Below are 144,179 nucleotides of genomic sequence, written 5' to 3'. Positions count from 1 at the left end.
TACTCGAATAAGACTGTACACCTAGATACAAACATGCAGTACTTCCTACTTTATTAAAAACGATTCCAAATCATCTTCCAAATATACCGAAGAAAACAATTTCAGAATGCTGGAATTTTTTATCGACAAATATTTGTTCAGTGTGGTGGACGCGTTTTCCAGTGCTATCCTCTTTTGGTCTCTCTACCAAGGACGATGATTGTTATTTACCGTCTATGTACTGGATTCCTAAACTTCACAAGAATCCATATAAACAACGTTTCATAGCTGGATCTGCAAAATGTACCACCAAACCTCTTTCAAAACTTTTAACTTCTATACTCACAACTGTGAAAGAGGGTCTGCAGTCCTACCACAACACTTGTTACTCCCGTAGTGGTATTAATTTAATGTGGATCCTGAAAAATTCGAATGATCTTTTGGAGACAATCAGTTCAAGACAATTATCTGAATATAATAGCATTAAAACCTATGATTTTTCAACACTGTATACTTCTATTCCCCATACTCAGTTAAAATCCCGACATTATATATAGTTGTTTTTCCAAAAAAGATGGTACACCTAGATACAAATATATAGTTCTTGGTAGAGATTCCTCATACTTTGAAGAAATAATTGCAAATCATCTTCCAAATATACAGAGCAAGATGTTTACAAAATGCTGGAATTTTTAATCGACAACATATTTGTCCAGTGTGGTGGACGTGTTTTTCAACAAACGGTCGGCATTCCAATCGGAATGAATTGTGCTCCTCTACTTGCTGACCTATTTCTTCACTCTTATGAGGCTGACTTTATAGCTGATTTGATCAGAAAGAACTAATATTGTTTGGCTAGATCTTTCAATCTCAGTTTCCGCTACATAGATGACGTATTATCTTTAAACAATCCTAATTTCGGGGATTTGATACATCGCATCTACCCAAAAGAACTTGAGATAAAGGATACTACAGATACTGTGAAGTTAGCCTCATATCTTGACCTACACTTAGAAATCGATGGTGCAGGAAAACTATTGACCAAACTTTACGACAAACGGCTCCTGCGTATGGAATGTTCATATAACTCATACGTTATGCCAGAGCTTGCAGACATTTTGTATCGCACTAGAACTCTAACAAATAGGCTTATGGAACAGGGTTATGTTGCTACAAGATTGAAGTCATCACTACAGAAGTTTTATGGTCGTCATCATGAACTCGTGGATCATTATGATGTATCCATCAGCACCATGAAAACTGATTTATTCAACGGGTCATAGTTTGCCTTTCCTCGTTTGTCTACCTCGGACTTGACTTTCTATGAGCAACTCGGCGGGTGTTTCTAGAAAAATAGAGGACGCTTACCCTACCGGTGCACCTGGTCATGCTCCCAGTTTTTAGTGGTGTCCGAGTTGCTCATTTACTTTTGTTACTTTGTATGTATGATTTTAGTTACTTTATGTTCTTTGTTGTGTGTGTCTGTTTTCCATGTCTGGTCTTTGTCCCTGGATTACATTCTTTTGATTACCTTTATAACCTTGGTTCCCTTGATTACTCTTCCAACCAACGCTCTAGAAAAACAGAAGACGCTTTCACTACCGATGCACTTGGTTCATGCTCCTAGTTTTTACTGGAGTCCGAGTTCATATATTTGTGTTGCTTTGTACGTATAATTTTGTTTAGTTTATGTTCTTTGTAATGTGTGTCTGTTTTCCTTACATGGTCTTTGTCCATGGATTATATTTTTAACACTAATAGTACAAACACCACAAACTGGCACTCAGTCTTTTGTCGAAGATTACTGATACCATAAACAAATTTCCGTAAGCCTTAGCTAATTGTATTTTAAAAATATGTTATATGTCCAACTTGTTTTTCTAGAAAGAATGTGGGACGCTGTGCTCAAGGCTTGCGATAATAAGTAGCGAACAAGAAAACAAGGCTATAACAAACTTTGTCCACCATTCTAGACAAAATCTTGGAATAAGAGAAGGTAAGTTTACGATTAGAAATTTATTAAACATGGGTCAACAAACATCAAGAATATTATTACCAGAAACAGAAACGGTTAATTTCTTTTACTTGTATCAATATTTTTTCCTTGATATGTCGTTATATTTTGGTTTGGTTGATATTTTGATGAATTTCAGAAGTGAATCCACCTGCACTAGAACTGATTTGTACATACTGTCATAGCTTTCTTTTCCTCTGCATCGAATGAGAAGGTGAAGCGGAGACATTAGTATCCAAATACATGACCAAGACGGAAAAACAGGAAATAGAGACGTTACACATACACGTTTCGACAATATAATTTTACATAATCGCATACATACGCTGAAGATAAGCTAAAAGTCCTTACACGAAATAAAATAGATAAATTATTAACTTCTTGATAAGTCTTATCCGATTGGGATAATTCCAAACAAATAATTTTGATACCTTTATACAATACTTGTTAAAGACGACTTTATAAGTCAATACTAAATAAATAGAGAATTAAATGTAATAATAGGAAATATGCACAACCAATTTTCGTTGACTTAGATTGCATGTTTGTGTAGCTATTCACCTAAAAGAAATTTGTGAATTTAGAAAACATGTATTCATGTGTATAAATAGATTGAGTAATGGGGAATCTTTTGGTGAGCTTTGTTTACTGCAAAACTCCTTTGAAACATATGTATATGAGAAAACATTTTAAACTGAAAACCTCTTGACACAAACATTTTATCTTTAACCCAGGGCAATTAGGCAATTTCATATATGTTAATTTTTTGCAATGGAGGTAGATTGGGAAATTTGGTATGAAAGAGTAATCAAGAGAATCAAGGTTATAGCCGTAATCAAAAAATGTAATCCAGGAACAGAGACCAGACATGGCAAACCGACATACACAACAAAGAACATAAAGTAACTAAAATCATACATACAAACAAACAAAAGCAAATGAGCAACTCAGACTCCACTAAAACTGGGAGCATGGAGCAGGTGCATCGATAGGGTCAGCGTATTCTGCTTTCCTAGAAACACCTGCCGAGGTGCTCATAAAAAGATTGCTTTTGATACATATGTTCAGTACAACACACAAAACAAATTCTGTACTGTCTTGAAAGGAAAAAATCATAAAGTTCCATTTAATTCGAAATTCGTTTCGTTAATTCGTGTTGAAATTTTATATACATTGTAGATGGTCACTACTGGATTGATGCCTACCGAAGTGAAACTAGTTTTGACGGTTCCTGGGTATGGAGTAGTACACAGCAATTAATTGAAGGAAATGTATACTCTAACTGGAGACCCAGTTCACATGACCACCCTAACAAGGACGGGGAACACTGCGCTGACCTGGGCAGTGATGAATCTGACCGGTTAGGAGATACTCATGGCTACTATTGGGACCATAGGAGTTGTTACCATTCTTTCTCGGCAATTTGTGAATATTCGTTAGGAAGCCAACCGTGATATATTGCTCATTAAACACTTCAAATGTGAAAGCAATATAATATATGTTTGTGTTAGTTGTAACTTATAATTCAATCGTTTCTTCTGACATTCAGTGTATTCTTTTCTGTACTAAAACCAGTCTGAACTACGTTTGGAAGTAAACTTTTAATACAATTATCAAACTTCATTTAGAGAAATGTAACTCTTTTAAAACATTTCGCTGAAGCAAATGCATGTTAGAGTAATCAACGAAACCGAGATTCAAGTGGAATATAATACAAAGGCAAAAACCAGACATGAAAAGCAGACACATACAACAAAGAACATAAAATAACTAATATGATACATACAAAGTAACAAAAATAAAGGAGCAACTAGGACCCATTGAAAAACATGGACCAGATGCGGTGGTAGTGTAGTCTGCGATTTCCTTCAAAAATTATATTGCAAAATATTTTTTTACGTGAAATATCATACAAACGATTTTATGTATAAAAAAACAAGATATGTATCCTAAAAATAAGGATACGACCAATCAATCCATGTTGGAGTTAAAAAGTAAATACTTGACACATACACGATGGTGATATATTTTATCATATTTCCCTACTCAAACACTGCAGTTGATATAAATAGTAAAATAAATCGTTTATTTTAGTACTGCTTTAAAAATTAAAATTAGACTTCATGTATTTAGCAGTAGAAATCACGATCAAAACTATCTAACAAACAAACCTATATTAATCCCTATGTAACACATCGCTGAAGGTGCAAAAAAATCTTCCCAAATACAGAGTGTTTTAAAATCTTCCCAAATACAGAGTGTTTTAGAAAATATTATTAACTATAAAGTTATAATGCAAGCGTTTAATTATGACCAATTTTTTGTTTGGTTGTGTGGTTGTTTTTGATTTTATATTCATCTTTGCTGTTTAGTTTTGTCATTTTAACGTACATTTGGTGTATTTTAATTTTTTTCATAAACGTATGTTAAAAACGCAAGGTGTGTATTAAATTTTTAAGGTTCACCATTACCTTTTGACAAATATGGCCTCAATTTAACCACTAATTTTCCTCTGAGTACAGATAGACCTGTGTATCTAGAAAAGTTTTAAGACATAGCATCCCCTTGATATAAATTATAATGTAAAATTTAATCAAAAACTAACCTGATATTTGCAGGGTTATTTTTTTTCAATTCTGCAGAAAATGAAAAAAAGTTAAAAAAAAAAAAAAACACCTGAGATTTACTTGATATGATCCACTCATTTACGCAGTTTAAATCACCGATTGTGTATAGGTGGTATTATCCTTCTATTGACCAGCATGAAAAAGTGAAAAGAGTTTACTTTTAATACATGAGAGCATTTCAAAACATTCTCCAGACTTCATTCTGTAGAACTGGTAAAAATAAAACAGTAAAAGTCAGGCCAGTATTTTATATAATTTTACACAAAAACGAATGCAACTTTCTCATATCTATGGAGTGTAATATCTTAAAAATTGTCTAGATACACATATTTGTCTATAATCAAAGGGGAATTAGTGGTGAAACTGATGATATATTGGTCATAATGTAAGTATGAACCATAAATTTTTGGATACTACATTGAATTGAATATTGGGGACTAATAAATAAGTGAACAAATACAGAAACAAAAACACAAATATCCAAACAGAACATTCAGGGAACGTTTAAAGGACCAACAAAATATCATGTACCCAAAAGTATAAACATCGTCAGATTAAAAAAAAAATAATAAAACATCCAATGAGTTGGTTGAATAAGTTCTGTGAAATTATCTTATAACATTACATTGCATTTTCTGTCTTTTTGTGGGAGTCAACTAATATTTTTATACAAAAAAAGTGAATGGTCAAAACCAAACAATTTGTTGAATTTGCTTATCATTGTACCTGAAAGTGCGGGACCCATTTGTTTCAATAAAACAATCACAAGCAAGGACAAAAATCCCTCACCTTACCCTTGTTGTCTTCGTTTGTTTTCTCCTTTAAACTGTTCATCATATGTATGCTACATATGGACAAAATGTTAAGGAACAAATACTAACCAATCAATCTCTGTAACAAACGCTATTCTTTGTAAAATATTTATCACAAAAAACGAAAGCAAGAGAAAAAAAAAATAATTGGACCAAGACTTGAGCGGCATCGGAAATAACATATTCCAAGGATAAAGACCAGACTTGAAAAATACACACACACATGAGGCAAGCAAATAAACACATTTAAAGAACCAACAGTAAATAGGCTACGTGATCTCCCCAAAAAATTCGAAGCATAGACTGGGAGCAACGATAAGGTAAGCGTCCTCTGCTTTTCTGGAAACGTTCACAATAAATTGCCAAATGAAATATCATGTCCGCTGTAGTCTTTAAGGGAACGCGATTTTTTGGCACGGGGGAACAAATCTTTTCTAGTGCAGCTGGACACATCATAACTATCCATGTTTTCACGACGACGACCATAAACCTTTTTTTTTTGTGATGTCTTTAATATTGTAACAAAAAAGTTGTTTTAAAATCCTAATAGAAAGAACACTAACACTGTAAAAAACGTCCACAAAGTTTAGACAAGCTTTGGCATAACATATGCAATTTGATATGAAAACTTGTTTCGCATGTGCTGAAGGAATGTTTCCACAGAAGAAAAGAAAGCTGTCAATACTGAATCATAGTTATCGCGTTTGTTGTATAGTTTGGTCGGTTTTTTTTTTTTTTTTTTTGGTTTTTTTTTTTTTTTTGGTTTTTTTTGGGGGGTTTTTGATTTTTTGGGTTTTTTTTTTTTTTTTTTTTTTTCATTTTTCCTCGATCTTTAAGAGTATGAGAGGATATGTAGCTTAATTTATAGTAACTGTAGTGTCCTTTAACCCATCTTCTTTTGTGTAGATGTATTGTTTTAAATCACTGCAACAACAAGGGCTTTTGAAAGACAATAAGTCAAACTGAAATTAAAAGATCTGGATAAACGATGTTCTTGTCTACCCCGGACTTGACTTTTTATGAGCAACTCGGCGGGTGTTTCGAGAAAAGCAGAGGACGCTTACCATACCGGTGCACCTGGACCATGCTCCCAGTTTTCAGTGGAGTCATTTGCTTTTGTTACTTTGTATGTATAATTTTAGTTACTTTATGTTCTTTGTTGTGTATGTCTGTTTTCTATGTCTGTTTTTTTTGTCCCTGGATTACATTCATTTGATTACCACTATAACACTGGTTCTCTTGATTACTCTTTGCACATTAGCTATTAAGTCAGTCTTATTACTGTGAAAAATTGGTCAGCGAATAGCAGCGCAATTTTTTCCCATTGGAATGCCGACCGTCTGTTGAAAAACCTCGCCAACCACACTGGACAAATATATTGTCGACTTTTGTCAGCATTTTCGTCTGTATATTTGGAAGAAAATTTCGAATCGATTTGTTTGTACAAATTAATGATAATCTCTACTAAGTACTGCGTATTAGTATCTATGTGTTCCTATTACAACGTTTATAATGCTTTTAAATCGGGATTTCAGCTGAGTATTTGGAATAGAAAGGTAAATGGTTAAAAATCGTAGGTCTTAATGCTATTATATTCCGATAATAATCTATCAATGAAGGGTATAAAAAAGTCTTTTCGATTTTTTTTCAGGATCATCATTCATTTAATACCACTCTGGGAGTAAGAAGTGTCATAGTAAGACTGGAGACACTTTTTACAGAAGTAGTAGTGGAAGTTAATAGTTTCAAAAGTGGCTTGGCTGTATATATGGCAAATCTAACTATGAAACGTTGATTGTGGGAACTCTTGTGGGGTTTTCGAATTCTATACATGTGGAATCATTCACAATGCAATTAAAGCAATCTCTAGAATAATTTTAAATTGAGGATGGTTGTTTTAGTTGATGTAAATTTTTATGCGGAAAAGTCACAATAACTCGAGTTTACTCGTTTGATTGGCTTGAAATAAAATATTTTTAACATCTCGTCATAAAGTCATATTACCGTAGTCAAAGAAGAATTGTTTTTAATTTAATCGGGTTTAATCATAGTCTTGCTTTAGATTATTAACTTGTTTTAACTATCCCTTTATATTACCTTTAAAATATTGTTCCGACGGATTCAAGCTTATTTATAGAATATGTTGAACATATGAATTTAAGACTTATCTTACGAGTTTAGAATTAGTGGTTATTTCATCTTTTTTATTTATTCTATTTTGAGCACTGTTTGAACCCTTTCATTAAATACAGAGATATCTGAAATACAAATTTCAGCATGAATATATTATATATATGTCACGTAACAAGATAAGACATAACCGAAGACAGAGTCGACATGGCCACCATAATAATCATATCAGGTTTGTAAATTTGCTTTGATGATTTTACTTGATTTCCATATTGGATGTGCTTATTTCAAACAAAAGTTTGTTTTTTGTTTTTGTTTTTGTTTTTGTTTTTGTTTTTTTTTTCTTTCAAAATATTTATTACATCTAAATATACTTTTAAGATCAGAAGGTAAAATATGGACACTACTATCTACTTAAACGCCATTGTTCAAGTAAATTGACAAAATTTGAACTGGTTATTTTTGCCAGAGTTCAATATGACAAATGGCCAGCGTGTATGCGTATAAGTGTGTTTGTGATAAATAAAACAAGTGCTATACAGCAACTTACAGTTGTTTTTGCGACTTTCGAAGTTGACAAATCTGTTTTATACGCATAAGAATACATTTATATTACACAGTGGTTATAGCATGTATTGTTCCAGTAACAGAACAGACATGTAGGGATAAAGACCCGGATGTATGTCAACTTTTGGCCAAGAACAATCCTGACATGTGTGCTGACAGTTGTCTGTCCAGTATATGCACGAGGTTCTGTGGCCACTGTCGTATGTTACACTTTTATCCTTCTATTTTAGATCGTATCTTCATGAAAATATTTATTTTTCTCATTAATTTGAATTTAGTCATTTACTTTGGTAAACAATGACTTATATTTAAAGAAAACTAAAACATAGTTATTCTAAGACCATTGCATCACAAATGATACGAAAACGAAACAATGCAATGGTCATGTAATTAAGTTTGCACCAATAATCTCAAATTAAACATTTTATATATTGTTATCTCCAATATACGAATTCATTAGCATTGCAGTGTTACACCTGTCATGAGATCGATGATCCTGTTAACTGTACAACTTTAACAGAATGTCCAAGCAATGATCATGTAAGTAGAAATAAACATACTTTCAAAATTTGTTCTCTTGTGCTTATTTACTTTGTGCTTTGCAAATCCTTGTGCCTTTCAAATTTCTTATTTATCTTTATATATTTATGTTTATATTTTTTTTAAAAAAACTCGATCGGCCTACCTATAATTTCAAATATCAGTTCGGTAATTTTGTTATTCTTCATCATATTTACATATATTTAGAACTTGAAAAAACAAAGGAAAATTTGTTAAGCTTACTTATTCCTGCCGAACGCATGATATCGTTATTTTACATTATCTGTTTGTGTTACAGTATTGTTACACGACCCAGACATTCAATGATGACTTCAAAGAAGTTTACAAACTGGGGTGCGCAAAGAAAGATGTAAGGACATTTCTGTAATAGTTTATCAAAAAATATGAATAATTCAGAATGAAAGATTATCATAAGTCCTGAAATCAAAAGAAACTTGATAACCGTTTGTTTATTTCAATACGAAAATATTTGTTTTGTAACTTTTTTTTATCTTCTTTTAAACAAATGAATGGTAATATTATTGAACTTCTCTATCTATGGTCAGATTCAGTAACAGGTTTTCATTCCAATTACAAAAACACAAACAGGATAACCGACATGATATAATTGACAGTCTACAATGGTCACCTTTGTTTACTGTGCTTGTTTTTGTTTGTTTTTTTTTAATTATTATTTATTTATTTCTAATGCTGTTTTCCTACTGAGACATAGGGTTGTCAGTAAATTAAATCATGGCAAATTTACACCAAAGCTATCATGTACCTTCACGTGATATGTATGTGGTTCACATGAAAGTGTTTATTCCTCTTAATGATGTTTACAGCTTTGTGAGACAAACGTAGCAAATGGTCATTCCAAGAGATCAGATCTCAGTGTGAAGGGGGCGTGCTGTACAAACGATAAGTGTAATAATAATCTACCAGCAGTCTTGGATCTGATGCCACAGAGAACAACTCTCAGTCCCCTCAATACGACAGGTATTATACTCAGTGTCACAAAATGAGTAAAATAAGTAGAAAGAAATGACGTAACGACAGAAAATAGCATTGGAATGACCCATCAAAAAATGAACATTACGTATGAGTGTGAGAGCGTGATAAATGTTTTTTTTTGGGGGGGGGTTTGGGGGGGTTCGGTTGTTTTGTTGTTTTTTTTTGTTTTTTTTTTTTTTGTTTTGTTTTTTTTTTTTTTTACTTTTTTAAATAATTGTCTTTTTTACTGATACAGATACAATAATTTCCTAAGCGCAGTTATAAACGTTACTATTTGACGCTCATATTTCTAATTTGTATTGTTTTTTATATTTCAAAGCTTGGCCAGCTACATACACTCTCTGTAACAACATGGACGATGACGTGTGTCTAAAATTATCTTTAGATGATCCCTTGTTTTGTTCCAACGATTGTATCGCTAACAAAATATGTCCACGCATGTGCAGAAAATGTTGTAGGTATTTATATTGATTTGCCTTTATTGTTATTTGTCGTCTAACATAAGAGACAAAACTTGAAAAGAAAATACACAAAGAAGTAAAGTCAGGATCCTTTAATTTTGCAAAGACATCTATTGACAAAATTAAGTGAGTTTTCTATCTCTCCATTTAAAACTTAAGTTAAGATAGGTTTGATGTATGTTATGCTCCACACAACGAATTTCACCTGCTTGCATCCATTGAATTTTAGTATCTGTTTCCTTTATTTGTTACTTTCCTGTAGTATCATGTGATATACTTATTATTTTTAGTTCAGTGTTATAATTGTAATGATATCGATAGCCCTGCAGATTGCAATGCCACTATCACTTGTCAGTCAGGAAAGGTAAGTATTGTTCATTGTCGACAAGTTACCACTTACTGGCCATTTTTAATTGAATCAACACATGCAATTATCATTTTAGCTGTACAGTTTCAAATAGATGTCTCACCACATTGTTTTAAAAGAGTAATCAAGGGAACCAAGGTTATAGCGGTAATCAAAAGAATGTAATCCAGGGACAAAGACCAGACATGGAAAACAGACATACACAACAAAGAACATACCTCTGCTTTTCTAGAAACATCCGCCGAGTTGCCATAAAAGGTCAAATCCGGGGTAGAGAAGCGAGGAAAGGAAAACATTAACACATAGAATAAATCAGTGTTCATGGTGCAGATGGATACACCATAACGATCCGATCCACGAGTTCATGATGACGATCATAAAACTTCTGTAGTGATGACTTCAATCTTGTAGCAACATAACCCTGTTCCAGAAGCCAATTTGTTAGAGTTCTAGCGCCATACAAAAAGTCTGCGTAGTTTCAGCAAGCTCTGACATAACGTATGGGTTGTGATATGAACACTCCATATGCAGGTGCTGAAGGGATGTTGCCACAGATAAAATGAAAGTTGACAATTCTGAATGAAAAGTCATCACGTCTGTCGTAAAGTTTGGTCAATAGTTTTCCTTTACCATCGATTTCTAAGTGTAGGTCATGATATGAGTCTGACTTCACAGTGTGTGTAGTATCCTTTATCTCAAGTTCTTTTGGGTAGATGCGATGTATCAAATCCCAAAATTAGGATTGTTTAAAGATAATACGTCATCTATACAGCGGAAACTGAGATCAAAGGATCTAGCCAAGCGATATTCTTTCTTTCTGATCAGATCAGCTATAAAGTCAGCCTCATAAGAGCGAAGGAACAGGTCAGCACAATTTGTTCCCATTGAAATGCCGACCGTTTGTTGAAAAACACGTCCACCACACTGGACAAATGTGTTGTCGATTAAAAATTCCAGCTTTTTGTAAAAATCTTCCTCTGTATATTTGGAATATGATTAGAATTATCTCTTACAAGGTATGAGGAATCTCTACCAAGATCTATAGATTTGTATAGAGGTGTACAAAAAAACAACGATGTATAATGTAAAAAAAAGTTTTATTAAGATATTTGTATTTTATTTTAAGGAGTGTTTCCAGCTGGAAACCTTAAGTATCGACCTCCGACCCGTTTTCAGATTAGGATGTCTCGATCAAAACGTGAGTTCATGATTTCGAATTCATTTCATTATTTATAAGATATTGATTATATAACTTTGGCTCATTGCATTTTAATATTTGTTTGCCATGGAATATTTATTTGACTGTTATTTACGAGTGTTTATAAAATAATTCAGTATGCGTTTTTTTTTATTCTAAGAGGAATCTTGAATGATACAATGTACTATGGCATACATCAATAGATAAAGGTGTGTTTTCTTCGTGGTTCTAAGATTATATGTTCCTCACATACTTCCTCTGTGAATTTAATTGTAGCTATGTCTAAGATTCGGTGTATCACCAGTAAATTCTGGGTTTGGACGTCGTCAACAGAGTCTGGCTCTTAAAGGGGGGTGCTGTACTTCTGATTTGTGCAATAAAAACCTTCAACAATTCATTCCAACGAATCCACCGATAACAACAACTCCACAACCTCCAGCAACTACAACATTGGGTACGACAGAAATGCTTTTCCTTTCAGCATTAACTGTAAAATACATTAAAAAACTGTAGTAACACAGTGATAGACATCATGTATTGACATAAATGGCTTATGCTAATTGGATATATGCATTTGCAAGTGTTGGGCGTATTTTTGTGTCTTGTACTTGCGACTAATATCATGAAAACATATTTTTTTTCGACATTAAGAAAACGTTTGTCTTTAAATCATTTTTGTGTTTAAAAATGTATAAGATAAAAAATAAATATAATATTCATATTTGTAAATTTCTTTTCTATCATTGTTTGCTATAAAAATACTGTAAAATCAATATTACCCAGTATTTCAAGAAAAACCTTGTATGCACTATGCGGAAGAGTGTGAATTCTTTTTTCGAGGATATATCTTGTACAGCGGAAATGATCAAGTAATTCCGATTGCAACCACAAAAGACGAGAAATGTTCTTCAAATGTATCAATGTTTAATGTATGATCTATCAACAAAAAGTTATTGAAGAAAATGTAAAAAATATATATATTTGTGATAAAGTTATTCCTATAAAATAATGCTGTATTTTTTCGGATTAAGTATGTAACCAATTTTTTTTGTTATTTCAACACCTGGACATGTGTTTTTATTCAGATTGCAGTAAACCCAATTCTCACGACAGACACTGTCCTTCTGGTTATGCCTACGTATTACATGAGCATTCATGTTTCCACATTGGAAATACAGCTGGTACGTGGCAGCAAGGAGAGGTAATTCTTTACTTTCATAAAAATGTTATTTCTTAATTTATACACGGATTAATGAAATGGTGTTAGACTACAACATTGAACCATAAATATTCTTTATGGATATTAAAAGTCATTTGTAAAAGAATATACTCTTTTGAAGATATCCAAAAGACAAACTCTGAAAGTACGAAGTTGGTAAATTTACTCTTTACTGAGTTACTACTAACAGAAATATGTCAAGACTTAAAACAATATGAAAAAAAACATAGAAGATACTTCGAATGATGCTTTTGTCATAATCGGTTCTGCATAAGGTAAGTGTGCCTTTTTCCAGAGTCATAGTTTCACTTTCAAGAGGTTTGTATCATAATAACATTGTGTGTTCTACAATAGCTTTCATATCAGACAACAACAATGCTTTACCAGGATTTAAATCAAATTTGGTGTAGGGATATTGGTATAAAATATTCATCGTCATGCATGACAATGTATATTTCATCATTACTATTCCGCTAATATTTTAATAAAATATATTACAAAGAGAACACACAGAGCACTTTTATCGTGTTGTATACTATTTTTTTCCCTCACTGGACGAAGATGATTGTAGCAATCAAATGTTACATACTTTCCCTGATTTTTCATTAGCAATATCTCTTTAAGTAGTATTTGTTGTTATGTCATTCGCTTTTCACACCATTTTAACAAGTTAGTTTTGGTTGCCACTGTCTTTCAGATATTCCAGTTTTCCATTTTTGAATTCATACGTTCAATATTACACTTCAATTTTTTTTATTTAGAGACCATTTGCAATGAAATTATGCTAACTTAGAAAAAAACATTCTGTTCTAGAATTACTGTAAACAAAATTGTGGAAAGTTGGCAGATTTCGCGAACTCAAAAGAACTATTAGATGTAATGAACCACGTCAGATCAACGTATCACGGTAAATCGGATAATAAGACTTGTCATTCGGTTTGACAAACAAATTGCAAGAGATCCTATTTATCTATTGATTTGAATGTTTGTAACTTGATTAGTTGTTTATTAATTTCGTTTTTTGTTCATTACTTTGTTTCTGGTTTTGATTTTTTTTTTAAAAGAAACTGACTACTATAGTGAAAGAAGTAAATATTATTACAAGAACTAAATTTCTTTATATAATGTAAACATGGAGACACTATTTCTCAACATGGAAAATAACAATTGATTTGATATATATATATTTGTGATTAAGACATGGACCTTTGGGTTGGTGCTGTTAAAGACTCGCACAACAGATGGGTTTGGGCTGACACAACCCGACATACTCTTGACCCAACTTTGAGTTTTTATTTGACCCGGTCATCATTCAATTGCGCTGCAGGACATAATTCACGGACTACCGCACAGCGGTTGGTGCCTTATCGCTGTACCCAACGACTATTACCACTCTGTGAGGCTAATCGAATATAGAACGATACCGATGGAAAACGAAAATAAATTATTTATATTTATGCGTTTTCTTTAATCTTGTCTTTGTTTGTTTTCAATACTATAAACCCATGTTTTCAAGATTGATAATCTTATCAGTTGTTTCCCTTACACCTCTACCTATTTCAAAATGCTACATTTATAAAATTTAAAGCCGCCTCCTGACTTATTTTTGTATAACAGAAACTTGAACATTGAACAATTTTGCTAAACATAATGTTGCATCTATTGCAGGAGGCAGGAGATAGTCACCTAATTAAACATGACAATTACTAAAACCAAAAATTACAGTCATATCATTATAACTAATGTCGTGTGTTTCACAAAGTAAACTTCATTTTAATCAAATACATCAAATACATAAAAACATCTACAAGAGGCACTGAAAACCAAAATATCGAAATAGGAAGCCAAATTTAAACCGAGAAGTTAGAACAAAGTCATGGTGTTTTATAGTGTGTTAGATTTGTTTATGTTGCAAATTTTGGAATATAATCTATAATATAGTTCAGGTCAGATAAATCTGACTACTAGACTAGAGAGTACGTTTCACTTTTAGCCAACCAGAATGGATATTGATACAGTGTTTACTAAATACGAAAATTGTAATCGTTTGTATGTACAATTTTCATCAATCTTACTTTTACGTACTTCAAAATCATAACCCAAAAACCCTTTAATCTAAAGCTAGGGTATCTTTTTTGTTTTAGTCGTGCTATTTCTACACCAAAGGTCAATTTTTAAGTCTGTTTGAGGAAAGTGCCTAGCACTATATATTTGCGTTCAGAAGATCCATACTATTTATGACATTTTGAAACCGGGAATGACTTTTTGGTCCCTGGCAAAAAAACGTATATTTAGCAGAACTCCCTTGTAACCATATGCTTTTCAAATAATGTTATAATATTTATATAGCGTCGGTAACTTTATTCTTCTTTAGCAACAAGTTTTTTATTGTTCAGAAAGTAGAGTGTGATATTAAGAAATTAGTAACTTTTTTACTTTTTTTTCATAGTAACAAGCACAATCCTCTCAAATAACTCCCGCGAACTTATGTATTTGAGTCAACGGGGTCATTTTTTTAGTTTTGTTTTTGGTTTTGTCTTTGTTTTTATTTTTGTTTTGCTTTTTTTATTTTTTGTTTTTTCGAGAATAATACAATTTATTTTTTTCTTATCTTCAGTTTCTGTATGTTTTTTTTAATTCTGTTAGCAATATTGCTAGTATAGACCGTCTCTATACTTCCAATATTTTTGCCGATATTGACAAAGTCTGGCATCATGTTTGATTAATAATTAAGCAGTGTACGACGGTAATTTATTACAATGAGTCGAAAAGTAACATAAAAGTCTGGCGACAAAAGATTATTATGAGTACAATTCATCCACATCACAACAACACGGTTATGTTTTATATCTTCACTATTCATTAAAGTCGACTTACGCATTCACTATATACATCGAACCTAGTAGAATTCAAGGTTGGGGTAATCGTAATCAGTAATCATAATCGATTGTAATTCATTATAACAAAATGAGTAATCGAAAGTAATCTGTAATCTACATTGATTTCAATTACTTGTAATCGTAATTTAATTGATTACAGCTTCTCATACTCTGTAATCATCGATTATTTTTCAATTACCTTTAATTGTAATGACACTTTTCAAACAATGGTAATGATCAAGTGCAACGCTGATATTTAAGTTGTTTCAATATGTGAACTACATTTTCATCTGGCATTTGAAACTGTTTAAATGTGTTTCTCTATATAAATATGTTAAGCATTATATATTTTTGTTGCCTTCTGAGGAATGTAATCGAAAGTAATCAAAAGTAATTATCAATTACGTCTTTAAAAGTAATCGATTGTAATAGATTACATATTATAAACAAGTGTAATCGATAGATTATCGATTACATGAAAACAGCCCATGTAATCAATTAATAATCGATTACTTTTGAAAGTTATCATGTCTGTCATAGGTGGAAACCGATTAACGGTTTTATACTAGACAAAGAAGGGATATCGGATTTGAAGTCTAAAAAAGAAGGGTAGTAGTTCCGTTGAAGTACGTCTCCGAGCATTAAAATAACAATTAAAAAGCTTCTATTATAAATGCATTATTTAAGAATTCTTTGTAGTACTCGATACAATTATTCCTTGTGTCCCTTTAAAATGTCTCTTAATCTTATGTCTGTTCACCCCAGTTGGTTGACCTCGATTCAATGAATTTCCGGAACATGGTGAAAGTGAAAGTCGTCTATAAAGTTATTTAGATATGGCTCAAGAAAAAACCTTCCAATACATCTTTTTCAAATTAAAGTCAATGATAAAATGCTAATGATCTTGCCTTAGTTGTTTAAAAATAGAAGTAATTTTGACAAACTATGCCAAATTTTGCGTCTGCTTTCAAAGTTTAGAATGTCTGCGGCAGTGCAAACTGTTGAAAATTTACAAAAAATTACAAGAATTTACTTGCTGACCTATACCTTCACTCTTATGAGGCTGCCTTTATAGCTGATCTGATCAGAAAGAAAGAATATCGTTTGGCTAGATCCTTCAATCTCAGTTTCCGCTATATAGATGACGTATTATCTTTAAACAATCCTAATTTCGGGGATTTGATACATCGCATCTACCCAAAAGAACTTGAGATAAAGGATACTACACACACTGTGAAGTCAGCCTCATATCATGACCTACACTTAGAAATCGATGGTAAAGGAAAACTATTGACCAACTTTACGACAAATGTGATGACTTTTCATTCAGAATTGAAAACTTTCCTTTCATCTGTGGCAACATCCCTTCGGCTCCTGCGTATGGAGTGTTCATATCACAACTCATACGTTATTCCAGAGCTTGCCGAAAGTACGCAGACTTTTTGTATGGCGCTAGAACTCTAACAAATAGGCTTCTGGAACAGATTTATGTTGCTACAAGATTGAAGTCATCACTACAGAAGTTTTATGGCCGTTATCATGAACTCGTGGATCGTTATGGTGTATCCATCAGCACCATGAAAACTGATTTATTCAACGGGTCATAGTTTTCCTTCCCTCGTTTGTCTACCCCGGACTTTCATGAGCAACTCGGCGGGCGTTTCTAGAAAAGCAGAGGACGCTTATCCTACCGGTGCACCTGGTCCATGCTCCCAATTTTTAGTGGAGTCCGAGTTGCTCATTTACTTTTGTTACTTTGTATGTATGATTTTAGTTTCTTTATGTTCTTTGTTGTGTATGACTGTTTTCCATGTCGGGTCTTTGTCCCTGGATTACATTCTTTTGATTACAGCTATAACCTTGGTTCCTTTGATTACTCTCTTACAACTCGAGGCAGCAAGTATTGCAACAGGTCTGCCACATTTCTCAAACTAATGATATTAATTATGAGAAAAGTGGAAGACTCAAGTAGAACACGACGATCCCCAAAAGAATAAATTCACAGCATAATACCTATCCTCAATGAAATAGCGACTACATTATTGTACAATTTTGTAGTCTAGAAAATTACTTGTCAAGTCTTTATACCGACCAGAATTTAAAAGTTGAATATTTTACAAAACAATTCACGAAACGGCGAATTTGAAAAAAGAAATAAGATATGGTGGCTCTTTGAATATGACTTTACGCAAGCTTAACTGACGTTGGTTAATAGATATAGACTAAACGATTCTAATGTTAGGAAGTATGATTAACACAAAATAATCTTAATTTCTGAACGAGGTCATCAAAAGATCGAAAGGTGTGATTATAGTACTAACTTATAAATGATAAGTAAATAAAGATTTTGTTTTTCAATCGACTTCTTACTTCTTACTTATTTATTTACTTATTTTTTATTTTTTATTTTATTTTTTTTATTTTTTTTTTATTTTTTTTTTGTAAGTAAATTGAACAACCCAAGACCACCTCGTTCACCTTTAATCACTGAATGACATGCGTTATGATATTCGCTATTTCTCGATATAAACATCTGTAGCCGCCTCTACGTGACCAGTAAATTAAACACGCTTATACGGATTAACAGTATTTGAATATTTTACTCATTAAAGAACTTTGTCATATATTGTAGTATAGTAAGTTTTCTCCACATTCAAGTAATACCAACTTAAGGGTGAGTATGATTATTTTATGTAAAATGATCAAATATGTTTTTATTGGGATAAGACTTGGTATAAACAATAATTGAAAACAAAATATCTATGACCGTCTTGTATTTTTTCTTAATTCTTTCATATTTTTAGGTTTGTTCTGTTGTTTTTGTTTTTTATTTTTTGCTTCTTTTTTGTTTTGCTTTTTTTTTTTTTTGTTTTATTTTCATTTGTCATTGTTTCTGTTACGCTCATGTATTCAAGGTAGAGGACAGTTATTTTTATGTATGGCTAGCCTGGGTTATTCCAATCTTTAGAATGAGAAAAGAATACCTTTTCATTACGTAAATAAGGTTAAATTAACAACTTCAAATGAAATGGCCAGCCTTACACGTGTAACCAATAACACATCAAAATATATTATGTGAGTGTTTAATGATCACAAATAGTCCAAACAAAGGTGATTACGTGTATTTTCAAATCATATTTGTCATTTACTACAAAATTGTACGAATGTTTTTAATCGTGCAATCTGTATTTATGTCGTCAGTTAGCTGAAATGTTAAAAATGTGGATTTTTATAGAGTCCGGATTGCTTATTTTGTTTGTTTTCTATGCTCTTTTTATTTTGGTCATTTTATGCGTCCACCTTGTCTAGTAGTTATCAATGGATTATGTTCTTTTTTGTTATTACCATTCGAATTTGAATTCTGGTTCCCTTCATTCCATTCAAATTAAATTCACCCAAAAACGAACTGTTATAACTATTTCAAAATCGTCTAAAGTTTCGCAATTGAGACGTGTCTTGGAAATTCTGAGTGAAATTTTTAGTTCTTTAAGAATCGACAAAAAATATGTGTAAGAAGTGGCACATGAAGTGAAAAATGCGGATATTTATTACATTATCCAAGTATTTATACCTCATAACCTCCAGAAAGTACTATCAAAGTGTTTATAAGGAGTAATAAAGGGAACCAATATTCTAGCGGAAATCAAAAGAATGTTATCCAGGAACAAAGGCCAGACATGGAAAATAGACAAACATAACAAAGAACATGAAGTGACTAAAATCATACATACAAAGTAATAAAAGTAAATGAGCAACTCGGACTCTACTAAATACTGGCGCATGGACCAGGTACACCAGCAGGATGCAAAGTTTGCCTTTTTCAGATATTGCAAGGTCAATTTTAGTTGAAATGCACTATGGAAAAATGACGAGAAATTTTTCCCACAAATTTTCCTTGTATAACCAGTCAAACATTATCGAAATGTCAGATGCTTCAAGATAAATTTTAAATAGGTATTCAGCTGTTTTTTGATGTATCGAATATGTTTGAAGCAAATACAGATCAAACTAAGAAAAGTGATGTGCCACTCATTGCCATTTATTTTTAAACAGAATGGTTCTTAAATTTTTGTGGTTTTTTTTACATTTGAAGTAAAGAAAACGTTAGAAATTGTAATTAAGGTTAGTACTATTCAATTGAAGTTTGTAAGATCGCTTACATGTAATGGCTATATTTTCTTTTAATATGAAGTCTATGTAACTTCATGATTTATTTCTTTATTTATCCTCAGAAATTATAATTACAACATTACCAGTATAATTGAATTCAACATAATAAGACATCATTACTGAAGATGCAATCATTATCATTGTTACTACTGACTGTAATTTCCACATACTGTATTTCAGATGGTAAGACCTTTATGTCTAGCTATAATAATTGCTATATTTTATCTGTAATTTTTTATACCTAAAAAGCGCATACCAAATGTGCCATATGTATAGGTGGATCATTATTGTTCATTTTTTAACTTTTGCAGAATTCATACCAATTTGTTGATTTTTTACATGTATTTATTCCATTTTGGATCCAATAAACGGAATATATTTAATCATGTTGCATTTCAATTTAAAAGTGAACAAAAGAAAACCGAAATATCAAAACAAGAGGACAATTCAGCGACATTAAGTCCACAAAGATGGCCAAATCGTTACAACAGGGAACAGAAACAATCTAATATCGACTCATTCTTGCATTTTATCATTTATTTGTGAAGAACAAAATGCTTCTAATTCTGTTCTTTGTTAATATGGTACGTTTGCAGTCTATCAGTATAATGCAAACTTAACTGAATGTTTTCACAACATCTGGTATTATTGATCTCCTGACCTTTCCCAAATTTTTATTCCGAGCACTTTGTATGCAATATGTTGTATTGCTATATTGATGTTTATAATCTGATACTTACACATGATTTTACAAGGCTGTTTACTGAATTATATGACTTTATTTGTACTTATGAACTTCAAAGAATATAACCTACTTATCAAAATTTGCTTATAATTATACGGTATTTAGGTAATACCGTAAAATTAGTGATAAGTTTAAAGTTTTGCAAGAATAAATCTATCATCTAGAGACCAATAAAGAGGTTTCTAGAAAAAATAAACACTCTTTTTTTATAGTGCAAACGCGTTTTTAACCGCTTAATAAAGGCGCTTATGTTAGATGTATTTTTAAGAATGTATAGAAGCTTTCAGTATTCTTTACGAACATATTTTATCAAACATTATTAAAAATGTTTTGAGACTTTTTTATTCGTATTCCACCAGTAAACAACATTTATTCTTCATTGCTAATTTATTAAAACTCTACTTTAATCTAGATTTAGTAGTTTCATGGGTTTGGTTTTTAATATTTTAAGAATATTTTTAGCAACATATCAATACCACCATTATAACCATACAACGGTGAGATGCAATCGTCACAGTGGGCGTGTCTGTGGTGCTAATGGACATAGCTACTTTAATGAGTGTAGGGCGAAACGGAGGTAAATACTTCAAACACAGACAGAACTGTCTTTCCTATACATATATATATATCCTCATATTTTACTATGGTAATAAAATCATCGTGGTTCAATGTAATGTTGTGTTCCAGAGAAAAGTCAATTATACATATATTGTTTTGTCATTCCTCGGAAGCAAGTTATCATTAAAATGTGAAAATTAATTTTAAAAAAAAAGGAGTATTGTAAGGTCAGATCAGACGAAATTCGATAACAAAGCACTGCCAAAAACTGGACAAATACACAATCATGCCAAGAATAAATCACACAACACGTTACAAGTACAAAGTTATTTGATTGACACGAACAGCAAGAGCTCTACTAAAATGTGAAAGCAGATTTTTCTGAAGGGTTAGCAGTTCCTGTTTTTTCCATTAGTGAAATTGTTGATCATTGAATTCCATTTCCATAAACAGAACGTCTGTAAAAAATATAGTTAAGTTTTAAGCGTGGTACCGGTACCAAGTTCATAGTATTAATTATAATCCTTTTCTAGAGGTAAAACTACAGTTGCATGTAAGGGTCATTGTCCATGCGGTTGTACATGTGATTGGAAGAGGAAAACTATTTGTGGTGACGATGGGAAGAAATATAGAAACGCCTGCATTGCTGGCTGTTAGTGAGTAAATATTGATACATAGCAACTATCAAATCAATAACAATGTTTTTGTTGATAAAAAAACAACTGTTTTGTACTTATGATGTCAGTACGGCATAACCAAAGTAATTTTCTACTAACTGTATTGTACCCGCTTAAAGAGAATAGAAATTTCATTATCTCGTGCGACTCAATACATTTCTGTAATTATCACAATTCATAATCTTTTTTCTTTCATTTCTTTGAAGAAAAAACAACTAAATGTACCTTCAAGACTCAGTAATAGTTTTGTATAGAGAATTTTATAAAGCATCAGTGTTCAAAGTAGCCAACAGTGTTGCAATATGGCCTTTTTATAATGACTAAACTTATTAGACCAACCTCCCTCATCTTAAGTACTTAACTTGTTGCGGTGAAACTTTCTTTTTAAAACTAGTTTTCTCAGTCGATTATTATAATGCCACGAGTAGGTAGGTCGTTATAACGACTTTAACTTTTTAACGAGTAATCTTATTCGTAGTAACAAATAAGTACGTCGTTATAATAGAAACCTGAAACGTACGGGCTTTCGTAGAATGTAGGTTTGATTCTCTATTCTCAGTGGCGTAAAACCACAGTGTAGTGGTTGGCATTGTCCTTGTAAGAACTGGTGTCACCAGTGTACCAATCATTCAAGACCTGTATGTGCTAGTGACGGGAAACCATACCATAATATATGTAAAGCCCGGTGCAAGTAAGATCCATTGACTTTTCTTATTTAATCATTTTTTGGTTTTTGGTTTTGTTTTTGTTTTTCTTATCGTTTTAATTTTTTGTCATTTTTGTATAGTACAAATAGTTGAAATGAGACCAAGAAATCAAATTTGAAAAACAAAAGAAAATATTGGTATATACACGTGACAAGGATATTATCTTTTTTTCTCAAATGGGTCTTGAAAACATTTAACGTGAAATACACAATTTACCCTTTTTAGGTCACTAATATTGCATGTAAGCATGTAAGGTGGGGATTTAATTTCAGCATTACATTCCTATTGCTAACAAATTATGAATAAATGTTGAAAAGATACTCTCTCGACATTAATTTTGAGATTTCTACAGATAACATTAAGTTAACATTATTCCATAAAGTTTATGAGTACTTCAATATTCAAATTAATTTTCACTTGTAAGAATGCAGCAGGTATGCATTCCTGAAATGTAAAATCTAGATTTTCGTTTGAAATGCCTGTACCAAGTCATGACCATTGTGTTTATATGTGCTCAGGTATTGTAATATCTATTTTGTCAGATTTTGTTTGGATTTGACTTATTGATCGTACTAGTGTTTGGTAAATTTCTTGTTGCCCATATTTCCTAATCAGGCTTGCATTATAATCTTCATTTCAATTTTACTTAAAATAAAATGATTATCATGGTGGAAATTATGCAAACTTAATGGCTTATGTTCTTTACTTTATTCATTTTGGAGAATCGAGCCATTTACCGAGTCCTCTTCATTTATCGCTTTCTATTACTACTTTGGTTGCTTCAGTTCGTGATCATTCTGTAATTCTCGTCTATGTTTCCTTTTCTTTTCAAGTATCGATGTGACAGCTATCTTGATATTTTCCATTCACATGGTATGTCCAAGGCAAGTCAGATACAAAGATGTAAAGTACCACATATTAATACTGAAACTTTCGGTATGCTTTTCACGTTATTCAATGAATATTTTTTTATCAGAATTATAAATTTATGATAATCCACGATATTGAATATTTCGAAACTAATTATGGGAGTTTTATATGACATTTCAGGGGATTGAAAATTGCTTGTCGGGGAACATGTCCTTGTAGAAAACCGTGTAAATGCAACCATATACGAGAACCAGTTTGTGGGAAAAATGGTAAACATTACAGAAATCCTTGTAGAGCTAAGTGTGTGTAAGTATGATTAAAGTTCGTGTAGAAAACACAGTTTTAACAGTCTAAACTGACCCCTTTTTAAACCTAGCATTTGTACGGTGTAGGTAGATTGTTTATTTATCCACGTTCAAAATATCATTTTAAATGATATAAAAAAATGGCTTTAAAAGTGTCTGTTCAGATCGGTTTTCGGTAAATGCACGGTTCGGTTTTACCGAATTTTTTTCTACATTACCCTACATTTACGTTACTGTCTATTTTAAAAGCATCAAGAATGGAAATATGAGAATTCGAGGGGACGGTAATGGCATGTTTATCATTTACTCAACCATTTGTATTAAATGACGTGATCGTGCTCAAATCTTGCTTGTGTTAAATATTACTTTTTAAGAATAATTTTCACGAACGAAGCTCTATACATGCCATGTTAACTAAATATGGAAATCTTGGTTTCCAAATGTAGCTAGAGCTATATAATCAGAATATTCGGCAATTTTACAATATCGTAACCGCGCATAAATCAGGATTATTGACCTAGTGTTATTTGCATTCGAATGTACAGAAATAATTGTGCTTTAACAGCCAAAAAGAACCACGATGGTTTTAAGTTGATATCCATACAGATGTCGGATGTTATGTTCGTCTTTTCAAATGATTGTAGAGGAACAGAAATTGCGTGTCATGGTCGATGTCCATGTAAACCAGTATGTTCTTGTCCTGCTGTCTTTAAACCTGTATGTGGAACAGACGGGAAGACATACAGTAGTACATGTGTAGCCTCCTGTGCGTATGTATGTCTCACAGACTAAACAAGAGAAGTCATCGAGCAAGCAATGCATTTGCAATCACTTTAAAAAAAAGATTTATTTTACTTAGTCAGATGTTTAGGTGACCAGATATACCAGTATTGAAAAATTAACATACGCTCTAAAAAATTCGACTAATTAAAAATCTAAGATAGACTGTTTTGAAAGAGTACTCAAAGGAAACAAGATTTTAGCGGAAACCAAAAAAAAACGTAATCCAGGGACAAAGACCACACATAGAAAACAGACAAATACAACAAAGAAAATAAAGTAACTAAAATAAAACATACAAAGTAAATGAACAACTCGCACTAACTCGCAACTTCACTAAAAATTGAAATTATGTCGCATTTATGTAACATTTTTACAGAAAAATAGGCGTTGCTTGTGTGGGAAACTGTCCTTGTAAACCTGCATGTTACTGTACGAAGGTATTAGCTCCTGTCTGTGGAAAGGACGGAAAGACTTACTCAAATAAATGTCAAGCCGGATGCCAGTAAGAAAATAATTATGTATAAATATCAAATTTGATATTAATTATATGATTGTAAAATCATGTTTAGTTAATATCTTCATACTTAATGGGTATTTCACTTGTTTTATAAGTCAAAATGTGGATAATTTGGAAAGTCTTACTCAAATAAATGTTTTGTCGCGTGTTAGTGAGTAATTTTTGTACTTATAGCTGAACTATACTTTAATATAATATCAAGAGCGTTTACAAAGGTTTTAAATTTCATGTATTAATTATACTTAAATTCCTTATATGTTCTGTTAAATGTGTCAGTGTATTGTTTTTAATTCGACAGAAAATCACTTAATGATGAATTACATTTTCCTTATGATAGAAATGTTGCAGTAGCCTGTGCCGGGAAGTGTCCATGTAAACCACCCTGTATCTGTCCTCAAGTTCATGTACCAGTCTGTGGAAAAGATGGAAAGACTTACTCGAATAAATGTTTTGCCGTGTGTCAGTAAGCATTTTCATTCGCCATTGTATTTAAGAAATCGATAAAAATATATGTAGTGTCCATATGAACCTTACGCGTCCTCTGCACAAAGTTCAAGACTTGTTTCAAGTTTGTGCTTTCTTTGAAGAACTTGTATTTTAATTGTAGTTAGTTTCTTTATTTTACGCTTTTTTCATTGTTCATATCTTCTGTATGGTTTTTAAGACTGTTTTGTTCATCTTTTGAACTTTTGATTGGTAGCAATGTTTTGCTGCCCGTTTGTGTTGAAATATTCCGGAAAAAATTCTGCATTGGTAGCAATAGTTTCGGTGTACTATAAAAGTTTATTTACCCCACCACCATTTGTTATATGGATTTTCCTCTTTGATTATTCCTTTTGACAAATTGCATAGAGTTATCAGTTCAGAAATCGTGCTTTACCCTTCTATTCCTGATATTGCAATACGAATGATCATCTCTAGTCTTCTATATTATGTCAATCAGAATGAGATAGCAACTCAACTGTTTTTTTTACAAAATGCTATATATGTATTTGTTTTATTTAAAGGCGTTGTAATTAAGTATAAATACTATGTTTGTACATACGATCAGGTATAATAAATGTTTTATTTTTGTCGTCAAGAAACGTAGCTGTAGCTTGTGTAGGAAACTGTCCTTGTAAACCTGCATGTTACTGTACGAAGGTATTAGCTCCTGTCTGTGGAAAGGACGGAAAGACTTACTCAAATAAATGTCAAGCCGGATGCCAGTAAGGAAATAATGGTGTATAAATGTCAAATTTGATATTAATTATATGATTGTGAAAACATGTTTTTAGTTAATATCTTCATACTTAGTGGGTATTTCACTTGTTTTATAAGTCAGAATGTGGATAATTTGGAAAGTCTTGCTCAAATAAATGTTTTGCCGTGTGTCAGTAAGCATTTTCATTCGCCATTGTATTTAAGAAATCGATAAAAATATATGTAGTGTCCATATGAACCTTACGCGTCCTCTGCAAAAAGTTCAAGACTTGTTTCAAGTTTGTGCTTTCTTTACAGAACTTGTATTTTAATTGTAGTTAGTTTCTTTATCTTTCGCTTTTTCATTGATCATATCTTCTGTATGGTTTTTAAGACTGTTTTGTTCATCTTTTGAACTTTTGATTGGTAGCAATGTTTTGCTGCCCGTTTGTGTTGAAATATTCCGGAAAAAATTCTGCATTGGTAGCAATAGTTTCGGTGTACTATAAAAGTTTATTTACCCCACCACCATTTGTTATATGGATTTTCCTCTTTGATTATTCCTTTTGACTATTGCATAGAGTTATCAGTTCAGAAATCGTGCTTTACCCTTCTATTCCCGATATTGCAATATACATGATCATCTCTAGTCTTCTATATTATGTCAATCAGAATGAGATAGCAACTCAACTGTTTTTTTACAAAATGCTATATGTATTTGTTTTATTTAAAGGCGTTGTAATTAAGTATAAATACTATGTTTGTACATATGATCAGGTATAATAAATGTTTTATTTTTGTCGTCAAGAAACGTAGCTGTAGCTTGTGTAGGAAACTGTCCTTGTAAACCTGCATGTTACTGTACGAAGGAATTAGCTCCTGTCTGTGGAAAGGACGGAAAGACTTACTCAAATAAATGTCAAGCCGGATGCCAGTAAGAAAATAATTATGTATAAATGTCAAATTTGATATTAATTATATGATTGTGAAAACATGTTTTTAGTTAATATCTTCATACTTAATGGGTATTTCACTTGTTTTATAAGTCAAAATGTGGATAATTTGGAAAGTCTTACTCAAATAAATGTTTTGTCGCGTGTTAGTGAGTAATTTTTGTACTTATAGCTGAACTATACTTTAATATAATATCAAGAGCGTTTACAAAGGTTTTAAATTTCATGTATTAATTATATTTAAATTCCTTATATGTTTTGTTAAATGTGTCAGTCTATTGTTTTTAATTCGACAGAAAATCACTTAATGATGAATTACATTTTCCTTATGATAGAAATGTTGCAGTAGCCTGTGCCGGGAAGTGTCCATGTAAACCACCCTGTATCTGTCCTCAAGTTCATGTACCAGTCTGTGGAAAAGATGGAAAGACTTACTCAAATAAATGTTTTGCCGCGTGTCAGTAAGCATTTTCATTCGCCATTGTATTAAAGAAATCGATAAAAATATATGTAGTGTCCATATGAACCTTACGTGTCCTCTGCACAACGTTCAAGACTTGTTTCAAGTTTGTGCTTTCTTTGAAGAACTTGTATTTTAATTGTAGTTAGTTTCTTTATTTTTCGCTTTTTCAATTGTTCATATCTTCTGTATGGTTTTTAAGACTGTTTTGTTCAACTTTTGAACTTTTGATTGGTAGCAATGTTTTGCTGCCCGTTTGTGTTGAAATATTCCGGAAAAAATTCTGCATTGGTAGCAATAGTTTCGGTGTACTATAAAAGTTTATTTACCCCACCACCATTTGTTATATGGATTTTCCTCTTTGATTATTCCTTTTGACTATTGCATAGAGTTATCAGTTCAGAAATCGTGCTTTACCCTTCTATTCCCGATATTGCAATATACATGATCATCTCTAGTCTTCTATATTATGTCAATCAGAATGAGATAGCAACTCAACTGTTTTTTACAAAATGCTATATATGTATTTGTTTTATTTAAAGGCGTTGTAATTAAGTATAAATACTATGTTTGTACATATGATCAGGTATAATAAATGTTTTATTTTTGTCGTCAAGAAACGTAGCTGTAGCTTGTGTAGGAAACTGTCCTTGTAAACCTGCATGTTACTGTACGAAGGAATTAGCTCCTGTCTGTGGAAAGGACGGAAAGACTTACTCAAATAAATGTCAAGCCGGATGCCAGTAAGGAAATAATGATGTATAAATGTCAAATTTAGTATTAATTATATGATTGTGAAAACATATTTTTAGTTAATATCTTCATACTTAATGGGTATTTCACTTGTTTTATAAGTCAAAATGTGGATAATTTGGAAAGTCTTACTCAAATAAATGTTTTGTCGCGTGTTAGTGAGTAACTTTTGTTAAATGTGTCAGTCTATTGTTTTTAATTCGACAGAAAATCAATTAATGATGAATTACATTTTCCTTATGATAGAAATGTTGCAGTAGCCTGTGCCGGGAAATGTCCATGTAAACCACCCTGTATCTGTCCTCAAGTACATGTACCAGTCTGTGGAAAAGATGGAAAGACTTACTCAAATAAATGTTTTGCCGGATGTCAGTGAGTAACTTTCTTACTGATAGACAAAATAGATTTAAATATTAGGGAGCGTTTAGAATGGTTTTAACTTTCATGTATTAATTATATTAAAATATCCTATATGTTTTTTTCAATGTGTCAGTCAATTTTTTAACTCGACTGATTATCACGTAATGATGAATTACATTTTCTTTATGATAGAAATGTTGCGATAGCCTGTGCCGGAAAGTGTCCATGTAAACCACCCTGTATCTGTCCTCAAGTACATGTACCAGTCTGTGGAAAAGATGGAAAGACTTACTCAAATAAATGTTTTGCCGGATGTCAGTGAGTATTTGTATTCGCCATTGCATTGAATGTAGTCAGTGTTCATATTTTACGTCCTCTGCACAAAGTTCACGACTATTGGATAGAGTTATCAGTTCAGAAATTGTGTTTTTACCTATCTATTCATGATATTGCAATATACATGTTTATCTTTTGACTTCTATATTGCTGTCAGTTATGATGAGATGGCAACTTAACTTTACAAAATGCTACACATGTATTTGTTTCAGTTAAGGGCGTTTTAATTAAGTATATGTACTATGTTTGTACATATGATCAAATATGTTTTTTTTTATCGTCAAGAAACAAAGCTGTAGCCTGTGAAGGAGAGTGTCCCTGTAAAACTCCTTGTATATGTACCTTTGAATATGCCCCTGTCTGTGGAAAGGACGGAAAGACTTATTCAAATAAATGTCAAGCTGGATGTCAGTAAGTAAAACTACTACTAATGTTTTCTAGTCTGACCATTTCCAAACGTCGACGGTCATTTCAGTTGTCTTCTTTTTTTTAGCTGGTATACAGTAAATTCTACATTGCTGGTCGTGCAAATGTTAATATCTAAGCAGGTTTGTTGTATTTGAACAAAACAAAAGTAATGTTTGTGTGTATTTGCGCTGTGTTTTACCGATTTTTTTATGATGATTATTCGGTAAACAAAGTAGTTCTGTTGTGTTTTTAATGTCTTTGTTAAATTTACATTTCTGATGATTTAATGGAAGTTCATTTCACCAAGTCTCCTAAACGTAATGTCAAAAACTGTGTCATAGTCTTGCCTCGACTTTCTTCTTGAGTTGTAAATGACGTTCATGTACAACTGCTTTGTCGGTGTGGACGCATGTCGACATAGAGCCTCATTTCGTCGGGATTTTTCTTTGGTGGAGTAACAATTGGTGACACCCATGGTATTGGTGTGCCTTCTACTTTCTCTATAATATCCTGTTCTAGTAGTTTTGCACCCAAGTGGAATGAAGTACGCCTATGCTTTTGAGCAATGGAGGTCTGCCTTCATTATCAAGCTATTTTATCAGCCCTCAATTGTACTATTTCTTTGAAAAGTGTTGGATCCTTTGTCTTTGGGTCAGATATATGATTATCTATCTTTACTAGTCAAAGTGTAGTAGTTCTTAGTTATATCTCATCCTCATCCATGTCCCACTATTACCTTTCACAACATAGAAAGCGTCACCGTCACGCAATAGAGTTTTAGTTTCAACTGTCACTCTGCATTGTCTAATGACTTTAATTGGATCATTACTTCCATATATCAAGAGTATAAGACTTTTTCCTTTAGGAAATTTTGTTGATCAATTTTTTGTGTAAGTATCCAATTGATTGACTGTGGTACCAGTATCCAGCAGCAAGCTACATTTCTTGTCGTTAATTGTAATGTTCACTTAAATCCCGCTTACATGTTCGGTGGACCCTCGCGACGTGTATTTCAAAAATGTTGATTATATTTTTTTCTTCTGTCAAAGTAATTGTTTATGTTGAAATGAAAGAAATGGAACCAATGATGATAACATAATGTATACTTTTGATGAATTAATTATACAGCATTTTTCTAGAAACATTGCTATTGCCTGTCTCGGGAAGTGTAAACTACCATGTCTTTGTACTAAAGAATATACCCCTGTCTGCAAACAAGGCAGCAAGACTTATTTCAATAAATGCCATGCAAGATTTTGGAATATAACCATTATCTGTTCTTAACCTTTCAACAAGTAAATATTGACGTTCTTTTTTAAGTTGACCCTTTTCAGTCTTTACGAATATGACAGCTAATTGCATATTCTGTACATTATATCTTTCAAAAAATAAACTTAATCAGTTTTACTGTTTTACAGTAAATACAAAAAACTAAGATGTTGTCAAAGTGCAGAAAGTTTTGATTGACAACATGTTTGTCCAATGAGGTGGACGTGTTTACCAACAGACAGTCGGCATTCACATGGGAACAAAACGCGCTCATTTACACCCTGATATATTCCTCCACTCTTCTGCATCTTACTTTACATTTTATTTCCCCCAAAAGAAGGAACATCAAGTTTCGCTTTATAGATGACGTTTTGTTTTAAAAAATCACAGATTCGGTGATTTTCATATATCACATTTACATACCCCTGAACTTAAAATACTATAGACACTATGAAGTCAATCTCACACATTAACCTACCCTCAAAGTTCAATGGGAAGGAAACACTGATCACTAATTTATACCAGAAACGCGATGACGTCTTGTTCCGTATCGTCATTGTCTGTCATCTGTGGCAGTACAACTGACAGGATCTGCTTGCGGAGTTTGATTAATGTTATGCTAGAAATTTATGTACCGAGATAAACTACAGTTTTTTTACAAGTAGACTTGTGGAACAGGGTCATGTTGCGACAAGATTACAGTAATCACTACAAAAGTTTTATGGTCGAGATCATAAACTCATGGATTGTTATGGTTTATCTATTAGCACCTTGAAAACCCATTATGTGTTCATTTTAAACCGTTGTATGATTTTAGTTACTTTATGTTCCTTGTTGTGTATGTCTGCTTTCCATGTCTGGTCTTTGTCCTTGGATTACATTCTTTTGATTACCGCTATAACTTTGGTTCCCTTAATTACTCTTTCTAATTATTTCTAATCCTTAATATTAATTTAAATGCATTTGAACCTTCGTAAACCGCATCAATTTAGAGTCCAAGAGATATTCGATTTAGACAGGTTAAGATGTATTTACCTTTTCAAGACAAGTAGCAGAAGTGTTTTTGGTTTGTTTGTTTTTTGTTTTTGTTTTTGTTTTGTTTTGTAAAAAAAAGAACACTGTATTCCTCTGCATGTGGAAATAGTATAAAGTTTTTTTACATTAAAGTATTGCTGATTGTCATTGAGGTTTAGGCTTCTTAACACTTCATTTTATTTCGTTACAGTAATATATAATTTTCATCAAATTACAAAAAAAATAATATGAAGATTTTATATTATTTTCATTTTCTAAGAAATATTGCCGTCGCTGGTTTAGGAAAGTATTCATGTAAATCACCCTGTATCTGTCCTCAAGTTCATGTACCAGTCTGTGGAAAAGATGGAAAGACTTACTCAAATAAATGTTTCGATAAATGTTTAAACGTTTATTCATTTGTACAACATTTACATTTCTACACTATGATCGAATTAAAAAAGATTAAATATGATGTTGTTATTTTGAAATAACTCTATTCCACTGGTGTTTAGAAAGGAATCTTTTGATTGTAAATTTGAAATTTTATAAACATTTCATGCTATATTTAAATCTATCATCAGTGCCTACTTCAAAATGTTCTAATCAGTTTCCCTTTTAATACTATTGTTTTTGTTTCAAGAAATATAGCTCTGGCTTGTATAGGGAAGTGCCCCTGTAAACCTCCGTGTTATTGTACCCAAGAATACTCTCCTGTTTGCGGGAAGGACGGGAAGACCTACTCAAATAAATGTTATTCTGGATGTCAGTGAGTTATCTTGTTTGTTTTTTATATTGTTTTATTATTATTATTATTCATATTTAAAAATTTGATTTATCCCCAATAAATATCATAATATCATATTAAGTAAGCTTTGAAGAGTAGCATGATACTACGACGGGTAACATTTTATAAATTTGCAAAAAAAGGCTTGTGTATTTTAATATCTATTCGAGCCAATTAAAGTAAAACAGTTGCAATAGCAATTTTTTACACAATATTGCATATGTCAGACATTTTTTTTCTGCTTGTATGGACACAATTCATATTTTAGAAATGTATTTCATACTAAATTGGTAGTTTCCATTGTGATCAAAATTTCATATTTGAATTAGTGCAATATAAATCTAATTCCTACTTATATTTTCAGTCATCCATTTAAATCTAAAACTTCGTTTATCGTCGATGATCCCATCTAGATAAAATCCATGTTGTAGAGTCAACGACAAATAAGAGCATTTGGGGATAATAGGGTCGCGTCATTGTGTATTTGCACGTAACAAGAATCAATGTTATCTAAACCAGTTATTTTCCAAATATAATAATGTCATTACAAAAACAATGATTTATTGCACAGTTGTTTTTTAGCCCTTCTATTTCAATAAACAAAAATTCATATGGAAGTAGCGTCCTGATTCTTCCATAAGATAATAGCTACAGAAATATCATTTGTTATCGAAAGGATAGGTACAACAGTGCATTTCCACACTTTATCATGTTTCAATGTAATTTGCCTTTTGTAAAGATACATTGTAATAGCTAATGTAAAAGACGCATTGTAATAGCTTATGTAAAAGATACATTGTAATATTTAAAAAGTACGTCATTTTATTTAAAACAGGTTGTGTTAGTGTGAATTCACTGGAAAAAAAACCATAAAAAGTGCTTTATTTTTTCGCCCAGGAATGTTGCTGTGGCCTGTACAGGAAAGTGCCCATGCAAACCACCGTGTATATGTACTCAGGAGTATGCACCTGTCTGTGGAAAAGATGGAAAGACCTACTCAAACAAATGTCACGCTGGGTGTCAGTAAGTTTCCGTACTTCAAAAGTGTTATGAGATTAAACTCAAATTCACATGGCAACGGTGGTGTCCATTTATAAATCAAACTTGTGTTGGCTGGCATTTGTAGACAGGGTTTTGGTCGCATATTTAAATCATTATAAAATCAAGGCTTTTCTGGTTCCAATGTTACACAGCGGTTAAAAAAATGGTAAGTGTGTGTGTAATTAAGGGTGATCTTCTTCAAGTACACTTCTCTTGTTCTACATGTTCACGTGAGGAATGAAATGTCCCATGATAGGTAGATGTGTCTTAAAATAAACATTATGCTCAACAAAGTTATCAGTTACAAACGTACTAGAGTAATCAAGGAAAGCAAGGAAGTCTGCGTAGTGACGGTTAGCTTTGGTATAAAATATGAGTTCTGATATAAAAACTCCATGCGCAGGTGTTGAAGGGATGTTGCCACAGATAAAAGTGAAGTTGACAATACGGAATGAAAAGTCATCGCGTTTATCGTATAGTTTGGTCAATAGTTTTCCTCACCGTCGATCTCTAAGTGTAATTCAAGAGGCTGACTTCACAGTGTCTGTAGAATACTTTATCATAGGTTCTTTTGGGATAGATATGATGTTTAAAACTCTCAAAACTAGGATTGTTTAACTATAATACGTCATCTATATAGCGGAAATTGCGATTAAAGGATCAAGCTAAACGATGTTGCATATTTTGGATCAGATCAGCTGTCAAGTCAGCATTTTAAGAGTGAAGGAGTAGATGAACACAATTTGTTTCTATTGGAATGCCGACCGTTTGTTGAAAAACGCGTCCACCACACTGGACAAAAATGTTCTCGATCAACAATTCCAGCATTTTGAAAACATCTTCTTCAGTATATTTCGAAGATAATTTGTATGAGATGTATAAATAGTAGGAAAAATCATAGGTTTTAATGCTATTGTAGTACCTGTGTTGTATTATGTCAATTTGCTTGTCGCTGTACTTTATCATACTCAATAAATCAATAACCTTTGACAATTTACTTACCCAGCAAAAAATTACACAGACTTCGTCTTGATGCAACTAGAATTGAGGCATAAACTTAATACCATGTAATTTGCCTTTGTAAAGATACATTGTAAAAGCTTATGTGAAGTTTAAAAGCGTGAATTCACTGGTAAAAAACGATAAAAAAGTGCTTTATTATTTCGCCCAGGAATGTTGCTGTAGCCTGTGTAGGAAAGTGCCCATGTAAACCACCGTGTATTTGTACTCAGGAGTATGCACCTGTCTGTGGAAAAGATGGAAAGACCTACTCAAACAAATGTCAAGCTGGATGTCAGTAGGTTTCCGTAATACAAGAGTTATAATAGTGAATAATAACTTCATATTAACGTTGGTAAAACATTCATAAATCAAATAGGTCTTCGTAACCAAACAATGCATAACTTAAAAATATTTCCCTTATTTATTTGCTCCATTCTTTATTAAATGTAATAAAGTATAGATTTTGTTTTAAATCAAGACGGTTTTGCATTAAATACGAACAGTGGTAATTTGTGTTGACTGACTTCTATTAAAGGACGTATAAAACGATTTATAGATGGGGTCGCGTTATATAACAAAATCAAGGCGTCACTGGTTCAGATACTACATGAAAAGATGAAAAGTGATAATTGTGTGTATAATAAAGGGTAATCTTCCTCAATCACGCCACTGTTGTTCTACATGTTCACGAGAGGAATGACATATCCCATGATAGATAAATGTGTTTTAAAATAAACATTATTCTCACAAAAAAAGTTAATCATCTACTGAGTTTTAATCAAAACAAAAATAAATATAAACATGCAATTTAACTTAGTATGAAAATTGATTATGATATAAGGTATATGCAATGGTTGATAGATGGTTTCTGTTTATTATTTATACAGTAACACAGACGTCGAATGTTCGGGTAAATGCCCATGCCAACACCATTATTCAGAAAACTGCCATGAATGTCTCTCTGCAGGAATGAACCAAGTCTGTGGTACTGATCACTTTACCTATATAAACAGCTGCTTTGCCAAGTGTCAGTAAGTTATTTTATCTTATTTTTTTTTTTTTTTTTTTTTTTCATATTATTCCATCTACTCTCATTTTAAAGTGTACCTATAGTTAATTTGTTTTTCAATCAGTTTATGTTTAATGTAAAGAGGTTCAAGTTCATCTAACTTTCTGAAAAAGAATCTCATGTTTACTATATTGTCAATATGTTATGACACTTCCGGTGTCTTGGTTGAATATGTGTATATCAAAATTAGTAAGCAATTAATTAAATTGTATTTCGTTTTTAAATCAAGGCATTTGATATACTGAAGATTTATTCAAATTTATTTCAATATTCTATACCTAATAGGAAAAAAGAAATTCAGTGTGAAAATAAATGCCCTTGTGCAAAAGCATGTGCTTGTACCAAGGAGTTAAAACCAGTATGTGGTGAAAATGGACAAGACTATGCAAACGAATGTCTAGCAGGCTGCGCGTATGTATACTGATACTATTGAATATTTTTAAATGTGTTGTTGCATATATCATGAGGAATATTTAGATAATCATCCGAAATCTTGATTTTTAATTCATAGCTAGATAAATACTTTTAGCATTTTACCTGAAAAGTAACATTCATATACCGTTCGGTCGATTGTATTTAAGTACATCTTATGTAGGAAAATGTTAAAAATGCTAAAGTCTCAAGATAACATTACTCATGTATATGTCATCTGACGTAAAAATGTTTTATATATAAACCATGATATTTTAAGAGATTTACATAAACACTGTCATCAAAATTTCATTTTCATTGTCAGAAGTTGTACATTTTAAGACGATACCTTACGAAAGATAAATATAACTTAATTTTGATATCATTTTCTATAAAAAGATTTTTACTAAAATACTTAATTTGCATTGTTCTTATAGGGGAATAATCGCAAACGCACTAAAAACCTGAAATATATTGCAAAATGAAATCAACACCCCTGAAAGATGAATTTTCTTTAAATGGTTCGTACAGATGACTACATGACGCAAATAACTAGTATAAACACACATACTTTCAGAAATGTTGGTATCCAATGTAACCATAAATGTCCTTGCATCTACGACTGTCATAAATGTAATCTGTATGGCATGAACATGGTTTGTGGCTCTCATGGAAGTACATTTATAAACAGATGCTACGCTGCTTGTCAGTAAGTACTTTTTAACTACTTTCCATAGGTCTCTTGTACTGTAAAATGTATTCCTGTGGTTATTTTCACGTTTGAAAAAATCCTGCTTTTTTTCTGTAAAAGGTGAAGGTTTCAAACTTTTTAGTAATTGCTGAAGTTCATCATGTATATGTATTTTAAGGTTTGGAGATTTTTTATTCGGTCCTTAACTCAGCCTATGATATTTGTAAAGTAAAATTAAATAGCACCTCCCGGTGGCAATTAAATACTGTTCGTATAAAAGCGTGCTCCGCATTTTGGAATCAACCAACTTCATATATTAGATAAATATATTCATATACTCGACATAACAAATATCTCCTCTTTTCATATGTTCTCTGACAGTTTGATGATCAATATGTGGCTTTCTAAGGAAAGAGGAGTAACATAAAACATAGACAGAGTTTCAAATATGACTTTGAATGAACATACTTCAGAATTTTAATGTAAAAACATGGGTCACCGAACTTGATTTCGAAATAACGTTTTATATGAATTCTGTACGGAATTTTCTATATTTTGCGTAGTATTAAAAATTGGTAAATGAGATGTCTTATAAATGTATGTAAAGAGCAATTAACAACATTCATTTGAAAAAGAAAATTAGGGGTCACCGAACTTTTAAGCTGACGTGGACAAAGGCCATGTGAGCTATTGTTATCACTTGGCGTCCAACGTCGTCGTCGTTAACAATTATACAAAACTCTTCTCCTCTGAAACTACTTGATTAATTAGAACCAAATTTTATATAAATGTTCCTTGGGGTATCCTGCATAGAACTGTTGTGGAAATTTTTGATTCGTCGAAAAACATGGCCGCCGTTACTAGAAATAGAACATAGAGATCAGACGGTAGTTTTTCACATATATCTCCAAAACCGTTTGGTTTAGATAAATTTTGACTAAAAATGTTCTGCATATTGAGATCTATCTGTAGTCAAATTTTGGTTTTAATCCGTTAAGCCATGTTAGAGTTATTGCCCTTTTTCAACGATTTTTGCTATTTTTGATATTATTTCTTTTAAAAATCTTCTCCTCTGACACTACTGGTCCAATTTAAACCAAACTTGGTATGAATGGTTCTTGGTGTATCCTGCATAGAACTGATGCGGGGTTTTTGATCCGTCAAAAAAACGTGGCAGCCATTACTAAAAATAAAACATAGGGATCAGACAGTAGTTTTTCGCATATATCTCCAAAACCGTTAGTTTTAGGCAAATTCTTTCAATTTGAAAATTATCCTCTTTAACAGTTTTCAATCATAAAAACTATAGATCAATTGTTGAAATGATCCTTATGATAAGTCCAAACGTCTTGAGTCAAAATTGTTGGACAACTTCTTATTAAGTGTATTGCCTCTGAAAGGCGAAATAGAACCAGGTGAGCGATTCAGGCTCCTGGGAGCCTTTGTTTTTTTTTATTCAAAAGAACTAAAACTTCTATTACATTTCTATACATTTGGGAAAAAAACCGTCCATCATCTCTCTTTGGAAAGAGCTTTTAGCAGTTCATCTTTGTAAATTTACGATATATTTATTATTTTAAAACATTATTTTAGATTATTTTGAACATTTTATTTTTGCATTATTTAAACACAAGTAGTTGATTGATTTTGCAAAATGACAGAAAGTAATGCTCCGTGTAATAGGTATGATCTACCTGAATGTCCTAGGTCTAATTCATAAACACTGTCATATCCTTTAATTCGCTGTCCGTTTGTATCAATCAAACTCCCTAAATCCTACATATTAATGCACGTAATCCTATGTTTATCCTAACTAACCCATGTCTGCTAGTTATTCATATAGAATTGTCAATACATTAGGTGATCATATTCTTAGGTTCTGAAATTTTGGAATCGGCCTTCTGTTTCGATGTTTTTTTTAAACCATTTATTATAAATGACGTAAATCGAAATATCGGTCTACATATTAATTACTTGTTTGTTTAAATATTATTTCACATAACAAAATATTGACAACGTGGAATATATCAATATATATTATACTTTTTTTCTTATGATTTAGCTTTAAGATATTATCAGGATTTTCTCTGTATAACAAATAACTCAATTAACTCAATACATAATACTAAAAAGATATTTTTATTTCTATTTTAGGCATGCAACAGTACGATGTAATGGCCCATGTCCATGTAAATATACATAGTAAAAATCCTGCATTGTACATAAAAAGAATTAAACCAGTGATATACATTTGATTGTGTTTTATTTCTCCGTATTTTATGGTTTAGTGAATTGATAAGGCCATGTTTTATTCATCATATTGTGTGTAAATAACCTTGCTAATATTGGGTAATTCCGGTGAGCCAGCGGCTTTGACAGGGGATATCAGTGGTCACCAGAAGAAGTCACAGAATTTGTTTTTCTTTTTTTCAAATCATAAATTAAACATTTAGATTTCTATAATGACGCGCCTCATAAATCAACAAAAATAATTTAATGCCAAGAACAAAACATTATGTAACAAAAAATAGAACATTTATAGCGCGTTTCTTGAAATGACTTACAATTAGTCTTTGTCTATTACATTCTAGACAGATCAGCGTTTCGTAAGTTACAATACACAAGGTTTTTTGTCAGTTTCGAACACAGAAAATTTATGTGTAAAGCTTTTAAATATTTCCAATCCATTTGAAAAATTAAACTTCATGACACGAAAAAAAGATTCCTTGATGATTCATTCTTCTTTGATGGGCACATCTGAGGCATGAAGTAGCGCTATTTCATTAATTAGACTAGAAGCGTACCTGAGTTTACCCACTATCAATGTGGCAGCTGCCGCAATATGAAAAGGACATGCAAACCCCGTCGGAGCCCCCTGATGTCACTCTTAGGTTTTTTGCAAGTTGCTTAGTTTCTGTGTACATTTCTACAAAGGCAAAAGGTGTACGAGTCACAATGGATTTTTTTATAATATAGGTAAATTAATAGATATCTTCCTTGTCATTTTTGTGTCGTATGAAAATCTTATTGTCATTTTGCTTTTTAATTGAATTGATTTCAGCAGGTGTAGACCAGGAAAATACGACTGCGTGACAACGAAATGACATCTTTATCATCACAATGACAACCGTAGTTTGTCGTATGAATAACGCTTTAGGTGAAACTTGATCATAAAAACACATTAGTTTTGTGGAATCGTAAATATATTGTGAATCTATATCTGAAATTTAGATTTAATGCTGATAATTAATACATGACACAGCATTGCCTTCGTAACTTGGTTAAGGAGATGTACAGGTAAAGGAAAGTATTACAAGAATCATACTAGAACGATGGAACGAATAAATGTCGGTGAAGGATATGTTGCATGCATTGATGGTTATTCTATATCAAAGTACTTGGTAAAGTGAAGAAAATTGTTACAGATTCAAATTTATCGTTAAGGTAATAATGTAGGAATACAGATGTTTAACTCATTTTTTACCACACGATATCTATTTTAAATGGAAACAACATTAGTGAATACTAAATCAAACAAAATAGTTACAGTTGACGTAATTATAATTGATAGCTGAATGATATTCATTTTTTTTATTTCATTTGATGGAAATGAATAACAAACGAGTCGATTTTTTTGTTACAGAACCTTCTCAATAGACCAATGAGCTTTTGATTAATTAAATCCTATTAGATAGAAATGACAGTGATTCTTCTATAATTATTATCACCTCTCATTTCACCTAATCATTATCACCAGAAAAAAAAGACGTAAATAGTATTCATTTTTCGTGATTGATTTCAAAAACTCGTATCCAGTATAAAAGGAAGTGTCTTCTTTGTTTGTTTGTTTATTTATTTTTTGTTGTTTTTTTATACGATTGAGTTTAAAATCCTCAAAAACAATAATCATTCATGAAAACAAAACAATATCGTTCATTGAAAGACTGATCTACTAGAAAACAGCATCTTCCTGATATAAATGGATCTTTTAAATTTAATGGAATTTCGCGAGCCTGTAAGCATCCAAGCCGAAAACTCCTCGGAAGCACCATCTTTCAACGATACATCTATCGACGTAAGTTTTTCAGAATACACTTTTCTTTGGATTTTACTCGGATGCTGTAGTATTTCAGTGGTGTTTATTTGCTTCTTAATATATTTGATGACAAGACTAGAGTGTTTCTTTTCACAGAAGTACAACGTATTAGTGTTTAGTATGACTGTCTCTGATATATTAATTTTGTTTTCATTTTGTGTATTTTGTGTAGTCCGATTAAAAATCTTGAACGAAGGAAGCTGGAAAAATCTGTGTGGCATAACTATGATAACTATTACAATTTTCGGAATAAATACAGAAATATGTGTTCTATTTATAGCGATAGTGCGATATATTGCAACTTATACTGTTGTTTATCCTTGCGCGAGTAAAATATTTTCGCCAAAATTTGCAATAACGGTATCCATTGTAGTTGCAATTAATTTAACAATAATTATGACCCGCCTTGGAATCATGGACTATAAACAATGTTCTCTGTTTGTTCTTGTACCGGAAGATGATTATAAATCCATTCTAAATACTACCATAGGCGCAGTAGTATGCTCAATTCAGATACTATCGATTATATTTAGTATCGTCACTATACTAAGACTAATAATGAGTAAAAAGAAAGTACAGTGTTCCTCTGTGACGACAGTTCAGGGAACGGTAAAACTAAAGAAAAACATCATACTACTTAGTTTGACTCTTATAGCTCTCATATCAATTCTGATCCCTCGCCTGTTCTGGTTGATTAAACATCATGAGAGTACATTATATCAATTGTTTGTGATTCGTCCGATTGTTAATCCATTCCTCTATATACTTTCTATCAAAGAAATGCAACAACGCTTAAAAGAAATAAGAATGTGTAAGTGTAATAGAGACCATACATTCGACAATTCACATTTGACTAATATTCAATAACAGGCAACTGTAATCAGTTATAACTCCAACTTGTAATCAGTATGAAAACTGATTTATTCAATGGGTCATAGTTTTCCTTTCCTCGTTTGTCTACCCCGGACTTGACTTTTTATTAGCAACTCGGCGGGTGTTTCTAGAAAAGCAGAGGACGCTTACTCTACCGTTGCACCTGGTCTATGCTCCCAGGTTTTAGTGGAGTCCGAGTTGCTCATTTGCTTTTGTTATTTTGTATGTATGATTTTAGTTACTGTATGTTCTTTGTTGTGTATGTCTGTTTTCCATGTCGGGTCTTTGTCCCTGGATTATATTCTTTTGATTACAGCTATAACCTTGGTTCCCTTGATTACTCTTTGATAACTCCAACTTGTAATCATTACAACAGGTCCTAACATACAGTACTATCTTGTACGTCGTAGATGTTTTTATATATAGTTTTATGTATAATGTTATTAATACGCTCACCAAAGCCTTGTTTGGACTACTCTTTTATTTCTAAATGTTTTCCTTGTTATCTTTTGGTGGCAAATTTATAACAACACTATATCAGGAAACAAAACTTTATTTATGAAAACATCGAATTTTCTATTTATATTCACGATTTGAACCATTCGACCCTGTTTGATCCTTCCACATACGTGAGTGCAGTTAACATTTAATGGCTTTCTTTGACAGCGTAATGTTCATCATAACTATTACTGTATCGATCTCAATTTTATCATTATTGTTCTATATACTGTTGTATATATATGTTTTTATTTTACTCAACTTCATAAAGTCGTTAAAACATATGTACCATTCTGCTATTTTGTATTATAAAGTACAATGAATTTCGTTTCATTTAAATCGATGTCATATATTTATCTAATATCTAAAACAAAATTATACCGTTCTTTCTCTTGATTTAGTGTCATCTTCTAAGACGTCATTGCCAACTTTATCTAAGTATCATTATTCTACCCTGTAAGACGATTTTATAGCATTATTGGAGTTCGAAAATAAGACCATATAACATTCTATATTTGTCTTCAATCTTATATTTTTCTTTCGACTTTCTTGACATCTAATTGATAAAAATATACTGTTGTGCACCTTCAAGTATAAAATGTTTATAACCTCAAATCGCATTTTTGTGTATTATCGTTTTTTTAAAGCGTAACAACACATGTTGTGCACCGGAATGTTAGTAGTATTCGAAGCTTGCTTTCCAGTCACCATTTGTATTTTTGAAGCAGTTTTCCATTTACTCTATATGCACTTGCCGTTTTCATCAATTAGACAAGATCACAATTTTATAATAATAACTATTGAAATTAAAGTATACACAGTGGTATCATCAAACCTTTAATATTCACTTTAACTGAGATCCTGTATACCTTTATACATGTTAATTAATGAAAGCGCTCATGATGTCTTGCTTGTTGTCTTTTATTGACAGAAATGTTCACTTTACGTATTTAGCAAACACTGCTAGATACCATTGCTGTTTGACCAAATGTTACAGAGCATGTACATTTTACTGTTGAATTTGGCTTCCAATTACTTTGCTTTTTTGTACTCCTCTTTTCTTCAATTTAATGTTTGGTTTATGTTTTTTTCCTATTGTAATGGTAGAGCATGATTTGACTCACAAAATTATACTCCGCCACCGAGGATCGAACCCTAGACGACTCGGTGACAAGCCAGCGACAAACCGATTCTGCTAAAGTATTAATCCTTTAGCTAAGTCAATTAACTGGCTATTTAAATCTCACTATCTACTACAACGCAGGTAGGCCGCCCTGCCACACTATGTATTTGGTTCGAATGCTGCTGATTAGAGGTTACATCTTGACACACGTGTAAAGCATACCAAAACTTACAATATTAGTATTTTTGTATTTAACGTGACCCCTTCAAAGATAAGTTGTTCGTTTCCAGAAACAATTCATTACCAACTTCGTATAGAAAATAAAATGATCATATGACAATAGTCTCAGCGGAGAGAAAAAATAATATACAATAATAAGGCGTAGTCTAAACTTAAAGATCGTACATTGTTCAATCTCAGTATATGGTATAAAAATGGTACCAAAGATCACTTAATTATCAATCCTATGACGGTTACTAATGAGTAAAAAATAAAAACAATAAAAAAGATAAAGGAAAATGACACAAATCTGGAGTAGTAAATATTTTATCAGATTCAGATTCTCGGAAATTTTGTTTATATGTGTCATATAAAGTAAAAATATAAACTTTTGTTTCCATATTTTAGGTGCATTACGGTAGCCTTAAAGTTATACGACTTTCGATTTACTAAAAATGGTTGTGTTTGTGTTAGTGAAATCGATTTTATTAACACTAGTGCGGCCATTGTTCATTCTCGTTATTTTCCATAATTACTGTTATAACGAAAACGTTAATAAACCACCATTATCATCACAAACTCAAAGTATATTGACCTATTCGCTTGTGTTTCTTATGTGTCTTACAACGAGTAAGCTCGGTTATGTTAAAGACATTTTAATGTGCTTCATGAATCTGGTTTTATATTACAGATTTGTTTTCATTTAGAGAGTCTGTTTGCATTTAATAATCTGAAAAATTCATGATTAAACTATTTCATTTCTTTTGTCATCTTTTCCAGATTCAACATCATTCTTTTTGGAATGATAAAAAGTTCGCAAACTTAAAAAAAAATAGCATTTAAATGTAATCAAATAAATTTTGTATTTCTTTTAAAACAATTAGCAAAAAAATAATGTCATGCAGTTCCAAAAATAGTTTTGATCAAAATATTATAGGATATTTTTTCCATCGTTTAAACTCAGCAAGGTGAAGAGTATGGTCGATCAGCAAGTGCAACAAAAACTACAAAAGGGACATAATCGTAAAAGTCAATGTTCACACTGTTATCAAAACATGTTTAGTGTTATTGATGACATTTTCACCAAAAATCACCGCCTCGGCATTTAAATGGTAGGATTCATGGTTCTTTGAGGTACCAAAAATCATTTCAATCAGTCGATGCAAAAACCTGAAAATCAGTTTATAGGCAATGGGCTATAGGTAAACACTTATCTACCTTGAGAAATTTATGACACTATGATTTTCCGGTACTTAATTGTGATTACTGTCATGATTTAAATGTTAGCCATTTATCAATTACTGCAAAGAATGCAATTTTCCGCAAAACAGAGGGTTCCGTTTTTTTTATTTCTGTATTTTAGTTTTGACAGATGGTTAATTTTCAATTGGTCAGTAACACGTCAATGGGTAAGATGTTTTAGTTTGTTAAGAAACCTTTTTGCAGCTGACATATTTTTTTTTAAACATTGCGAAATTTGAACCCCTATAAAAATTAGCAAAGTTTGAACCTAACTTATTCAATCATTCCATGCCAAAATTTGTAAAATATTATTATCTGTTTCTGACAGAAAAAAAAATGGGCAATGTCGATTTTTTTCTCGATTGTACTATTTTTAATGTTTATAACTTTTTTTAGCTAATTCAAGACTGTGATTGCAAACATTGGGTTTTAGTATATGCATTCTATCATTACAAGTCATAACGTATTGTTATTACCAATTTTATATGAATTTTATATTTTGAAGATCAAATTTTGATGACATATTCCAATGCTTCGAGCGTTGACCTTTGTAGTCAAATATTACAGACGGTGAACCGGTTACAAACGTTCAATGAATAAATTTGCAAATGATTTTAAAGTACCTTCCTACCTCTTATGAAAAAATCAATTTGTTGTTGTATACAATGTTCAGATTATTGGTCTGTATAAACCAAGATCAGAATCTCGAACTTAAAATTAATATTTTGTTTTGTAATTTAAAACTCATGACTAAACTATACGACAAACACAATGACTTCTCAATCCGTATTGCCAAATTTCCTTCTATCTGTGGCAACATCCCTTCAGCACCTGCGTGATGAGTTTTCAAATCACAACTCGTACGTTATTTTATGTCCTTTGCTATGTGTGTCTATGTTCCCTGTCTATTCTTTATCCTAGGAATGTATTATTCTGATCATGAATCAAATTTGAAAATCAAAATATGCAAGAACGACTCAAATAACCAAAAAGAATTTCGAGTCCAGGGTCGATAGGTTTTATCCTCTGCAATGCAAGGTTTGAATCCTACGTATTTCAGGAGCTTTGGAATTTCGTACTAAAACGAACTGCAAATAATCTATTGAATAATAGTCTATGATGTAATTCGGGTCAGATTTAAACCAGTAGGTCGGCGTTGGTCGGTGTATACCCTCAGAAACATTTGAACCTGATTTGCAAATTCTCATAACACATAAATAGATATTTATTAATTCGAATCTGTAATATGGTAAATTTCAATGCCACCTTATTTTGGTAATAATTTATGGAAAAAATACATTTTAAAATTGTTCTTTTTTGTGCAGTAACGAACTATTTTCAATCGCTATCGTTTTAAAACAGTCATGTGTGGAGGTTAAAGCAAATTGCAGATGGCAATTGATTTCAAATTCAATCGTTTGAGTATTGTCTCCATAGCTACCTAAAACGTAAGAAATACGTAGGTGAAACTTTTCAATAAACAACTCTCTTATTTGTGTTTTATACATATATTCATAAAACCTAAATGAATTCAATTCTATAGACTTGCAATGTGTTGTTTCTAGATACCGGAGAAATATAATGTATTTTCAGAAAATCCTGATATGAATAAAAGAACATTAATTTTTTTATACACGAAAGTACAATTTTTCATCTTTGAAGTTGAAAACGGCATCAGATGTGATAAAACAAATAATAATAAAGCAATAATTTGAAGAATTGTGGTTAAAATTAGAGGGATATGATCTTATATTGTACAATACACAAACAAATACAGAATCTTGCTTTAACTTAATGTTTTTATACCGTAAAACTATATTACTGTGTTCAAACGTTTGTTTTTAAATTTAGCTTTTATTTAATTTTACAACTTAAGTAATTTTAAAACACAAAATACTGTTTTATTAATAAAGCCACTGTTTTGTTTTGGGGAATGGATATTTTTTCACTTCAACTGCCATTAAACATTAATAAAATTTATAATATTTGTACTTGTGGTAAAACAGAAACGTTGGAAAATAGCGCAAGGTAGAAAGTGTAATTTTAGTAATTTGTAAGTTTAATGATACTGTTTAAAGATAACAAAAATGAAATCCAAAATTCACGGTACTGAATTAAAACTTTTCATACTTTGTAGTAATCGCAAGTTGGCAACAGGTCAAATTTCGTTCTATAGATATAAAAAATAGTAAAATAATGTGGTCTCGAAAATTTTGTTATTGTTGAAAGACTTGTATAATATCCTGTAAAAGGTAACAGAAAAGTAATAATTAATTTGATTTTCGTAAGATAACGTGATTCAGTGGATTATAAATATCTTGTCAAGTGTCAAATTATACAAGGAATAATTTATTGATGAATTCTGACGTGCCATTGGTGAACCATTCAAAGCAAATATGATTGACGTCAATTTTCATTCTATTGAAAATAGAAGTGTATGTTTGAAATAGAAAGAACCTGGATTATTTGCAAGGTTCAAGGAGATCCCGAAATGTTTTGTTTTATTTATGCATTTTTTATTTATAAATTTTATCCTTTTTTAATTCTTTGTTTTTTATCATTTATTTGTTTATTTTAATTTTTTTTTATTTCTTTGGTGTCCACCACTAACTTCCTGGAAAACAATATTAAAATCGACGGAATCCATAGTAAGCGAATGTGAAAATTGTGTCTGTAAGTTTCGGTGATTGGAAAGATTAACAAGGGAACTAAGATTCTCGCAGAAATCAAAACAATGTAAGCCAGGGAAAAAGACCACACATAGAAAACAGACACGCTCAACAAAGACCATAAAATAACCAAAATAATACATACATAGGAACATAAAATAACCACAAAATACGTACAAAAAACCAAAGTTAATGAGCAGACGGAAGACCAGACATAGAAAACTATGAGACGTTGAACAAATCTGGTCTCATGGTGCAGATGGATGCACCGTAACGATCGTAGAGTACATAGTGACGACCATAAAACTTCTGTAGTGATTACTTCAATCTTGTAGCAATATAACCCTGTTCCAGAAGCTTTACTGAAAGAAGTCTAGCACGATACAAAAAGTCAAGTTCTGGTATTACGTGTGAGTTGTGATATGAAAACTCCATACGCAGATGTTGAAGGGATATTGCCATAGATATAAGGAAAGTCGACAATACGAAATGAAAATTGATCGCGTTTGTAATATAGTTTGGTCAGGTTTTCCTTTTCAAACGATCTCTAAGTGTAGATCAAGATGTGGCTGACTTTATAGCGTATGTTGTGTCCTTTACCTCAAGTTCTTTGGGAAGATGCGATGTATAAATTCTAAAGACTATAATTGTTTAGTGATAATACGTCATCTACATAGCGGAAACTGAACAATGGTGATATTTTTTTCTCATTTACATCAAGACCTAAGAGCACCTGAAATGTCTGTCATGTGACCAGCACACGCAAGCGAGTATGCCTACCTTTTGGCACTTTCAATTAACAAAGAGTTATCTCGTCATTAGCTAAAATATGCGTCATTGCGATGTAAACATTTATAATATGATTTTGTTTATCATTTTACATAAATTACCTGCAGAAGTAAACAAAAAGGCTTTATCGCATTTTTACTTATAAAAGCGAAATAGAACGTCAAACAAGAATATTGTGTTATTTTTTTTTAATATCATGTCGTTTGTTTTGCAATAATTTTTTAATCTAGTTAGTTTGAAAACAGAAACTCTATTGCTGATTCGGATTTAGCTTCTCCTGGTGGATTAGCAGTGTTGGACGATAAATGCTGTGAAATGGGAAGAACATCCGTGACAAAAAGGGGTCTTTTATCATGTTGACAAAAATTTGTAGATAATTAATCTATACTCGAATCAATATATAAATATACAAACAATATGTTTTCACAAAAACTAATTTTGAATCTTAGACCTAGAGACTACTCAAAAGGTCATATCTAAAATTAATGCATTTTAAAATGTTCAGACCAGATGTATGTATAAATTATAATGCTTAGACGATAAAATGTGAATCATCGTCAATTGAAAACAGTATTTGTGTTTCATTACTTATTCTTTTATTGTCATTACATTATAAGAATTTATTTAAGTACAAGTCCATATAAAATTCAGACACTTCCAAAGGTAAAGTCACTCATGCTATAGAAAACCCCATCAAACAATGCTTACTCGGTCTACATATGCTATATTTTACGTAAAAGTAGCCCTTCCTTTATTCAGATCAGTATTTGTGAGAAAATAATATATTCTTTTCCCACTATAATCAACCAAATCTATCCTAATCAAGAACGATAACACTTGCAAAGTGCCAATTTCATACACAATCTGTGTATTTCTTTTTCTCAAAAGCGCATTAACCAAATGAAAAACTAAAAATGATTATGTGATCAGTAACTGTTTCTGAACAAGAAATAAAAGTGAGTTCGGTGTGTTTTGACATGCATGAATCGTCTCATGTCTGTCTTTTATACACATTGCTACTAATGGAATGTTTCCGCGGTTTAAATTTAAACTGCCCTAAACCAGATTATTTCGTATAAACTGTTCAGAATTAGAAACATGCCTTATGATTTAATTTCTAATGTCTGACAATCCCAATAATAAAGAATTGATTCTTAATCAAAACTTTATTTCCTTTGGGTTATTTGAAACACGGAGTGCAGCCCAATTGACGTCAGTGACGTCATAGTGCACAGCCATTTATACAAAATAATCAAGAAGAACCAACCAATCCGAAATCTTGTTACAAATCAAATTAAATTATCTGAATATGTCATAATATTTTATCCATATTATTATTCATCTATTTGATCTATAGCTAGCTGTGTTAATTTTAGAATTTTATGTACTGTGATGTAGATTTCTGTTCCTCAGTTCTAGTTTGGATTACATTCAATTAATTTATGTTGAAAATAAAAAATACTGCTCATTCTGTCCTTTACACATACATGACATTACGATTTCTTTACATCAGGTTTTTTTTCAGGGTTGTCTCGCTTTGCATATGCTTCGGCGTAAACAGTTCAGTATTTCGTACAACATGACATGTGTCGGATCATAAACTGAATATGAGGTTGCTATCTTGCCTTTAAAATGGACCAAACCACAAAGAAATCATCAATAGTAACACAAGGCAAGAAATTGACTTCAATGTTAAAATATTCCAGTAAAACTACATAACGACGTCAACTTTTGTAATGGAAAAAAGCATCAAGATCTGATCTATGGTGGCTCTTCTGTAAATTAACAACTTTATCGTGTTTGTATTTTCTACACAAATTGAAGAAATCCCTACGTTGACGAAAGTAGGTTGCTGAATCTTGGGTCATTTTATTTTATTATACTGGGATTCCTGATACCAATGGCCCCGTGCGGGTCCGAATGTGGAAAGACGCTAAGCTTGTAGTAAAAGGCGAATAAATAGTGCTCGGAACCCTGGCCCGGGTGGCTAGAGCGCTCTGCACACAGAGCAACTTGGTTGTGTGCCCAAGGTGTTGGAATGTAGTACCCATGGTATGATACATTCTGGTGTCTTCAGGCCGTTAAACGGAAAAACTGACCGCAAACAAAAGTAGTGCAATGTGTTGGGAAAGATGCCACGTTCCTTGCACATTTTAAAATATTGCCGTGGTATTCGATAGGAGGCTAAACTTCCCGACCCTACCCATCTCCCTATTTCCAGTGGCAGTCAAAATTTGCCGTCCCTAATATTCTTGTGTCCCATCCTTTTTTTTCATTTCATCATCATTTTATATTCATTTTATCATCCATTTCATGTCCATCGCCCGGATATAGCTGAAATATTGCTACTTGGGCGTTAAATACCAATTAATCAAGCCATCAATCTGATAGCAATATTCAGATGCTGCCAGCTTAAATGTTTAATACTATACATGATTTATATAAATGATAATGATCCTGTCTTCAGTAGCCAATTGATCCATGCAACTCTATCTGCGTTTGTTATAAAAGCGGAACTAAGTTAAGTAATTTTTCCAATGATTTTGAAATAATCTATCTGGTAGGTACGAACGTGAGGCATCACAAATAATTATTGTTCATGCTTTGCCTGTGCAAAACCGATTGAATAGTTGTCCTTTTTTCTTTCAGTGTTTTATATGTATGATATTTTCATGTTCAAGTAACTGTTGTTTTTATATATATTTGTTTGATATTCAAGATACATTGTGCATGAGTAAAGATTGTTATTCTATTACAAACAGAATAATTTATGCAGATTAATGACAATAAACCAAATTACATATGTTTACATGTATTCAAATGATTTATTTTGCCAAGAATTCAACATACATTTAATAACATAATAACTCCTGTTTCTTGTAATTGTTTATCACATAGAGATCATAATCTCTACTTGGAAGTCTTATTAACATAATCAGTACCGAACGTGCATGTAACGATACTACCTGGGATGTGCCAGCCATTTTGATAAATTGGTAAAATTAACGTATGCATATAACAATGTTGAATTTTAAAGCCTTTCGAGTAGCAAATGCGCTCTAAACGCCGAAACACTGCATGTTTATTTTATAGCAACAAAATTTATAGAACGAAACGTCTGTTGTAGAACGAGCATTAAAACTTATATGATCTAATTAATGATTCGTTCAAAGCACACCAGATTAGATTACACAGATACAGATGCAGTCGTAATCACAGATTTAATTTTAATTAGAATCACGGATTGAATTATATTTATAAATGTCAGGAACAAACAAAAACGAAACAAATATAAAATAACATTACACAAATACAAACGCAATTTTTCTAATTCATAACATCCGCACTCATTTTGTTTTTAATTCCCGCTACGCACTTTTTATAATATAACCAATTTATTGTTATTGAAATTTTCAACTGAAACAGAGACGATATCAAATCGTTTTAAGCGTGTTCAAACAAAATGTTTCATATGTACCGCAAAAATAAAGTTGTGAATTTGTTGTTATGTTCTTATCAGTTCACTTAAACGATCCCCTTTTTTATCCGTTCTGTAAGAGAAACCAGAAATGATTTTTGATTGGCTACGGCGTCCGTTACCAAATGTTCAATCCAATTCGATGGAAACGGCTTTGATTATTTTGTTGTTAACAAAATTTATATTAATATAGTTATTAAATATGCATTGATGTGTCAATATCCATACTAAAATCAAAATAGTTAATTTATCAAATATCAACGTCTTCAATTTCATAAAAAAAATAGCTCCATAGTATATAATCAATCGTTATAAATTTAATAAAATGATGTAAAACATATAATCTCTTTGACAACTGCGGTTCTTTGTGACTCCAAAAACATTAGAAATATCGAAGAAAATGGGGAAATCAAAGCAAAAACCCACAAGGATAAAAAACAAAATATGTCAAGTCACACAACACAAAGAAACTGAAATGTACACATCGATATATAAACAGCACGAACCCAACTTTAAACTCCTGCCTCTTGCGAGACTAATAGAAGTATTTGTTAAGGTGTTTGTATTCTGTAACGATCGCAAGAGTTCAATCAGAATTCAACAGATTTTTAAAGTTTGTTTTATTGTTGTATTTTCCCATTACTGTCCCGGGGTTGAGCGCTCATAAACATATTTAACCCTGCCACATACTGTATATGCATGTCCCAAACCATTTGGTTGTCTTAATCTTATGTTCACTGTTATTCGTTTTACGGGTTTTTTTTCAGGTTAAGTCGAATTTCTTCTGTTATGAATAGTTTCATTTATTTTGGGGCCTTTGACAGCTTGCTTTCTGGTATGAATTTTGCTCATCATTAAAGACCGTGTGGTAACTTGTAAAAGTTTAATTGTTCGTAGTTTGGCATTTGGTGGATGACTATTTCATAGATAATTATATCATATCTCTTATTCTTTTCATATTTTACCCTAAACTAAGTTTATTACGTGACAATGGATTAACAGAAAAGAAAAAACACAAAGAAGCAAAAGAGAAGACATTCGAAAGTAAGTACACCCAGTTACAACAGTTACTTCTATCAATTATTTTTCATATTATTAAAGGAACTTTATCATTATCCCATACCATTCTATATAAGATTGCATTATCAATTGGAAAAGGGGATACTGAAACAATAAGTCAGAAAAAGAGTTACAAGTAGTCATTAAAGTAGAGTGAAAATGTAGAAAACTTTAAACAATGCATCGACAGGAACAATTACATAATCCTATGTGTATTTAACTTAAATTTTCTCTTCCTTTGCAAAATACTAGTCAAGTTTATCCTGTAATTTCGTTGATATCATCATAAAAATAACTGTTCCAATCCATATAAAATTTTATAGCAACGATTGCAGTATACGAAAAATGAAACGATACTAATAATGAATGATCGGATCAATGTCATGTCAAAAAAGCTCGACGCAAATTCGTTAAATCGAGCGGTAGACAGAGCATTTCGTGTTGAACCAAAAATAACATTCGTCAATATCACTATACAAACTTTTGATTCAATCAGGACCATATTGTTTAGACCTTCACTTCCTCGATGGAAAATTCCCTCATCTACTTTTAAAAGTCATTCACTTCGCAAAAAACAGATGAAAGATGTGTTTTGACAACTAGGCTAAAAACTATAAACATCTAATTGCAAACTAACAACTCTATAAAACAAACAGTGACATCATATTTTAACATTCAGTGGTGTTATTTTCTGTTATTTGAATAAATCATTAATGGTGAAACCAAAATTCATTGTCGTTTTCTACAAATATACGATCTAAACTACATAACGTCCATATTCAATAATAAAATCATTACAATGATGTTAGTTAATGTAATAGGTGAGATACGTTTTATAAAAGTTTATTTGCTTGTATTGAAAATGAATGGAAGCGTCTATAATAGTTCTATAGATTAGTCCCAGATCAATAGGTAAATAAATGGACCATTGTAAATACAAAAAAGGAGAACATATCTCGTAGCAATTAGGATAATGAAGAAACCACAGATTAATGGCATTCTTCGTCGGACTTCAGTAGGTAATAGTATTACTATATAGACGTGAAGCAAATTGGAGTTGTCGAATCGAAATAGAAACATGTACCAAGTTTAGAATTTGACGCATTGATTTTTGATAAGTTGACATATCGATGGGGTGATATTTTTCGGTTGATTTGGCAAAGACGGAACTATGAATACAATATGCTGGTAATCAATGTTTATTTGATGCATTAATAATTAAATGGGGAATCAGTGTTGTTGTAAACATCTGATTCTAATAAACACACCGCTCTGAATTGGAATAGTCTGAACAAAACTGGTTGACACCAATAGTGAAATACTTCCAATGTCTTTCTGTGTTTGCAATCTAAAAGAATGCAGAAACACATGGATTTCGATAAAAGTATTTGAAGTGTAGATTGTTTGTCTTTGTGCTGCTTAGGTCTCAATACCTTCACTTAGCAAGAAGGCAACAGGTGGTAGTTGTGTAAAGAGTGCAGTGACTGTCCCCTCTTTTCACTAATATAGAGTGAAGTCGACTATGGGATAATACTAATGCCAGTACTGAAAGGTTATTTGTTTCGCACACTAAGATGTGATGGAATTAGTATGACCACCAACCAAGAAAAATGATACCAGTAATCAGAACCGGGCAGAAATTTCATTATTGATGTCTCGAGAGTTTGGTGTGTGGAAATTATGAGATGATATCTGTCGCAGAGTTTAATCAGAGCCGTTGATAGCTTTGGGAGTTTTGCTGGTGACGGTCGTTAATCGCCTTGGCTAATAATCCAGGGAATTTCGTCGTGACAGTAGGAATGGTGTGAATGGATTCTGTTCATGTTTCGGATCTATATTTTGTACAGTGTTAAAGGATGTAAAATATGTTGTAATAAAAGGGCTAACGTAGAACGCTAACCCAAAATGCACACTATGTCACTGCCTCTGAGTTTCAATGTTCAAGCAAAGTTTAAGTTTTATGTTGATGAGGAATCTATGGCTAAGGAGTGGAAACAAGCTGCCAAACTTAACGCGTCTCAGGCTACATTTCTAGAGGGGATGTTACTAAGGAATGTCGACCCAGGAGGTAGGTTCAGATTGTGTCACTCTTACCTATAGCACGTGTCATTATTTTTATATATTATTAACGTCTTCTTTATTTCTTTACTTAATACACTAGTTACGTTTAGTTCATTTTATCTTTATTAAGGGTCATACAAAACAATTGTCATGATGAACGAAAGTCTGACACAGAAATAAAGATTTGTCAAATGTAGAGAACTTCGAGATTTTAAGATATTGTGTTGTTAGATATATTTAGTCGTACTCCAGTGACAAAAATGCATACTGAATTCCATAACAGTAATTCAGACTTCAAAAGTATCATATACAATTAAATGCTGTATTTTCCTACATAGATTCTTTCTGCTGATTTTATTATCAATGTCCTATACGGTGTGATTACTTATTATCATGAAAAGGTAGTTATATATCAAGTTCATCACTGAATTTCAAACAAAGACTGTTGTCATTTTAATGTTTACTATCATCTCTGGCCTTCTAAAAATCTACTCAGTGTGCAAACTTGTAGGAGAAGGAAAAAAACAAAGTAGCTCATAATTGTGTTTGTCAGAACAGTCTCGATCATCAGCCTTTAATGATAATTGGTTCAATGTGTTACCGACAGAAATACAATGAATATAAATACATAATTTCGTTTGTCTCTGTCAGTTACACAAAAATATTTGAAAACACAACCTTGGTATTTTTCTGAATGGTATTGGAATTTAACATATGTACATATGTTCTTAGTACTTACAGCAAAGAAGCAATCACGTTAAATAACATCTAGACTACTTTTATTACTTATAGATAGCTTCTAAGACACCATTAATACTCTTATGACCATCGTCTTACCAACTTATGCCCTATGATTTTTTATCTAACTAGACCTTTGAAAAGTAACCCAACAAGTAGTAAATCAAACGATAGGAACTTGACAATAGCGGACAAACACAATTCTCTAAGCAGGTTGTATGTTAACACTAAGGAATGTATTTGCCCTTTATTTCCTGTAAAATCTACCTGTTAATAGTAAATCTCCACATTACATACAGCAAAAACAAACAGATATGACACTGATAGTCTATATATAATTAAACAGGATATCTTCTGCACGTGTCAGCACGTGCATTCTATATTAAAACTTGTATATCAAAGCTAACTTAATTATTCTGCATGGTTATCTTACAGTGTTAGGCTAGAGTGTTTAATGTTAGATCTAGTTAGGAAAACTGTAATAGGTCATCTGCTTTCTGAACAAAATATTATGGCAAGACTTTAATGAAATGTTCTATATTATATTTGATCTGGGTGTAAGATAAAACCTTACGATGTGACTCACATCAAAGTTGGTATAGGAGTACAAAACACTGAATAGATACATAATTTTGCGATAAATAATGCCATATTGTTCATTTTAATTAACTAACAGATGTCACATATCATTTGGAAATGCACAATCATTGTAGTGCATGAAGACATCTCGGAAATCTACATATATTGGCCTGCAGATATCTCATGAAGATTTTCATTACCATGTATCGTCAGAGGAATTAGATTCACATTATATGAGTGTCCTTTGAAAATCAAAGCTGTGATAGAAATTTTCAATGCTTAGCAAATTTCGCCTGAGCTGTTTATTCGAGAGACGTGTTTGGATAATTGGAAAAATGATATTTTTTCTTATTCTACTTGGCTATTTGAGATTGTCTTTCTCATGATTTAAATGTTAATATTTCTAAATGAAGGGTTGTCTCGTACCCATCAATCAAGAAGTCCGTAATGGAATGTTGTCTTCTCATTTTATTTCAAATAAGAATTTGAATATCTATTATTCAGGAAACATGGTAATAACATTTCTCGATGAACGAATATTCTCTTTGTTTCGTAAGATTCAATTTTACTAAATCCAGTATAGAAATTATGCAATACAAATACTGGCACCCATATGTAAACACTTTCCTTATTAACGAGCAGAGAATTATGCCATCAATTCAATAAATTTGTAATACTGAATTTTCCTCTGAGAAATAATTTGATATATTACACGACAAAGGGTCTTTTGTCAATTAAATCAAATGTAAGCATAGCACGGCGTCTACTCAATCACCGCCATGACCATTAGGAAGTTATTATTAAAGAAAATAAAAAAAGCACGTTTCGGTTTTAACGTGTAGTCTTCTTCCATAACATTTTTTCTGATAGATTTTTCTTCCATATAAGTAATTTGGCTGCTTAAATTGCTATTCATTGTTTCAGCTTTTGGTCATTTTCGAGTTCAAACCTAATAAGAAATACTTTTCTCTCTTTGGCGGGACGTCTGATAAGATACTTTGATTTCCAAGAGACGTTTGGTTATACAATTAAACCATATATTTTAGTTTCAAGAGAGCAGTCAAGGGAACCAATATTCCAGCTGAAATCCAAAGAATGTAATTCAGGGACATAAAACAGACACGCACAACAAAGAACATATAACAACCAAAATAATATGTACAAAGCAACAAAAGTAAATGAGCAACTTTGACTCCACTTAAAACTGGGAGCATGTACCAGGTGCACCAGTAGGGTAAGCGTCCTCTGCTTCTCTACAAATACCTACCGAGTTGCTCGTAAAAAGTCAAGTTCGGAAGTCTAACATCAAATTTGATAATAACAATTCTTCGAAGATGAAAAAACGAAAAATCTTTCATCAGCTTTTTTACTTTGTTGCTGTTGTTGTGTTCCATCCAAAGTTATTTCTTATTCTGGTTCTCTTGATTTCCTGATAAGACCGTTTTCATCGTGTCTTCATTTCTTTTCAATCAATCCCTCATGTAGTGAGATTATTTATATTTTAATCGTCTTTTATGTTTTCATATTTTTTTCGTAATTTTAGCCGCTGCAAGGTAAATGTATTAAATGATTCTGATACATTAGTATGCTGAATTTTTTTCTTGGTAATTTGAATTTAATCATTTCTTAACATTGACTCTAACTTGTCAAAAATTTCACTTTTATAAGGTATAAGTACAATGCAAGTTGTGTCGACCCGATGCACTTCAGATTATAATAATATCTGAATTCCAGGAACGTTCAACTACGTTGACTATTCAGTGTTTTATGGCGGGATGAGAGATGTCAGTCGGATCACATGGGAACCGCTACAAAGACATGGTATAAATAACATTCTACGGATACAAAATCACCAGTATTCTGCCGAAATAGAACCGCAACGTATCATGGGAGAAGGTATATACTGTATCTACTTTATTATAATAATAAACAGCAAAAGGGGGAGTCTAAGAGAAAAAATGGCGTAGAATAATGCTTAAAAGAATAAACAAATTATGTACTGAATGCACAATCTAATCTGATATATGGACACTACGGTCGTTTCACATAGATGGCATCAATTAAAAAAATAAATAAGTTGCATCAGTTTACACGTTTTCCAAAGTAGCGTCTATATTTCAATTTTGTTTCTTCATATGGCAGTAGTGGTGATTTAGTCGATCACAAAATTAGGTTTATCTGCTGATATACACGTGTGAAAACCGACATATTTCCTCTTTTGTATTGTATACATAAGTTCAGTGTTCAGTCTAGCACATTGTAAACAAGTGTTAAGACAAATACTGCATGGGGTCGTTGACCGTTGCAAAATGCATGCTGTTAATGGTGGAGTGTTCTGAACAGAGTTGTCACATATGTTACGTATTGTTGATCACATTATCATCTAAAAATGATTTTTACAATAGTTTGATAAAGATCAAAAGACCAATGTCCTTTATGCTGATGTAAACTGAGGCATTAAACATGTTACACATTACCATTATATTGTAAAATATTTGTAGTTAAATGGATGAGGGAGTCTTTTTACTAACAGCAATAAGGCTTTATATTTGAATAAAAAAGCTTTTCAGTACTATCTTCACGCATTTTAGGTCTGATTACAAAGTGGATATTTATTCTAATATTTGGTTTTATTATCGAAAATATCAAGACCTAACATATGAAAAAATGAGAAAATGTCAATACAAATGTGTGACGATTAAACATACACCGCACTACTTTACATTGTATACTGCGTATAAGCATTGCATCAAATGAAGTTGCAGCTGAGTTAACGAATTTTTGTCGGAAATTAATTTCTGTGTCACTTTAGAAAGGCATGCCATACGTTCATTGAAAACTGCAGTAAACACTCTCCGTATTAATGAAATTGATACAAAAATATTTAAAACAGATATTCATTTTTGCAGGGTGTTACGATGAGGAGGAATGTATAGTTCGGGAGTCCGTGAAACAACTCCCTCGTACACCTGTTTCTAAAGACAGTTTATATATATTATCAGCATTCCACACCATGGACGTTACAGAGAATTTAGAGCGTACGTGGATGTCTTGGAGTGGTGCCAGAGTCATTCTTTGGAAATGTCCTAAAGACCTAAAATTAAGACGGATAACATTTCTTCGGTCTACGACGCTCAGAGACAGATTTAGTTATTTAGTTCTGGCAGAATGCGAAGAGGGCATGAACTGTTTAAATTTAGCAAGACAATTTGCTGATCATTTGAAAGACCGACGATGTGGACTGGTGGAATTGTACAAGGTAGAACGTTATTACATTCCTCAAATGTCACGATCTCAGAGCACAAGTACTGTGTAACCGTGTGTTATGTTGTAACACAAGGACAGTTTTGATTGTAAATTTTTAATCTTGTACGACTGGACAGGATTTGACGTCTTAAACCAAGGAAGGAGTGTGGAGATTATATGAGGAAATATTTCGACCAAACAGAATTTCTCAGATATCTTTCTTCATTATTGTAAAATATAATGATGTTGATAAAACAGGATATGTCTGTATATCTTCCTGACTATCAACTCTGAGAAAAACACCGGAACGACCAAAACCTTGGATCAATTCAGTGATCAACCTCTGAAGTATAAAAAAAAGTATACGTCATAAACGTACACAATAAGACCTAAATCGACAGCTATGGTTTCTACATTTTACATGTGGGGATATATAGGTGTATGGGCGTATATGTCAATGTCGTCAATATCAGAAAACATGACTCATCCCTATTGATGTCTGTCTCTAGTCTACTGAACTACATCAATAACATCCCGATACATTCCCACGAGTTTCTCATTGACTTTTCTCTTCTTCATATCAATAAATTTAATTAATATACCATATATTGTAGTTTTTACTCCATCAGACTTCGTTTACGGGCGGAGCAGATAAATCAGAGTTTCCATTTCTAGACGAATGCTGGATATAATCAAGAAAAACTCCGGACCTGATTTTGTCTCTGTTTTGTCAAAATAAAGTATGCTTTACTTTAAAGAAACAATATCTCAACAAAAACTAAAAGGCGAAGAATGTAGAGTTGATTTGTGGGAAGAATCTCGTTTTGGTACCTCAGATCATAATCGTAAAATCATCTAGTGATTGTTTAGGTTAAGTAATATGTACTATATTGTAAAATAAATATCTATAGCCCTTTCTTAAAAGAAGAAATTTTTTTCTGTTAAAACTAAACAATGATTGCATAATTCATGAGAGATATAATACATCTTACATAGAGTGTAATAATTGAATTTCTTGAAAGTGAAAATGAACAGCTATATCAATGTCTAACATATCAACGCGAATAACTTCATCATGTTGTTAAATAAATGATAAGAATACATTATTGACTGTAATCAGAAGCATTAACGATAAGTATATTCCTCACTCTGCCAAAAATAATAAAGAATATTGACGAATTATATAAGTAGTACTTTGGGACGAAAGTAAACAATTAGTACACACTGATATAAGTGAAAATTAGCTGCATGTTACAGTGGCTTGTACAGATATCTCAGATGAGATGATGGGGCTCAAAAGGGTGAGTCAGTTTTGTTTCATGTAAAAGCCTTAACTTCTAATAGATGTGAGCCAAGAATTTTGTCAAACCCCTAATGGAAAACTATCTTGCACAAAATTTTATCTAGATTTATGCAAGTTATTTTCTGGTAAAAGTTGTCACAGTTACTATCTGATTGTCACTTCTTTGTCAGAAATAAAAACAAGAGAAAACTCTGTAGACAGAAACCTTTTACTTCATCAATATCATCATTCTTATTTAATATTAAAGATAATGTTACGGTGGCTGTCTCTGAAAAGTGGTAGAAACTATTTTATATCTTTATTTTTAAAAAAATGAGATTTCTTACACCGAAAAGTGCAAATCAAAAGAGATTGACAAATGTAGAAAAAGGTTTAAAGTACAAGTAATCTGTGAAACTGACGAAACTGTATATATATATATATATCTATATCTATATCTATATCTATATATATATATATATATATATATATATATATACATATATATATATATATATATATATATGACTTCTTTTCTGTTTTTTAGTATATAATGTAAAGGTTAAAGGGTTAGATAGGTTTCAAAAAAATATTTCTTATTGATAACTAAGAATCTATTCAGAAATGGGATGTGATTACTATTGAGACAGTCATCAAGCAAAAGCCAAGCAAGATTAAACTTCTACAAGTCACCACACTGTTTTCAGTGATGGGCGAAACCCATACCATAAAGATAGCTGTAATTTCATGCTCTAGCAAATTGTGATTACTAGGAAGTTTTAGAAATGTATACATATCTTACGATAAAAATACTACAACGAAAATGAAATTTGACTACATTTTTTTATAGAAATTACCTCAGTTTTATAGACAGTCCAAAAATAAGAACATATGGATAAAACTGAGAAAGCTATACATCGTTTATTGACGGCTACACGGTTAATTTCAGCTTTCGATACTGTCAACGAAAAAAAGCAAAATTAATGACACGATAGTATCGTGGGTCAGTTAAGCGTATATATGGATAATAATTAAGTGAACAATAGCAACATTGAAAAGGTTAAAGGAAACTTGATACAAACAAAATGTAATAAAACACAGAAAGTGGCCTTCGTCGGGTGGGGGAGTACCAGATGTAAGGGAGACCACTGTCCCATCTCAAGCTTATCTTGACCTATTTAAAGAAGACTCGTCAAGTTCAAGATGAATTAAAAAATGGAATGCAAGTGGAAAAATAAAATACAAGGTAAAATTGTGCTATGATAATTGAATATTGCACCTGGCCCAAAAACAACATTATTCACAGGTACAGCGAAACAGTTGTCCCCATAAATTACAGTAACATAAAAGTAAACTGAAAGTGAAAACGAAACAATACATACAGAGGCCAGAAATTCCTAACTTGGGACAGGGGCATAAAAATGAAATTTGAAGCTTTAATAACATACCAGTATTTCGAAGTTTATATAAAAAAAACCTTTTAGTTTTTGGTGAAGTGTGTGTGTGTGTGTGTTATTTTATATTTCTTACAACCCAATAAGTTTGAAATATAATTTCGATGGATGGAAATATACTGTCATAAGAAGGTGGTGTATTAGAGAAAAAAAGGGACAAAAGAAGAAAAACCTTCGTTTTCTTACTTTTTCTTTGCACTTTTTTCCATTAATGAAATATGACTAAATGAGCTTCCATTTGATTTCATTTCATTTCGGGTGTTTCTAGAAAAACAGAGGACGCTTACCCTACCGGTGCACCTGGTCCATACTCCCAGTTTTTAGTGGAGTCAGAATTGCTCATTTGCTTTTGTTACTTTGTATGTATGATTTTAGTTACTTTATGTTCTTTGTTGTGTATGTCTGTTTTCCATATCTGGTCTTTGTCCCTGGATTACATTCTTTTGATTACCGCTATAACCTTGGTTCCCTTGATTACTCTCTAAGATTAAATTCATGATTTATTGAATAAATGGTAAACATTTTACACTTTCTGTTTGAATCATTTTTTCATCCATAACCGGTTGCAAAAGAACAGGTAAATGTATGAAAAAAATGACTAAAAATATGAGAAGTATATGATAACAGTTAGCATGGAAAACATGAACCTCGATTCAGGAATAGGCTTTTTGGGTTTTCTTTTTCAGTCTAAACAGAGAAAAAAAGGAACAAATCGCCCAAACACTACTATACGAAATACAAAGAAAATCACTAATGTAAGAACTATTCGCTCATTGGTATAGTCTTTTTTAAATTTTATTGAATTGACCGCTATTACTGAATATATACCGACATAGCTTGTTCTCTCTCACTTAAAATTAGACTCAATCAAAACTTGAAGTATTGACAAAGGACATAATAGGACAAGCATTTTTAAATTTTCTATAAAAAATACAACCAGGTTGCAAGGTGAACAAAAATAGAATACTTGTACAATTATTTCTGGATAATTTCTTCTTTTCGTGACAATTTCAGATTTGTAACGTGTTATATATAGATATTTTTTACAATCTTCAACAAAACTCTTACACTATTAAGCTTAAAGACGATATTTACATTTCTAGTATATCTAATATTGTATTAATTGTGACGGAATAAATATAACAAACTCCAACTTTTGACCTTATAACAATGAATCATATCTTCCTTTGACAATCCGATATGGAATAGACCACGACAAAAGACATAATTTCCTCCTTAGGGAAATAGCAAGACAAAAGAAACTCCTTTCAAGCCAGAAATAGTAACTAGCATGACCATTAATTAACATTCTTAATTCTTCTGCATGAGGAAATTTATTACAATGAAGCGTCTAATGCAATATTCTGCATTAGAACACAGATTGGTATTTGATTTAAAAGGACAGCAAAATATTTTTTTCACCTTGGTATTTTACAAGTGAAATGTAGATAAAAATCATAAAAATAATCAGTTGAAAGAGGGTAGAAGCAAGGGCAGACATTTGTGATAACAGAAATTCTGAGAACACAGATAAAGCAAAGAAAAAGTATACCCACACATGTAACAGGTATACCCACTGTGACACATGTAACAATTATACCCACACGTGTAACAAGTATACCCACTGACACATGTAACAAGTATATCCACACATGTAACAGGCATACCCACACATGTAACAGGTATACCCACACATGTAACAAGTATACCTACAAATGTAACAAGTATACCCACTGTGATACATGTAACAAGTATACCCACACATGTAACAAGTATACCCACTGTGACACATGTAGCAAGTATACCCACACATGTAAAAAGTACACCCACTGCGACACATGTAACAACTATATCCACACATGTAACAGGTATACTCACACATGTAACAAGTATAACCACTGTGACATATGTAACAAGTATACCCACACATGTAACAAAGTATACCACTGTGACACATGTAACAAGTATATCCACACATGTAACAGGTATACCCACACATGTAACAAGTATAACCACTGTGACACATGTAACAAGTATACCTACACATGTAATCCCTTTTGGACATTTTTCTTTAATTGCATGGTTTCCTCAAAGACTGGCTCTTAATCCGAACATTGAAAACTAAGAATAGTTAGTAACTGTGATTCAACTCGGAACATGGACAAAAGACATGAGTAATGTAGACCTCTGCTGTTATTCTAGAAAGGTAAGCCATGTTCGGTGAACAATCTGACAAGTATGACAAATCAACAAATCAAAATAGCTCGTCCTCAGAGGAAAACACCCAACGAATTAAACTGTTATGGGTGCAGTTGTAAATCTGAGTTTCTTACCTTTTTACACTTTTCCAACGCTTTCTTAAGTCAAACAACATTACAGCAGCTGGGTCCGCTTATGGTTGATATTTTCTTACATGGGCAAATTGAAGCACCAAACCCTTCCGATGCTACTTCAAAACAATTTCTTACATCTATTATAAAAGGACGAACAAAGGATTACACTGACATCTGTAATTCTAGTCTAGAAATAGTACATAATATATTTTTTATTGTTTTATTTAAGTTGATGTGTGTTGTACTTGTTTATTGTTTCTATTTTGGCGACTTTCTTTTCTATTTAGTTGGTAAATTCTATTAGCATATTAGCATCATTCAAGTCATTGCCGGTTTCAAATTTTAGTACATGACTTCTCATCGTTATTTCTGTGACTTGAGTTAAATTACTCTCCGAGCATTTATATTAATTTCATGAACGGTTTTCCAGGAAATTCGTAAAAAAACAACTTTTTTTCAAAAATGAAAATTGCATTCATATAAATTCAAAATGAGAGCATTTTTTGTTTCTCCAATGCATACATTCTGTGTTATTTATTGAAAGCAAAAGCAGCTTATACAAAGATTTATTCCGTGTAGCATTAATAATTCACCCATTTCATCAATACATCCATTATTTAAGGTGATTTATACAGAAAATTTGCAAAAATGTATTCATTCGGTTAACCAGTCAGATGAAATCTTAGCTTTCATAGATTGATGAGCAAAATTTGGATCAAATTTGACTCCTTCCACTTTAACATCACTTCATAGAATATGATTGGAGAACTCACCATCCTATTCCTAACATCATAGGTGGCCATAGCTTTTCTAGTTTACTACTATAGTACTCTTAAATAAGTACTGGTTATCGGGTAAATGATTCGTTTGTTTGTTGGGGTTTAACGTCCGAGCAGCAATATTTCAGCTATATTCAGACGATGAACATGAAATTAATGATAAAATGAACATGAAATTATGATGAAATGAAAAAGGGATGGGACACAAGGACAATGGGGTCGACAAATTTTGATTGCCACTAGGAATAGGGAGAGGTTGGTAGGGTCGGGCAATTTAGCCTCCTGTGGCGGAGCCCTATGGTTCCTACTCCGGGAGAATACCACAGTAGGGTTCTTTAACGTGCGAGGAACGTGGCATCTTTCCCAACACGGTGCACCACTATGGTTTGCGGTCCGGTTTTCCGTATTATAGCCTGACAACCCCAGCATGTAACACGCCAGGGGTACCCCATTCCACCACCTGGGGCACACATCCCAGTTGCTCTGTGGGCAGAGCGCCCTAGCCCCCGGTTAGGGTTCTGAGCACAATTTAGAGGCCTTTTACGACAAGCTTAGCGCTGCTGCAGTCCTATTCGTTTGACACCCGGACCAGCACGGGTCCCGGGTAAATGATAAAGCGAGTTTAATTAAACTTCAATTAATGTAACGCTGATTCCGGAGTTGTGTCTGGTTTTTGACAAGCCTTTATAATGCTTACGTCAGTAACCTTTTACGTCATTGTCAGCGTTCATGAATGGCGAACGGTTCTAAAAAATGTTTTTTTCACACATTTTCCACCTGAATTATATGGAATTTTTAAAAGGAGAGAAGTGAGGAGAACGTGCAATATCGACTGATCCCTCAACTTGAATCAATGCATGTCGTTTCGAGCTCGAGCTGGAAAAAAGGCCATTTTGTGGACTCTGTCAGTTCCGTTTATAAATCTCGGTAAGTTAACTGCTTCATTCTTCAAATTGAGAGTTATATTTTGTTTATGTTTTGAAGTTAAAGAAAAAAAATCATTTTTACTTGTAGCCCCTTTGTATGAAAATATATTCATAGGTTAAATCACCTTCAACATTTGCAATAATATTACTGTATAGGTATACTATGGAACGCTAATTTTGTCTCCGTCAAGGGCAAGGCACAGGGTTTTTTTTTATATTAAATGGGTATGTAAACTACGCAAACGAATCATCTATACTCAAAGTCATCTCAGATTGTTTGCGGTTTTTTGCGTTTATTTTTGTAATTACTGGACGGTTCCTTTCAAAAACTTGCCATTTTATTCATGTCGTTCTGTACTACGATTCCCTTACAATTATTTTTCGTTCTTACCTCCGAGATTGAAAAAACTCAAAATTTATTTTTCCTACGAGAAATTTGCACTGAAGGCTAAAAACCACTAATTCCACTTCCCATAGGCTTCTATGCTAATTTCACGATATTCAATGGCTTCTCTGGACTTTACCTTAACTTTAACCTGCAGAGGACTATATATCAGCATGGTTCTACATATGTCAGCTCACAATCCTCAGATTGGCATGTGGGGTTAGCAGACTTGCAGTGCAGTACTGGTCACGTCACCGGAAGTGAAGTGTCTATAAATAGCATGGGAAATCCCAGTGTTTTCACAAGATATGGGTATATTTAGAAATCATTATGGAGATTAGGCTTCACATCACAAGAAGCAAAATGCACCTATAAAATGTACAGAAATGTTTTTCCTTTCAGAAACTGTTTAAATTTTTTAAATGAGATGAGAACTTTTTTCACAGCACTATGAGTAACAGGGGTAATTTCTGCGTAGGACTATTTTTGCGTACGTTCCAAATGCTCATTGGTTGAATTGGTGGTCTGTAACCTGAACGTATTGTTTATCCGCCATCTTGTTTCTATGGATATTTTGAAATGTTCCCTATTATCTCACAATTGAAGAGCTGAAATACCATGATTTCCCGCCATATTTCTGCTCTTTACCTTTACTAAAAGATAAAACTTGAAGTTCCGAATGAAAATGCTACCACTGGTACTTAATATGAGTCCAACCACATAAAGTAATAAATTAGCAGGGAATCAGAAATATGGTGATAAACAATACGTTCAGTGCAAAATTTTCGTAGGAAAAATAAATTTTGATTTTTTTTCAATCTCGGAGGTAAGAACGAAAAATAATTGTATGAGAATCCTAGTACAGAACGAAATGAATAAAACGGCAAGTTTTTGAAAGGAACCGTCGAGTAATTAAAAAAATAAACGCAAAAAAACCGCAAACAATCTGAGGTGACTTGGAGTTTTTTTGTTTTTGTTTTTTTTATACATATGTGACAAGCTGGCGTTATTCTTAAAAGCAACAATTGGAATATTTATCATCGTACATATACTCGAATTCACCTCAGCCTGTTTGCAGTTTTTTTCAGATTATTTTTTTTATTACTAAAAAGTTCCCTTAACAAATTTGCCATTTTAGTTATGTCGTTCTGTACTACAACTCGTTCTTACCTCAGGGATCGAAAAAAAATCCAAATTTATTTTTTCTAAGAGAAGTTTGCACTGAACGTATTTTGTTTCTATGGGTATTTTGAGATGTTCCCTATTACCTCACAATTGAAGATTTGGACGTGACCATTTTGGCAAGGTGAGAGGGGATCAGGATCCTATAATTCTGCGTGGGACTATATTATTTTATACCTTTCTGTGGTACCACGGGAAGGTGTGTTAAAATAAGGCTTTATCTGTTGCCAGAGCGGAATTTCTCGTCCTGTGTAACCAGGATGACTTATTTACATGTGGCCTAACGTATGTGAGGATCGGGCTCCCTGTTCACTCAGTAATGCACGGAGGAACTTCCGTTATCGCTGTTACCAGCGAAACGCCTACCTTAGCCAATTTACTTCTCGGCGGTTTGTACCGTCTTGCCAGATCTCGTCTTTCCGCTTTCAGCAGCCGTTTTGCCGACACAACATTTCACATTTTATTGAATCTTTTATTAATAACCAGAATCTGAATCTTACGCTGGAATTCATTTTTATTAGAACACGAGTATTAACGCGTTGGTGCATGTGTAGTGCCATTTATATTTTTTTCTTTCTTTTTATCTCTATAAAATATTAAAATTTTGAGATTTTTAGACGGATTAAGAAGTAGGAAGACCGAGGAATCCGTGGGCAAAGCGAAGCCGGGATGCACCAAAGTTTCATAATAGGGAGAATCTGTGAAAAAAGCGAAGCCGGCAAACACAAAAGTTTATCATAGTGGAATTCCGTGGGCAAAGTGAAGCCGGCAGACACCAAAATCTCATAATAGGGGGTTTCCGTGGGCAAAGTGCGCCGGGAGACACCAAATTTCATTATGGGGGAATCCGTGGACAAAGCGAGGACGGCAGACACCAACGTTTCACAATAGGTGGAATTCGAGGACAAAGTGAAGCTGGGAGACACCAAAGTTTCATTATTGGGGTATTCCGTGGGCAAAGTGAAGCCGGCAAACATCAACGTTTCATAATAGGGGGATTCCATGGGCAAAGTAAAGCCGGCAGACAACAGCGTTTCACAATAAGGGGATTCCGTGGATAAAGCGAGGCCGGCAGACACCAAAGTTTCATAATGGGGGAAAAACCCGTTTCTTACGAGGGGGGTTCGTGGGCATAGCGAAGCCGGAAGACATCATCAAAGTTTCAATGAAGGGGGAATCCGTGGGTAAAGCAAAGCCGAGAGACGGGTCAAAGTTTCCTACGAAGGGGAATCCGTGGGCAAAGCAAAGCCGGGGAAAACCAAAGTTTCATACAAAGCAGTTCAGTATAGATGAAGTGAAGCCGGGAGACACCAAATACATAATTTATAGACGAAGAATTGGTTCCATGGCTCAAAAGATCAAAAACGGTATACATAGAAACAAGTGATACAATTCCAATTAAAAAAGGTTAATTCGGGATAGAAAAATAACTATTCTCCCATCCCTGACGTACGCTTTTTAATTGGATTTATGTTGCCATTTGTAAAAGGTCAAGACCAGATGACAGATCGAGGTCGTTTTTCATATTAGAAGAGGCCACTCCAATCATAATTTCTACCATAAGACTACGGAAAATACAACCTTCCGATTTAATCATAAGAAGGTAAAAGAGAGATAATCGAGTATAAAAGCTGATACTATCTAGAAACAACATGTCTATTTTGCAGAAAGGATATAATATAACATTGTTCTTATATACATTGTATACCAAATTAAAAACCTGCATATTTTAAAAACGGCATATATTTGTTCGAATCGTATCATATAAATTGCATTTGTCTTTGTCACTCATTCGCTGTATAACGGATTAGTCATAACAAAAGTCTCCATATAAGGCCCCAAGACTATGAATATCGCCGTAGAACCATTAGTTTCGACGTATTATGATAAATCTGTTTGATGGGTTTAGCGCAAATATAAAGTTTAGTGTAATTTGAACTAAATATTGAATAAAGTATTAACAAAATTGACAACATATTGGGGTGCGAGCGATTCGAGCCAAGCAATATGCTACTCGATCAGTTATAACATTTGAAAATCAATAAAAGCACAAATGCCTTGGTTATTAATAACATTTGCTAAAAGATGTTCCCGGACATCTGCCATTGTTGACTGAGTTTGTGTTATCTGCAGGTAATAGTTTGTTAACATGTAAACTTTTTAAGCAAAGTTTTATCACCGTTATATTACAAAAGTTAAAGTCTTTTTTTGGAAAAGGGGGGGGGGTAATTAAAATAAGTCTTATTTTTATAAAGGTAACACGTTGGTGTATTGGTTGTGTTTCATTATATCTGTTCGTTTTTCTTTTGGAATATACCATTTGTTCGTTTGACCGTGTGTTTGTTTTGTTTTGTTTTTTTTGTTGTTTTTTTTTTTTTTTTTTTTTTTTTTGCTTGGGATTTAATTTTCTAACTGAACAGATAATATGAAGGACACATTCCTCTTTTCTCATTCTCTATTTTATTTTTATAACAGAACCAAAATAATGTTTTATGGGAAAACGGTATTAAACAAACAAATCAATTAAGACTTCTCTAAACCAAATGCTCCTATAACACGATCGAAAAACGTTCTAGATTTTCGTTTAGATTCTATAACTTCTCGGCATAATTGACAAAATGCATCGGTAACATCCTCTACCGCTTCTGAGGCTGACGTCTCCACAAAAGTACAGCTGAACTCTTCTGCCATTTTTTCTCCTACAACATAACACATTGTTATAATTCTTGAAAAAAATATTCTCACCAAGAAAAATTACAAGCGACATTAAGAAGAGTAGTACCAAAGATTCAATCGACAGTAAATTGTTGACATTATAACACCGGAAATACCAAAATAAAAGCACACAAGGAACATAACATATCCCTAACTATATTGGACAGTAGTCAGGTCATGATGACGGTAGATCCTTTGAAAAATACACCATATATCTTAGTGCAAGTAAGTAGGTTTCAGTTGTTATTTTTAGAGAAGCGTAGATTGTCCGTTCCCTGCCTAGCGTAAATATCTTGAACTTAATTGCTGAAAAGAGGGCATTGGTGGAACATTAAATGATATTCCGCTGCGTAATAGTGATAAAATAAGGTGGCAAAATGTTCGAAATTGCCTAAGTAGACAACCACATTTTGAATTTTGCTGAAAGTAAACTTTCCCTATATTTTATGGCACTGAACAACTGTGCAAAATTTCAACAATAAAAATTCTGGGGACGGACAGACAGGCGGATTCGAAACTTTTCGGAGGGTATGAAAAGTTCAAGATCATACATCTTTTCAATCCAAATGTTTACTTCATTGAATCCATCTAACATACAGCTAGTCTTTAATGGTAGTTGGAGGTTGCTAATTGTATGTCAAATTGATATGATCACTCAATATATCAGTCAATCAATGAATGGTGACAGCCGTTATATTCCAATTCTATGGAAAATATATCCACGTTGGAACTTGATAATTACGGAATCAAAGCTCTTGCATTTGTCATAGAGTTTGGTTAAAGCTTTCCTTTCTGTTAAATTTCGAATTATGGTCAAGATCAGAGGGAGACTTCAATGTGTTTAGTGTCCGCAAAAAATTCTTATAATATGTTAGCTTCTAAAACTTGATCAAAACATTATTTATCGTTAATGCTGGTTTGAAAAAATGGATTTAATATGCCAATGACTCCCCAAATAAACTGAAGTTAGTTATTGTGTCATTTTACAAGGAAGTTTAAATTTTATTTCTAAACATTATAAAGCCATATACAAACCTTCCTCTCGTGTGACTTGTCGCATGTGAGCTAGGTCACATTTATTGCCGACAACAATAATTGGCAACGTACCACCTTTTTTGGCATCATCTATTTTACTCTTAACCTCCCAAAGGGCATCGAATGACTTTCGACTAACCACTGTGTAAACCATCATGTACCCGTCAGCCCACCGTAAGACATCTTCTCTGCATCCACAGTCATCTTTCTGTCAAAAGTGTAACTTAATGAAGTTAGAACTCAATCGGAATACATTGTATTTGTTAAAGTAATTTTGATATGCATCAGCATAAAACGCAAGGAATGGGTCAAGCTACTTCTGGTGTAATTGATTAAATTAAAATTACTTTACCAAAGGTACGATTGAATTAAAGTGACTATTACAGCATTTCTGAAAGAATTGATATAATTCATTATTCATTATCCATTAATGGTAAAGTAATCATGATTATATCCGATTACATTGAATTCGAATCTTTCAGATTAGGATTTTTGAAAGTTCAAACATTTTTTTCAATAAAATGTTCTTTGCGTTTTACTAATAATGTGTGATGTACAGTAGAGTATGGCACGCTAAATTGGACAAATATTAGCATTTTGTAATATTAAAAAATGATTTTTAAATACTACAAATTTATTTTCTGATATTACAAATTAGATTTCTTATATCACAAAACACTTTTAATATTAAAAATTCAATTGAATTTCTAATATTAAAAAAAACTATTTTGAATATTAGAAATTGATTTTCTAATATTAGAAAAAGGATTTGTCGTATTCAATGACGATTATTTTAATATTAGAAAATCGTTTTGTAAAAATATGACTGATTTTCTAATATTACAAATTCATTTTCTAATATTACAAAATCGTTTTCTAATATTACAAAATGTGTGATATTGTATAATATTACTAAATCAGGAATTTGTAATATTAGAATATGAGTTTTTAATATTAAACATGAATTTATTATATTACAAAATGAATTTGTAATATTAGAAAATAAGTGTTTTTTTAATATTACAAATTACATTTCTAATATCACAAAACACTTTTTTAATATTAAAAATTTAATTGAATTTCTAATATTAAAAAACGATTTTTTAATATAAGAAATTGATTTTCTAATATTAGAAAATGGATTTGTCTTATTCAGTTGTGATTTTTTAATATTAGAAAATCGTTTTGTAATATTAAAAATGTGACTGATTTTCTAATATTACAAATTCATTTTCTAATATTACAAATTCAATTTGTAATATTACAAAATGTGTGATATTTTTAATATTACTAAATCAGGAATTTGTAATATTAGAAAATGAATTTTTAATATTACAGAACGAATTTCTAATATTAAAAAATCTTTTTTAACATTAAAAAATGATTTTGTTATATTAAAAATTCATTTTCTAATATTACAAAATATTGATTTTTGTCCCCTTTGGCTTGCCATAGTAGAGTCCAATAGGGTTTGTAAGTCTCGTTATGGTTTCAGTCTCCCTTCCGGAATTTTTGATGTTGAAAGTATTGAAATCCGAAGACCGATCTGCATTTTATTGTTTACTTCCGGGAAATCTAAACTGCAATCACAATGCAAAATCTTCTATGTTATGCTGTTCTTTACATTTTTATTATGTAGAACTAGATATTTGTTACAACTGATTAATGATTACAGTTACAATTACTCCATCTCTGAAACACACCGAAACATTTTACTGCTATGTATATCTTACAGGGGAATTTCCACACTAACTAACATTGCTAGAGGTTTTCTGACGCCTATTTTCTGACTTCTTGCCATCCTAACTGTGATGGATCAACAGAATTCCAACCTCTTACGTATTAGGAGTAGGAAATTTCCAGTAAAGCGACCTATTACTTCCGGTCAATGAAAAATTGGCATAACTGGTGTAGTTCAAGAGCAAGGTAGTTTTAATGTGTTCTAGGAAAAGCACAGAACAAAAAAACAAAAACGCTTTTCCACGCATCTAAGGATCATTACGGCATCGGGTACTCGTAGAATATGATGCGTCCAGCTCTACAATAATAACGATTTATTGTCAATTCCGCATATCTCGAGAAATTACATGAGCAGCTAGGTAGGTTTAATTAGGTTAACCTGATCTGTTCCTGTTTTAGCGTCTAATTTAAGTTTCTGTTTGCTGTCTGACAACAATTTAAAGAAGAGATCACTTGGGTGACAAGCTTAAAGATCTCAATTAAAATAAACTCTTATCGAGAATGTAAAAAAAATTGAAATGGTAAAAATTACCAACCTCACTGATTGTATCGAGTACTTCAATTGTCACTGTTTCTCCATCTATGACAGCGCTGTATTTATATTTTGCCTCTGAATAAAAATAATTAAATGTATTTCTTTAATTGTAAGAAACCTTTTTCCACGTAGATCATTTCTTTTTCTTTTCCTATTTGAATATTCCTTGAAAAATAATTTAATTATTCGAAATTTTAAACTTACAACTATCGATTGGTCGTACTCCCCAGTGTGATAACTATAGTTTGATCGTACTCCCTTATGAACTACATTTTGATTCACCTATCAATTGGTCGAACTAGCCTCCTCTGTTACATTTCAGATTTACCTATCAATTGGTCAAACTAACCTCCTCTGTTACATTTCAGACATACCTATCTATTGATATAGCTAGCCTCCGATGTCACACTTACCTATCGATTGGTCAAACTAGCCTCCGATGTTACATTTCAGACTCACCAATCGTCAGACTCGCATATCCATTGGTCGAACTACCCATTGTGAAAACATTTAAAAAAACCTCACCTATGAATATAATACAATTTTAGACTCACCTGTCGGTTGGTCGTACTCTCCAACGTGATAACATTTAAGACTTGCCTATCGTACTACCCATGGAGACATACGGAATACATGTATTAGGCAATTGGTTTTTGATACTGACTACCACGCGTATCTCAGATCGAGCCCGTATTGCCTAATATTCTGTTTATCGGTTATTTACCGGTAACATTTTATTTTCGGGGGTGTTTTTTTTTGTATGTTAAAAAATACAAAAATCAAAATTTTGACCTTGAGAAAGAATTCAAATGACTTATTTTGTCGGGATGAGCAAACGTTATTCGACTGATTTTTCACGCATGTCTGGTTTTAAAATGACCTGTTAATTTTTGTATCAGGGCCAGTACCCTGTGACAAGCATTATCGATCTGTGTACATTAAATAAAAATGTAACAAATTACCGATAAAACATTTTAAGCTCACCTATCGATTGGTCCAACTACCCCCCATTGTGATAATATATTAGGCTCACCAAACTTTTGGTTGTACTCCTCGATGTGATAGCTATTGATTGATCGTACCCTTGTGCGCAACCTTTAGGCTCACCTATCAACTGGTCGTACATTCTAATGAGACTTAAGTTTAGACTTGCCTATCAATTGGTTGTACTCCCGAATGTGATTGCAATTTAGACTTACCTATCGATTGGTCGTACTCCCCAAGCAGAAAATATTTTTAAACTCACCTTATGAGACGCGCAACATTCTAGACTTGCCTTTCGAATGGTCGTACTTCCCAATGTGATAACTATTGATTCGTCGCAATTCTTTGCGCTCAACATTTGAGACTCACCTATCGAATGGTTGATATTGCTCCTGGTGTGATAACATTTACCTTTCGATTGGTTGTCGTTTGCAATGTGTTATCATTTGACTTACCTAACCATTGGTCGTATTCCTCGGTGTGGCAACTATTGTTTGATCGTTCCCTTGCTTTCAGCATTTTAGGCTCACCTATCGATCGGTCGAATTGGCTCTCTGATATGATGACATTAAGCGTTACCTATCGATAGTTCGTACTCCGCATTGAGACTACATTTTAGGCTCACCAATCGATTGATCATACTCCCTAGTGAGCAACATTTTAGGATCAACCATCGATTGGTCGAAGAACCTCCCCTGTATGATAACACTTTAGAGTTAGTACTACCCGCTGCGGTAACATTTTAGACTTACCTATCGATTGGTCGTACTCCCCAATGAATCTCTTTGTCAGAAATCTTACTGATAACGCTGTAAATACACAAATCACTTCATTTTTTTTTGTTTTTGTTATATTTGTTGCTGAAACAAACTAACATTGATCAGATTAGGTACACATGATTTAAAAAATAATTTTAAAAAAGACTAAGGATGGTTTGAAGTTTTTATCAGTCTAATAAAGTGATGTATAGATGATAAATTAGAATTCGATATTTGTCTTCTCGGTTTACGTACATTTACACGGTGTCTTTATAAAAAAGATTATTGTAATTATGTAACTTTCGGTTCCATTAAGAGCGGTTTTGCTTCTTCATATAACAGTCTCGATGTGAATTCGTGTTTTATAAGGCATTTGGTTTTTTTATATTGTCTTCTGTGCATCTTCCAAACAATTCTGTTTAACTGATGGGTTCTGTACCCATATAGATAGTAGACAACAGATTCAATGTACTTATCACTGCAGGAATATTCCTCTCAATGTGTATACAAAATATATATATATTCTTTATTCTATATCGTTATGTTTATAGTACTATTAGAAATGAAACACAGCTAACAGTATATATAACCGTTGTCTTCTGTGTAAATAGATCTAGTTCGAGATATAACAAGCACTAGCTGTATAACCTACGGTCGGCGCTTGGTTTATGTCTAAATTCTGTCTGAGATTCCATAGAGTGTATACTGTTGGAATTCGTTCCTTGAAAACAAGCATTTGATGGTTCGGTTAGATTTTAATGAAATAAAGCCTTATTAACAAAAATCGTTATAAAAAAGGCATGTACTTCTTATAATTTTCAATTTTATCTGGCTGGTTAATTACTATTTAGTGAAGACAACATTTATGCTTATGCATTTCTGACAATTTATGTTTAGATTTGAAAAAGAACACCAAAATTTCTTTCTAATGCACAAATGCAAAGGAAAGGATATGAATATTATTTTGATGCGTAAATAGTGTAGACATTCAAAAAGTACTATAAAATAATTTCATACCTCAAATGTTACAAAAATGTAAAGTAAAGAACGGTTAATCTAAAAGTATCACTTAATACAAAACCCGGACCACAATAAGAGTACCGCATACGTGACGTTTAACAACTGTCAATGTTTATCTTATAATAAACTTCAGAAAATACAGACATGTACTACCGACTAGCTATAGGGTCTGGCCTTCGTAACGTAAAAACTTCGTGACAATTTCTAAATAACGCGAATACCAGGTTGAAAAAAGCAATATCCTCTGATATATTGAGCTAATACATGATAACAGTAGGTGTCTATTAAGATGGTCTTACTATCCTGTCTGTACTGTCACAGACAGTGTTATCCAAAACAGTCACATACTACAGCTGTGCTGCCCAGACGACAGTCATCTGATAAAACTGTGGTGCCCCACCGCGGCGAGTTTGAGCTACTTAAACTTGTGACTGTCTATTCTTTAGCCCTATACTTTTTTACGTCCGCTTAGCTCAGATTTGTTTGCCGAATATTATTGTGAGTTTAAGTCGTAACAAAGAAATGAAAACGTAAGAAGAGACACGTTTCACAAGATGAATGTAAAATGGTACAGGCATGCATCAAGAAATATCTTTATTGCGGGTGCGTGCTTGTATTGCGATTTACATTACTTTTATTACACAAATGAAGTTGCTTATCCTTTGCGGTGACGCAAATAATTCTATGTTTCACATCAATGAAAAGAAAAGCCTTTGTATAAGTTCTGCAAACTTAATTTGAACGTTTGCATTTGCTGTTTCGAATTTTCTCTTCAATTTGTGGAATCATTTACTATGCAAAAGTACGAGTTAAAACATGGCTTCTGTCACGTTATAATGATCAGGATACAATTTTCTTCCTGAAAGTGTCATAACCGTAAAAAACATTTTTCCTGATATTGTAATAGGTAACCGTCTGATTTTGTATGTATGCAGGGGCGTAGATAGGCCTGTTTTAGTTGTACGCAAAATTACGGCGAGGGGTCGGGGGGGGGTCGCGGAAAAGTACAAAATTTCTGGAATTGATGGTTTTGATATCGCGAATTACTTTATGGTGTATATTGGAGTATCATTATGTATTAAAAAGGATTTGTCATGGCATAAAACCTTTATTTCATCTTTAATATGCGTGTTTTTATTTTTGTTACTTTTTCCGAAAGTACGCAACTGTGTATTTGCGTATAGGCAGCTACGCCCTGGTATGGGTGAATGAAAAAAACTAGTATAGAAAAATAAAATTCTTTGTGATCAAAGTAAACTTTATCTGATCATAGGATGTTCTTCTTTATTTTACACTTGCGCTTCAAAAGTATGCAACTTAATTAAAATCAGATCAAAATTTATAACCTGGATGGAAAGTGTCTGCATAGAAAGATTCTTGACTTCATTATAGTTTATTTGCATTACTTCTTTAAATCTAAATCTTAGATAGTTCAAACATAATTCACTAAAATTTAAAAAAAATAAGTCGGACAGGGGCGTGAATGCCCAACTAGCCGGTTCTAAATTCTTCATTGTATGTACTTGAAACTTGTCTATGCAGGTTATTTAGTGTGCACCACGTGATTGAGGTTATTTCTTCATTGACCGGAAAAATATAACAGTCATTTAAATAATTATTGGCGCAAATAAGTTCACGTTTTTGTGAAATTTATTGGCGCAAAAGGACGCTAAACAGTCGCGAACGGATATCGTCCGGATTAGACAGGTTTATGGATTATTCACAGTTCGGTTTGGACAGTATCTGATATTTGCTGTGAGGATATACCAGTAAACTTAGATTATTTGAAGTAAAGGTTGAAGTTCAGATCAGATACGATCTACTGAAGGATACCAGATGTTATAGCAGTTAGTTCACTTCAATAAAGTATCTAGAGGAGCCATCATTGTCATTCAACGCAACATTGCAACAGTAATTAGCAAAAGTCATTAGATAAACAACAACAAATACTGCTTTAGTGGAACTTCCGATTGATTAGAAACATATTTCACCTAGACAGAAAATACACCAATTTATTGCCGAAATACTATGCAAAGTTCAAAATTTAGAAGGACTCTGTTGTTAAAAAATACAAATGAAGATATATCATTAAGATAACACTAAATAGTTTCTTTCACTGATGAAATTTTAAATTATTTTGAAGTAAAACACATTTATGAATATAGAAAAATACCCATTAAGTCAGTGCATGAGTCCATTGGTGAATTTTATTTCACATTCGTTCTATTTTATTATCAGCTGTTGTCGATAAATTACTCGACTGCTATTGTTGATAGGTATCAGGTGCCGATAATGATGCTGAATTTATAGTCATTCTATATAAAAAGTTTTAATTCGGTTGATAAGCTACGTGCTAACACATTTTTGCTTAAAAAATATTTCTTACATAATTCATTACAGAAGAAAACGTATAGCCTGACTGAGTTATTTAGGGGGTAAGGCTATACTAAACAAATCGTACATGATTGTAATTGCCACGGCATTGGTCACTTGTGAATTCAGATGTTCATGTAGATAGTTACCATTCAGTTAAGACATGAAACAAAACAGAAATTATATTAAACGATATGCTATATTTGGTATTCTTCTACAGCCTCTAATCTTAACAAACTTACCACTTTTCCCCACACCGTCTAGTCCAAGAACGGCTATTTTTGTATCCCCAAAAGAAGATTTTTTTCTTTTCAGATAAGGCTTCAGCGTTGTCCCTCCACTAACGGAAGGGTCACTTAATCCACCAGCTGTCGTCATTTTAGTCTTTACATTACCCCCTGACGTAATCAATTCGTCCTCAATATTGAACACAGCTTGTTAATTACATACAGAACTTGTATATATAAATCTTAAGAAGCAGGTAGTAATTTCCACAAACAATTAACATTAGTTCCTATTTGCAAAGTCAAAGAACAATTGAAGAATATTCTCTCGTTCTGACAAAATAATCTCACATCTTCATTAATGCAGCCTTATCTGTTTTACATTGTATAGTATAATAGACTTCAGCAACAGGTTCACTCCGGTGGTACATAATTAACTGCATATTCTCGATAATAATATATTTATAAATATTGAACATGATTTGTTTCCCTACTGCTGAGTAAAATAACCTTAAGGTTTACAGACAGATACCACTTAATTGGAGCTAATTGGTAAAACGTACATTAAAACCATAGCATATTTACAACGAACTATTTCAAATGGGTTCATCGATGGTGAGATCATGACTTACATGTTTCTAAGATTGGCCTTTTGTTTTTTCAATATAATACAAAAGTAATGCAAAATGCCGATGGAAATGCATTGTGTCAGTTTTTTTAACGATTCCACTTTCACTTGAACTTTTTTACCTCTGTTTTGAATGAAATATGGCAACTTCAAGTATTCACAGATCACAATTGTAGACAGATTACCGGAATGGAAAAAAACATGGATTTAAGTAATTGTGTTTGAAATTAATTTTACTAAAGTGACATGAACGGTTAGAGTATACAACATGTTCAAAACTTATAATGGGAATAAAAATCAAAACTCTAAATAAATATTTTCTTCAACATATCAATACTAAGAATTTGATAACACAGCGCAGCTAGATATGTCCGCAGAAGTCGAGCCGTGAATAGATGGGTCAAATACGAACACAAAAGTCAAGCTTGATAAGCTTTGAATTTTATGGTGATTAAATATTTGACGTTAAATATCTAAAAATCAGGAAGAAACTTACGTTAATAATAGAAAAAACCAAACAACTCATCAAAGTTTTGATGAAAATTGCGTAAAGCTTTTTGAAGTTATTGTGCAATTATGGAATCGACCTTTTTTATGGATAAAGTCCAATAGTTCTAAATTGTATAATCGGAAATTTACAAAAATCGAAAGGGAGCTTACATCAATATAAATACACAATTCACTTGAATTTCATGACATTTCTGCTAGGGTTTTGAAAAAATGAAATCACCTTATTTTGTAAGAATAAAGTCCCATAACCCAAAAAAGAATAATAAGCTTTGCCGGAGGTAGCATGATTCGACTGCAGCGTGTCGAACTGTTCACTTGGGGCACGTGTACATATGGACACAATATTAGTGTTTGACACAATTAAGCATAGGGACACAACATAAGACAAAATTTGAAATTCAATTAATTAAAAAAGTCGATATTTTGGAATGTGGCTCCTTCAGTGCCTTACACAACACATTATAACCCAAATCCCGTAAGAGATATCTAAAATCTGATTGAAAAATGCAGGTAGGAATTATTATAATCAGTCAAAAAGAAAAAAAAAATCAAAATCGCACAAAAAACAAACAAGAGACTCACCTGTTCAATATTGAAAATATTGCCATATTCAACTCTTTATATCATTAAGTATGTATTACCAAAATACAGTATTAGTGAAATATATACAAATTCAGCAATTTTGGCATCTGAATAACAGGAAAAAACTGGGAACAGGGTGCCTTTCAGGGGATACCACTCCTTGAAAAATAAACAGATTTTTCATAAATTTGCACCAAAATAGATCTTATACTGAACATTTTTTTCAATTTGCATCAATCATCAATCTTCTATTGTTTTTTCTCTTCTTCTCTGAAATTTGTACCTTTGAATGATCTTGTCTTTTTAATGTTGTGACAAGTTAGCAGTTATACTTCTTCAAGAAAATTACAAAAAAAAATGCATAAAAGGGGCAATAACTCATAAATCGGTAATTCATTCAACTTGAAATTATCAGGGTGGTTACAGATACAAGTAAAAATATAATTGTGGTCAGACCCCCATGTTCTATTTTCAGTAACAAGGACAATGACTTTCGACAAGGGACCATAACGGATACATTTTTGGGAATAGACATACCGGGGATGATTGTGACGAAATTTCATGAAATTCTATTGAGTGGTATCAGAAGAGAAGATTTTATAAGATTTGTTAAAAAAGGACGACAGTGACCATGACGACCGACACAAAGTGATGACAAAAGCTCGCATGGCTTTTTAAGCCAGGCGAGCTAAAATCTGCAAAAACTTCATATTTTTGTTTTTCAAGGGCAATAACTCCAGAAGGAGTCATCCTACAACTTTGACTCCATGGAAACTTTTGTGGGCCTTATCAGAAGTATCCATCATTCAAAAGTTTTTTCCTATCTCTTATAATTTTCAAGATATTGGCCGACAATTGCAGAAAAAAACCATCATTTTTTGCCTTTCAATAACTCTTAACAAGGAGTCTTCCGATAATTTTGGTCTCACTAACCACTTCTAATGTTTCTATTACTTTACATGTTAAAAAAGTTATTTTCAAAGTTTCACAGTGAATTCCCAAGACAAATGACATCTTAAAGTTGCACACCATTGCGAAGCTTGGAAAGGCTTTCAAAATCATTATGCTAAAGATACGATGATCGTAGAGATTCTTCACAAAATTTACTTGAATAAATAATACTGAAAATCCACATTTTTACCTTTTCTGCTAACTGACAGCATGGAGGCAAATTACTCACACACGTAAACAATATTCATACATTTTTGTAGTATATTGCAAATAAGATTTAAAAGTACACATTCTCAGCTTTATTTTGACTACTATTGATCAGAATAAACACAAATAATGCACTTACAATGAATTGATCTAGGTTCGTTGTGTTTTGGGAATTTGACCCAGCAGTGATTAGCGAGACCTTTGGCCCGATGGAGACTTTCCCTTATCATAAGGACCATTTCATCAATTGTAAGATTTTTCTATCTATTATAGTTTTCAAGATATTGACTGAAAACTACAAAGAGCTATCATATTTCACCTTTCAAGTGCAATAATTCTTATAAGGAGTTGTCCGACAACTTTCACTCAATAAATACTTTTGTAGGCCTTATCACTTGAAAGTTTTTTCTATCTATTTTACTTTTCACAGTATTGGTTAAAAACTACAAAAAACGTATTTTTACGTCTTTCATGTCTAACATCGGGTAACCCTGATGACTTGACCCCTGTGGTCCAAAAATAGCAGGGGTGGCCATGTTTTACGCTTATCTATATTTATAAAGGTACCTTAAGGATGCTGGTGAGAAAGTTTGGTAATAATCTACGGAGAAGAGTTAACAAGGGACAACAGACGAACACGACGCCGAGGGACACCAAGTGATGACAAAAGCTAACATGGCCTTTTTGTACTTAGCATCTTTTGACCCCATAGTCTGACGATACTAAATGCTATTTAAACTCTGTTAAGTATTCTTAAAACAGAATTTTATAAGAAATAAATTAAAGAAGAATTGTCCAAATTGAATCAGAAGTAAAATTATATCAATTTTAAATTAACACCTATTTTACCCCTTTTGGCCCTTTTTTGCAGAGCAGTAGGGGTTAGTGATCCCATTTTGAATAGATATCTTCCTCAAGCACCAAGTAACAAAATTTCTGCATTTATATGACATTTGGTTTCCTGTAACTTAAATTATTGCATGAAAAAAAAAATCTACAACTTCACAACATAAAGAGCCGGCTATTTTTTTAAATGTTTAAAAGCAGAAATTTATTAAAATCAAAAGAAAGAAACCAAAGTTTTACAATGTAATGTTTGTTTTACCTCCTTCTAACCATAAACCAAAATCATCAACTAAATACCATTAAGATTAAACAAACCAATTATTTTTATGCTTTCATATAAAAACATTGGAAAGTCTAAAGATGTTTATATTTTGATGAAATGAAAAGCATAAGATATCAAAATTGCCTCTTTTGATCATGAAAATATACCCAGTAATAAAACAATTTACAGTCTCAAATATAAACCATTTTTATTCATTAGAACATGTAACAGTAACATCACAAAACAGTGCTTAACTGTAATAACACAATAAAAACAGTAATATTATATAATTCTTTGATTCATAAAAAAATAAATATATTCAATTGGGATGTTATGAGTGCATCAAATATGCCCTTATTGTTCAAAGTAGGTGGTAAAAGGTTATGAAAAATGACAGCACTTAACAGTATATTTTTATTGTATAATGGTAGAAGCTAATACTAAAAGATTGTCACAATTACTGACTAGAGGATGTCCCATTATGTAATAAAAAGTATAAATACTTGACCTGCCATTTAATTTTTCTGATTGCGTAATGTTTATTATTAGGTTTTATGACTAAACTGTTTCAAAATGGTGAAATAATGAGACATTTTCTATATCAATAATAATTTAATATTTGGCATATTTAAACTGGGTAAGTTGAATCAAAGTAATAAATTAACATTCACTTCTAACACGGAAATGGTGAGTATAAAAATCCATGCAAAAATCTATCTCATGATTTATCTACCAGATCAATATATTTGAGATCAACAGTAATAGCCTACGTCCTTACTGAATACAAAAAATATTCTCTGCTAGGAAGTAAAGCCACATTAATTTACTAAAAATAATAACTTTGTTTATAATGTGAATCTGTACCAAAATTTGGATCAACAAGATTAAAATCTTGGTTTCAATCTAACCATAGCTCACTCATGGGAATTTTTTACTATTCCTCCTTGAAATGATCATCAGTGTTCACACTATTTACTAAGTGGACTTATTTGGATCTGCATCAAGATATTTGACAATCCTATCCTGCATTTTACAGTCTAGCACATTAGCATACTCCTCTTTTGAAATTTTCTCACAGAATATTGTTTATGATGTTAAAGTGGGAAATGTAAATCATTCTTAAGTACATATGCCAGTTCATTTATACTATAATGCAACTAGATCCTTGGTAACCCAACATAAAGCTAACATACTTAGATCATCAAAAGTACACTTGATTTTGTGTGTATTACAAATTAAGATACATGTACTCATGTATCGAGTCATTTAATATCAAATTAGAACTTACACTTGAATCTCACTACAGCATTTGAATTATGAAATATGTGGAAGAAAGTAGTGCTGCCAATTAAAATAATATGCTTTGCAGGGCACAGCTTGATACAACAGCAGAACTCAAATGCAGAACAGTTGGGGCAAGAATAGACACACCATTCAAACTTGATACTGCTTTCAAATTTGATTGCTATTTAACATGTGACACAGGGTAAGAATTTAACTAGAATCAAAATGGCCTCTTTTCGACCCATAATTCCTAAATTGTTCCATTCACAACCTCCAACCTTTCTTTTGGGGTACGGCACTTTGTGGTACAATTTCAAAAAGATCCATTCCCTGTAAATTACTCAAGTATCATCCAGAAATCAGAAAGATGCATGTTACTTGCCCCTTCGTGGCCCGTAATTCTTAATCGGCCAAAGTTGCAACCCCAAAAATCTATCACAGACTTCCTTTTTGTGGTATATGACACCATGTATATTGTCCAGACATAAAGAAATATCTTGTTTCTGGCCTATTCTTGGTTAATTATTCCGTTTTGGTTCAAACCTTAACCCTGAAAATCAATCTGGTATGACCATCATGGTACTGAACGTTGTGGAACAACATCCTTAACATCTATATGCTACTGAATTTAAGTAGTTCAATTCTTTTAAAAACTTGTTTTGGCTCATTTTTGGCCCAAAGTCCACAACAGTTAGGGCTATAACCTCCAAAATATCTACCAATTTTCCTTTTGTTGTTTGAAACTTTGTGATAAAATCATGTAAAGATAAACCAACTAATATTTAAGTAATTGCATGAAAACCAATTGTCAACAGATGAAGAGGATGATGACACGTCAAAATGCCATACCATAACATAACCATAATTATGTTACATCTCCAATTTTTTAAGGAAATAAACCTCTGTGATTAATGAATAAATCCAAGTCACTTACTAGTATTATGAAAAAAAAGCCAGTTTCGCTTTGTTCAGAAATCAAATTAATACACACCGCTACATTGTAACATGTTGGTAAATCTCAAAACATGAAGTAAGCAAATTTTCATATGGAAATTACAACAAATGAATATAGAAGAAAATCTGTAGTCCCTAGACTTTACTGATACACACTTCAAATGTACATGTACATTGATGCTGAGAGAAGGGTGGTAAAAGGCATTATAAATCCATACTTTGGGGACTGCTTTTTCAATTCTGCTCTTCAAAATTCAACAATAGGTAATACTAGAAAATGAAATCAAACTACAGATTACAAACACTTTTCACATATTTGATTCAAAGACTACACCAAAATTTCTAACTCAATATTTTGTTCATTAGTAGCAGTCTTTGTAAGAATCATGCAAAGGCCGTAATATTTGATACACCTACAAAAAAGCCACACATTTTATATTTGTTATCAAGATGTTTTGAGGGACTGTTCTGTGCTAACTAAGTATTTCTAGTTATATAAACTATCACATATAACAAAACAAAATAAAAGATGAAAATTACAAAAGAAAATGTTCAATTCAGTGAACATAAATTTGTAAAAATAAATGATTGAGCACAGACCATAACAAATCTTAGACTCCATTGGAGTAAAACAAAAATAATTCTTCTTTACAAAAATACATAAGTACATTTTACATAAAATTATCAATACATGTATATAGACCATTCACTCAAGTCAGGGTTTTGAGTCCACCCTCGCTCCTTCAATCCCCTAACATCACTCATTCATATTTAGCATGTATCCTGCTGCCAATTCCAAATGGTTGCTTCTCCGAGTGTGAAGCACCAATAAAAATCGATTTAACATTTAATGTCAGTGGAAAGGTAAACACGAAGTAATGGACGATCCAATATAGTAACTGATAGTTGTAAGATGTCACAAATGATTCAATATCAGCAAAAATGATAACTGTAGATTATATGTAGAGTCTTTACCAAAAAAATAGACTTTATGTGTAGTCATTATGTAAGTAATATTGAAGATATTCTATTACGAGTGATTTGATTGGATGTTGGACCCAGGTTAAAACCTTTATGTAACTCACTGGATGGCACTGGACAATACCTGCTAAATATGAATTAGTGATGTCAGAGGTTTGAGGGAGCAAAGGTGGACTAAAAACCCTGACTTCGGAGGGTGAATATAGACTAGTTTTTTTTAATTTCAATGATCACAATAAATTCCAATGAAATCTGAGGACCAATTTTTAAAAGCCTCAATTTTTGTACTTCACAATCAGATCTAAATGTTCACAGTTATTTCACATATTGCTTCTGCAATATAGAAAACCACAAGATATAACAGATCAGGACATCTAAGAGGTTTATTCTTTTTTCTGTCAACTGAGCCCCTCTAAAAACTTATTCCTAACCACATTATGGAACCTTTTTAGGTAACATCAAAAATGTGTAACATCTAATTTTGAATGTAACTTTGAACCACTGACTTGATCGTTATAAACTGATCATTTACGTGTCAATGCAATAGCTGCCATGATACCTATGGCACAAACACCCAATGACAGGAATGTATCTATACTGAAGAACTGTCTAAAGAAATCTGGTCGTTCAAGAGGTTCTGGTGGGACATACACAGTATCATTGTCTAAGGACTCAGATTCCTCACTACTGGCCCATCCTGAAAGGTCTAGTGGAGGAATATCTACAATGGGAGAATCATATAGCATGGTACCATTATTGTCATTGTTAAGGGAGACACTACTTTCCTGTTGGGATGTGTTATTGTTTGATAAGTTGCTGCTTTGTATTGAAAATTCCAATTCATGATTGGGCAGAACATTTTCTTCCACATTGGTAAACTGATTACAGGGGTTAGCATCTGAATTAAATGTTTTACTGGACGGGTTGCTTAAACATGAATAGCACTTATTGTTGGTGCAGTGAGGTACAATCTTTGCTTCTCCTGGCCAAATGGAATGAGAATTGTCAGTATCACAAGTCTGGACAGTATTCTCCTCCCTGATGTTATCTTTTGAAATGTTGTTGTCTATTGAAATCATAAAGCATGCTGATTCATCTGGTGCTGGTTTAAAGGTCTCATGGTCATTTTTAGAAGTTATAGGTTTAAACTGGTTTTGAATGTCAATTCTTTCATATGAAGGGTCAAAGGTCATTTGAATATCACCCAAGGAGACAGTTTGACAGCTTTCACCTGCATTGCCGTGCTGATCTTCATTTATGATGTGATCAAAATCACAGGCAGGCTCATCTGGTGGTGGTATGGAGGTCACATGGTCACCTGATGACTTGTTTTGTTCTGAAATCAAATGATCGGACTCTTTATAATCCTCTGATGTACCAATATGCTGGCTAGATGATAAAAGATCTGGTTGCCATTTAAATAATGGATCTTCTGACTGACTTTTACCAGGACTGTGTTTCTTGGAATCATAATCTTTTAAAGGTGACTGACTTCTCGAAGAGTTAGTAGGAATGTGAATGTGGTCCCTACTCAAGAGATCTTCAGGAGAACTATGGCGGGGACTTATTGATGATGAACGACTAGAGTCATAGTTGACAACAGCTCCCTGTAAGCAAATAGGAGTACTTGTAATCAAATTGCACTGTATTCAGATGAGTAACAAGAACATCATACCAAGCGATAAGTGAATTTATAATAGTATGCTATCAGTGACATTTAGTAATGTTTTGATGACATTATCTTTGTTGGACAGAACTATAGATAAAAATTACTTCTTTCTTAAAACTATGTACAGACTTATAAAGAAATTAGAACTTACTTAAGAGGTGAAGTAAAGGGATTTGAAAGCACTTAATGTGTTCTAGTTGATGGGTTTGTAATAAGATGCATCAATAATTCAGTAGAATTTTAAAAAAGACTAAGCTGAAAAAGGTGTCCTACATCTTCTTAATCTCTAGTTTTCATCTTAATGAGATCAAAAAATGATTTTTTTTTCAATTTAATAGTTACCCATCCTCCTTGTGATGTGATAAAGTCAGAGAACAGCTCTGATATAAGCCTAGCTGTGTTGTTAGCCAAATCTCCAAATTCTCTGTAACCAAACTCTGCCACTCTCCAAACAACACTTTGTCCATATACTAGGAGGAAAGCAATCTGCAAGATATTACAGGTACTGTGAAAGTACAAGTTCATTCATGGATACCAATTTTCGTGGATATGGATGGGAACACAAGTTCGTGGATTCTTGAATTTGTGGAATTGGGGTTTTCAGTATACACATCAATGGCAATTCCCTTTTCGTTGGGTACCAAATTTCTTGATTTGGTCTAGTCATGAAAACCACAAAAATTGGCAACACATGAACAATAGTACTTTATCAGTATGTAAAACAAAGTACAGTGTAGAAACTTAAAGAGCATTGCAGAGTAGTTTGATAAAACCGCAGCATGTAAAACTCTGTTCACTTGGGGAAAGTGTGGACACAATACAAGATTTTGACCAACTTCAGCATACTGTTTTACAGTTGATTTTTTACACAATTAGTTTAAAAACAATAATTTGAAATTCAACATCAAACCAAAAACTAGCAGCTCTGAAGATATGGAATCCCTCAACTGGCTTGGTAGTAACATTCTATTTTTTTGTCAAACTGGCCATGTTTTTCTTGGATAAAAATCCCTACCCCACATACCTAAGGATCAGTCAAATTAATTTTCATTGAATTCTGTTTAGTAGTTATTGAGGAGCAATTTTTTAAAGTAAAAAATGTAATAACAGTTTACTACCACAAAAATTGGAGGATCAAAATTTCCTGGTAACATGCACAAATACATATAATGTTCTTGCTACATGCCAAGTTCTGTAAAATTAGGTTCTGTAGTTTAGAGGAGTTCGGCTGACAAATTTTGTGACAGACACGCCAAAAACAATACACCTCCCCACCAAAGTGGGAGAGACATAATTGGTCTAGTAGTGTCTGAGGAGAAGATCTTTTTTAAAGTAATAAAATTTAAAATAGCGTAAACATTGTTCATTAAATGTTGAAAAAGGGGAATAACTCCAACATAACAGATAAACAAGTTGATTTAAACTTAAAATTTACAGCAGATAGATCTCATCATACTGAACTCATTTATCCTTCGTCAGAATTTTTGTTAACCTAAAGGTTTTGGAGATATATGCAAAAAACTTCTCTCAGACAACAATGTTTTATTTTTAGAAGTAGTGACCATGTTTTTCAATAGATCAAAAATCCCCACATGAGTTCTAGCCAGAATACCCTATGGAACATTCAGAACGTGTTTGGTTTTAATTGGTCTATTAGTGTCAGAGGAGAAGATTTTCAAATATAATAGCATTAGAAATAGCTAAACTAGAGGCTCTAAAAACCTGAAACGCTCAACTGGCTTGATAAGCAACTTTCTATTTTTGTAAAAGTGTCAATGTTTTTTTTTTAATAAAAACTTCCCAACACTTAAATCTAAGGAACAACCGTATCAGTTTCCATTGAATTCTGTCCAGTAGTTTCTGAGGTGACAATTTTTTAGAGTAACAGGTAATAACATTAAAAATAGCAAAAAGATGTCGATGAAAGACAATAACTCCAACATGGCTAAACAGATTAGCACAAAAATTTGATCACTGATAGATCTCATCATACTTAACACTATTTACCCCATGTCAGAATTTGACTGAACCTAACAGTGTTGAATTTTTTTGGCAATTTTGTACCCTTTAAACTCAAATGCAGTTGATGATCAGCCTATCCTTTAAGAAATTTTTTTTTAAAATGGAATTCAAAAGGAACATTTTGACATCTGAATCATAAGATTCAGATCAACAATAAACTTTCCCAATCAATTATAATAAAAACATCCATTTTCTCCCTTTTAGCACCTTATTTCTAAAAGGGGTAGGGCATGACTCTCCAAAAACTAAAGGCACCCTAGGAACAATTTGTTGAAATTTCAAAAAGATCTTTTACTCAAGTTGTCATAAATAATCGAAAATTAACAGACATCGTTGATGATGAGGACAGGGTGATACTGTACCATTATACAACCAAAACAATTTTTTGCGGTTGTATAAAAAATTCAAGGCTTTTTAAATACTACTCAGAGTTTTTCTTTTTTTTTTTACATGGAAACCAAGCCTTAAAGACCAACTTACAGAAAAGAAATTTAAAGTAAACTAGGTACAGTAAATATTTATTCTGGGAAACAAAAACTCAAAAGTTAAGAGCATAAACTTATAAGATAAAATAAAAAATCTGAATATTAAAGCATTAGACGACAATATTATCTAGTAAATGTGTCTTGAGCTAATATGATGACATCAGCATATTGATTGTAACTTATATGACTTGACCTTGTTTCCAAAAGTAAACTTCATAAATTTGATAGATACATGTATTTTATTTTAAATATGTATCATACAAGTAAACAATATTAATTTGATTACTAAACATATAATTTTAATGTGTTTAAATTAATGTTTTTAATTTACCTGTCTCCAACCTGGCACAACCTGGTCAATGACAGAACAAGCTACACATCTGAATTGTTCATATGTAATGACAGGCCGCTCCTCAGAACATAGGCCAGCAACAGCAGCATTAAGGCGGTCACCATAATAATCTTTAATTTCATCACCAATCCTGGCCAGTGTCATAGCAGCCTCTGTGTGGGGTGATAGAGGGACAATGAATGGGGAATCATGCCTGGTAATTTGGTTTCTTCGTATAGCTGAAATACAAAAATATTTGAAAACTTGTACTTGTAGTTCAGAAATAACCCTATACAGTGTTCATGTATTTGATAACCTATTTCAATAAGCATGTTCTATAATTTGAATTTTCTTGTATGTGACTGTCATATGACACATTTGAGTTTTTGGCTACGAAGAAATGTAAAATTAAACAATTACCATCATCAATAGTAGCATTTGATAGTTGATTAACACTGACATATTTCACATGCATTTACCCACAATTACACAAATATTTATAAATAAACAAATTTCTAAATGTTTGACTTGACTAGTTAACAAGTTGCTTTTCCTTAATTTATTTTTATATAAAAAAATAAGTAAAATATGTGCATTGCCACATGAGTATGAGTCCTATATCATTAAGACAGATAACCTATAGTAATGCCCAGTAAAATACAAATAAAATTTCAAGTGCCTTATATCTGCATACATTTCCATCAATCATATAACATGAGAATATTTTTACCTTCTTCCACTTCAGATTCCAGGAAAATCATTTGAGTGTTGACCTCTTCTTCCACTGTGGCGAGTACTTGTTGTATCTGAGACTGCTGCTCTGACTCCCATTCCTGTTGGTCCCGGATTATCAGTCGTAATTTACTGCGATCAGCGGCAGGTCTAACAGCAGTAGAACTGCTACTGGTAATATCAATAGACATACTGCTTGATTCAGCAGTGACTCGTTCTGAGTGTTCAACATCAGCTTCAGAGCTTTGTAAGTGTATAACTCTCTCACATTCCATTTTCATTTCAGGCTCTTGAAGTATGGAGATTGGAGAGTCATCAAATACATTATCTGTAGCTTGATTATCTGTGCTTTGATTACCATGTCCAGACTGATCACTTGCAACTAGAACTGATGTGTCTCCAGTAACAGTACTCAAGTCGGTGTCTAGATCACTTTCACTCTTTAGAGTAGCCAGTTTATGAAACCCGAAATCACTGTGTTTACTACCTCGGCCTTCTGTAAAACTGTTGTACAAACTGGAGCTTGTCGATTCATACTCATCATCAGCATCACTAGCGTAACTAAGGTTACCAGTATCACTGCTCAGCTCACTTTCTTGCCTAGTCTGCCTATAATTCAAAAAAGGGGTACTTGCAGAGATTTTGCTCTCATCTACCACAGGTGATGTCTCAGAACATAAGAAGTATCTTCCCTGATTTAGACCATGATCTAAGGACAATGACTTAAAATGTCTTTTATCACTAACTCTATCAACAGAGACTGATTTCTGTGGTTTCAGGAAGTAAGGGACATCTGATGAGTCATTAGATGTGTCATCTTTTCTATGTATTTCTCTGTGTTCCTTATGATATTTATAATTTACATTGTCTTCTGATGACCTTAGGGATGCATCTAACTGTCCTAACTTGTGTTTCTTTGTAGATTTCCTTGGAGATGTTGGGAAGGATTGATGACCTTTTTTGGAATGGAAATGAATAGGATTGGAGTCTGATGCAGCACTGGATGCTGTTGATGAGTAAATACATCCAGGGTGTCTTTCATGAGGATTCTGACTAAGAAAGTTTAATACTATGTATCTGGTTTCAAGGTTAAAGCTCTCAGGTGTACCAGTATTACTGGAACTATCAGATGATGGACTATGAGATGATTTTGGATGAGGTATCTCCTTACATGCCATTTTTGTTCACTCATTTTATACTCCTATGAAAAAAAAATGCAAATTTCATTGTCATGCCTTAATAGTCTGTTCCAACACACTGAAGGGACTTCACAGAAGATTACGTCAATTTAAAGAAAGACAGATTGTTCAAATGAAATGACAAAAATATATTATAATGATCATTACCATGTGATCCATTATTTTAAGTTCATTAAAGAGCCATAAAGGCTCCAGTTTCATAATTAAAAAATCCATGGTAAGCATTAAAAAAATTCATTCAGTTATGAATTTATTCTATCCATTTTTTTCAAGTGCCCAATCAATCCTTATGTTTCTTTACATAAAAGACTTCAAAAATTGTAAGGAGAACTTAAACACCAGAGGTCTGAATCATCCATTACTAATCTGCTCTGCTTTAATAAAGAACTTGACTATAAATACACTAACTCTATAAACAAATGCACCATGTCCAATTATTCCTAAGGTGGGCAATGAGACATGATGGCTTATCTCTTGCATATATTCTAAATGGTGAGGTTTCTGGCAATTTTCAAATTTACCAAAATAGTTCTTATACTTATAAGAAACATTAACTTAGTAGTAAGTCTGAGATTAACAAGTGCATGAAGTGATAACAATTAATCTTATTTACATCCCTATCAGTTATCTTGATTACACTATTCTTGAACTATAACTTGGCCTTGCATTCAAGGCTGCTGTCTTCCCCACAGAAGAATAAAATTTATGTTCTCAGCTTAACTTAAATACCTGATAACTCTCTCTTGCTAGGGGAGATGCCAACAAAACCAATTAAAAATTCAGAATCTCAGACATAAAAATGAAAGATTTGTAGAAATTACACTACTGGTTAGAGAGTAGATCTTGCCATTTTCAAGACAGAAGCAATTCTTGCCAATCTTCTCACCAAAATTTTATTCCTCAATGAAAATTATTGTATGATACTGTAGCTCATTTTTAAAAGCAAAATATCAGCAATCTGTTCGATGTTTTGTCTTAAATTATGGGGATGAACATGTTTCACAGAAGAATGACTTGCCTGGAACTACTCCCTGACCAGTATATTTTCTTAGAAAAATATTAAAAAGTTTTTTTTTCCTTAAAAAAAAAAAAATTGGTAGTTTCTTAAATGTGTCACCCATACGCCCGTACCTGTACCAACTTTTCCCCATTCCCAAATAATGTTTTGCTAAAATATTCATTCTTATGGTATGTTAAGAATGAAAACTTCTTGAGATCTGGAAAAGTCCATTTCAATTCATTTATAGTCAATAAACGACAAATAGTTTTCTCATACTATTTGTTTGATTGGCTTTTGGAATTCAAAAGGTCTATAATGTGTAACAGGAAGTTACCGTAGCAAACTAATAATTGCATATTTCTTACTTTCCTGTCCGAATTTTACTTTTTCTGAAATCATTGAGAGGTTAAAACTTCACTTACAGACTTTGGGTAAAGTTTTGAAAGATTTGATATTGTTTAAAAAAAGAAGTGATTGAGTTTGAATTCCATACCATCAATAGCATCAAGGTACACCCTAAAATGTGTAACCCATACCCTTACCAAATTCCGTACCCAATCACTATATTGCCCATTACAAAAATACTAGACTTTGATTTTGGGTACAGGAATTTTCGGTTACACACTTCGGTACGTTTGAAAACTGTAAACTGAATAAAAATCAAATTTTCAGAAAAAATTTAAAAATCACTGATTCAATTCTAGCTATCATATCATTTTGTAAATGTGTATAATATATCAGCTGGAAATATCACATAATAATAGTGAAGACAGCAAGAGTATTTGGGTACAGGTTACACATTTCAGTATGTACCACTACCAGTATCAATCCCCATATCAGGAAAGAATCTTTACTATCTTATCCAGGATGAAAAGAAAGTTTCATAAACAGTCTTGTGCATTTTTTACCTATCTTTAATGAGAATTTTGATTTTATTATGATGTTCTAATGTCAAATATGCATTACAATTGTACAAATAACAAAAATAACCAGACTTTGATTTTGGGTATGGAAATTCCGGGTTACACGTTGTAGACCTTTTGAAAACAGAAAATCGAATAAAACCTATTTTTGGAAAAATTATTAAATCTATCCTAACCATTATGTCATTTTGTATATGTGTACCAACTTTCAGCAAGAAATATCAAGTGCTAATGAAGAAATTGGCAAAATAGTACTTGGGAACGGGTGCGGGTTACACATTTTAGACCATACGAAAAAAAATACTTTCAAGTTAATACCTAAAAGAGACAGGATCAATTAAGAAGAATCTGCCATATGAACTTTTAAAGTCATGAATTTCTGTGGTTGTTTTTCATTTATGCGGAAAAAGCAATAAATTCCAAAGTTGTTTTATTGTCTTATTTTTTGTCTGATCCGTGTTAGCACAAAAACAATAAACAAACCGAAAGCAACTCTAATGCCTTTTCAATGCTACTAGGTTGTTTTTGGGTGAAATTTAGGTACCTGGGGTTCGAAGTTCGAAGTTCCATGACTATTTAGATGTATCAACCGTTGAATACATCTAAAAAATTATAAATCAGACTTCGACTGGTCGGTCTGGTCTACATTTCGGAAGTTTATTTGGAAGTGAACTACGTCATCAAAGTTTGAGTACACAAATCACGAGATTAGACGATTCACTTTTTCCCAATTAAGACGAAATATTCCAAATTTTAGCTTTAGTCATGGCTCTCAGTGACGCAGATGTTCAGAAACAGGTATCATTACTTTATTCCAAAGTTTTACATTGCCTGTAGTTTTTATTTCAAGTAAATGAAGAACAGTTTGACACGATTTTCAGTTTATGGCCATAGCCGGCACAGGCACAGAGTCAGCTGCATGACGGATTCACAACTATCATGCACAAATACTTTGAAGTCATTATGATTTCAGGCTTTGCCTTTGGTGGCTAGAGCTATTAGTATTCATATTTCACATTTGACTTTGTTGTGTGCTGCACATACTTCAAGAAACGTGCAAAATATATCAACATTTACCACCCCAATAATAGCAAGCACCACAAAGCAGTGTGAGCTCTACAGTTGTTACATGTACTATCTTAATTTCCCTTAAGGTTCCCCATTTTACCAATGAAACAAAGTCAAGTCCCAGAAGTAACAAAAAGTGACTGTTGAAATCAAACAAAAATCTAAAAAAATAACTTCCATCTTTTCTGATGGTTTTCGTGTCTTTTATATATATTTTTTTATTTATTAAAAGAAGTGAATATGATGTGTTTTTAAAAAGTTTATGAAAAAACTCCAATTGTATTATCCAGATTGAATCACATCTTTTCTATGATGGGAAAGGAAATCATTTTCTTTTTAGAATTTACAATTGCTTGTCAGCTGCATCTGAAGTTTGATTGTATGTCACATGGTATGTGCATAATATTTCTACCATCCCTTGAGAGCCTCTAATATTTCTGGTATCTGTACAAATAAATCAGACCTATTGAAACTAAAAAGGATGTTTTAAGAGATGCCCTTGAGGGTAAAAAAATTGTAAAGCATTGCGAAGTGCTACTACATGTAAGTCATCGACCATTTAAGCAAGCGATGGGGAAAGGGGTCTGGGATCTTATTTGAAAAACAATAAGGGTTCAAAATCAAAATATTGATTTTGCTTGTTGCTGATAAATAAAATACTGCACTTCTGAGAATAAATTCTCACCCCCCCCCTTTTGTGTTTTAATGTCCTCAACTATTCTTCTGAGTCTCACACAGACATTACAAGTATGGTAAAGTTACAGGTAAAGCTCATGGTGCTCGCTGATACAGGCAATGTCTACTAAATATTAGGTATGGTGACAGCCTGTTTCCTTAATAATGCACACAAACTTAGACCTATGTTGTTGTGTTAGTGAAATCAAGTTTCATACAACAGGAATATGTGACACTTCAGTTGCCAACCAATTTTTCATCCTCTCCTGGGAAATATGTTTATGACCAAATTTTACAACAAAGCAAATTGTAGATTTTTTTTTTTTTTTTTTTTTTTAATGAACTATCATACAACAGTTTTTAATTGAAGAATAAAATTTTGGTAAGCAGATTGGCTAGATCTACTCTCTGATTAGTAATATCACACGCTGCGGGTCTGAGTAAAAAATTCAAACAATCACTTCCAAAACTGCATATATCATCTCCAAAATACATTTGCTTCCAACAAAACAATTTTGAGCTATTCATGTTTTACAGCATTTACAAATATCAGACTAAAGTTGCTAATGCTTGGCTTTATTATAACTTTATATGACACTGAAGATAAATCTTGAATGTATTGTGATCCACATGTCCCCATCTGGTTCAACAATTACAGAATGCTGATGTCTTATCAGTTTGGGAACAAAGTTGGAATGAGGGGCAACACACACACACACTTATTTCAGTTGCTATTTGCTACCCCTCACAGCCTCATCCTGGTAGCTCTAATATCCATAATATGAAATAGATGCTACCTGATGGTGCTCCCGGAAAAGATTATAAAATGTACTACGATACAAATTGAGAAACTGTTAGGACTGTTCATGGTACATTAGTATTTGGTGGTCCAACTTAAGGAAGTATATTTCTATTTTTACTGTTTCAGAAGTTGTTAACCCAAGTAACAAACAATTTTTTATAGTATTTGAAAGTATTTTTATAGTATTTTATAGTATTAAGGCGATGATAATAAAATATTTCTTTGGAAAAGATGGTACAGATACATTGTACAACTATTTCAACTTTCAACTAAAAATTGACAAGTTATTTATATACACAAGTAACTTTTGTTGAATATCACATATTGTGAGTCTGCCTCAGTGGTTATTTGAAACTTGTTACCAAATAAAAGCATTAATTTGTTAATTTTAGATAAAACATATGGTTGCCTTCATTGAGCAAGAAGCAAATGAAAAAGCAGAGGAAATTGATGCCAAGGTTAGTTACATGTCCCATATTTATTAATGCCTGGGTTGCACATTCAAGGATCGCCTTGCTGGAAGAGCTGCAGATACGATCCGGCTTACCTCTTAGTGATCTGTATCGCCCCGTAGCTTACTGTATTATATCCGTAATGATACGTAGTAATACTTGGTTATCCATGACAAGTTTTGAACATGTCAAAATTTTACCACGGATGAAACAATCGTAGCACAATCCTACTGAAACGTCTAAGCTTGTACTGATCAGTTTTAATCCCTATTAAAACTGTTGATCCCTACTCATTCGTAGATTAGTAATTGTCAAGGACTTGTACGGTTGCTTACAAATAAGTTCATACTAGTACAGTTACACTACATTATTGCTAAGAACAGAGTATGGTGTTCTATAAATGTATAACAGAAAGGTACAACCCCATTGCATTGAATTACGAATTGGTAAGAATCAGAAAGGTTTCCCAAGGATTTTTACTGTTGACTATGTGTGTAGTATGTTGCATCCCTACAAAATACTGATTATAACAGTCCAGTGTAAGCTCAATGGAGCACTGTCATAAGAATATGACAACACTAGCAGGCATCAAACTTCCACCAAACTGACATCAAAATAAAACCAGAATTTAGTATAAATACCCTGCACATGTAGTACCAAAGATAAAGAATTTGTTTTGTCATTCAGTAGACCATCAGAATCTAAATGAACCACCAACTCATATTTGCAGTTAATTGGCTTGGTCTTGATATTAATATGACTTGAAATGCAAGAACAATGATTGAGCTTCTTGATGACACATGTAGGAAGGACTGGAGGCAGAGGAGATGGTGGACTAGGGACTGGCTTCTCCGAAGACCTATGCATGGGCAGTATAAGGTCCTAATGGCAGAACTTAGGTTAGAAAATCCAGCGGCATTTAAGAACTTTTTAAGGGTAGACCCACAAATGTTTCAGGAACTTCTTCATGTCATTGGTCCTAGGATTACTAAGAAGAACACCTGGTATAGGCAGTCCATCAATCCTGGATTGAGATTAGTGATCACATTGAGATATTTGGCTACAGGGAACAGTTACCAAACATTGATGTATGGTTTTTGGGTTGCTCACAACACAATAAGTGGTATTGTTCGAGATATTTGCAAGGCCATAGTTTCAATATATGCTGAGGGCATTATCAAGACCCCTACTGAATCTGAACAATCGCAGGCTATAGCTGAGCAGTTTCAAGCGAAATGGCAGTTTCCCCATACGCTTGGTGCTCTGGATGGCAAACATGTACCGATGCGGTGTCCTCCAAAGGGAGGTTCCCTTTACTACAACTACAGAGGATGTGGTTGCTCTGATGCTCACATCTGGAATCGATGTGATTTGAGGAAAGCTATTGAAAGAGGATTAATTGGCATGCCAGGTTTTGGAAAACCAGTGGGATATTATATAATATACATTGATAGGAATATAGGATATTTGAAGGTTACATGTATGTAGAATGTTCAGCTTCTTGAAAAAATTGAGTCTCTTGTGATTATTTGTCCTTTATTTGAAATTATTTGGATAGCCATCAAGAAAAATAACTACCTCAGAGTAAATTTTTGGGTTTTCTTGATGAGAACTATAGACAGTTCTTATAACAGGCTTTAATGAAATGTAAATTACAGTTCACTCCACACAATACTTCATCTTCATAGATCAGGAAAGCATAAAATTTTGGATTTTAAGTGTCAGTCTCTCTAAGAATCGAGCAGTGGGTGAAACATGATCTGAAACAAATCACCATTTTGAAAGTTTAATATGACTATTTGCACCTTCAGAATTCATTGAAATGCACTGAAAATTAATATTTTAAGAGCATATAACTCTATCAAAGTCCTATTTTTTCTTACATTCTATTGAAAAAATTCTGAACAAATCCAGTGATGCAAAGATCAAATAATGATCCTTTGAAATATAGAAAGCATCCGTAAGTGAAATTATATTGTCAGATCGGTGGGTTTCTGACATGCATGTTTCTGATTTTTCATGTTTTGCCTGATTCTTACAAAAACTTACACTTAATGTAACTTGTAATTATTTTGACTCTTGTTCATTGCTTATGTTAGGCTGAAGAAGAATTTAACATTGAGAAAGGAAGACTAGTACAGCAACACAGAGTCAAGATTATGGAATACTATGAAAAGAAAGAAAAACAGGTTGAATTGCAGAAGAAAATGTAAATAGTTTGAAAAATTTGAAATTCTGAGTAACTTATGTTTTGTATAATTGATTGATGTTATATCAAGTGTATTTTGGGTGCGAAAACAGAATGTACACAATTAAAGAGTATTTATTAATTTATTATCTGTGAGGCAACTCAAAGTTTCCAACACCTTAGTGTTGCACAGGCCTTTAAAAGTTATAATTAATTAAAACAAAATTATGCATGTATAGTACAGTACTATAGTATGTATATAAATAATGTAATTTCAGAAGTAAAGTGTTTATAACTTTTATAGTAAATATTGAAATTTCCTTCATCTTTTCATAGACCTAATTATATCATGTCAATGATATTTGATGAATTACTTGTTACATTTGAGTACTAAAATTATATTAGAATGATTGACTGTAATGATTTGTAGTCTAAACAAAATCATCTCAATGCATAAGGTGCCACATTAGCCCAGTGTTAGAGATAGTTTGTGTGCACCATGTAATTAAAATTATTTAAGGTCATTCCCTTGATAGATATACTGATTTGTTTATAATTTTCTTTTTAGCCAAAATTCAAACTTGTTGAACCAGTCAAGACTAAAGATTCTGAAAGCAAGAGAAGATCAACTAAAAGTATGAATTTAACTATAAATAAAAAAAGGAAAGTATTGATATGCCACAGAATTTGAAATGATATTAGACATTTTAGATAATTTTATTATTATACTACATTACAATCAAGTATTTTAACAGTAAAACTAAATTCACTTACCCTGACAAATATTAAGATTATAAAGCTGTTCAATTTTGAAGGCTTTGATACCAGATTTTTATTGAATTTTATGTTTGGCACTTGTACTTTAAATCATTATACATGCAACTTGTGTAATGATACTACTTTTGAAAATTCCTCCAACCCTACCCCAGTTTTATGAAGTTTTAACATTGGATTGTTCTATAGGATTTGTTAGAAGAAGCAAGACAAAGACTTTATCAGGTCACTAAAGACAAAGCTAAGTACAAGAAACTGTTAGATGGATTAATAACTCAGGTAATTAGATAAAATTGTAATGACAACATAGAATTACATTCAAAGTAAGCCATGCACTGAACACAATTAGAAAAAAGCTAGTTATTGTCTGAATTCATGTATTGAAGGCAATTTCATGTACTGAAGTGTCTGCTATTGTGTTTCACAACCATTTTAAATTCCCAATTGAATAATACAATGTGAATCAAAGATATTTCCCACGCTATTGTCAATTCAATGATGATTTTCTTGTGAATTCATATCCCTCCCTCCTTGATTTTCATAAAATATTGTCTGAGAACCAAGAAATCAATATTAAATTTCTATACTTATTTTCATCCTTTTCTGTTCAGGGTTTATTCCAGCTGCTTGAAAGCAAAGTTACAATTATGTGTAAGTCAGAAGATACAGGTCTTGTTCAGGTATGTTTTTACAGGTAACACCAAGATTGTAGTATTTGAATTCTCCAAGTTTGATGTTGTTCATCTATTTGTGAATATCTTAGTTATTACAATTGTTCCTAATAGGTTGATTAACAGCAGTATTAATGGTTTCCATAGTTAGTTGAAAGGATATAATAACTTTTGATGTCATACACTATTCATCAAAATCAACAAAGCAATTACACTTCGAAGAAAAAAAATGCATGAAAATCTGCACACATTTCTATGCTGATATTACTAAAATGAGAAATTTTTTACAGAATTGTGAACAAGACATTTTTATATGACTGCAAATATGGGTATTGTGCTGTCGTCATTATCGTCCGTAGACACTTATTCATACAATAATTAGAGTATTAGTTGGTTGATCTTTATAAAATTTTATAACAAGGTTCCAAACATCCAAAAAAAGGTATTTGCATTTTGGGGGTTTTTGGTCCCAATTATTTTAGAATTAAGGCCTAAAACGCATTGCACCATATAACTCCAGTTTAAATATAGAAATGTCATAGAAATGTCTATGCCGCTGTTACACAATATTCTATATCACAATGGTCAGACTTCAATTTATTTTTGGGGTTCAGACTTGGACTTTACAGAAATTAAGGGCCAAAAAGGGGGTCCAGAAATGTGCATTTTCCTGATGTCCAGACAATAACTTGATTATTAGTGAATGAATCTTTTTGACATTGTATTACAAGGTGCCATGCCACTAAAGGAAGATTGGGATTAATTTTTTTGGAGTTGATACTTAAATCTTGTAGGAATTAGGGGCCATGAAGGGGCCAATACAAACATTTTCCTCATGTGGGTATAATAACTTGAATAAAACTGAATGGATCTGGTATAAATTTTACTACTAGGTGCCATACCACTAAAGGAAGACTGTGATTGATTTCTGGGGTTGTGACATGGGCCAAGTAAGACAAAGGGGCCAGGATCAAGTTTTTTTTTTCAGTTTTGTGGATGATGACTTGAGTGAAAGGAAATGAATAGCTTTGAAACTGTACCATAAGGTGCCTTGTCCCCACAGGAAGTTTAGGATTGATTTTGCCTGTTTTAACTGGTACCATTTAGGAATAAGTGACCACTTTCAATTCTGGTCAAATTTTTATCCTTTATTAAATGTCTAACTGTAATCAAAATTCAAAGCTGTGTCAAGTTTAAATGGTGTGTCCATACTTGTGCCAATAGTTCAGGATATGACTTCAGTTGTACTATCAAGCTGCGCCTTGCAAACATAATTACCATGTGGGAAGTTAAAATTTGTATCGTGAAAAATCACATAGATTTGATTGTGTGATATTCCAGGAATTGCTTCCAACAGTTACTAAGAGATACAAAGATGCTACAAAGAAAGAAGTGACTGTGTCTATTGATCAAGAAAATAAGCTGGGCTCCGATGTGTAAGTGATAAATATATAATTATCAGACATTTAAGGAGTTAGACCTAAGGTAAGGGACATAACTCTTTTAATCAGTGATATGTATGTATCATAGCCAGCAATCCACAGTATTGTAGAACTGCCTAATTTTGGTCTTGTAATCTGATGCTTTGTAACATTTATCACTTTAAAAACTTGTCAAGCATCTGTAAATATATATACCTAGTAAATTTTCTGGAAACAAATTACCCACAGCATATAGGGTTACCATAGAAACCATACAAAAATATGCGAAAATTTGCAAAGTTCATAAAATCAGGTTTAAAAATATCAAATTTCCCGCAAAATATCTGAAATTTTTATTTCATCCCCTGAAACTGTTCAAACTTTTTCCTTCGAAAACCCCTTCCTCATATGGGCATCGCTGGTTAGATTTTGAGCTATTTCCCTTTGTAATCCACTTATTAAATTTAGCATGGCAAAAAATTGACTTACTTTCACTTTCACAATGAAGTCAGATTGTCATTGAAAAAAAGCCCCTTCAACATTGATAATATATAAAACATTGCAAAATACTCTTAAAAGTCTCCTTTTTTCAGAAAATGTTTTATCAACAATAGATTCTTCATTTTTAATCACTATAGCAACCACCGGTTTCCATTTATGTCATTTTTCATCCCTAGCCAAAAGTGCGAAACTAAACTAAACTGTGAAGTGCTGGCATAGTCAATTTCACCAAAGCCTTTCAAGCTTTCCTTTGAAGCAGAATGAAATCATTCCAAGTTACTTTGATGCGTACATGCGGTGAATGCAAACGTACCAATGATTTTTAAGAGTTGTGTCCCTTATCCTAGGTCTACCTCCTTAATTGGAGTAAATAGGCTTAGTTTTCTTACATTGAGTGTACTGAATAAGAAACTTTATAAGCATTAAACAATGTCTGAAATAGCCATTTTGGAATAACAGTTAAAAAAATCATGAGCACTGTATATTACTTTGTATAACTTTATTTCTTTTAATGTTGTCTGATTTAAAGTAGTAAATAGACATCTAGTTGGATCTCAATAAAACAATTTAAAACTGTTGGATTTCTTCAATGTGCTGAATCCAACTGTGGTTTTTGTTTTTTATTTATTTTCGACAGTTTATAAATTGTATTTTGAGGTCTTTGATTCTGACTTTTCTTTTATAACCATGTAATTCAGATTTGTGATAAGGGTCCTGTTTTCAGGTTGGTTCAAATTGAATCCCAAATTAAACTATGATTTCATTAAGAGATGAATTCTTAAGGTTCTTTGATGTATTGAATATAACTATGTATTTAGATTTTGTTAACTAAATATAAATACATTCATGATATATCAATATAAACATATATAAAAATTTTGATCACAACTGCATAGATAAAACTTACTAAGCTGTTATAAATAAAAAATAAATGAAAAACCACAATGAATAAAATTGCTACTGGAGTCAAGAAATTAATTACTGGAAGTAAAAATTTTAAAATGAATGGAAAATCTCCAACACATCAAAGAACATTATATTAACTGAAAATGTAGAGTAATGTAAATGAAATTTATATTGATTGGGAACATTGAAATTAGATTTATATTTGACAAAAAAAAGGTATGAAAAATGTATAAATTAATCAATAAAAAGTGAGGCATAGTAAAAGCTTAAATTAAATACATATACAACATGTATATTAATATACAAAATTTATACGATAAAAATATTAAAATTATCACTTATTTATCACAATTTGATAGATAAAAATCTTTAGATTATCAAAGTTCATTCAAGGGAGAGAAATAAAAAGTAAAAACAAAAAATGTCTAGAGATGAGTTTATACAAATGAGCTTTAAGGTCCTTTTTAAAGCAGTAATTTTACATTGTGTAGTTCAAAAGGTAGATTGTTTCAGAGGGTTGCTGCTGATTTAGCGAATCACCTCTCACCGTAACTTTTTGTTCACACTTTTGGGACTTGCAGAAGGTTACCATTATCTGAATGTAAAGATCTAAACGGGTCAATTCTTGGAGATATGCTGGTGCTGTCTCATGAAATGTAGTAAAGTTTTGTACTGACAGTGGTACTGTATTGGTAACAAATGGAAAGTCTTAAGAACAAGTGTGATAAGATTATGCTTTGCTTTGTAACAAATCTTGTTGCTGTATTTTAAAATGCTGAAGTTTCTCTATTAAACTTTTGTTGACACCACATAATAATGCATGTCATAGTCCTGTCTAGAAGTAAATAATAAACACACCAATGATTTAGAGGCATTTTCAGTTGTATATGGTTGAATACCTCCTATTTTTCAAATTTGATGGAAGCAGGCTTTACTGATAGCACTTTCTTGGTTTTCTATACTTAAAAGTTTTGCTGAAGAAGACACCAAAGTTTTTTTGTAGTTTTTTATTTCCTCTCTATCAGTCTGGTTTCTTGAGCAGTGGTCCTACAATAGCTCTCTTAAACGCTGGTGGTACGGTGGCTTCGACTAACATGTTGGGGTTAATGATTTCATTCCATTAGCTATTTTGTTGTATTAATGTTTCTTTTTTTTTTTAGATCTGGTGGTGTAGTGCTTCTATCCAATAGCAATAAGTTAAGAGTAGAAAACACCCTGGAAACCAGATTAGATTTAATCAGTCAACAGGTCAGTTCTATGTGGAATTTTAAATACTTCTATGGCTGATAAAGCCTCTTATCCTTTTAACACAAATGAAGCGCAAAAGGATCAATTTTTTGGATTTTTTTTTTCTGGAAGAACTCTGAACTGGTTTAAGTTATTGAAGTTCAAGAATTAAAAGTCCGTAAAATGTCCCAAAAATGCACAAGATATACCAGCTATTTGAAAATAGTAAAGTATAATGACTAAGCTTTCAATAATACAAGATGTAACATGTATTATAAATAATGTGTACTAACAGTGCATAACGAGTTTTTATATAAATCTGTTGTTTTCTTTTAGATGGTACCAGAATTAAGGACTACATTATTTGGACAGAATGTAAACAGAAAATTCCAAGATTAATGTGACATTTCTGATAGATAATATAATCATTCCATGACTGTTGTAGATATAGTGCTAGAATCCATGGTATTTTTGTGGTTCTGATGTTTAACATTATGTCTGTTTTAAACTTATAGAAATCCTTTAAGATATTTCCAAGTTCATTAAAATATAAAAAAAAACAGCATTATATAAGACTTCTTAATTTTGAAACTATTGAGAATTCAGATTTTTGAAAGAATTTTAATACTTTTTCATCTACACGTTACAGGAAACTACTTGTAGCTCAATTATTATTTAACCATTAAAGTCTTAGGAGCCATTTGATGTCATGTATTCATATTCAGTGCTATTTAGTGACTGTTTATTCAGGAGTAGCAAGTCATGCAACCATTGTATTCTAGTCAGAAAATCAAATTATGGACACCCTGTGCAGTTATCTTCTTGTGTTAATTATTAATGAGAGGCACTAAACATTGTACAATGTAGTAATAATTTTTTTTTGCTGAGCAGAAAAAAAAATGAAAAAGTTTTGATCATTTAAGTAGTAACTGTACATTAACTGCTTTTTTGCAGTTTAAGGCCTGTCAGCCTCTATTACAGTTGTCACAAATTATGTGGCTGTTTAAACATCATGAGAGATTCCCTTTAATATTTATATGTACATTTTGGATGGTTTGTTTGTCTTACATGTACATGTATTAGTGTATTGTTTATCATGGAGTTTCCATATAATCATGTGATAAATCTCTAATAGAAATATTAGCAATAAAAAAAATAAATAGCAAATTTCTTGTGTACATGTATTCATGCCTTGATAAATCTAGTTTGTCATTGATAGTATATGAATAATAATCTTATGGACTTGATTGTCACATAGATGTAATCCTAGCAGCTCTCTATACACAGCACAAAAGGAATCATATTGATAGCTGTCTTTGGCAAAGAAGTTGTGCCCATATGTCAAGTTGAATCTTAAATGATCATTTGTAGAGGTCTCTCCCATTCAACATTTCTGTCAATGTTGGTCACTTTTGTAGTGTTACCCATAGGGCACATTGTATGAAAGAAGTTTTATTTTTAGTCATATCTTACATATTTTTGTTACACATAAGACGTAACAAAAAATAGAATACATGTGTATTGTATTTTTATCTAAATATAACCAACAATATTTTAATCCCCCTATACAGTAGAACTCTACCAAATACTTATTTTCATTAAAAAAGACAAAAAAACAAATACTTATTTTCATTAAAAACGACAAAAAAAGCTTCATACATTGTTGTCATAGACCAAATAAATAGGTAACAACCAGTCTGATCGAAAAATCAAATGATGAACTTGCAAATTGCACAATAACGTATCATAAAAATGGAAGGAGCTTACATCATAAAAAAATAAACAATTAACAAAAGCATTTTTTAGTTATTGTGTGGAAATGGGAGACCCCCCATTTCTTCATGAATATAGTTCCATAACTCCAGGACTTCAAGAGCAGAAATGAAAATGATTTTCATGAAAACTGGTGAAAGATTTTTTTTGAGTTATTGTGCAAAGTGTTTATAGCAGTCAGGCAGATATAGGTATACCATACTAGACAAGCATATAAAACATAAAAAATTCCATATAATTTTTTGGGAACTACAGTACATGTATTATCACTTCAAATCTCCAGATTTTTTATCACAGACCATAGAGAGGAATTCTTGACAAAAATATTTTTAAAAATTACTTCCAAACAGTAACTAACTCGAATGGTATAGGTTATCACAATTTCCTATATCGACAATTTCACGAAAGAATTCTGCCTATAACAAGCTAAAATTAAGAAGATAGTACCATCATATTGTTACGTAAAGATATCATACTAAATATCTTCAGGTATCCTAATTAAGTAATTACAAGATTTTTAAGTAGATAGAAGTTTGGATAACACTTGATTGACAGAGAAGTACAATGTATGTGATAAGTAGGACCTAAACAAATGTCTCTATATAAACATTCACGAAAGAAAAGTTAAATGCTGCACATTATCCTGGTGGCCAACTCATTTGTCTCCCTCCCATAATATGAAGGTGGAGATGGTACACTGACTGAGCTGCATCTGGTCCATTGTTTATCACTGAAATCGGAAGTATGATTCAATATATATAAAGTTACAGGCACTTGTTAAATCTTTGATCTTTCTGATTATTATATCCTCTTAAGTATCTTATCCCTTGAAAAATATGAGCAAACAAATAATATAGTGTATATTATATATAATGTAATATTTTTGTTGTTGTTTGCGTTTTTAAATTACCAATTTATTTAATACATTATTTCCTCTTTTTTATTTTTTTGTATTATTCTTTCATTAACATCAATTAGGTGAATCAAAATGCTGTGCAAATTGTTGAAAAATAAAACAAACCTATTCTGTAGCCATTTGTTAATTTTTCCTGCTTTGCAACTTTTTTCGCAACAAGAAGTAAGTGTCCAAGAAGCTATAAAATGAAAAAAAAAAACATTTTATTTCAAAAAAATATAAATAAAATGAATTAAGTTTTTCTATTAATTAATATCATCTAAAGATGTTCGCATGATGTTTTAAGTCCAGCAAAAATAGAAACAGATTTTTATCCAAATTTTGAATTGCAAAATATAACTCTGATAATGCAAAAAATAAAACTGCTATCTAATTATAAGTCTACATCTTTTACCATTTCATCTGTATCTGTTGCATCATCAATCCCGGTCAGATGTTTCCTTGGTATGACAAGGAAGTGAACAGGTGCCTGTGGTTCAATATCACGAAATGCTATACACTGGAGAATAAAATCAAATCATAGTCTTATAAAATCTTTGAAAAGTGTTTTTCGTTTTTTTTTTTTTTTATCAAAATGAATAAAGTAAAAATTAATGGTAATTGTATGCTATTTTAAAACATTTCTTATGATAACAGCTTTTGGAGTTTTAACTAAAAGGGGTTTTACAAAGTATTCATCAGTGTGTAGGAAAAAATGGCAGTCACAAAAAACAAACATTCATACTTCAGAATCTTCATAAATGATATCAGCAGGAATAGATTTATTCAGTATTTTATCAAAAATAGTTGGTTCTCTTGATTTAATGGCTGACTGTGCCTTCTTCACTTCATCACTGTTAAGAGCTGAACTTGTACTTATACTCTAAAAATATAAACATAGAATTTCTTTATAGGACAGGTCCCTAAAGGTTCAAGTCACAACCCACAAAACTATCATACAATGGATCACACTTGTTTTTCTGTATCTCATTATGTTATTGAGATATAGGTTGAAATTTGTCACTTGAACCATTTTTAGACTTGTTGAGCATAATCTCCTGTCACTTATGGTGCATTTTAACAAATTCAGAAAAATTTTTTATAGAAAAGTGACAGCAGGCATAAACAAATGAGGGGGATGTAAAATATTGCTAATAGCCAGAACAGGCGAGCATAAAAATAGCCCTAAATAACTGACTACATACCTGCGACCCTGCTACAAGTAAACATGATGTACTTGCAGTCACAATACACCTTGAAACCAAAGTTGCAAATCCTACTCTGGGTGTTATTCGGGTTAGTATTGACATCATGATAGATCTTCTACCCAAATTCTGTTACAAGTGAAACCTTAAATATAAAGGGTAACCATAAATGTGTATACTGGATATTCAAACTATGTAATACCTGTACATCATCAAGTTGTGGGACTAATGAAATAAATGAATTACGTCGTAAATTAAAAGGAAACCTTGTCTTTGTACAGAACTGGAAAATGAATATCAATATAGTAATAAAGACTAACAAATCCAAGAAATGAAGATAAACCACAAATATATAGCAAATTCAAAGGCCAGTTGATACTTAGCCTTATCTTATTATCTATGATTACAAAAATCCTACTATCTTAACATGTTTTTGAATAAGTGCTACTACACTTGAAATAGAAAGGGGCCAATGTTACACCACAACAAAGACACCATAGAAAACAATATATAAACAGCGAAGTTACTAGTACTTCAGCAATTGAAGATGAAGAGCATTTTTTAATTAAATGTTCAGAATATGACATATATAGAAATACTTTATACAATAATCTTAAGTAGCAGTCTTCATAAAAATCAGACGAGGTGATTCATGCATATCAACAACCCACCAAATTCAATTTTATATCTCAGTTACAGACCACATAACAAGTCTTAGTTTGTCACTCGGTTGTGCACTTTTGACATAAATATCATAAAGATTTTGTGTGAAATTGGCATTTTACAATAGTAATCATGGGAACCAAGATTCTAGCAGAAATCAAAAAAATATAATCCAGGGACAAAGACCAGACATGGAAAACAGATACACACAACAAAGAACAGAAAAATAACCAAAATAATATATACAAAGTAACATAAGTAAATGAGCAACTCAGACTCCAATAAAAATTCACTAATTTGCATATCGTTAAGTGTCAAAAATTGGTTGGCAAATAAACAACTACTGGTCAGAGAGTAGATCCCGCCATTTTCATGACAGATGCAATTCTTAACAATCTGCTCACCAAAATTTTATTCCTCAACAAAAATTGTTGTATGATAGCTAATGTTTGAAAGAAAAAAATCAGTAATCTATCAGACATTTTGTCTTAAAATTGGGACATGAACTTGTTTCTCAGGAAACATAAAAAAAAAAATTGGTTGGCGAGAATTATTAGCTGGTGAGATCTACTCCTTGACCAGTAAATAAACAATTGACAATTTCATAATTAGAATCCCAATTTTTAAAATTGTACATCTTTGTTATTTTATAACAAATTTTGGTACTGTAAAATGTTTCATTCAGGCACCAATCATTTTTATACAGAGTGGGGACCTCGAACAGAAAAAAATATAATTCAGTATTTTCCCCAATACTACCAATGTAGATTTTTAAAAAAATTTTAGCTTTGGCTGCTGCTGAAAAAAAATTCTAACTCAACATAAAATAGCAGCCCCCTCCCTCCCTTCCACCAAAGAAGAAAATGGTCTGAGCCTAAGCTAAAATTATGTCACATTTAGTATGTGAATTTAAATATAACTCTTTAATTAAAAAAAAAATTGTAATGATGCTTATATGCAAACCTCTATTTTCATATAAAATTATTTTTAAAATTTTATGCTCATACAGCCTAATTACTGTATATTTATTTAAAAATTCTGTGGATAAAAATAGTCTTATTTGCAGTTTAGGGAACCAGACGAATTTTTTAATTATCTTAAAAAATTAAAAGTTATTATTTAAGTTGATGCCCCATGATTCTCAATGGATTTTTTCCAACCAAAACTAAATCACATGTAAGTGATGGTATCACGAAAAACTCTCCTTTATAGGCTAAAAACCACTAATTCCACTTCCCATAGGCTTCTATGCTAATTTCACAATATTCAATGGCTTCTCTGGACTTTACCTTAACTTTAACCTGCAGAGGACTATATATCAGCATGATTCTACATATGTCAGCTCACAATCCTCAGAATGGCATGTGGGGTTAGCAGACTTGCAGTGCAGTACTGGTCACCGGAAGTGAAGGGTCTATAAATAGCATGGGAAATCCCAGTGTTTTCACAAGATAGGGGTATATTTAGAAATCATTATGGAGATTAGGCTTCACATCACAAGAAGCAAAATGCACCTATAAAATGTACAGAAATGTTTTTCCTTTCAGAAACTGTTTAAATTTTTTAAATGAGATGAGAACTTTTTTCACAGCACTATGAGGAACAGGGGTAATTTCTGCGTAGGACTATTTTTGCGTACGTTCCGAATGCTCATTGGTTGAATTGGTGGTCTGTAACCTAAAGAGTCACTTTCTGTCTTAGAAAAAATTAATAACTATACAAGTATCTTCCTATACACATACTGAATGCATTTGCAAAGTTTCAGTGAAATGTGACAAGCACTTTTTTAAATATTTGATTTTTAAATATAGGGTAACCAAGTTGCGCCAGCAAAAAAGTGACAATATTCTACCATACTTAAATGCATTAAATATTTGCAAAGAACTTTTTCTGACTTTTCAAATAAAAAAAATCAATCACAACTTGTTTTTTAACAATATTAATAAAGAGATAGCCTTTAAAAGTAGTCATTTTCTGAAAAATTGGTCTATTTTTAAAAATTTATGTCTGACATGCCTCCCCCTTTTTCTTGATCACATGTCAAAAACCCTAAATCTTTCAATTTTCGCAAAAGGTGATATCTTTGGCTTTAAATTTGTAAATACAGTGTTTTCACAATAAAACATGACAAGTAAAGGGCACCTAAAGCAAAAAAAGTACTCAAAAATGGATTTTCCATGTTGCCATAGGGAAATGCTTAAATGTCCTTAACCGCAGTAATGAAAGTGAGTTTTTCCTCATTTCTAATCAAATTTTTGCTCAAATTTACACAAAACTTGATTTCAAGTGCTGATTACCACCATATTAAGGTAAATATAGCCCTCAAAGTTAAATATTTGATATTTTTACTAAATTTTCTAAACTTTTCACAAGATAGGACATAAAATTCAGCCAAAATGACCAATTTCCCATAATTTGGACCTATAATTTAAAAAAATGCATATTTTGAAGGATTTTTGTAGTGTATTCCTCTCATAGCAAAGTTTACAAGATCTTCAAGTAGTTTAAAGCTATTCCAAGAAACTTTTCATTTTGCCATGGCCTAATCTTAAGGCTAAAAACCACTAATTCCACTTCCCATAGGCTTCTATGCTAATTTCACAATATTCAATGGCTTCTCTGGACTTTACCTTAACTTTAACCTGCAGAGGACTATATATCAGCATGATTCTACATATGTCAGCTCACAATCCTCAGAATGGCATGTGGGGTTAGCAGACTTGCAGTGCAGTACTGGTCACCGGAAGTGAAGGGTCTATAAATAGCATGGGAAATCCCAGTGTTTTCACAAGATAGGGGTATATTTAGAAATCATTATGGAGATTAGGCTTCACATCACAAGAAGCAAAATGCACCTATAAAATGTACAGAAATGTTTTTCCTTTCAGAAACTGTTTAAATTTTTTAAATGAGATGAGAACTTTTTTCACAGCACTATGAGGAACAGGGGTAATTTCTGCGTAGGACTATTTTTGCGTACGTTCCGAATGCTCATTGGTTGAATTGGTGGTCTGTAACCTATATGATGTTTCACTTAATTTTAAAACTACTTGGAACTTAGAACTTTATAAAAATTAAAATCTATTTTCATGAGAAATACATGTATCTAGATATGTTTTATATGTCATTTGATTTTGAAGGGGTTGGTTTTCATAGTCTATTTAGTTGTTTTAGGTGTCATATTGGGACATATCTACTGTGCCTCTAGAGTTACATTTGGAGATTTCCAGAACTGGTATGAAATAAAATTCAAGACAAAAGTATTCAATTTCAATGGTATGACAACTTGTGGCATGCTATACAAATAATTGTTAAGTATTCACTTCACAAAGTCTAACCAGCAGATTGCTGAAAACTCAATCATTAGTTAGCAAATTAAAATCATTTCATGAATACGTCTCAACTCAAATTCAAAGGGACTCAATCCAACAGAACCGGAAGTTTATTTTGCAGCGGAAGTGGTCTGACACAGAATCATCCCAAAACAAAACATTGAGAAATATGATACGCTCATCGAATTTTGACGATACAAAATCTAAAATAGATTGAGGGGTTATGTCTTTTCAATCTCAGTCTACCCGGTTTGCCGATTACTTTGTTGTTTGCGGCCTAGATACGAATTCTGGACTAGAACCTGACCAACTGTCTGGTTAGATAATAGATGTCATTTTCCAATAATTTCATTTAAATCTCCACTTTATCGATTTAATGTAGAAAAATTGGCTTACTCTTAATATGAGTCAGGTGTAACCTGTAAGAGGACGAAGTTTATTGCATTACAGTTATACATCAACTATAATTTATTTTTCTATATAATTTAACAAAACTTTTAATTTTAGATTTGAGCAACATTTTATTTTTGTTCAAGATATGAAACTATTGATAGTAGTGGTATTATCTTTCTATCAATACTTCCTTTCTTCCTTATATTACACAAGGAGGACCCATCTCTTATCTTACCTTATACTTTTCATCCCTGCTTCCCTCACCCTTGCCTACAGACTCCTGGCCCCTTTCATTTTACCCCAGGTTATGGTTCCCCATCATAATCCCCACTTCCCATATTTTTCACTCCAGTTCCTCATCCCTTCAACCACTGCTACCCATCCCCTTCACAACTGTTTCCCACCCTAGGCCCTTCAGCCACAGATTCCTGTCTCGTAAACCTTGTATCTCCCATCCCCTTTCCACCTTTCCTTATCTGTCATTACTCCTACACCACTGAATGGAATTGAGTGAAACATTCACAGGATCTTTACTACATGTTCCCATTGTGCACCTCTTATTTCAGATTTTGATTTGAATCAATTATGGGGTTTCACACAGCTTAACATGGGCTTTGTCATTTACATTTGTATGAATATGGAGACTTGAGGGGACCTATCTCTTATCCGTTACTCCTCCTACACCACTGATTGGAATTGAATAAAACTTTCACATGATCTTTATTACGTGTTCCCACTGTGCACCTCCTATTTCAGCACGAGGGAGCGGTCGCCCAATAATTTTTTTGGGGGGCCAGCGACTTCATGTCTTTTGGGAACTTTTAGTCGCCCTATTACACAACTGGTCGCATTTGGCGAAATAAAAATATAAAATGAAAAATAAAAGTTGCCATTGTAGTAGTTTCTGTTTGTTGAAAACTTAATCCCTTTCCTTAAACTTCAGAAGAAAGTACAGTACATGTATGTATTGAAAATTATGCACATGACTGGGATTAATGTCTTTAATTAAAACAGTAAACTAAAATTGGAATTCTTGAAAAAAAATAAGTTTCTGTAAACAAGTAAATGTATAAGAATAGTAGGATTGGGATTATGTGATTGATTACAGTTATCAGTACAGTATTTTCATTTGAGAACATATGTTATATTTATTTATTATTTGCAGGTGAACATCTGCAGTGCCCCCCTATTGATCGTCCATACAAATCTAAAGTATTAGATCATTTCCCTGACTCAGTGTCATGGAATCCATTCGACAAAGTAGCAGTTGGAATGGTAAGTAACTAGTTGCAGTTGTTTGTTAAATGATCCCTGATGCATTGCCATTTTCTGACACTGTACCTAGTTTTAATCTTTTAAGCAATAGACATGATTTATTCTTTTTTTGACAAGTTTGTATAATCACACTTTTATTTAAGTGGCTGATTTCAGTTAAGATCTCTTTTTCAAAATCTAATAGTTAAGCATTATTGATGTGTTAGGAGTGAACATTGATTCTTTTTTCTCTTATATTTTGCTAAACATATTGAATACTAGCTTTATGACTGTGATTCTTTAATGTGTTTATTTAAACTCCAGTTACATTGTACATCTAAATTGGATTTTGCATGGGTTCAAAATTATTTTCAAGAGTGAAATTTCCTAGACTTTTTTGCATCCTAAATGAAAGGTCCTGTAAAAGAGATTTTAAATTATCCTCAATATGACTGAATAAAGAATGTGGATATGGAAGGTCCAGGATCTATGGAAATGATATTTCAAAGGCCCTGCATCAGAAACTGAGTGTACTGTAACTCTGACCACTGCTAATTTGAACCACTGTGATTTTATCAATTAAGATTGAAAGAGACGGTTAAATTTAAGATTTCTTATAGTCTGTAATTATTTAGTCTTTAAGACAGTTTTGTTATTGTTGTAATTTAACTCTTTTAGGTAGCTCACAGTCATTAAATATTCATAATGTCAATATTTACTATATTAATAGCTCTGCTTCCCCAGGGGATTGTCCTTCAGTACAAAGAAGCTGGATAGACAGCCAAACTTTCACTCATTCATCATAACAAGGGAGGATGGTACCAGAACCTATGGGTCAGCTTACATCTTCTATGAGGAGGTCACGGACCAGAAGATTATGGCAGCCATGCAAACACTTCAACATATGTACCAAGCTGAAGTTGATACTGATGTATGTGAGGAGATCCATATACAACAGGTTGGAGGTGATCTGAGGTTCAGTCCTCAAACGATCAGAAGGAGGACAGTTGATGAATCAAAGATATTTAACTCTAACAAGGACAAACTTTATGTTACTAAATGTTTGTGTCTCATTACTCAGCAGCAGTTTGTTTTGTCAACTCAGCAATTTCTACAACAACTACATTGTGGTATATTAGATCCTAATGAATTAGAATTTTCTGTAGAATCATATGTTTATAATGTATTGTATGAAGTGCCATTACCGCCTCCTGGTCGAAGTATGAAGTTTTATGGTGTCAAGTATCCAATTTTCTGTCAGCGTCCAAGTAAGTATAACATTGAAGTGTGTTATAGTAATGCAGGGTTTTATTTATCCTGACAAACACTGTCATTAAGTAAAAGTTATCACAGATTGTAGCCCAAGGAAAACATTTATCTTCATTCTATGATTTGCATTTCCTATTATATTTTCTTGCAGCAAATGGTGAACATCAGATATTTATAAACAGTACTTAATTATTATTTGCATTTATACATGTATATAAATGGTAAAATGAATTCCCATGGATTATTTATTTGATTTGTAATACTTTACTATTGAAGGAAAGAAGTGAGTAATGTCACTTTGGTACACAAAATGCTTTAGTTTTAATCTTTGGTCTAACTCTGCAACATAAGAAGAGTTTTAACAGTATGACATGTATATGTTTGTAAACGTCGAAAAATTTAAAAGGCTTTTTTTCTTTTTGCTTTTAAAGTTAGGTTTAGGCCTGAATAAAATTTGATCTGATTTTTTTTAAAACGTAACATTTTGTGTGCTGTATTGTAAGGTGTCAGATATAACCCCACATTAATGGTAAATTCATTTATTGCATGTTTGCAGTGGATTGGCGTGAAGTAAAAGGTTTGTCTTTACACATCTGGTGATTGTGCTTTATATGTTGTGGTTTGCTTACAGGGCTTATTTCAACTTCTTGTCTTGAGAATTGGAGACACTGAGTTTTTCTTCAGGTTATCTGTGTATGTCAATACCTTGCTTCAAACTTCTACATGATTATATCACAATGTAATGATGTTTGCGTCTATCTGATTCCTGATAAAATTATTTTTGTTCAATGTATTTGGAATGACTTCATTTAAACTTATTGATTTCAAGATAAGATTTTGACTTTTTCAAGAAAAGCCATGTCATTTTTTTATTTCTTATCCTTTCAAGTGCTTGGTGAGAAGGGAGAAAAGTTAGAGAAAAAAAACAATGATAGTATGTTAATAGCAATTTAGTGATTTTTGTACAGTAATTTTAAACATTTTCAGCATTTCAAAAATTCTTTAAATAGTATAAATTCCAAGTTTTTTTCTGGGGACTTTTTACTGAAAGTTACATATACATATATATGCCAAGTTTGACATTGTTTATCTTGACATCATGTGTGCTTCTGTGTGCTAGCACATTCAAAATTGGACTCAGGATGCCAGCCTAGTACAAAGCTCTGTGTGAACAATTGATCAAGCTTTCTTGTCCTAAAATTTAAGAAATACAAAATGTATTCTCACTCTACTGTCCGGGGAATAAAATTATAAATCTGTAAAATAGAAATATTCTGAAGTTAAGGTCTGTATGATGTTCATGTATTTCTGGTGTTTTCCATATAGCTGTCATTAATTTGTTTATACAACTTAGTGCTTTAAGACTTATTCAATGATAACAGATGTTTTCGTATTATTCAGAGCTACAGTAGATACCACAAAAATACAAGCTTCACTACCTGTCATTGCCATTCTCATTGTTGTCACATACCACAGAAATACTGGCCAATGGGATCACAAGCCTATCATTACCATTCTCATTGTTGTCACATACCACAGAAGTACTCGCCAATGGGATCACAAGCCTATCATTACCATTCTCATTGTTGTCACATACATGTACCACAGAAATACTGGCCAATGGGATCACAAGCCTATCATTACCATTCTCATTGTTGTCACATACCACAGAAATACTGGCCAATGGGATCACAAGCCTATCATTACCATTCTCATTTTTGTCACATACCACAGAAGTACTGGCCAATGGGATCACAAGCCTATCATTACCATTCTCATTGTTGTCACATACCACAGAAGTACTGGCCAATGGGATCACAAGCCTATCATTACCATTCTCATTGTTGTCACATACATGTACCACAGAAATACTGGCCAATGGGATCACAAGCCTATCATTACCATTCTCATTGTTGTCAGATACCACAGAAATACTGGCCAAGGGGTTTACAAGCCTATCATTACCATTCTCATTGTTGTCACATACCACAGAAGTACTGGCCAATGGGATCACAAGCCTATCATTACCATTCTCATTGTTGTCACTTACCTTTGTTGTTTCATTCTACATTGTATATATCAAGTTTATTGTTCTTCAGCAAGCACAAACTTTTTTTTCTGCTTAACCATAATTGTTACCCAATATTGAGAAAAGGCCCTTTACAAATTGATCTTATACAATTCTTTATTTAAGGGAATCGTTCTGTTTACATAATACTAGCATCAATCATAAGCTCTGATTAGTCTGTACATTTAGTGTTGGTGAAGGTTCACATGCTTTGATGGAACAATTGAAAGAAATATGTTAATCATCAGTTGATTTATCCACTGCTATGGTTTGATTTTTTTCGATGACATGGAATAACGTGTATTGTATTTTTGTGAAACTTGTTCAGTGGGGAAATTAGACTGTAATTTTATATAATGATTTTAACTTTTGTCCTCAAATGAATAGTAACTTTAACATAAATGAAATTTAGTTGTTCTGCGAATAAGTACCATTTACCTGTTTGGGTACTTGGCCAACACTTAAGGTCATATCCTAAAAGGACATGTACTGGTATAAAGATATTTGTAGTTTTAAGAATATGTTTAACTTAAAGCCTGTTCGCTTTCTTGAAAATATTTTCTTTTTTTTCTTGAAGAAATTGTATATTTAACATGTTTACATGATGTTTCAGGTGTGAGTGAGCTCCCTTTGTTTGATTTCCACATGTCACAGTTGTTTGATTTCCTTGATATTAAAGACATAATACAACTGTTTACAGTATTGTTGTTGGAACATCAGGTCTTATTCTACTCGTCAGGTAATTATATAACTTACATGCTCATCAGGTAATTGTATAACATAATATTCATCAGGTAATTATACAACTTTAATGCTCATCAGGTAATTATACACGTTTTATGACTACTTCATTGCAAATCTACTAAGTCAAAGCAGATAAATTTCACCATACCACTAAAATTTATTTCTATAAATCAAGTTCCTAGATCTTAATTGTAATCAGATACAATGTAAATATCTTTTTTCTCATATCTATGTGGATTTTATGAAATGAAAACTATTGATTTCTTTCAGACTACCAGAAGTTAATGTTAGTAGCCGAGTGTATGATAGCATTGATATTCCCCTTCCAGTGGCAGCATGTCTATGTACCAATCCTACCAGCATCACTGACTCACTTCCTGGATGCTCCAGTACCATTTGTTATGGGTCTTCATCATGGTAGAAATAGCAAGAGATCTGAACTCACCTTACCTAGTGAGGTAATGTGCTGTTCATTGTTACACTGATTTCACGGATTGTCTTGTGGCTTTTTCATGCCTGTCTTTTGGTGAAAGTATTATAAGTTATTGCCTTATAATTGGTGAATATTGTCCCCAGCAGATGTAATGTAGCATGAACTTGTAAGTGCAATACGATACTTTTGTGAGGAATTACATATATATTTTTTTAAATGCAATAATCTATTTCATACCCAGCCATACAAAGTGACGAGGTATCATGTGATACCCTTTAAAAAGTTATGTCTGTCCTTCCATTAGTCTGTCCCTCAGTCCATGCCCAGATAGTTTCCAGATGATAACTAGAGAATGAAGCAATAAATTATTTTTAAACTTTTTTGCTGTTGTAAAGTACCATAAAATACAGGTCAAGTTAAATTTCAGCAAAATCCAACAATGTAGTTTTAAAGTTAGGCCCTTTTGAACATGTTTTGCACCGTTACATTGCAGGGTATCACTTACCAGGTGATGTTCCATTTATGTCATATTTTTTATACATAGAAATGAATATTTTAGGCATTCTTGTTTAGATACAGTGCATTCTTGTACAAACTTATTTAACACTGTTTTTATATTGATCAAAATGTCATAATTTTAGAAGTGCAATGTATATCCCACTTCCAAATTCTTTGATTGACATAATGTCCATCTGGGAGTTTCAACAACAATAAATGTATTTTGGAATGATCTGTATCTGATATTTTGTATTTACTCTTGACAACAATTCAATTTAATTGGAGTCTATTTTGCAATGCATCTGTTCTTTTTTTATTTCTTCCGTACAAATATATTGTTAAAGCAAATGTAGTTATCTATCTAATAAATTTAAATGATTATGTATATAATAAATTTTAATGATTAAAATAAATCTATATTTGTACAGTATATATCATAGTTCTCTCCTTTGCAGGCTAACATGTGTTTTGTGGATATTGATGCCAGAATTATAGAGTATCCTGAAGATGTTCCCAACTTTCCACACTATCAAGAACTTTATGATGAACTAGTCACTGTTAGCAATAAATTTAAACACAATAAATCTGTTAAGATACCCACCAATAAATCTATGTCAGACTTAGAAAATTATGAAAATTCATTTAAAGACTCTAGACTACACAATCAGAGCTGCCCTAACTTCCAGAACAAACTTGATATTCTACAACAAAGTGAAGCTTTCAATAAGATATCACAATTAGCTAAGAAAACTGGAGTTTGGAATACCATCAATGAGTTTTCTGAGAAAGTGGAGGAATCGGGGACTGAAAATGAAACAAATGATCCTAGTTCTATGAATCAGCATGAAATAGCAGAACTCAATTTTAATAATATCGTGAGAGAAACATTTGTAAATCATTTCATGCACATATTTAGTTCATATGAGACCTTTGTGATTCCACCCAATCAGGACATGGAATCATGGTTGACCAATCGGGAATCCATGCAGAATTTTGACAAGGCCTCGTTTCTCAGTGACCAACCTGAGGCTTACTTGCCGTTTCTGTCATATTTTACTGAAACACAAATGTTTGCCACTTTTATTGACAATAAGATATTGGCATTGTGGGAAGACCCTGAGCCTAATTTACGGATATTTGATGGTAGACTGAAGTTGCTGAAGGAACAACTTGGAGAGCATGTCAGCCATACTTACTCACCTTGTACTACTATTGCAGATACAGGTATTATGTCTTACATTTATATTATAACAAAATATTGACCTGTAACTATAATATTAATACTAATATTTCTGAAATTGAATTGTTGTAAGAGATAGTATGATGGACAGGAATTCTTTAAGTTTGGAAAACAACTTACAGTTTCAGAAATGTAATATAAAAGAGAATTCAAACAACTTGCATTAGTGTTTCAAACCTGTTAAATTTGTTGTGGTATGTACAAAATTGAGGTAATTAATAATTGGGACTCTTTTTATTTTTAGAGAATTTATTGAAAAAGAGAGTTATCTACGTTGATCACGTGTCCCCAAAACCACATAGTTTAGAAGGTCAAACATCACTAGTTCCTGTACAACCTGGATATTTTCCCACACTAAACTTAAATGTTCTTAATACAGAGCCAGTCATGAAGTAAGTCTATTAGGGCACTTTGGTTTAATTGTAAAATAGATGCCATCATGGATCAACTCACCAACCTAGAGATTGAAAATTCAGATACAAATATGGTTGATATAATGGTAATACTGTAAACCAAGAAATTTCTTGGCAATATTGTTTTTGCTATTTCCACAGTAAAATCTGTAACATGAAAACTATATTGTCGTGATTATTTTTGAGAGACATTATAATATGATTTAGGGAACAATTGCTAATTCAAAATCTGAATGAAAATATATTAATCACAGAAGCTGCAAAAAAAAAATTTGAAAATTTCCGGATTTACATTGATAATTCCAGTGAAAAAAAGGTAGTTGATTTTAGCTTCACCTAGTAAACTTAGTAAAATTTCATACTCAGAAGAAAATCTCATGTCTTTTTTGTCTGACATTAGCAAAATATTTCTCAAGTCCTTAGCGAATTATCTGTCTATGGTAGATGTAAGAAAACTTATTTAATTACAAAACCATAATCTGCTATCATTTAATTTGATTTTCTGTGTCCATGTCAGGTCCAAATCCAGAGAAGGTGCCAAATGGAGGAAGAGAGACAGACAACTTCAGCATTCAGAGCATCTTAAACTGAATTCTGAACAAAGAGAGGTAGGATTTCTTCAATGTATAAATATAATACACAGTTTTAATTTTTTACACTGCAAACATCAAGCACACATTAGAAACCTTAAGTATTGATTCCACTGATATATCTTTATCAAATAACCTTTTTAGCTCTCCTGGGAAAAAAAAGCCCCCGGACAAAAAAGTGTTTCTTTGTAAGACAGTATTTTATCAATAAAATGATAATAGTTGTCAAATATACACTCTTTAAAAAGGAAATATATCTAAAAACAATCATTTTGTTTTCTTTTTAAAAAGTGTATTACTGGCAGCTTTTTTTATTTCATGGATTAAATTTCAAATGATTCTTGTAATAAAAAATACAATGTCAAATAGAATGGAGAAAAAAATATTGTTATCATGATCAATTTTTCAAAACTCTTCTCTAACACTACTTGACCAATTGGTATGAATGTTCCTTGGGGTATCCTGCTTAGAACTGATGTGGGTTTTTTTTATCTGTCAAAAAACATGGCCACCGTTACTCTTAAACCATTAGGTTTAGCAAAATTCTGACAGTAAATATGTTCAGCATGATGAGATCTATCTGTAGTCAATTATAATCTGTTAAGCCATGTTGGAGTTTTTGCCCTTTTTCGATGTTTTTTTTTTTGGCTATTTTTAATGTTATTTCTTTCAAAAATCTTCTCTTCTGACACTACTTAACCAATTGAAACCAAACTTATTGTGAATATTTCTTGGGGTATCCTGCATAAATTTGAGGTAGGGATTTTTGATCTGTCGTAAAACATGGCCGCTGTTACTAAAAATAGATTATAGGGCTCAGACAATAGTTCATCGCTTATTATATATCCAAACTCTTAGGTTTAGCCAAACTGTTTCAATTGCTGAAATGATCCTTATTATAAGGCCTACAAAAGTTTCCAAGGATCAGAGTTGTCAGATGACTCCTTGTAAAAGTTATTTCCCATGAAAGATAAAAAAATTATGGCTTTTTTCATAGTTTTCAGCCATTATCTTGAAAACTATAATAGATACCTAGAAAGAAACTGTTAATTGCTTAAATGATCCTTATGATAAGTCCTACCAAAGTCTTCTTGAATCAACTTCTTATTAAATTTGTTGCCCTTGAAAGACAAAATTTAATAAGGTGAGGGATTCAGGCTCATGGGAGCCTCTTGTTTTATTTAAGTATATGTTCTCTAAGTTCAGATTCTTTGTTATTAAACACCTGTATACAATACCACTTTAGATGAATGGTTCTAAGAAAAGACTTCCATATACTGTATATCAATTTAACAGTTTGTTGTTTATTAAGTTCCTTTCTATATTACTGGTAGGTTGTAGAAAAACATGCCAAACATTGGCTAGTGAGTATTTAACACAGTCACATTCAGAAGGGTTCATCTCACGCCAAGTTCTGTACTTCATTTTCCTTAGCCAAATCAGTTTACATTTGCTAGGTGGTCTTAAATCTTTCATTTAGCAATTGTCTAATTTTATATGTTATAGTAGCCAGCCTGAACCCTTCTGGAAATCATTGTTACACATTTCACTGTGTTTGCCTATTCCTTGAAAAATAAGATTTTAAAAGTAAATATCTTTGTAGCAACATTCAAGCAATTTGCTTGTGCTTGAAAACAGAAAGAAACACCATGTAGAAAACATTGAACATTTGTTGATGTGCGTCAAAGTTTGATCTTAGCTACTTGCACATTTTACTTTAGATGCTTTTTTTGTAATCTTAAAACATGTATTTATTTCATACAGAGAATTCTGCAAGAATATATCTTGCTTTTTTATGCTTCACATCTTGATTACTTGGACTAAGTTACAACTAATGTTTTTCATTCTTTTAATTCTGCCATTTCTTTATATTCATCAGTATGGTTTTCTTTAAAAATAGCCATTGGTACCTTATCACTTTGTTCATTGGTTGAAAATATCACTGTAAACTTCACACTGTTTTTACAATAGATCCTTCTCTGCATCTTGGAATCAGACTTGGCTTGCCCAGAACAGATTCTGGTAGATTTTGTTGATGCATTTCTTCATTGTAATTCTCAGCATTAAGTGATTCAGTTCTTTTTTACCGAAATGTTTCTTTTGTTTTCATTTGTTAGTTTCTCTTTTTTTTCATTTTATTTCACACTTTAAACAAATAAAACAAAATGGTGAGTTTTCTATTGTATAAATGTTAGATATAGTAAATAAATGTTCTCAGAAATACATGTACTATGATGTCACTTGTTTTCAGTACATTTGTTTATTAATATTTATTTTGTAAAATGAAATACAAAATGTTGTAGTGATGTCATATCTTTAATGACAATGTGTACATGGAGATTGTTACTATGTTAGTCTAGAGGTTTAATTCAGTAGTTTTAGGTGTAGATCAAAGGAATGCTGACAATATATGTTATGTTGATTTGTCTCTGGTTCCTTCACCATCAAGTTTTTAACCAATTCCAAAAACACATAAAATACTCAAGGAGATGTTGGTAACTATGAATATTAAATTAACAGCTGTAGTTTTTAATGCATATTATAAAAAAATACTCTTGAAAGTTTCTTTCTTTTAAACCAAAAAATTAATGATGTTTTCTTTGAACCATTTTATCCATATAGAAGGCCTACTGTTTTGTCATCTGTATGGATTAACTAAGTTTTCTTTATGATTGGATAGAAATACCTACAGGAAGCCAGGAGTAAGAGCATGAGACAGCCCAAGCTACAGGACATGTCTGCTGAGGCAATGATACAGACTAACTGGAAGTTTGTAGAAACTTTACTGCAGGAGGTCAAAACAAAGGTAGTCATATCAAACAGTATGTTGTGAGGACCTTCCACAGCTATATCTGTTGATTGAGATTTTATGGAGGCGTAGTTGTGACTTAGTTTAGTTCTCACAAACCACTGCAAATTTTTCCATTATGCCACATCAAGTTAATATGTAGATTCTCATCCACCAACAACTAAAAATATGGGGCATGTGGGAGGATTTTAATTTTTATTTTTTCAAGATTTATAAAATCTTATCCCTTCTTACGAATTTGTGGAATAACTCCTGGAAATGTGTACTTTCGGTTATGTTTGTGCTATACCAAGGCTTTATTTCTTTAATTCCCCTTATAATGCAACTAACAATGACAACATTTTGAGATCTGCCGAAAATATCAAGATATTCTGTAAACATACTTTATTGTGTATAAGTGGAGTTGTGATGGATACGGACATAAAGAAATCTGAAAATTTGAACCACGGTAAAAAAAAAACAAAATAAAATAAATTGGGGCGGGCCCTTTTGAGTAGGGGCAGGCAGGGATGAGAATCTACAAATTAACTTGATGTGGCCTTACTTTATGGTTGAAATAAGTATTACCAAATTTTATTGTGAATTCTCAGAACACCAGATTTTTAAAGATGCATACCATTATAAAGGTCAGAAAAAAAAAGGATTTTAGCATTGATGCAAATCACGCAAAAAAGAAAGAATATTTGTTCACTTTTGTGTGACAAATATGTTTTTAAAATACACATTTTCAGCCTTATTTTAACAACTTTTAATCAACAAACACACAGATTATGTATTTACAATGTACAGATGTACAGTGTTTTTTTTTTGTGTATGCAAAACATGAATTTCTGATGTGATATTTGATATCTTTTTCAGACAAAGAGAATGTTAGTAGATAAGATGGGACATGAAGCAATAGAGCTAGGCCATGGTGAAGTTAACATTACAGGTGTGGAGGAGAATACACTGATAGCTAGTCTGTGTGATCTACTGGAGAGGATCTGGTCACATGGTCTTCAGTCTAAGAAGGTAATATGATGGGAGAGTGTTGTTACATTACAGATAATTGTTTATTTACAATTTGTTTTGTATTGCCTCTTTGTAAAATGCAATAGTATGAAGGCTGTAATATGGATATAGAACTTTAGTATCACAGATACAGAAAATAATGCTATTTAACAAAACAAGGAATAGAATCTTCGTTGTATATTCATTGAGTCACATCATTCTGCCCTGCTTATTTATTTTATTTTCCTAAATTTTTTTTTATTTGTGGACCTATTTAAAACAAAAAAAATGGGACTTTTTGGTAAAATGTAGTTCATTTTCAATTTTGTATCATCTTGTTCATTCAATTTCTTGAGAAATCTAATTATCTAATTCCTCAGGGAAAATCTGCATTATGGTCACATTTGCGAAGTTTCCTGGAGTTAGAAGAATGTCGACTTGGTAACCAGTATCTTGATCCAAATACATTGCCTCCAGGTAAATAAATGTCTACTTTTTGTTGTCTGTTAGTAGATTAGAAATATTAAGAATGTTTTGAGACTTACACTCCAAGGATAATCCTTCATTTACACATTTTAAGTTGTTTACCTTCACTGAGTTTATTTATTGCTTTCCATTATGATGTAACATTTATCTGACACAAGTTGTCTATTATAGAAAGCAATATTATAAGAGCCTTTTGATCAAAATTTAAAGATATACTTCTTTTGTTACATATTTTTGTGTTTAAATATAAATTTAATTCTGCTTTAGAAAAAATTCTCAGATTCAGTTTATTCTCAAAAACTGCATTAAAATATTTCTATTCATTTATTTCTGCTTGAAAGGATTTTTCGTTCCTTTTATTTCATAATTGACAATTGAGTTTATGTTAGGTTTAAATGAAGCATTCCAGTTGAAAAATATTTTACTTCTATGTTTTTTTTTTGTCTTGTGTGATACTGCTCTGCCAATCTTGTAAAATTTAATTCATTTAAATCATGAACAAGAATCTAAAAATAAACATATGACATGATATTATACACTGTATCTAAAGCAAAATTAGCACTTTGATAACTTGTGTACACATGTGTATGTCTTGTGATTGTTTATAACAGCAAGGAAATCTAAGCCTGACCTTTCAACCTCTGTCATGGAATTATATATGTCCATGTGTAGTAAGTAGACTCCAGCATGTGCAGTATATTTTTTTATTTCATTGAAGTATGCAATCTACCTGAATATTATTTTTAACCACAGTTAGGACTATCACTTTAAAGTTAGGTAATATATTATTGTACTTAAGAATTGAAGGGTAAAACTAACCAGAGCTATAGGTTACTAAACCATCACTGTAATACATGTGGCATTATGTATACTGTATAACTATTCACTAGTCAATAGCTGATTTGAAAAATTCATTTCTGTAGAGTATTAAGATTGATCATTATGGTGTTACCTGTCTGACAAGCAATATAATCAGTAAGGATCTTTCTCTCAATGATACTGGAAAAATTGCTGTTAAGTGAAACAAACTACAGTTAGTTATTTCTTCACCAAAAATTAAATATTTTTGAATATTTTTCTGTAAAACCACTTTGTAAAGCTACCACAGTCATTGATTTATTCAAGTGATTGGCCACTGGACTTTACTGACAAGTTTTCTGCATAAATTTTGAATCGTGTACTATATTATTCCTCAATTTTCTGCACAAAAATAATAGTTATAGTTTATTAAACTGTTCTGAAATAAATGTTTGTGCAGCCTAAATTGAAAAATAAAGTTTAACAGTGAAATTAATATTGTGTGCTATTTTTATCAGCTATGGCTTGGTGTGTCCTGAGAAAACAGAATCAGAATACTGGTATATCGTCAGCTTTACACAGCATGCTAAAGGGATTTGTTTAAAGAACATGGATATTGCTTAGTCTTTTATGTTAACTGTCCAATATGTTGAATAATACCCTTTTGTATATAGAGAAGGACTACTTACTGAGGTTTTTGATTTTGAGGAACTGTATGATCTACCTTCTTAAAACTTCCATGTTCAAATATCATTTTTATTCTCATACAGAAATCTTAGTCAAGTCATGTTAAAATGGCCAATCTTTTGATAAAAGATGGAGAAACGGTTGTAGAAGAATGCTTCTTTAAAATACACATTTCTATGCTAATCTGTGTCTGTGTTCTTTGAGCAATTTAGACCATGCATGCAAAGCTTATCTAACTCTCTATCCAGCAATGATTATTGTTGTTTTTCAGGATTAGGGCAGTTGTTGCTTTTTAAACTTTACATTTTGTTTTAAATGTATATTGGCTTTCAGTAAAGTATACAATTTACATGTACTAGGTTTGAGCAGTGTATGTTTGGGTTTTACAAGTCCTGGTGCAGATGAAGTAATTCTGATTTCATTTCACTTCAGTTTTCTTTTGCCAAGCTTATTTTGTTTAAAATTATAGGTTTTAATTTTTGATAGATGAATGTTGTGTTGAAAATACTATGGTTATTATTACAAAGACATTATTTTGGTGGAAGTCTTTATCATATCATTGTTTGAATTATGAGACAGAAGGGCGCTTGTAACTGTTTTCCTTAGATCCTATGTCTAGTATCACATTACTTTCTGTTAATCATTGTTAAAAGGTCTTTTTTTAATGATTTTCTATACAAAATTCACATTTATTTGGTCATGTTACTGTGCCCTAGTCACTTTAGCTTTTATCTCTCTATGGACTGAGGAATAATGTATAAAAAACTCTTTTTAAAAGTTCTGGGACATAATTCATTTCTTTTTTAATTTTCCTTTAGATGCAGCTAATATGAAGTTGGAAGAGCTTCAGTTGAAACCTCCAGAGAAGAAAGGTCACAGGAGAAAGGGAAGTTCAGGCAGGATAGAGTTACCTACCCTTACTCCACTTCCTACTTCTATTACACATGATCTTAGGTTTGTATAATCTGTCAAATTTATAAACAGAAGTTGAAAATCAGAGAATTGAAAAAGCAAATGTACAAATTTATCACTACCAATAGATATATCTAATAACTTCTTTGCTCCCTTACTTCATTGCAAAATACTTGATAGTAAGAGAAGTACAGGTAAAATGTAAAAGAAAAAGTACAAAGGTGAATGATATTTGAATTTTCAGGAAAGTGATCCAGATGAATGCTATTAGAACAGATGTTGGTCAGGCAAGGGCTTTCATTAGGTTGTCTTTAGAGAAAAAAGTTTTGGCTACACACCTCAAGACCTTGTTGTCTGATGGAGACTTACTGAGGTATAATCTACTGTACTGTTAGTAAACTTCATATTATATTCTTTAATACAGAAATTTCAATGGTTGATAAAGAAATAAATTTTGTTTGAAGCTTTGTTGTTGTATCCAAGCTAAGTATCCATAAGATGACAGAAAGTTATCTGTCAAACCCTGAAAGCAATATCTTTTCTTTATCATTAATGTTCTGAGTCTCTCTTAAATACATTTCTGTGCATTGGAAAATTTGTATAACTGACCTACCTCATCTGAACAAGACCCAAATAAATTGGTAGAAAAAAATCAGAATGAATCATGTTGTTACTGAAAAAAAATGTTGGAAAATTGTACATGTATTGAACTTCACATTGTATCATTGAGCTTCTACTTAAAAAGAAATTATTGTTTTCTTTTCAGGACTTTATATAAGAGATATGCTTTCCTGAGGTGTGATGATGAGAAGGAACAGTTCATATACCACCTGTTATCACTGAATGCTGTGGATTATTTCTGTTACACCAACTCATACCCTACGACAAGTAAGTCTTCCTAGAATGATGGCCTATTGGTAAGATTCTCCTGTTTGTCAGAAAGAATAGTTTATGTAACACCTACACATCCAAATGTGCCACATATGATAATCATATGGTGCTTGATTGATATGATAATCATATAAAAATCATATGGTGATTGATTGATATGATAATCATATGAAAATCATATGCTATCTAACATATGATAGTCATATGATTATCATATGGTGCTCGATTTATATGATAATCATATGGTGCAAACCATATGATTTTCATGTGTGGCACATTTGCCTGTGTGTGATAGGCTATTATAACTTAAAGCTGATTATTTCAACCATACAAGTCCATTACCATTAAGTTTCCTCTGTCTGTCTAAAGAACCGTTACACACCTCTTTTTTTCACTGAATGTTGTAGATTACCTTCATTACAGCAACTCTTACCTAATATAATTCAGTTTTTTTTTGGTAGGCTGTAAACTAAGGTTGATAGGGTAAGGATTAAAGTGAGCCATGTGATAAGTGTAAAACTGTTAATTGATATACCACACATTGAGACAAGGGTCTGGAAATTTTGACAGCCCATGTCGGACATTTTATTAATTTTCAGCAGACATTTGCGTCAGTCTTTTACCTGCTTAGATCAATAATAAACTTAAAAAAAACCCTATTTGTAGTTATTTAAAGATAAATATTGGAATTTGTGTTTCTCCATCATGTACTGTGTCTTTTACAAAATATCTGAACACGTGAATGAGTTCGGTTTTGACCACACATGGACGGTCTGACATGTAAACAAAACATCGTGTCTCTCATACTTTTTCATCACATCAGTAAACAGCCAAAAACTTCTGGGTGATGATTATTTTAAAAATGAAAATCACGAATTCATTTTGTATATTGATTTGAGTGGGTTGTTGACTTCTGTATTAAAAAGATTCAATCGATGAATTAATGATAACAAACTATGACTGATTCATAGTTTTAGCACCACGTGCTTTCGTTACCACAGAAAGATCAGCAGGAAAATGGATTTGTCAATCTTTTTCTTATTTAAATCAAGTAATAAATGTATGAAAATTCTCCAAGTCACTTCAATTAATTCGTATATGCAATGGTGCTGCACTTGTAGTGTTAATTTAATTACGCAATCAACCAATCAGATACAGGTAAAATTGTAGTCACAGGTAGCTGCACATTAGCTAATTGACATACACCTGTCAAATAATTTCCAATAAACAATTAGGAGACAGGTAGCCAGGATGTTAATAAAGTAATAAAACCACACTGACTGTAATTTATAAGGGTTGACATTTTTTTTATGTCCGATATTGGAAAATGGTTGTCGGACATTTGCCAAATTTGTCGGTCAATGACCGGCTTTTTTTGACTTTTTACGGATGCTTGCATTGAGACATTATGATATAGTCTTTACAGTGATACCTGTCTAAACCAAACCCCTTTGGGACTTTTAAATGAGTTCGGTTTAAACAGGTTTTCAGTTACCAAGGTTCAAAATAGATCTAGATCAATATAAAAGATCATTTAAAGATTTTTGGATTATTCAGGGTTTTCCCTGTATATGTCAAATGCACTGTTGTAGCACCCTAATTGGTTGGTATGATTCAGACCATGTCACTATTTTTATCTGGTACAAAAATCTGTGCCAAATTTTAACCAAAAGAGACTCTTTTTCTACTGGAAAATGGTATAATTTACTCCTTTGTTGTACTGGTACATAATCCTACATTACACTTTAGTATGTTAGTTCACACCCTTAGCCAGGGGGGTTCTTTGGGTTCTTAAGAACCTGCCTTGAAAACTAATAAGCACTATAAAAGTTGAAGTTTTGTTTGATTTGGCTACACGAGTCTAAAGAACCCCCCTCTACAAATTTCTACCTATGGGCCTGTAGTTTGTTTTGTTGAAGAAACAAGACTGTAATATTATTATTCTTACAAAATTATAAAAGAAGTAATGACAATGTTGTTGTATATCATTCCTTATTAAAAAATATTTTAAGCTGATTTGACTTCATATATATGATGATTGTTTTCAGTTGTTCCCTATAAAGTGATGATTTACCCTAGCCCTAAGTTTGGTTGTTCTACAACAAGTGCTAATCCCTGGGTGTGTATAGCTGGACAGTTAGGTCAGACTGGACCTATAGAGATACCAAAGGGTTTCCTAGAGTTTAATGTTGAGGTAATTCACATTTTTAGTCAGTACACATGTTAGATGTATATTATTAGTCGGTACACATGTTAGATGTATATTATTAGTCGGTACACATGTAAGATGTATATTATCAGTTGGTACACATGTAAGATGTATATTATTACAGTCGGTACACATGTAAGATGTATGTTATTACATTCGGTACACATGTAAGATGTATGTTATTACAGTCGGTACACATGTAAGATGTATATTATTACAGTCAGTACTTGTGATATTGATTTTTTTTCAGAATGGAATTCTGTTAATTCTGAAGTTATTGCAATTTTGGAATTTTAGATGGAACTGTAATATGAATTTTTTACAGCTATGAGAAATATCCTGCATAAATTATTTCACAAATTCCATAATAGCAGTTTTAATTATTGCAAATTTAAATCAGTCAGATTTTTCACAATAATAAAAGCATTGCAATATTTTTTTTTATTTTTTAGAGAAACAAGATATTGGCATGATATCTGATATTCTTTTGAAACAAACCTCTGAAAAATCTAATAATTGTTTTATCTTCCACATCTCTTGATGTTGAAGCACATAATGATGTTTTATGAAATAAAAAAAATATATTGAACTGATTTTAAAGTATTTCATTCTGAATTCATCTTGCATTATTTTAATTTTGCTTTCAGCATAAGAATCTAGGTGTGTTGACCACACTGAGGATTGGCCATGACAATAGTGGAATGTCACCTAGGTGGCTTGTTGAATATGTTCTTGTCAGGAATGAATTAACAGGTCATACATACAGGTATGCTATAAAGATGGCAGAAAGAATTACAGTAAATGATTGTCACAGCACTTACTGCAGTGTTTTTATGCTTGTATGTTTATTTTTAATCACAGTTAAAGTAGTTTGTTATTGTTTATTGAATGATGATTTTGTACATTTACTTTTTGCCAATAAGACTTTGCTGTTGAAGGCTATGTAGTGTTGTATAAATTACACCATGTATGTTATTTCAGGTTTAATTGTGGGCGTTGGTTAGGCAAAGGTATTGATGATGGAAGTACAGAAAGACTGTTGGTAGCTGAACTGTTGACAAGGAATATGGATATGTATGGTAGATAGCTTAATAATGATTTAGTTTATAGTTAATTAAACCCAAAGCTAGAAAAAATACACCTATAGCAGAAAGATGGTCATGATATAATTATACATACTTCCATTTAATAATGCCTTGTACAAATTTCATGTTTTATACTTGTAACTCCGTATTATCTACATCATATTAAATATTTTTACTCATAAAAAAGTATTTTGATACTTGTACAAGAAGATAAATACTCTTGCAGATTTAGACTTAGCAGTGAATATGTCATCACAACCCAGGATAAACTCACCAAAGTCCCCCAAGAGAAGCAATGAGCATGGTATGTAGCTTCATATTTTTTTTTTCAGTGAACATTTCTGGGAAAGTTATTTTGAGAAATTCTTTTACATTTGCATACATAATTAGAGTATGGTAAAAAAAAAAAATACAGCTTGAATGTGTACTCAGCAAGGGGCTTGGATAATGCTGAGCATTGTATTTTGCCCATCGGTCCCTAACCCTTTTACACATAAGGGCTTTATTTTATGCTTAGCCCTAGTATTGTTATTTTAATCCTGCTGTGATGTCATCACTAGTGTTAAAATTGTTTTTTAATGCTGGTTCAATGTGTTTCATCAAAATTTATCTCAATTGTGCCTCTTTTAGTCTAAAATCACATAATTTTACACCTGCCAAAATAACCCACCATGCTGTCTTTTGTTAGCTGATGGTTTGAACCAAAATCTTCTATATAGATCTACCTTCTGTCATTTAATTTTGCCAAGATCATTATACCTTTATTTCCAATGGAAGCTTACTTCTCACAGCCGTCATACAGGGTCTCCAGTCCTAACGTGACACTTGTTACTCCCATAGTAGTATTAATTCAGTGTGGATCCTGAAAAATTCGATAGGTCTTTTGGCAACCCTCAATTATCTCCAATTTCTATGTCCTTGTGTGACATATAAGCAACAGCGTATGAATATTTGATGACCTAAATAACTGTCTGTTTGTTTACTGTGTATGAAATAATGGCTAATTTGTGGCAATATTTTCTAGTCTACAATGGAAAATGATTAAATACAGTAACTTACCCAATTAAAATTAATAAATCCCAAAATTATTCCACAAACTTTTAATGTGACCGTCATAGTTAACCGATTTTTTTTCAAATGATGTGTATCACTGCTGCACAACATACGTGATGTCATGTAACATGTCGCCGAAAAATAGTCCCAATGGGAAATTTTCAGCGCTTATAAAACTTACATATTTGGGTCAGGAAAACTGAAAATAAAAATACTAATACCTTACAATTCAGCAAAACAGCAAAGCCACTCAACGAGATAAGCATGAAAAACTCCCTCTTATTGAAAAATATTAAATAATCTTATATTATTAGAATACAATAGCAATAAAACTTATGATTTTTTAACTCTTTATACTTCTATTCCCAAACTCAGTTAAAATCCTGGCTCAAACACATTATACATCGTTGTTACTCCAAAAAAGATGGTACACCTAGATACATACATACAATTTTTGCTAGAGACTCCTCATTCTTTGTAAGAAACGACTCCAAATCATCTTCCAAAAATACAGAAGATGTTTTCAAAATGCTGGAATTTTTTCTCGAAAACATAATTGTCCAGTGTGGTGGATGTGTTTTTCCACAAATGGACAACATTCCAATTGGAACAATTGTGCTCCTCTACTTGCTGACCTATTAGTTCACTCTTATGAGGCTAAATTTATAGCTGATTTGATCCAAAAGAAGGAACATCCTTTAGCTATATCCTTTAATCTCAGATTTCACTATTTAGATGATGTGTTATCATTAAACAATCCTAGTTTTGGGGATTTGATACATTGCATCTACCCCAAAGAATTTGACATAAAGGATAATACAGACGCAGTCAGCCTCATATCTTGGCATACACTTATAGATTGATGGTAAAGGAAAACTATTGATCAATTAGACAAACACAATGACTATTCATTTTGTATTGTCAACTTTACTTTCATCTGTGGCAACATTTCTTTTATACGTGCGTATGAAGTTTTCATATAACAACTCATATGTTGTGACAGCACTTGCTGTAAATGTGCAGACTTTTTGTAATTCGCTAGACCTCTTTCAGTTAGGCTTCTGGAACAGGGTTATGTTGCTACTAGATTTAAGTCATCACCACAGAAGTTTTATAGTTGTCATCTTGAACTTGTGGATCATTACACTGTATCCATCTGCACCTTGAAAACTGATTTGTTCAACGGCAGGTGTTTCTAGAAAAGCAGAGGACTCTTACCCTACTGGTGTACCTGGACCATGCTTCCATTTTTTATTAGATCCTGATTTGCTTATTTACTTTTGTTACTTTTTATGTATTATTTTGGTTATTTAATGTTCTTTGTTGTGTTTGTCTATTTTACATGTCTGGTCTTTGTCCCTGGATTACATACTTTTGATTTCCACTAGAATCTTGATTCCGTTGATTACTCTTTCAATAATGTAAACTTAGAAGTTTCATTTTGGAAGTTACTTCGGTTATTTACTGCCCATAACAATCAAATGCATTCTATATTGGATGCTTTTAAGTAAATGATACAAAAAATGTGTATAATTTAAAACCACTGTTCACATGATATGTTCAGGGCTATAACATGTACATTACTACATGTATCATTATGTAATATGCTTGTTTCATGTGGGTCATAGGTTCTATCCCTGGCCAAGTCACACCACTGACTTTGAAATTGTTAAAACTGCTTCTCACCCAAACATGTAGTATTTGAGGAGACAGAGTGACAAGTGCTAGGCTCAAAGTCAGAATAATGTGGGGTGGCATGTCTACCAGTGAGCTGTTGCTTCTGTGAGCTAGCACAATAAAGATGCAGCTCAGCAATTTAATTTAAAATAGGTATACGATTGGTCAATTGTCCTCATCCTGATATTGTAAAATTTTCACAATTTCAAATAGTTTTTAGTACAATAAAGAAGCCTACAAAATTTTTCATGTATTGTAAAAACCTAATATTGATTTTATTACAGTGTTAAGGATACCAGAAATACAAGAAATGTTAGGACATGCTGTCAACAATATTGTCAAACACTACTATAAACCTGAAAAAGAGGTAACATTATAATTTTGTCAACAATAATGTCAAATATTATTATAAACCTGAGAAAGAGGTAACAATATCATTCTGTCAACAATAATGTCAAATATTATTATAAACCTGAGAAAGTGGTAACATTACTGTCAACAATATTGTCAAACACTACTATGGACCTGAGAAAGCAGTAATATTACTGCCAACAATATTGTCAAACACTACTGTAAACCTGAGAAAGAGGTATCACTACCATTCTGTTCTATGCTAAGTAACAGAGGAAACACATCTCTTATTTCCAGTCCTACCATTTTCACAATTTTAAGTATTTGTAAAGTTTTTTTTGTCATATGCACAAACTTGAATTATACCCCCACTGAACAAGAGGGTGGTATATTTGAATCATCTGACTTAGCATGTTTGATTAGTATACAGCAAGGTCTGTTTTATTTGTCAATCCTTCTCATCCTGAAATTCATGAGACGTTAACTATAATCAGTAATCAATCAATAATTTTAAATTGATTTATTTATAATTGATAGGCAACATTTCATTATTCTCCCATGGGTGTAATTGCAACTCAACCTTATTATAACTGAATAATGTTCAGTTTTGGGATTCTTCTGTTTTAAAGTTATAACTTCTGATCTTGTGCTTTTTCTCATCTTAGAGGCATTTGCTAATCATATATATTCAGGATATTTTTTTCTTCCAGAGAGGTAGTTTGACATTCCTATTATGTGGTGATAGAGGACTGGTAAATTGTCTAGAATTAGTATTTAACTATGGCTTCAGATCATCTCGGCTGTTTAGAAACAAAATGTTTGTCTGGGATTTTATAGGTAATTATTAAATATCAAGGTTTATACTTGTTGAGTGGAAAAGTATGATTATAATTTTCTTGTTTTTGTAGATTAATTAGGTTGGCAATGAGGAAAATTATGATAGCAAATACTGAATTATAGCATATTGGATCAATGATTGCATGGATATTTAGTTATAGTTTTTTTTATCATTATAAGAATGGCTCCACGATCAGTAGACTTCACAGACAGCAGAATTATCCATTAAAATAGTTTTGTTATTGTGGTTTAGAAGATTTAGTGATATTCTTTTATGACAAAGTATAGCAAAATTTTACCACATTATAAATACATGTAATTAGACAAAAATGATAAATAAGTATACACCATTCCTAGGGAAAAAGCATTACATGAATAGGCCAGAATCATACAGAAATATACTGTTGCAAACTAACTCAGTGACTTAATCTTTCATATCAAGTAGCTGTCTTTGTAAGAATCATGCAAAATCTGAAAAATGTGATACACCCCAAAGAAGGCTACATATTTTTATTTTTGTAATTAAGTTGTTTTATGGGTCTATACTATGAAATGAGTAATTATTCACTCAAATCTGCCTGCTCTTAGGATATAATCAACATTGAAAATCCAGTAGATTCTATTGTATTTGAGTGTCATGTACAGAGTTATCTCCCTTAATTTTGAAATCTACAGTGCATTCTATATAATTTTTATCTCCTAAGAGCATGGGTTATATGAAAAACCACATGTTATATTCTGTTTACTATGACATTTCAAACAAAATATCGAAAATAAAAATATGTAGGCTTTTTACCCATGAATCACATTTTGCATGATCCTTAGATGGAGTGCTACTTGAGTTCTGTTATTCTTATTAGATTGGTTTTTAGCTGACCTAGACCAATGGTCCTGTTAAGCTTAGGCATCATTTTGCATCTGTTGTCTGTAAACTCACATTTTGAAAACTACTTCACCAATTGTAACCAAACTTGGATGGAATGATCTATGTGTTGATAATATTATATATGATTGTATTTTTTAGAGAAAGTGAAGTCCCATCTGGAATCTGTAATGGCTGGACAGGTCAGACGGGCCATCAATAATAATCCCTTTATACTTTGTGATCTTGTTGATAAAATCAATGCAGCCACAGAAACTATTGGGAAAGATGGAAAGTTCCAGGTGTTTGTATGTGTGGGAATTAGGTAAGATGTATTTGTATGTGTGGGAATTAGTTAAGTTGTGTTTGTATGTGTGGGAATTAGGTAAGATGTATTTGTATGTGTAAGAATTATGGTGAGATCAGAAGTTCCTAGTGTTTGTATGTGTGGGAATTAGGTAAGGTGTATTTGTATGTGTAAGAATTATGGTGAGATCAGAAGTTCCTAGTGTTTGTATGTGTGGGAATTAGGTAAGATGTATTTGTATGTGTAAGAATTTTGGTGTGATCAGAAGTTCCTAGTGTTTGTATGTGTGGGAATTAGGTAAGATGTATTTGTATGTGTAAGAATTATGGTGTGATCAGAAGTTCCTAGTGTTTGTATGTGTGGGAATTAGGTAAGATGTATTTGTATGTGTAAGAATTTTGGTGTGATCAGAAGTTCCTAGTGTTTGTATGTGTGGGAATTAGGTAAGGTGTATTTGTATGTGTAAGAATTGTGGTGAGATCAGAAGTTCCTAGTGTTTGTATGTGTGGGAATTAAGTAAGATGTATTTGTATGTGTGGGAATTAGGTAAGATGTATTTGTATGTGTAAGAATTATGGTGTGATCAGAAGTTCCTAGTGTTTGTATGTGTGGGAATTAGGTAAGATGTATTTGTATGTGTAAGAATTTTGGTGTGATCAGAAGTTCCTAGTGTTTGTATGTGTGGGAATTAGGTAAGATGTATTTGTATGTGTAAGAATTGTGGTGTGATCAGAAGTTCCTAGTGTTTGTATGTGTGGGAATTAGGTAAGATGTATTTGTATGTGTAAGAATTATGGTGTGATCAGAAGTTCCTAGTGTTTGCTGCCATGGAATAAAGAACCTACAAAATCAATATAGGCTTTCTTTGTCTGTCCCCAGTTCTAATCCACAACTCCTGTCAAACCATTGAATGGAATCTGATTAAACTTGATCACATGATACCACTGTAAACCTCAGTTTTAAATTGTTCACATTATCTTTATTTTATGAATTTTTTATCTTTATTTGTGTGTAATTAACATATTTGATTTTATATTACAGAGACCATCTTCTTCAGAGGTTACTACCCATTATAGCCAATACTCCAGTAACAGGACAGTTGTACGAGGAGTCATCTTTCTTGCGTAACTCTAGTCACATTAACTATCTAGTCCATATACTCAACACGCTCAATGAGTTCACAATCACACTCGAGTCGTCATTACTCCGAGGAATAGACTTGTAGTATAAAATGTTAGATTGTAACATCTCATGAAAGTTAGTCTGAAGAATAAGTGGTATGTAAAAGATGATTAGAATGGATGCAATGATATTTATTGTATGGGTAGTATTGTAATCAAGTGCTAAGTACTGAAAATAGAACTATTGAATGTATGTCTGTCACAGGTGATATTCAAATGTTTGTGAATTTTATATAAGCTTGTGTACTGTATAAATATTGCACCCTACCGACCCATATGTGATATTGTGATTATACCCCTTATGTTCTATACATTTTTGTATTCTGATGTTGTCCTATTGACAGTTCAATTTTAATTGGAGTATATAGACCTCGGCTTCTCCTTAGCAATATCTGTATTGTGATATATATATCTATATTGTCTCCTGTGCCATGACTGTAATTCAATTCTGACTTACAAGGTTTTCTCAGTCAGAATTGAATTGACATTGAGTTAGGTGAAACTCTTCTTATTTTTATGTTTTCACTTTAGCCTTGTCATTTTATTGGTTTTAATACTAACAATCAGAATTTTCTACATGCATTATATATACTAATGTACTTCAACTCAATGGATCACAAATACAGGTATTCCAATCAAAACTTTTCAATTATGGATGTTTTTATGTTGACCACTATGATTTAGCTTAGTGTCTCATTGTGATATGTATAATTAACTTTTTAATTATTTGTGTAGTTTTAAGAATCTAATTGAAATAATTTCTTTATTACCACCCCTTTAAATTGAACACATGATGAAGACCCGAGAAAGTCCCATTTTACCAATCAGTTATTTTATTGTAGTATGGGAATTGGGGAACTATTTTAACATTAACACGAGACTTGAATTTTGTAAGGGGTGCTAATTCAATGGTTTGATTTCATGTAGATTGGTAGTTTTAATGGATAGAGCTTAAAAAGCAGAAATTTGCATAATAATTTATTACACAGATAATTATTACTAATATATGTTTTATGCCGTGAATCTTTCTCTATTTTAAGTGTAACAAGCTATTTTAAATGTGTTCCCATACATGAGTTCATAATTTGCTTTTTGCTTTAATGCCACCAAATGATTATTAGTTTATTGCTGCTTATAGTCTTAGTATTGTTTCATATCAATATTTATATAGCAGAGATTTTTTGCTCAATATATTTTTATTGCTAATTTTTCATTCTATTTTTTCACACACCAAAGCTTCATATTTATATGTTAGCTAGATATAAATATCTACAGTTACTCTTATCTTTTGAATTTTACTCTTATCACATTTTAATCATTTTTCGTTTAAACAATTGAGCTTTTGCTATTTTTAAATTGCTTACCGGTATTGTTAATGAGCTTCAATGACACTGCATTCATGTTTGTAATGTATATGCATATTGTTTGTAGAACTTGTACCAACTAATTTTTTCTTTCCTCTTTGTCCATGACATTTTTAGCTCAACATACCGAAGGTCATGTGAGCTATTGCTGTCACTTTGCATCTGTCTTCGTCGTTAACAATTTTTCAAAACTCTTCTCCTTTAACACTACTTGACCAATTGAGACCAAACATGGTATGCATGTTCCTTGGGGTATCCTGCATAGAATTAATGTGGGGGAGTTTTGATTTGTTGAAAAACATGGCTGCAGTTTCTAAAAATAGAACATATTGGGGTCAGACAGTAGTTTTTCGCATATGCGTCTAAAACTGATAGGTTTAGCCAAATTTTGACATAGACAAAAGTGTTCAATATGAAGAGGTCTAGCTGTGGTCAAATTTTCATTTTAATCTGTTAAGTCATGTTGGAGTTATTGCCCTTTTTCAACATTTTTGCTATTTTCAATGTTATTTCTTCCAAAAAGTTTCTCCTCTGACACTACAGGACCAATTGGAACCAAACTTGATATGAATGTTCCTTGGCCATCAAAAAACATGGCCACCGTTTCTAAAAAAGGAACATAGGAGTCTGACAGTAGTTTTTCACATATATCTCCAAAAACATTTGGTTTAGCCAAACTCTTTCAGTGGCTGAAATGATCCTTATTTTTTTTTTTTTTACAGTTTTCAGTCAATATCTTGAATTCTATAATAGATAAAAATAAACTTTCAATTGCTGAAATGATCATAATGATAAGTCCTACCAAAGTCTTCTGGAGTCAAAATTGTTGGACAACTCCTTTTTGAAAGGCAGACTTTATCAAGATGAGCGATTCAGGCTCCTGAGAGCCTCTTCTTATTGCTTTACCCAAGGCCAGCGGAAATAACTGGTTGTGAAAAATTAAGTTGCAAAATGGTTCCTGAATGCAACACTAGATAAGAAATATATTGGTGAACCTTATACTTAATAAAATAATTTGTCACACAGCAATCATTTTACTATGTACACTTGCTTATATTTTGTTGTAGTAATATTGTTACATTGTCTTCAGATGTGTGCCAAAGTTGAAGTCACATATTGTTACGTTTTGGTTTCATGCAACTCACTAGTACACTTTATTTATCAAAGCTCTGGCTGGCAAAATGTATGTGCAATTTTCCTTTACTGCCATAACAGAAAATGTTTATTTCTGATACATGGCTTTATATGGTTTGGTCAACTTTCCATCATATTTCTTCATCTGAATTGTGACTTATTCAACATGAATTGAGAAAATTCTTATCCTGTTTCAGATGGAATTGAGAGTTCCATAAATTTTTATTAGCTTTGAAAAATATAAATTCTGTTTATCTCAACAGAAAGAATTATATTTTTCAAAGCTAATCAAAATTTATGGAACTATTTATTATTAAAAATCATTAATAGAAGTAAATGCCGTTCTCGGTTAAAACATTGATACTTAACTCTTTTTATTGTTATAAGCTATTAGAGGGCTTGACTTTTTATATTGCCCACTTTCTGTGTGGAGGGTATATAGTGATAGAGTAGGCTGTCCTACCTTTTGTACTTCCTCCATTCTGTTACACAGAGGGATATTCATCTCTTATCCATTACTCCTAAATCACTGAATGGAATTTTGTTTTACATATTGTGCATCTCCTATTTTAGATTTAGATCCAAATCATATTTGATGCATGTAATTAAAAAATGAAAAATTACCCAACTAATACTACTTCACATGTGCATTATTAAACCCTTTCTTTGATATTTTGCTGTCCTTTTGTCTGTCCATAAATCATACACATACTCAAAAATACTTAGATTTTAATGCTTGCATTGGTACAATAGTTGTGGTCTTAGGAGGAAACACTTTAAACACACCAGAAAAAAGTGATAGGTGTATCTATCACATGGATAAGTTCAACTGTGTTTCATCAAATCCCATGAAATTTGGTTTTAGGATAAAATCATTGCTAGTTAGATTGACAAGTATATAGCTTTCCCTGGTCTCAAATATTTGATTTGTATTACCACTGGAAGAGTCAGTTGTATTTCTCTACTGAACCTTTTGCTGAGGCTTGTAAGTCTTTTTTAATGATTTATTTTTTTAGTCAGTCTACTATTGAAAAGCATTAAAAATCCAAGACTGATTTGTATTAAGTTTGCTCTGTCCTTCTTTAAATAGGTTTTGGTTGATTGTAGTCTGTACTCTTCAACTTCTACCTATGCTCTTGAGTGATATTAAGAAACCCATTATCATGAGTGCATCAGATCATATGACAAGACTTGCAAGCCCTATACTGGTCTAATCAATAAATTATTAAATATGTACTTTATAATGAGTATTATGGTCTGTACTTGCCAGTTATTTTATTATTTCTTTACTGTGTTAGATTTTGCATTGATATTCACCTTTTGTTATACACAGAAGTATAATATACATTGGATTTTAAAGAGACACTAGATTTATTCAAATAGAGCTTAAAGAAGTGATAAATTAATTTGTTACCTCCCCTGTTTGTTATGTTGACCTAGTAGCAGTGGAAATCAAAATGCCTTCTCTTGATCTCTGTTTAGTTTATATGTAATTTAAAATAAATTAAAGTTGTAGACAACTTGGGTTTTTTTAAGTTTGTTTATACTGCCTGGCAATTTTATATTTGGAGACATATTATCTGAAACAATTAATTAGAACTTGTGGCAGTCTGTGAAGCACTGTGAAATGAATCTAATACTGATAGTTATAGGTTACTCTCCTTGTTGGACTTGGACAGTGTAAGCAAGTTAATATCAATCAGAAAAAAATGATAATACTGATATAAAATTTTATTCTGGAAGTGAAGAAATAAATAATAAATAATTGGGGAAGGTGTATTGAGGGGTTTCAGACTGTTATTGGACATTTTTTTTTACTAATAATGCCTAATAGGCAGACAGTTAAACCAAATTTTTCTAAATAGAGTTTTTTTACCTCTGGAACATCAAGAGCAGGATACACCACTGATTAATTTTCAGTTTTTGCTTGATATAGCAATTGTTATACAACTCCACTTCTGACTATTGCCTTAATTTTATTATTTCTGTAATTTTGTTATTATTCTTTATCTAAGTTAATTTCCTAACTCATTTACATTTTTCATCCTGATGTTCAAAATTTTTATCATTATTGCATTACCCCACTACCTTCATCACATAGGCAGGAATGGAGGACAAGAATAGTTTCACAATACAAGGAAATAAAAAAAAACAGGACTAGAACTCAATGGTTGTGAAACGACAAGAAGGAATAGGGTAGCTGGTAAGCTATTTTTCTAACTTGGTAGCTATGGGGGACAATTGTAGGAAAGTAT

At 32.2% G+C, this 144,179-nt stretch overlaps 9 protein-coding genes across 22 annotated transcripts in view; 6 read left to right on the top strand and 3 right to left on the bottom strand.

The window, feature by feature from the left end:
• Positions 1-3,503, top strand: part of LOC148614970 (uncharacterized) — an 8,196-nt gene extending 4,693 nt beyond the window's left edge. Inside the window, exons 11-12 of the mRNA XM_088589548.1 lie at positions 1,864-1,975; positions 3,173-3,503. Of these exons, the coding sequence (XP_088445674.1) occupies positions 1,864-1,975; positions 3,173-3,447 (387 nt within the window). The 3' untranslated portion in view covers positions 3,448-3,503. The remainder of the gene's footprint in view (positions 1-1,863; positions 1,976-3,172) is intronic.
• A 4,227-nt stretch (positions 3,504-7,730) lies between these two features.
• LOC148614969 (uncharacterized) lies at positions 7,731-14,385 on the top strand. Its single transcript, XM_088589549.1, has 12 exons — positions 7,731-7,794; positions 8,183-8,329; positions 8,590-8,669; positions 8,968-9,039; positions 9,515-9,668; positions 10,003-10,137; positions 10,435-10,508; positions 11,638-11,709; positions 11,986-12,163; positions 12,795-12,910; positions 13,742-13,835; positions 14,127-14,385. The coding sequence occupies exons 1-12, from the start codon at positions 7,770-7,772 to the stop codon at positions 14,342-14,344; spliced, it is 1,365 nt and encodes a 454-aa protein (XP_088445675.1). The 5' UTR covers positions 7,731-7,769; the 3' UTR covers positions 14,345-14,385.
• A 4,019-nt stretch (positions 14,386-18,404) lies between these two features.
• Positions 18,405-39,125, top strand: LOC148614968 (uncharacterized). Of its 2 annotated transcripts, XM_088589546.1 has the most exons (23): positions 18,406-18,481; positions 20,040-20,160; positions 21,185-21,299; positions 21,814-21,936; positions 22,517-22,648; positions 23,715-23,840; positions 24,484-24,609; positions 24,999-25,124; positions 25,477-25,602; positions 26,222-26,347; positions 27,130-27,255; positions 27,610-27,735; positions 28,352-28,477; positions 28,734-28,859; positions 29,040-29,165; positions 29,469-29,594; positions 32,518-32,643; positions 33,559-33,684; positions 34,874-34,999; positions 35,592-35,735; positions 36,059-36,184; positions 36,762-36,893; positions 39,030-39,125. In XM_088589546.1, the coding sequence occupies exons 2-23, from the start codon at positions 20,103-20,105 to the stop codon at positions 39,076-39,078; spliced, it is 2,643 nt and encodes an 880-aa protein (XP_088445672.1). In that variant the 5' UTR covers positions 18,406-18,481; positions 20,040-20,102; the 3' UTR covers positions 39,079-39,125. The 2 variants fall into 2 exon arrangements, with proteins under 2 accessions (XP_088445673.1, XP_088445672.1); XM_088589547.1 differs by lacking the exon at positions 27,610-27,735 and having other exon boundaries at positions 18,405-18,481.
• Positions 39,126-54,187: 15,062 nt separating this feature from the next.
• On the top strand, positions 54,188-60,151 carry LOC148614967 (uncharacterized). The gene is made up of 3 exons (XM_088589545.1): positions 54,188-54,989; positions 58,034-58,195; positions 59,209-60,151. The coding sequence occupies exons 1-3, from the start codon at positions 54,827-54,829 to the stop codon at positions 59,613-59,615; spliced, it is 732 nt and encodes a 243-aa protein (XP_088445671.1). The 5' UTR covers positions 54,188-54,826; the 3' UTR covers positions 59,616-60,151.
• A 10,176-nt stretch (positions 60,152-70,327) lies between these two features.
• LOC148614966 (ras-related and estrogen-regulated growth inhibitor-like) lies at positions 70,328-79,754 on the bottom strand. 2 transcript variants are annotated; one of them, XM_088589540.1, is made up of 5 exons: positions 79,289-79,747; positions 75,648-75,704; positions 73,913-73,986; positions 71,637-71,844; positions 70,328-70,585 (listed from the first exon to the last, which is right to left on the bottom strand). In XM_088589540.1, the coding sequence occupies exons 1-5, from the start codon at positions 79,422-79,424 to the stop codon at positions 70,410-70,412; spliced, it is 651 nt and encodes a 216-aa protein (XP_088445666.1). In that variant the 5' UTR covers positions 79,425-79,747; the 3' UTR covers positions 70,328-70,409. The 2 variants fall into 2 exon arrangements, with proteins under 2 accessions (XP_088445666.1, XP_088445667.1); XM_088589541.1 differs by lacking the exon at positions 75,648-75,704 and having other exon boundaries at positions 79,289-79,754.
• Positions 79,755-83,447: 3,693 nt separating this feature from the next.
• On the bottom strand, positions 83,448-95,503 carry LOC148614965 (uncharacterized). 2 transcript variants are annotated; one of them, XM_088589536.1, is made up of 5 exons: positions 95,381-95,503; positions 91,713-92,915; positions 90,983-91,221; positions 88,487-88,630; positions 83,448-88,082 (listed from the first exon to the last, which is right to left on the bottom strand). In XM_088589536.1, exons 2-5 carry the CDS (start codon positions 92,890-92,892, stop codon positions 87,000-87,002), a joined length of 2,646 nt encoding a protein of 881 aa, XP_088445662.1. In that variant the 5' UTR covers positions 92,893-92,915; positions 95,381-95,503; the 3' UTR covers positions 83,448-86,999. The 2 variants fall into 2 exon arrangements, with proteins under 2 accessions (XP_088445662.1, XP_088445663.1); XM_088589537.1 differs by lacking the exon at positions 95,381-95,503 and adding an exon at positions 95,155-95,262.
• LOC148614964 (V-type proton ATPase subunit E-like) lies at positions 92,734-106,688 on the top strand. 2 transcript variants are annotated; one of them, XM_088589539.1, is made up of 9 exons: positions 92,734-92,873; positions 97,774-97,839; positions 99,933-100,042; positions 100,590-100,656; positions 100,985-101,074; positions 101,407-101,475; positions 102,808-102,902; positions 105,455-105,542; positions 105,858-106,688. In XM_088589539.1, the coding sequence occupies exons 1-9, from the start codon at positions 92,844-92,846 to the stop codon at positions 105,918-105,920; spliced, it is 678 nt and encodes a 225-aa protein (XP_088445665.1). In that variant the 5' UTR covers positions 92,734-92,843; the 3' UTR covers positions 105,921-106,688. The 2 variants fall into 2 exon arrangements, with proteins under 2 accessions (XP_088445665.1, XP_088445664.1); XM_088589538.1 differs by lacking the exon at positions 92,734-92,873 and adding an exon at positions 95,485-95,634.
• Positions 106,689-107,027: 339 nt separating this feature from the next.
• LOC148614963 (uncharacterized) lies at positions 107,028-113,522 on the bottom strand. 2 transcript variants are annotated; one of them, XM_088589542.1, is made up of 6 exons: positions 113,396-113,522; positions 109,395-109,539; positions 108,935-109,072; positions 108,605-108,709; positions 108,316-108,388; positions 107,028-108,024 (listed from the first exon to the last, which is right to left on the bottom strand). In XM_088589542.1, exons 2-6 carry the CDS (start codon positions 109,500-109,502, stop codon positions 107,933-107,935), a joined length of 516 nt encoding a protein of 171 aa, XP_088445668.1. In that variant the 5' UTR covers positions 109,503-109,539; positions 113,396-113,522; the 3' UTR covers positions 107,028-107,932. The 2 variants fall into 2 exon arrangements, with proteins under 2 accessions (XP_088445668.1, XP_088445670.1); XM_088589544.1 differs by having other exon boundaries at positions 113,381-113,504.
• A 45-nt stretch (positions 113,523-113,567) lies between these two features.
• Positions 113,568-143,444, top strand: LOC148614962 (DENN domain-containing protein 5A-like). Of its 9 annotated transcripts, none has more exons than XM_088589527.1 (26): positions 113,568-113,706; positions 114,948-115,057; positions 115,767-116,304; positions 116,862-116,882; positions 118,987-119,112; positions 119,388-119,575; positions 120,504-121,272; positions 121,533-121,680; positions 122,219-122,309; positions 124,263-124,313; positions 124,972-125,097; positions 125,959-126,111; positions 126,471-126,567; positions 127,188-127,247; positions 127,893-127,934; positions 128,880-129,015; positions 129,218-129,346; positions 129,740-129,861; positions 131,913-132,058; positions 132,721-132,839; positions 133,055-133,152; positions 133,385-133,462; positions 136,173-136,255; positions 136,950-137,076; positions 138,101-138,263; positions 139,287-143,444. In XM_088589527.1, the coding sequence occupies exons 1-26, from the start codon at positions 113,613-113,615 to the stop codon at positions 139,468-139,470; spliced, it is 3,999 nt and encodes a 1,332-aa protein (XP_088445653.1). In that variant the 5' UTR covers positions 113,568-113,612; the 3' UTR covers positions 139,471-143,444. The 9 variants fall into 9 exon arrangements, with proteins under 9 accessions (XP_088445653.1, XP_088445654.1, XP_088445656.1 ...); XM_088589528.1 differs by lacking the exon at positions 124,263-124,313 and adding an exon at positions 123,626-123,655; XM_088589530.1 differs by lacking the exon at positions 124,263-124,313.
• Positions 143,445-144,179: the final 735 nt, after the last annotated feature.

Source organism: Perna viridis, chromosome 6, assembly GCF_037379345.1.
Source record: "Perna viridis isolate PV_CMFRI_1.1 ecotype Kerala chromosome 6, ASM3737934v1, whole genome shotgun sequence".
In the NCBI taxonomy this organism is placed as follows: Eukaryota; Metazoa; Mollusca; class Bivalvia; order Mytilida; family Mytilidae; genus Perna; species Perna viridis.
The sequence above is the reverse complement of the archived record's forward strand: the minus strand, read 5'-3'. Positions and strand labels throughout refer to the sequence as shown.

Coding starts and splice junctions, on each gene's coding strand:
- LOC148614965 (XM_088589536.1), bottom strand. CDS start 92,892: ATGGCATGTAAGGAGATACCTCATCCAAAATCATCTCATAGTCCATCA. Junction 91,222..91,712: donor GGAATCTGAAGTGGAAGAAG/GTAAAAATATTC, acceptor TTTGTATTTCAG/CTATACGAAGAAACCAAATT. Junction 88,631..90,982: donor TTGTGCCAGGTTGGAGACAG/GTAAATTAAAAA, acceptor AATATCTTGCAG/ATTGCTTTCCTCCTAGTATA.
- LOC148614969 (XM_088589549.1), top strand. CDS start 7,770: ATGGCCACCATAATAATCATATCAG. Junction 7,795..8,182: donor CACCATAATAATCATATCAG/GTTTGTAAATTT, acceptor TATATTACACAG/TGGTTATAGCATGTATTGTT. Junction 9,669..10,002: donor CAGTCCCCTCAATACGACAG/GTATTATACTCA, acceptor TATATTTCAAAG/CTTGGCCAGCTACATACACT.
- LOC148614962 (XM_088589527.1), top strand. CDS start 113,613: ATGTCTTTTCAATCTCAGTCTACCCGGTTTGCCGATTACTTTGTTGTT. Junction 122,310..124,262: donor TGAATTCTGAACAAAGAGAG/GTAGGATTTCTT, acceptor TTTTTACAATAG/ATCCTTCTCTGCATCTTGGA. Junction 138,264..139,286: donor TTTGTATGTGTGGGAATTAG/GTAAGATGTATT, acceptor TTTATATTACAG/AGACCATCTTCTTCAGAGGT.
- LOC148614968 (XM_088589546.1), top strand. CDS start 20,103: ATGCAATCATTATCATTGTTACTACTGACTGTAATTTCCACATACTGT. Junction 32,644..33,558: donor AAATGTTATTCTGGATGTCA/GTGAGTTATCTT, acceptor TTTTTCGCCCAG/GAATGTTGCTGTGGCCTGTA. Junction 35,736..36,058: donor AGCTGCTTTGCCAAGTGTCA/GTAAGTTATTTT, acceptor TATACCTAATAG/GAAAAAAGAAATTCAGTGTG.
- LOC148614963 (XM_088589542.1), bottom strand. CDS start 109,502: ATGATGTCAATACTAACCCGAATAACACCCAGAGTAGGATTTGCAACT. Junction 109,073..109,394: donor TACTTGTAGCAGGGTCGCAG/GTATGTAGTCAG, acceptor TTATATTTTTAG/AGTATAAGTACAAGTTCAGC. Junction 108,389..108,604: donor CAACAGATACAGATGAAATG/GTAAAAGATGTA, acceptor TTCATTTTATAG/CTTCTTGGACACTTACTTCT.
- LOC148614967 (XM_088589545.1), top strand. CDS start 54,827: ATGCACACTATGTCACTGCCTCTGAGTTTCAATGTTCAAGCAAAGTTT. Junction 54,990..58,033: donor AAGGAATGTCGACCCAGGAG/GTAGGTTCAGAT, acceptor TCTGAATTCCAG/GAACGTTCAACTACGTTGAC. Junction 58,196..59,208: donor GCAACGTATCATGGGAGAAG/GTATATACTGTA, acceptor TCATTTTTGCAG/GGTGTTACGATGAGGAGGAA.
- LOC148614964 (XM_088589538.1), top strand. CDS start 95,602: ATGGCTCTCAGTGACGCAGATGTTCAGAAACAG. Junction 95,635..97,773: donor ACGCAGATGTTCAGAAACAG/GTATCATTACTT, acceptor TGTTAATTTTAG/ATAAAACATATGGTTGCCTT. Junction 101,476..102,807: donor AAGATACAGGTCTTGTTCAG/GTATGTTTTTAC, acceptor GTGATATTCCAG/GAATTGCTTCCAACAGTTAC.
- LOC148614966 (XM_088589540.1), bottom strand. CDS start 79,424: ATGACGACAGCTGGTGGATTAAGTGACCCTTCCGTTAGTGGAGGGACA. Junction 73,987..75,647: donor GGAGTACGACCAATCGATAG/GTAAGTCTAAAA, acceptor ATTTTTATTCAG/AGGCAAAATATAAATACAGC. Junction 71,845..73,912: donor TACTCGATACAATCAGTGAG/GTTGGTAATTTT, acceptor CACTTTTGACAG/AAAGATGACTGTGGATGCAG.